The sequence below is a fragment of the Arachis stenosperma genome, chromosome 2 (genome assembly GCF_014773155.1).
Source record: "Arachis stenosperma cultivar V10309 chromosome 2, arast.V10309.gnm1.PFL2, whole genome shotgun sequence".
NCBI lineage: Eukaryota > Viridiplantae > Streptophyta > Magnoliopsida > Fabales > Fabaceae > Arachis > Arachis stenosperma.
Window position 1 is genome coordinate 118,873,721 of NC_080378.1, and position 103,217 is coordinate 118,976,937.

General features: G+C 33.8%; 12 protein-coding genes across 17 annotated transcripts; 3 read left to right on the forward strand and 9 right to left on the reverse strand.

Annotated features, from left to right (window-relative positions):
• Nucleotides 1-2,988: 2,988 nt before the first annotated feature.
• Nucleotides 2,989-6,191, reverse strand: LOC130962005 (putative disease resistance protein RGA3). Its single transcript, XM_057888080.1, has 2 exons — nucleotides 3,752-6,191; nucleotides 2,989-3,639 (listed from the first exon to the last, which is right to left on the reverse strand). Exon 1 carries the CDS (start codon nucleotides 6,172-6,174, stop codon nucleotides 3,772-3,774), a length of 2,403 nt encoding a protein of 800 aa, XP_057744063.1. The 5' UTR covers nucleotides 6,175-6,191; the 3' UTR covers nucleotides 2,989-3,639; nucleotides 3,752-3,771.
• LOC130962006 (putative disease resistance RPP13-like protein 1) lies at nucleotides 6,191-7,677 on the reverse strand. The gene has a single exon (XM_057888081.1). It carries the CDS (start codon nucleotides 7,490-7,492, stop codon nucleotides 6,200-6,202), a length of 1,293 nt encoding a protein of 430 aa, XP_057744064.1. The 5' UTR covers nucleotides 7,493-7,677; the 3' UTR covers nucleotides 6,191-6,199.
• A 10,428-nt stretch (nucleotides 7,678-18,105) lies between these two features.
• LOC130961787 (putative disease resistance RPP13-like protein 1) lies at nucleotides 18,106-22,384 on the reverse strand. Of its 2 annotated transcripts, XM_057887796.1 has the most exons (3): nucleotides 18,569-22,384; nucleotides 18,423-18,467; nucleotides 18,106-18,342 (listed from the first exon to the last, which is right to left on the reverse strand). In XM_057887796.1, coding segments are annotated over exons 1-2 (3,711 nt in total). In that variant the 5' UTR covers nucleotides 22,279-22,384; the 3' UTR covers nucleotides 18,106-18,342; nucleotides 18,423-18,466. The 2 variants fall into 2 exon arrangements, with proteins under 2 accessions (XP_057743779.1, XP_057743778.1); XM_057887795.1 differs by having other exon boundaries at nucleotides 18,106-18,467.
• A 1,505-nt stretch (nucleotides 22,385-23,889) lies between these two features.
• LOC130960484 (putative disease resistance RPP13-like protein 1) lies at nucleotides 23,890-28,542 on the reverse strand. The gene is made up of 2 exons (XM_057885891.1): nucleotides 24,489-28,542; nucleotides 23,890-24,316 (listed from the first exon to the last, which is right to left on the reverse strand). Exon 1 carries the CDS (start codon nucleotides 28,211-28,213, stop codon nucleotides 24,506-24,508), a length of 3,708 nt encoding a protein of 1,235 aa, XP_057741874.1. The 5' UTR covers nucleotides 28,214-28,542; the 3' UTR covers nucleotides 23,890-24,316; nucleotides 24,489-24,505.
• Nucleotides 28,543-32,217: 3,675 nt separating this feature from the next.
• Nucleotides 32,218-36,958, reverse strand: LOC130961004 (putative disease resistance RPP13-like protein 1). Its single transcript, XM_057886602.1, has 3 exons — nucleotides 33,022-36,958; nucleotides 32,731-32,823; nucleotides 32,218-32,626 (listed from the first exon to the last, which is right to left on the reverse strand). Coding segments are annotated over exons 1-2 (3,693 nt in total). The 5' UTR covers nucleotides 36,714-36,958; the 3' UTR covers nucleotides 32,218-32,626; nucleotides 32,731-32,822.
• Nucleotides 36,959-40,677: 3,719 nt separating this feature from the next.
• Nucleotides 40,678-48,633, reverse strand: LOC130961005 (putative disease resistance protein At3g14460). Of its 2 annotated transcripts, none has more exons than XM_057886603.1 (2): nucleotides 44,799-48,633; nucleotides 40,678-40,860 (listed from the first exon to the last, which is right to left on the reverse strand). In XM_057886603.1, exons 1-2 carry the CDS (start codon nucleotides 48,437-48,439, stop codon nucleotides 40,857-40,859), a joined length of 3,645 nt encoding a protein of 1,214 aa, XP_057742586.1. In that variant the 5' UTR covers nucleotides 48,440-48,633; the 3' UTR covers nucleotides 40,678-40,856. The 2 variants fall into 2 exon arrangements, with proteins under 2 accessions (XP_057742586.1, XP_057742587.1); XM_057886604.1 differs by lacking the exon at nucleotides 40,678-40,860 and adding an exon at nucleotides 43,644-44,226.
• A 1,268-nt stretch (nucleotides 48,634-49,901) lies between these two features.
• LOC130961451 (syntaxin-121-like) lies at nucleotides 49,902-52,019 on the reverse strand. Its single transcript, XM_057887350.1, has 2 exons — nucleotides 51,231-52,019; nucleotides 49,902-50,613 (listed from the first exon to the last, which is right to left on the reverse strand). Exons 1-2 carry the CDS (start codon nucleotides 51,784-51,786, stop codon nucleotides 50,258-50,260), a joined length of 912 nt encoding a protein of 303 aa, XP_057743333.1. The 5' UTR covers nucleotides 51,787-52,019; the 3' UTR covers nucleotides 49,902-50,257.
• A 1,902-nt stretch (nucleotides 52,020-53,921) lies between these two features.
• Nucleotides 53,922-56,112, reverse strand: LOC130961193 (syntaxin-121-like). The gene is made up of 2 exons (XM_057886938.1): nucleotides 55,295-56,112; nucleotides 53,922-54,660 (listed from the first exon to the last, which is right to left on the reverse strand). The coding sequence occupies exons 1-2, from the start codon at nucleotides 55,860-55,862 to the stop codon at nucleotides 54,227-54,229; spliced, it is 1,002 nt and encodes a 333-aa protein (XP_057742921.1). The 5' UTR covers nucleotides 55,863-56,112; the 3' UTR covers nucleotides 53,922-54,226.
• Nucleotides 56,113-58,293: 2,181 nt separating this feature from the next.
• On the reverse strand, nucleotides 58,294-60,414 carry LOC130960728 (uncharacterized). Of its 2 annotated transcripts, none has more exons than XM_057886181.1 (3): nucleotides 60,226-60,414; nucleotides 59,285-59,632; nucleotides 58,294-58,356 (listed from the first exon to the last, which is right to left on the reverse strand). In XM_057886181.1, exons 2-3 carry the CDS (start codon nucleotides 59,611-59,613, stop codon nucleotides 58,347-58,349), a joined length of 339 nt encoding a protein of 112 aa, XP_057742164.1. In that variant the 5' UTR covers nucleotides 59,614-59,632; nucleotides 60,226-60,414; the 3' UTR covers nucleotides 58,294-58,346. The 2 variants fall into 2 exon arrangements, with proteins under 2 accessions (XP_057742164.1, XP_057742163.1); XM_057886180.1 differs by having other exon boundaries at nucleotides 59,285-59,653; nucleotides 60,226-60,404.
• Nucleotides 60,415-61,034: 620 nt separating this feature from the next.
• LOC130960870 (DExH-box ATP-dependent RNA helicase DExH1) lies at nucleotides 61,035-68,819 on the forward strand. Of its 3 annotated transcripts, XM_057886368.1 has the most exons (16): nucleotides 61,035-61,464; nucleotides 61,934-62,079; nucleotides 62,390-62,489; nucleotides 62,577-62,789; nucleotides 62,888-62,983; nucleotides 63,275-63,550; nucleotides 63,725-63,928; nucleotides 64,050-64,205; nucleotides 64,672-64,764; nucleotides 65,638-65,852; nucleotides 66,264-66,423; nucleotides 66,637-66,910; nucleotides 67,033-67,225; nucleotides 67,345-67,531; nucleotides 67,720-68,088; nucleotides 68,337-68,819. In XM_057886368.1, exons 1-16 carry the CDS (start codon nucleotides 61,180-61,182, stop codon nucleotides 68,463-68,465), a joined length of 3,096 nt encoding a protein of 1,031 aa, XP_057742351.1. In that variant the 5' UTR covers nucleotides 61,035-61,179; the 3' UTR covers nucleotides 68,466-68,819. The 3 variants fall into 3 exon arrangements, with proteins under 3 accessions (XP_057742351.1, XP_057742353.1, XP_057742352.1); XM_057886370.1 differs by lacking the exon at nucleotides 61,035-61,464 and having other exon boundaries at nucleotides 62,386-62,489; nucleotides 68,337-68,815; XM_057886369.1 differs by lacking the exon at nucleotides 61,035-61,464 and having other exon boundaries at nucleotides 61,992-62,079; nucleotides 62,455-62,489; nucleotides 68,337-68,816.
• A 1,569-nt stretch (nucleotides 68,820-70,388) lies between these two features.
• Nucleotides 70,389-76,990, forward strand: LOC130963607 (uncharacterized). Its single transcript, XM_057889708.1, has 7 exons — nucleotides 70,389-72,316; nucleotides 72,439-72,601; nucleotides 72,721-72,907; nucleotides 73,089-73,236; nucleotides 73,692-73,784; nucleotides 74,249-74,463; nucleotides 76,648-76,990. The coding sequence occupies exons 4-7, from the start codon at nucleotides 73,219-73,221 to the stop codon at nucleotides 76,988-76,990; spliced, it is 669 nt and encodes a 222-aa protein (XP_057745691.1). The 5' UTR covers nucleotides 70,389-72,316; nucleotides 72,439-72,601; nucleotides 72,721-72,907; nucleotides 73,089-73,218.
• A 2,309-nt stretch (nucleotides 76,991-79,299) lies between these two features.
• On the forward strand, nucleotides 79,300-82,591 carry LOC130963608 (protein FAR1-RELATED SEQUENCE 6-like). The gene is made up of 6 exons (XM_057889710.1): nucleotides 79,300-79,425; nucleotides 79,807-79,866; nucleotides 80,026-80,771; nucleotides 80,860-81,260; nucleotides 81,360-82,321; nucleotides 82,428-82,591. Exons 1-6 carry the CDS (start codon nucleotides 79,300-79,302, stop codon nucleotides 82,539-82,541), a joined length of 2,409 nt encoding a protein of 802 aa, XP_057745693.1. The 3' UTR covers nucleotides 82,542-82,591.
• The last annotated feature ends 20,626 nt before the right edge of the window (nucleotides 82,592-103,217 follow it).

Below are 103,217 nucleotides of genomic sequence, written 5' to 3' on the forward strand. Positions count from 1 at the left end.
CTACGTTCGCGGCGCCGAATGGTGACGTTGGTCTGAGACCCAGAATCGAGCTCTGGCAGGGAAACTGCAAGAGGAGAAATGGAGTTTGCCCTGGTTTATGCAATTTATGCAATGCGGCTCCGTCGGAGATGGACATCGCGATGTACAATTTGTTTTGAGGAAAAAACAATAGCTCATGGGATCGGAAGAGGATGGAGGAAATAGGATGAGACCGGAAGAGGAGGGAGGAAATAGGATCTTGGTACGGAGAGGTGCTAAAAGGGTGAGGGTTTGAGAAAGGTAATAAGCTCTTTGATTTGAGAGCTTTTTGTTGGAGTAAATGTTAATTTGTATTTTTGTTGTTTCAGAGATAAGGATTGATTTGGAAAAAGTTAATTTATTGGTTTTTATTGTGTTTTTTGGTTGTTTTTGTGTTTTTTTATGTGAAAATAAAAGTTGATTTGGCAAGATTTAAGTGGTAGATTCTAAAATTTTGCAAGTAAGCGTTTGTGCTAACATATATAACGTTAATAGAAGAAGAGAAATAACTTAGAACCAATGTGAATAAACCTATATACCTACTCTTATATATTAAGAATTATATATTAAGAAGAGATTTAGTAATTCAAGAACAAGCTGTAACGCATTACCAATTTGTTAACTGAAAACTAGCTGTAGTTCCACTTTATCACACTCATTGCTCACTAGATGATATAATTATAGAGTCAGTTTAAAACATAGCTCACTCAATTTTATTTAGCTTTTTTAATTTTTATTATCTCTAAGTGCTTTATATGATAGAATTTCTCTTCATGTATTCTTTCTCTTTTTGTCAACAAATTTAAAAGACTATGATATTTTGGGTAAACAACTTAAATTAGTTCTTTTGAAAAAAGAGACGTATAAAGACTTTTATTAATAGTAGCTTATCAGTAAGTTATTTTGTGTTTGAATTTTTAGTTATAAAAGTACTTATTTTAAAATTGTAGCGTTTGGTTAAATAATTCAAGAACTTGTTATAACTAACTATAAAAAAAATAGCAAGCTATATAAAAATAAAATCACATGTGAAAAAATAAAATTGAAATTTCATGTCACACACAATATTAAATACAAATTTAATAATAAAAATATAATGGTAAAATGATAAAAAAATAACTGGAAGAAATATATAAAGTATCTGATTCAAATGGAACATTATTTTAAAATGGGATTGGAAGGTCAATACTTTCAGTAGATGAATCATTACATGAAAATGGTAGTGGAGGGCTAATACTTCCAGCAGATGGAACATTAAGTGAAGATGATGGTGGAAGGTCAATGCTTTTAACAAATGAAACCTTACGTAAAAATAGTGGTGGAGAGCCAGTATTTCCAGCCGAAACAGACAATATTTTCACATAGCCAAAAATAAAAGTAGATTTTTTTTGTTTTAAAGTCAATCTTTTTAGAAAAATGATAGAATGACTTTAAAAAGTTGTGAATTAACTCTTCGAAAAGTTAAAAGCTTTTTTTTTTTTAAATAGTGCCAAACACGTATATTGTGATTCTCCAACTTGACACAATACCGAATACTTAGTTCCTAGAGGGAGGTAAGGTGGGCAAGTCCCTTGCATTCCAACGTCTCCACACTTAGTGGTAACTTCATTATTTATTCATGGACATAACAAGTTTCATTTCTTGTTTTCCTTTCTAGATATGTGCAAAGTATCCTTACATGGATCAATTTTATGGACTCTTATCAGCTTATGCACCTCAAATTTCGGTTTGTATTTTATCTCAAATCTCAAATCTATATATCTATATATAAATCATGTCCATGTCCATGTTCTTCTGGTTCCAGAGAGTTCTGAAGTCCTACAATCCGGGCGGAACCTTGAATTCATCGAAGGAAACAAATGCAAGCAGTCCAAACATTTCATCAGACGTGACAAGCATGTACTCATCAAGAGGAGGAATTGATGGATTTGCCATCAATCACATTGGAACTCCTATGCACTCTCTTGCAGATATAATGAACAGTGGACATGGACATGGCATGATCATGCCCCCGAAATGGGTTTTGGCTGCGGCCAGAAACTGCTGCAACCTTATTGTTTGATCTGGCAAGGATATTAAGCAAGTTTTGGGGTAGCATTACACCAAAATCCTCGTATCCTTGTCAGGCCCGATGGAATGCTACTTTCCTTTCTGGTGCTTAGGCAACTCATCCTTGGCTTAATTATATACTATAAAATTTGAAAATATTTGTTACTTTAAAAATTTTGCATATTAATAATTCAATATATCTGAGTACAATTTGTATCAAGATACAATGAGTTATTAATATATCAAACTTCTAAAGTGACAGATTTTTTGAAGGAGATGGAGTATATAACTATAATATTAAAATATAAATAGTAATGTAATTAACTAATTATCTTTCTGCAGAGGCTTGATATTTTGAAATAGAAAGACTAATGAACTATGTTGTGTGAGTATTGAGTTAAAATAACAGCAGCAATTTATAGCTCTTTTATATGTGTGGCTTTTACTATCATCTCTAGGTTTGGTGTTTTATCTATGGAACTTTGACTTTGTCAAGTAATGTATGATGCCATATTTATTAAAAATAAAAATAAGACATTTGACAAATGAATATTATAACTGGTTTCTTTTTAGTTGCTACTTTAGTTATACCTTCTGCATAATTAACATTTGACAGAAACACTTTGAAACAGATGAAATATTTGTCATAAAAATCTTATCTTTCTACATAAGAAGCTAAGTTAATGTTTTTAGTTTTTTATACTGATATGTTTATAATAAGTTGTTAATTGTTGATTGTTCCTTAGTTAAAGTAACATCATTTGATAAGTTTAAATTGACATTGTCAAGCAAAGACTTTTAGTTTCATGAAATACTAAGAATATAAGAAAAGTAATGTTCTTAAATAGAGGCAATTCTTTGTCCACAATACACAAAAAACAGAAAAAGAAAATCTTAAATCACAAAGGCTTAATGGTGCAAAACAATTAATCACAGTGCTCCAATATATAAACGCCAAAGTAATTCACCAATATAGTAGCATGACACATTCAAATCAAATACAAAATTCCCAAAAAATACAACTACATGTCTGCAAAAGAATGTACCAACATGAATCTTCCAAAGAGAACCATGACCATGAAATTTCTAGAAAGTAAAAACCAAAACCAAAAGTCTCAATCTTCAGAAGAGTAGGTTCCAAAAGAAAATAAAGAAGCTAATGTATTAAATTTTCCAATGCAATGAACACTTGCTCAATTGTGTCCATGATTGTGGCTCTCTCTTGTTTCTCATTTGCTTTCTGCATGGAAGTTTCACTCTCACCTGTTTCCAACACATATAAGTTATCATATTTTTCGAGTAATCAATGTTACTCAAACATTATAAAGTACATATTTATTCCTTGTCTGTGAAGATATAAATTTTCATGAAATGATATTTTGTCCAAAAAAAATCGTTAGTTCAGCTATCCATACCAATTATGACATGAGGTTTCATAAGCACTTAAATGAAAGCAGTGATAGTGAGAATTCCTCAGCATTCACCTGTGTGTATTGCAATGACTCAATATTATTCATGCAGTAAAAGCAAAAGCATAGCTGGAGAAGTTGTGTTGTCGGGTCCATGGATATTCTGTATGAGAAGATGTAAGTGTTACTGTTAAGTAAGGAAAGGTATAACACATGAACAACTAAGAACGATGAAAAATAGTGACTGAATTTATATGCAGAGTATAAACAAATACCTGTTGAAGTTGTTAGATTACTAAATCCATCTCCAATCAACTTGAATGTGGGGGATGTGGGAAATTTTGGGCCAAAGCTGTGGGTCCTTCAGCTCACACCGTTTACCCAGCAAAGGAGTTCCACAGATGATGAGTTGTGTTAGAGAGGCAGGCAGCTTTTCTCCCTCCATATTCTCCAACTTAAGACAACTCTCAATACTTAGTTTCTGGAGGGAGGTGAGGTGGGCAAGTCCCTTGCATTCCAACGTCTCCACACTTTTAATGTCATACAATGTGAGCGACTCAAGCGAGGCAGGCAACCAACCTTCCTTTGGGAAACACTTCACACACACACTCTTGTCGTTTCCACCTACAATGCTAAGTTGAGTAAGCCCATGAAACTGCGAATTCATGAATGCTGCAGAGCTCACCAGTTTCTTGCTGTAGTCGATGGCAAGATTTCTCAGGCTATGGTGTGGATCCCCATCCCCTGTAGCAGACAAATCCATCTCTGGGCAACCCACTAATGCCAGTAATTCTAGCTGAGGTGCTGCCATCCATAGCCTCGACACGGATTTCAAACTCCCACAATTCTCGATACCTAAAGAACGGAGACATGAAAGAGACCCTGACACCACAATAGACTCCATCTTTTCACACTTTATGATTCCAACATCCTTGAGATTTGGAAAGGCATCCAACAACGAGAAGGATGTAACCGAATCACAGCTGTTCTGTATTGATAGTTTTTGCAGCGAGTGATGTTGCCCATCCATTTGGAATTCTAATTTTCCGCAATCCCGAATCGTCAACTCTTGTAGTGATGCGGGAATACCACTCACTGGAAACCATATTTGGGTGGAACAACCTGCGATGGATAATGACGTCAGGCAACTCAGTTGCTTGTGCATAATGGCCTCCACAACCCACTCCACTTGATGATGGCTTCCTTCAATTGATATTTGACGTAGTAAAGGAGGTAACTCCCCAATTCTCACTTCACTCCCGCCTTTTATGATTAAAGAGGTCATTGCAGGAGCTCTTGGAACACAAAAACTCAGCTGCTCGCAATTCTCAATCTCAAGTGATTGCAAAGATGGTAGATGATTCGGCAAATCTCCACTCAACATCGGACACGAACTTATTTTAAGCTCCGTAAGTCGAGGGAATGCATTGAACTCCAATGAACGCCACTCCTTCCAGCAATCCATTGACGAAAACGAAAGAGTTTCGAGCTTTGGAAACGGTGGTGTCTCCAAACAACATTCATCTTTCAGGGAAAAGTAAAACTCAGCACCCACAATCCCCAGACTTTCAAAAAATCCAATTTCAAGGTGCTTCAAAGAGGGCAACTGTCCAAGTGAAGGAAGCATACAACAATTCCTGCAAAGATACAGAACTACCCTAGTGATGTTGTGGTAAGAAGAATGTCCTAACCAATCTGAAAATGTTGTACCCCTGTAATTCCAGATTTTTAGTCCTTTCAAATTTCTGTGAGGTTGCAACTTGTCCAGTATCTCTCTTACAATTTGGGAATCAACTATATTTTCATCTTCATCTAGCCGCCAACCCAACGTCAAAGACTCAATTCCATCTTTATCAAACATTCTTGCCTCCAAAGCTTCACTGCTGCTCACCACATTCTCCAATTTGCCAATGCAAATAGATTCCTGTAGATCTGCAAGTGCTCCCAATTCTTTAATCTTGTTTTCTTCATGTTTCCCGACAACATAGTCACTTAAGAACTGCAAATTTTTCAAATTACTTAAGCCTTTTGGCATATCATACAAATGAGTCCCTCTAGTATCAAGATGACGCAAATTCATAAGATCTTTCATGCCAACAGGAAGAATATGTAGTTCCCGACATTCAACCAGCTTCAAAGTCTGCAAATTGTACAGGTTACACAATGACTCTGGCAATGTCACGATGCAGGTATGAGACAGATCCAAGTAACGTAGATGAATCAATCCACCTATTGAATCCGGCAGTGACTCAACAGGAAAGCATTTGAACGACAATGCTCTCAGGTACTGCAACTTTGACAACAAGATACAAGGTGCATTTTCCATATTGAATGGAATCCACGCGTTCAAATTGATTTCAAGAAATGTCCTTGTATGATTCACTCTATCACAAACTCCCAAAAGTTTTGACATTGGATAATTGCCTTTGGCAATATGTGACAAACGACGAGTTTTAATATCAACCTCACTTGCATTCTGAAACTCTTCAGCTCTGAAATAGAATTCTCCAGCAAAGATCATTGCTAAATCATGCACGAGATCATGCATCACAAACGTCTTTTGGGGAGGTATGAAAATCGTCTTTTGGCGAGTATGATGTGGTTGGAAAAATGATCTCGCAAATAATTCATCAAAATATTCACCACCAACTTCTTCCATAGTCTTTTTACCTACTGGTTGCAAAAAATTCTCAGCCATCCATAACAATATCAATTCATCTTTGCTAAATTCGTAGTCCTTGGGATACAAGGAACAATAAACAAAGCATTCCTTCAAATATGAAGGAAGAAAGTAATAACATTTTTAATGCTGGAACAACATTTATTTTGCCATCGGAGTGTTCCCAGATCTCACTCTTCAGTATATGATTCCAATACTTGATATCAGAATTTCCACGCAATAAACCTCCAAGAGCTTGAGCTGCCAAGGGCAATCCACCACACTTCTTTACGATCTCTTTGCCGACATTTTCCAGGGTTGGATTCTCCATAGAAATAGTTGAAAGACATGCATGCTTTGAAAACACCAACCAACTATCTTCATCAGACAATGAACTTAGTTCAAGAGGTGAAACGGTTTGCACTAGAGAAGCCACCTTTTTACTTCTAGTAGTTATGAGAATTTTACTTCCCTTAACCCCTTTCTGGAAAGGTTTTAGAAGCCTATTCCAATCATCATAATTTTCATTCCAGACATCGTCGAAGACAACAAAGAACTTTTGCCTAGACAACTTTTCCTTTAAATCATGCTGAAGTAAATTCAAATCTGTCAAGTTACAAGAACTCGAAGTTATTGCCTCGATTATAGTCCTGGTGACCTTGACAATATCAAACTCTTCTGACACACATACCCAAGCTTGAAATTTGAAATTCTTCTCCACTTTGTCATCATGGTAAACCAATTGGGCCAAAGTGGTCTTTCCTATTCCGCCCATGCCCACAATGGGAATGACAGATAAATCACCATCAGTAGCATCATCATCATCCAACAACAGTTTCAGTATGGCCTCCTTGTCTTCTTTCCGGCCACATATCTCCGATGGTTCAAGGAGAGATGTGGATGGAATTCTCCATGACATGTCCACCTTGGCACTCTTCTCCAGACTAAGATAATGTTTGCGTCTTACAATGGACTCTAGTTTGCCAACCACTTTTTCCATGTCTCCATTATCTTCAATATACGAATCAACAAGACAAGACCAGGAAGAAGAGTTACCTGGATCCTTTTGAGTGGCAGCAATAACGGCTTTAGTCGAGAGTTCGTCGAGCAAGTCATCAGCGAAATAGAGAGCATCTTGGAGATCAACAAGCCACTTCTTGACTTTCTTGTCAGTGAACTGCTTCAGCTCAGCATCATCAAGAACAGGTGCAACATCATACAGACAATTCTGCAACCTAACAAGCAAGTTGTTCCTTTCGAGGAAAGAGTCGTCTTCTTCAAGTATTGAAGTCGTGTTGTCCAAAACAGCATCAACAAGGGGAGAGAGGTATGCTCCACCGTAGAGTTTTTCAGCCATGATTGGTGGATCTCAAGTGAAGCAGATCAGAATTCAGAACGAAGAAAGAAAGGCGATGGAAGAGGGAAGGGTTAGCAGTTTGCAAAGTACTCTCTGGGTTTCTGTAGCAGAAGCTAAGGCAAGTCCTTGGATCGTGTGGTGGTGGTGATGAGTGAAGTTGACTTGATGAACTTTATGGTCGTCTTTCACCCATTGCTGTAAATTTTTTTTTTGGACAGCAAATATTGAGGAATCTCGAATTTAAGAATAAAAAAATTTGGTTCCAATACATCATGCATAGTGGATATTGCAGCAACCACATCAATTTGTTCAAGAAATTAGTAATTTCTGGCCATTTCAGAGATTATCATTTTATCATATGTGTGTAATTGAATCGGGTTATGCTAAGTGTATACCAAAATCAGCCACTAAAATTAGCAATTAATATAAATACACATTGAAAATAAATTAAACCACACATGTATTTATATATAAATACATTAATAGCTGATTTTGGTATTTAAATAGCGTTTTTCTTTTAAAAAATAATAACAACAACAACAACTAGGGCTGGCAATTTATACCTTATTCAGATATACTCGTTCAAATAGGATTATTTACCTGATCTGTTGCGAATAAAATAGGGTGTTGTATGAATTTGTCTGCAGATAAGATAGAGTACGAGTTCAAGATATACCCTACTCTATCCTACTCTATCCATTACCAGCCTAACAAAAATCGCAACTATTTTATTCTCTCTCGGTCTCTCTCATATATTGGTCTAATTTCATCTCTCTCACAATTTTATAAAAATATTTTAAAATAGTTATTAACCAAACCTGATTTCCTTAAATTTTTTATAAATTTTTTTAATCAATTAATCTATTTAATTATTTATCTATCTATCTATTTTTATTATATAAAAATTAATACAAATCTATTATAGAATAAACTTATGCTATATTGATTTTTATAATTATGCTTCATCGTGTAATTTTACAATTTTACAATTTTACAACCTAAAAGATAATAAATCTTTACATAGTAATGATTCAAAACTTTAATCCTCTTAATAATCAATCAAATTTAATATGTATTATTACTCAATTGAATTAAAAAATAGCGATTAAATATAATTAATATTTATTCAGAATTATTACATATTCAAGTAATTTTTTATCCAAATTTATTTGAATAGGCCCTACATCAACAAAAACTACAAACATTAAAAGAGTGTGATTACCGATGACACGCGATGGTGCTTCTTTTTCTTTTTCTTTTCTCATGCCCATTTTTTTTCTTTTTCCCACCTTGGATGCGGAGAATAATTCATATTTATATTAAAACTATAATAATAACAAATTTAAGTTACAAATATTTAAAGTGTATATTATTATCCTATTTTTTAATCTCTCAAATGAAATGTCTAAATATTTTTAAACACATTTAACATTGACAAACAACATCTCCTTACTAAATATACATTTCAATATATCATGATTAATAAAATTTATTTATAATTTTACACTATATTTTTTGTATTTTTATTTTTAATTATTTTTTTATTATATAAAAATACTAGAAAGCACATTTCAATATTTATGGAAGAGACTAATTATTGTTATACATTTTTCTTTACTTTTTTTGAATAAGTATATTAAATTATATACAAATTATAAATATGTCACGACCTAAAATGAGACATGACGGCCGCTCAGGAAAATAATTCTATAGCAAGCCTAACATACTCAAATATAAGTTAAATAAAAAAGTTACAAATATTTTACAAGTTCTAAAATAAATAGTTATACATGTTTAACAAAAAAATAAAATAATTACGAATGATTGGATCCTGCTTGTGACATATAGAGTATATACATCTAAAAACTTGACAAAGAATATGTACTCATTGCAGATCGTTACTCTTGAATAAAAAATCTCATATAGTCAAGTACATGTTCCTGAAAATTATTTTTAGAAAAATGGGGTGAGTTTGAAAACTCAGTGACTAAACAATACACCTATAATCAACGTGAGACTGTATAAACACTATTATCAAAATAATTTTAATTAAAAATTAATAGTTGATAATAATAAGTACACCAATAAGGAAGTTCATTAAAAAATCAAATCAAAAGTCCACACATGGGCGATTCCACCTCTATGTGTAGCCATTTCCTCTTGTGTGTCCTAATAGAATAATAGATCTAACGCGTGGCTTTTACATTAAGCTAGCAACATCCCTGCTAGATTGAGTCTGAGTCAGATGCATATAAGTTAATGTCATAACCGCCGTTAACTACGATTTTCTAATACGAGCCTCCCAAACCACTTCAAAACATATAGTTTTAAATACAATAAATCTTTAATCTTTCAAATATATAAATTATCAAATCAAATCCAATCAGATAATACTTTCTCATCATAAATCTTTTCCAATCATACTTTTTTAATTATAAGAACATATTCCACAATTTTAAAGTGAGTGCCAACAAATACTTCAATGTTTCAAAAAGTATATATTCTTGTAAAATCAAATATTCTAAAATAAGATAAAATTTTATCAAACATATATATACTCTCATATAAAATTTCTAAGGTATAAACTTCATAAAAATAATTATTCAACTATAATAAATCAATTATTTTAATTAAATCAAAGCTCTTCAACTATAGTTTTATAAAAATAATCGAAACTTCATAATAGCATAAACCAAAGATTAACTTATATAAATGTAAAACCTACTCACAACGTGGTCTTAAGAGATCGAAGATACCAAACTCAGAGTGTCAAATTCAAGGTGAAGAGGATTGAAGCAGAATAGAATGAACGAGCATAGAATTTGGACCGGAGTAGCGACAAGATGGAGCTGGTGATAGTTTCGAGAATCTAGAGCAGAGAAGAACTAAAATCGAATTAAAACAAGGACAAGACATATTAAATGGTAGCATAATAGGATATGAAAGTTAGAGCAGAATCAGAGAAAAAGACTGGACCGGAATAATGACAGAAACGGTTCAGCTCCAGCAGCACTAACAACTCCGGCGGCAAAAACCATGGCTTGGCAGGTACATCCGAACGGCGACAGGAACAGCGGGGGTATGGACAGTCCCTCCTCCTTGGTCTTTCTCTCTTGCCTCGAACTCCTTCTCTCTTCAAAGCTCCAAATCTGCAACCGCGATGATAACGGCGAGACTAGCTTCTACGGCATGGCTAGGGCTCCGACAGTGACGGCGACGGAACCTCCCTCCCCTGTTCATCGCGCCTCTCTCTTCCGTGCATTCTTTTCTCTCTACTCGGGCTTCTCTCAGCGACGGCGACAGTCCTTCACAGCTACGACGACGACAGCAACGACGGCGTGGCTCTCACTAGTGTCATTCTCCTTCTCCACTTCTTCTTTCCTTTTTCTTCTTCTCTCTTTTTCTTTCTTTCTTGAGAAAAGAAGAATAAGAATATTGTAAAAATTTTACAAAATATTTTTTACAAACGAGCATTTAAATTTAATATTAATTTATATATTATTTAATTAATTTTTAAATTTGTACTATATAATATAATTTGTATAATTAATTTAGCTTTCTATGCAATGTGGAAGTCTTAATCTAGTTATGGTAATTTTTATTGTATTTATTGTATTATATAAACACTAATCAACGAAAATGTGACGGGCAAAGATTGTTAAGGAAAATGATAATAATAATAATAATATTTTAAAACTTATCAATGCTAGTCCAAATTTAATTTAATTTATACCTATTAAAAAATTAATATTAATATTAAAAATATGAAATAATTGATTTTTTTATGACATAATAAATATAATAATAGTAACAGATCTTTTTATTTTGTAAAAAGGATAAAAAATATTTTAAATAAAAACAGAAAGATTAAAAAGTAATTTAATTAAATAAGATGTACCAATTAGCTATTTATGCTAACGTGGTTTCGTAATAGAAAACTAAAAGGCTAATAATATATTTAGATACTATTGTGAGTTCTGTTTTAATATATTACTAATAGATAGGTAGATAGATATTTATTTGTCATAAAAATTTTATATTTTTAATAAGAAGCTAAAATAATATTTTTGTATTTAAATTTTTTATACAGATATATTTATAATAAGTAGTTAGGAAAAATTATTCTAAAGGACCGTTAGAAAGATTTAATTATTAAAAAGGACCTTTAATACTAAAATTATTAAGAAGGACCAAATCTTTTTATAATATTTAAGAAAATGAATCAAATCTTTCTATAATATTTAAGAAAACGAATTAAATCTTTTTTTAAGGAGATAAATATATTTTTAATTATTATTTATTTATTTTTTATAATCTTTATTGATGAGTTTGGAAAACTCTAAATTAATATTTGTGATGACTAAACATTATTAAAATAATTAATTACAAAATTATTAATTTGATCTTTATTTAATATATTGATTAATAATTTTGTTGCAGGTTTTATATATTGGGCCGAATTAAAAGGAAATGTTGCTAGCCCAATGATTAAAATATTCAGCATTAATATGAGTTAGTTTCTTATGGCTGAATGGAAAATAAATTAATTGGGCCAAAACTCAAACTTTATCATAAGCCCAATTAATTTGATTGAATCAAAATTTTATTGGGTCAGATTAAGCTTTATTGCAACAAAGCCCAATTTAAATTTTGATGAATGTTTCCATGCATGATCCGAATCCTAAGTCCATCAGGAAAGCCAATGTTAATATTTGTTTCATGCTTCCCAACGGATCCCAACTCTCCTTTTTGAATGGATTCCAAATTTAATTTGATAGCATTGGAAACATGAGAGAGAATATGAGTGTCATTGATTTGACTACAAGCACTAAAGCTACACGCTTTCCAGCAAAGAGAAAGGGAAATTGATTTACTTTATTCTCTATCTTTGTTCCATTAATTATTAACTTCTCTTTCCTCTCTCTCATCTCATTCTCTCTTCGGTTATTACACAAAAAATATTGGTAGCCATGGAAGCAAATGTAAGCTACCGAAAGGAAGGGAGAACAAGCTACAAGACCATCATGATGATGGCACGAAAAAGAAAAAGAAAAGTATGCTGTGGCTAAGATTTGCATCACTTATGGTAAGATTTTGTGATGAGATCTTGGCTTCTTCATGCTCAAAAAAGGAAGATGAAGATTCGGCCAGCAAGGGAGATTCTTGAAGCATGGCTTGTCTTTGATTCTGCTCAACCACCACAGGGAGTAGCTAGAGTGGCGAAGTGATGGTAGAGGTAGAGATTGAAGCAGATGAAGTCATCATCATCATGAAGCATCAAGGGCCAGAAATCCATCTTGGAGAGCAAGCCAAGGATGGAGAGCTCGGATTAATGAAGAGTGATGATCAAGAAAGGACTAGAGGTAATTGCATGTTGGGTTTTACATGGTTATCTCTTCTCTCTCTATGTGGCCGAACCGGTTCTGTTTGTTGAAGGAGGAAGAAGTTGGTTCGGTTTTTGGCTTCAATAAGTGGAGGCTTCTCTCTTCTATAATAAGGGAGAACAGCCACTGTTTGGAGCAAGGAGACAGTGTGAGAGTGCAAGGCACAGGGTTCTCAGAGCTACCTGAGCTAACATATGTTCTTCTCCTTCAAAGTATTCTGTTTAATATTTTTCTGTTTAATTTTGTCATGTCTTGAGTCTCATGGAAAAAGACAAACAGTGAGGTTTGTAAGAAAAAGCCATAGAGCGGAAAAAGGCAGAGAGTGCAAAATTAAAAGAAAAAGCCATAGATGTCTTAGAGTTCCTTTGTACATCTGTGTTGTGTTTCATGATTCTGTGGGAATCCCCTTGTAAGTTGGGTTAGCACTTTACAAGTTGTAATCTGGTTGATTATAGTGAAATTCCATCATTTTTGTGATGGAGACTGGATGTAGGCTGCACTGCACTGAGTAGCTGAACCAGGATATATCTGGGTGTTCTCTTCTTTCTCTTCCTACTTCAATTCTGTTTTTACTGTTCAAGATGAATCATCAGAAATGTCTCGTGACAAATGACGAGACAAAATGAAAATGTCTCGTGCCTAGGGATGAGCTAAAAACAGAAAAGCTTTCTGTAAGTCCAGCAAGTATCAGCAAGCAAAAAGGGGCTAAGATTCAACCCCCCCTTCTCTTAGCCACTGAAACCATCATTTATGTTGATAAATTTTATTTCTCTTAAAATATTAGTAATTTTTATTAATTAATTAATTATTTTTATTTATTTTTATTTTTATGACCGAAAAAAAAAGACAAAAGTTCATAAAAGTAATAAATAAATAAATAAATAAATAATAAAAAATTACCAAAATTTTAGAAAAAAATTTTTAATATAAAAATTATAAAAAATAAATAAAAATAGTTAAGAATCAATATTTTAATAATTAAATCTCCCTAACAGTCTTTTAGAGTAATTCTTTTTAAATTAATTAACTAATTAATCCCCAGTGAATATTTATAAATATCTATATAACATTGTAAATCAAATAGCATATATTAAAGATTATACAAAATAAATAAAAAAATAGTTAAGAATATATTTATCTTAAATATTTATCTTCTAAAACTATTTATAAGAAGAAGATAAAAAAAATAGTTAAGAATATATTTATCTTCTAAAACTATTTATCTTAAATATTTATCTTAAATATTTATCTTCTTCTTAAATATTTATCTTCTAACACTTGTTTCTATGCTCTGAGTTTACTTGGCAGGTGTGGAGTGCTTGAATATCAATGTTTGGCCAACAATGGTCTATTTCAGGCACGATGAAAGAACATTTTCTGTGTTGGATAGAGGAGCCGAGGAGCAGGGAGGATAGAGAGCAAAGATTGAGATGCTTCTGTGCAAACATTTGGAATATCTGGTTAAAAAGGAATAGAAGGATATTTCAGAATAAAAACAAAGGTGTTGAAGAAATTACTCACATGACTGTCATGAACTATAACGAGTGGAGAGGTGTGGACCTTTCTAGTTGTTGATGGCTATACCAGAGATGACAGGAGGATTTCTTAATGGCTGTTGTGTTACTTTTAAGTTGTTATTTTGTTTCTTGTTTGATTACTCCACTGTATTGTGTTGAACTCTTTGTTTTAGAAAAAAAGGTAGTTAACTGTTTTGAGTAAAGTTGATATCATTTGATAATTTCAAATTGACATTGTCAAGCAAAGATGTTTAGTTTCATGAAATACTAATAAAAGAATACGAGAAAAGTAATGATTTTAATTAGAGACATTTAGACTTAACGAGGCGGGCGAGGCAGGCGAGGCTACGAGGCGGCGAGGTGTAGCAGCAAGGTCAGCGGCGCGTCTCCTCTCTCCCTCGCGATTCCCAACGGCAACGATTTTAATATGAAAAAAAAAGTTAAGGATGATTCTAAATAAAAAATTAAGTTTGGACGGTTTCGATTCTGACCCTCAACATTAGGGACCAAAACAATACTTATCCTTAAAATTTACAATAGATGGCAACAAAGTTAAAAATAAAATCATATGCTTTGGGTGCAAATTGCATTCCATTCCCTAGCTGGATAGCTGCAACACTAAGACAGGAGCCAAAATGATTAAAAGGTGTCACATAGAACCACACATTCCATCCCCTTGAGAGCCATTAATCTAGGCAGCATTTAAGATCCATGCTACTTTTATGAGCCTCTTTGACACAACTAATATAAACTCCAAAAGGGTCAAGTTTCATGCCTATTTATGTGATATAATCTACACAGAAATTCAAACTCAAACAACACTAAAATGCATCAAAATTAAACTACACTTAAATACATCAAAATTAAACTCTTAAAAAATTTAGATAAGAAAATCTACTTTTGTAATAAAGTTGAATTGTGCTTTTGTACATTTCCATCTAGTGCTTTGTATCTCTTTTAGGATGTAAATTTGGACAAGCAATCCAGCAGATAGCTACCACCTTTTCCTTACCAATTGATAGAAACTTTAGTTGAGTGCAAACTATCACCAATATTTGGTTCGATTTGAAAGTCTAATAGACTAATAGTGGAAGAAATCACCTGAAGTAGAAGTAGAAGGAAACCCATAGTAGTTCCCCCCAAAAATGTATAGAACATCAGCATGATTTTTGGTTAATGGGAAAATCAATAAAAAATTTGTTGCTCAAACTCAAACCTTATTGTCAAACAAAAATGAAGTTAACCAAATTGAACTTCAGTATCCTAATAATGGACACTCCAACAGTTGAGGCTTCAACTTTTAACCATACTAAAATGAGACCCACGCGATGTGCAGATAATAAATTAATAATAGTATATAGTATATTTTAATAAGTATTATATTATTTAAAAGAATAATTTAAATATATGTAAACTAATTTTATGTAGTCTTTGTCCTTTTTTTGCTGTTGCAGTTGTTACTTTCTTCTTTCTGTCATATGTTATTCTGCAAACATACTCTTTATAAACCATTGACTTGTGTACCTTCTATTATTTTTTGTTCTATTTTTGTATGTATGTCCTTCGTCTGAATATGTATCTTGGATTTATTTACTTTTCTTTCTCTTTAATATCTTGATTGGTACGTCATCTTTGTATGATGATCTTAGTGTTGACAAAACTGGTTTCTATAATCAATGAATAATATAAATTAGCTATGAAGCATGGACACTTCTCCGATTTGCCGTGTCCGCGTGTCGGACACATTTCGGATACAACACTTATCAACACTAGAATGAGACCCGCGCGATGCGCGGGATGGTAAATTAATGATTGTATATAATAAATATTAAAAATTGTTATATTTTGTAGAAATAAATTAAATATGTGTAAATTGAAACTAAATTTAAAAGGTGTTTTATTTTATATAATTTGTAGTACAAAAGATTTGGATGTTGGAGTTGTACAAAGTGACATTTTTATTTAGTGGCTTGATTTTTGCATTTGTTTTAGTTGATGGACTTAGTCATCTTATGTGGCGCTCGTCCTCCTTTTTTTTTGTTGGTTGTTAGAGTTGGTGCTTTCTTCTTTTTGTCGTACGTTCTTGCGAAAACATGTTCTTTATGAATTGTTGAGTTTAATGCACTTTCTATTTTGTTATTTGGTTCCAACTTTGTATGTATGTTCTTCTTTTGAAGATGTGTCTTGAATTTGTAAGGTTTTCTTTCTCCTTAATCTCTTGATGGGGTGGTGCTTCAATGTCATTATTTTTCTGAAATGTCATTAGATTTGAAGCAGTTGTGCCCAATAAGTTTTTTGTGTCGCCATCAAATAGTACAAAAGTTATTGTAACACTTTGATGTAAAACCTTTAATTGAATTCTGAACCTAAAATAAGTATTGGGCTAGCAACTAATAATTTGATAGATGAGATTATGAAAAGCATATAGAGTTACCTTATTGTTGGATATTGTTGTGTTTGATTACATGTGCCACAAATGTAGTTGTTTCTTTTTTTTATATGCTTTTTTCTGACACTTTTTACATTTAACATAATTGCTAAAATTGTGATGATCTTTTCCTATTCCAATATTCAATTTATGTTATCATTAGGTATATGGTATTTGAGTAAGTATGAATGTATGATGTATGTTATGATTTTTTTTTGTCATACCTGATCATCAGATTCTCATTGCAGTTTGGAAATAAAATTTTTTGTACTAAATTTGATGTTATGTGAAGGAATAGTGATAAGAGACTTATATATGTAGTTTAAATGGTATGAAATTTAAATACTTATAACGTAAAATTTATTATGATTAATAATATTATTATTATGACATTTGTAATATGAATATTTATTACCTTTAGTGAGTTATTTATAAAAATTAATAAATTAATTGTTGTGGTTATAAATTTATTGTTTATAATAAATATAAGAATATAAATTCAATGTATTTGGAGGTTATAAATTTATTGGATTCTATTTTTTAGTTTTTTATTTGTATCTAATATGAAAATGTATGTCTAATATCATATTTTTTGGTTTCGTTTTGATACTCTTTTAATAAATTTGTTTTTTTTAATTTTCAAATATTCTTTTCAAAATTTATATTGGTAAAATAAAATAGAATTTATTTTTAATAATAAGTAAAAACTACAATAATAGTTCTTTGTACCTAGTGTTACTTATAAAAATTAAAATGATTATTTTTTTTTACCAAAAATACAGAGACTCGAACTTGCGACCAATATGGGAGACTATGCCATTTGAGGTATAACTCATTAACAAAAATGAAAATGATTATAATAAACATAATTATAATAATAAAATATAATTTTTATTTTTTAAACTTTTAATTTATAAATTGATTGTTGCGGTTATAAATTTATTGTATTGTTTATAACGGTAAGATATAATAAATATAAGAATATAAATTCAATGTATTTGGAGGTTATAAAGTTATTGGATTCTAATTTTTAGTTTTTTATTTGAGTATTTTATTTTTTTTGCTGATTTGGAAATAATAGTTGATTTGACAAGAATTGAGTGATTGATTATAAAGTTGTGCCAAGTAAGCAATATTATTGACATGGCATTAGTAGGAGAAAAGAAATGTCTCAAAAGTAATGTGGTGCATGCTTATGTATCTACTTTTATATATTAAGAATAGATGGTGCAAAACAATTTATCACAGTGGTGCAATATATAAACACCAAGGCAATTCACCGAATATAGTAGCATATGACACATTGAAATCAAATTAAAAAATCCCAAAAATTCAAATTCAAATACATGTCTGCAACAGATTGTACAACATGAAATTTCTAGAAAACAGAAACCAAACCAAAAGTCTCAATGTTCGAAAGTGCGGATTCCAAAAGGAAATATTAAATTTTACAACGCAATGGGTCACTTGCTCAATCGTGTTGTTGCACGATTGCTTTTTGCATGAAGGTTTCAGTCTCACCTGTTACACCACATATAAGTTATCGTGTTTTTTGAGTAATCAATGTTATTCAAACATTATAAAGTATATAAAAATCTTACTATTCCTGTCTTATTTCTCAGCATTATGTTGGGTCCATGGATAATCTGTATGAGAAGGTATGATATAACAATATAACACATTAATAAGAATGATTGAATGAAGAATAAGAATATTGTAGAGAGAATGAAGAATGTTGTTGGATTACCAAATCCATCTGCGATCAACTTGAATGGCGGGGATATGGGAGATTTTGGGCCAAATCTGTGGATCCTTCTTCTCGCATCGTTCGGCCAGCAAAGGGCTATCATAGATGCCGAGTTTTATTAGAGAGGCAGGCAGCTTTTCTCCCTCTATATTCTCCAACTGGCAACAACGCTCAATACGCAGTTCCTGGAGGGAGGTGAGGTGGGCAAGTCCCTTGCATTCCAAAGTCCCCACACTTTTAAGGCATTTAATTCTGAGGGACTCAAGGGAGGCAGGCAACCAACCTTCCTTTGGGAAGCTCTTCACACACTCACTGTAATCAGAAACTTCACGATAAAAGATAAGACTAGTAATCCCATGAAACTGCGGATGCATGAATGCTGCAGAGCTCACTAGTTTCTCGCTGTAGGTGATTTCAAGATATCTCAGGCTACGGTGTGGATGCCCTGTATCACACAAATCAATCTCTGGACAAGCCACTAATGAGAGTTTCTCAAGCTGAGGTGCTGCCATCCATAGCGTTGACACAGATTTCAAACTCCCACAATAGAAGATATATAAAGAAAGGAGACAAGAAAGAGAGCGTGACACCACAAGAGACTCCATCTTTTGGAATTCGCTGATACTAACACTCACGAGATTTGGAAAGGCATCCAATAACGAGAAGGATGTATGTGAATCACAGCTGTTCCCTATTGATAGTTTCTGCAGTGAGTGATGTTGCCCATCCATTTGGAATTCAAATGATTCTCCACAATTCTCGATCGTCAACTCTTGTAGTGATGGGGGAATAGCACTCACTGGAAACAATATGTGGGAGGAACAATTTGAGATGCATAAAGAAGTGAGGCAACTCAGTTGCATATGCATTATGGCCTTCACATCCCGCTCCACTTGATCGTTTCCTCCAATTGATAGTTGACGCAGTAAAGGAGGTAGCTCTCTAATTCTCACTTCATTCCCGTTTCCAAATATGCCTAAAGAGGTCATTGCAGGAGCTTTTGGAACACAACACCTCAGCTGCCCGCAACTCTCAATAGTAAGTGATTGCAAAGATGGTAGATGATTGGGCAAATCTCGTATCAACATGGGACAGTCCTGTATTGAAAGCTCCCTAAGTCTCGGAAATGCATTGAACTCCAATGAACGCCACTCCTTCCAGCAATCCAATGACTCAAACTTAAGAGTTTCAAGCATTGGGAATGGTGGTGTCTCCAAACAAGATTCACCATTCTGGTTAAAGTAAAACTCAGCACCCACACTTTCCAGACTTCCAAAGCGTTTAATTGTTAGGTGCTTCAAAGAGGGCATTTGTCCAAGTGAAGGAAGCATACAGCACCCGCAGCAATTATACAATGTTATTTTGGTGATGTTGTGGTAGGAAGAATGTCCCACCCAATCTGGAAATCTTGTACCCCTGTAACCACCCATATATAACTCTTTCAAATTAGTGTGAGGTCGTAACTTGTCAAGTATATCTCTTTCCATTTCGGAATCAACTCTATTCTCTCTATGCCACGACCAACCCAACACCATAGAATCAATGCCATCCTTATCACACATTCTTGCCTCCAAAGCTTCACTGCTGTTCACCACATTCTCCAATTTCCGAATGGAAATTGATTTTTGTAGATCTGCAAGTGCTCCCAATTCGTTAATCTTGTTTTCTTCATGCTTTCCAACAACAAAATTACTTAAAAACTGCAAACTTTTCAAATTGCTCATGCCTTTTGGCATCTCATGCAACCCATTCCTCTCAATACCAAGATGACGCAAATTTACAAGGTCTTTCATGCCAGCAGGTAGCATTATCAGACTCGTACAGATATTCAACTTCAAGGTCTGCAAATTGTATAGGTTACCCAATGACTCTGGCAATGTCACAATCTTGGTCTCAGAGATATCCAAGTAACGCAAATGAATCAACTCATCACCTATTGAATCAGGTACTGACTCAAGAGGAAAGCATTTCAACGACAGCACTCTCAGGTACTTCAACTGTGACAACAAGATACAAGGTGCGTTTTCTATGTTAAATGGGATCCATGACTCCAAATTGATTTCAAGAAATGTCCTTGTGTGTTTTACTGTATCGCAAACTCCCAAAAGTTTTGAAATTGGATAATTACCTTTGGCATTATGTGACAAATGACGAGCTTTAATATCAACCTCAACTGCATTCCAAAGCTCTTCGGCTCTGAAATAGAATTCTCCAGCACATGTCATTGCTAAATCATGCACAAGATTATGCATCACAAATATCTTTTCACGGGAATTGTGAGGTTGGAAAAATGATCTCGCAATTAATTCATCAAAATATTCACCACCAACTTCTTCCACAGTCTTTTTATCTACTGGTTGCAAAAAATTCTCAGCCATCCATAACAATATCAATTCATCCTTGCTAAATTCATAGTTCTTGGGATACAAGGAACAATAAATAAAGCACTGCTTCAAATATGAAGGAAGAAAATAATAACTTATTCTTAATGCTGGAACAACATTTGTCTTGTCATATGAAAGTTCCCAGATTTCACTCTTTAGTAAATGATTCCAAGACCTGATATCCGAATTTCCACGCAATAAGCCTCCAAGGGCTTGAGCTGCCAAGGGCAATCCATCACACCTCTTTACCATATCTCTGCCGATTTTTTCCAGGGTTGGATTCTCCAAAGAAATAGTTGAAAGACGTGCATGCTTTGAAAACACCAACCAACAATCTTCATCAGACAATGGACTCAGTTCATGAGGTGAAATAGTCTGCACTACAGAAGCCACATTTTTATTTCTTGTAGTTATGAGAATTTTACTTCCCTTAACCCCGTTCTGAAAAGGTTTTAGAAACCTATTCAAATCATCATAATTTTTATCCCATACATCGTCCAAGACAATGAAGAACTTTTTCCTCGACAACTCTTCTTTTAAATCATGCTGAAGTAAATTCAAATTTGTCAAGTCACAACGCCACGAAACTATTGCCTCAATTATAGTCTTGGTGACCTTGACAACATTAAACTCTTCCGACACACAAACCCAACCTCGAAAATCAAAACTCTCCTTCACTTTGTCATCGTGGTAAACCAACTGGGCCAAAGTAGTCTTTCCTATTCCGCCCATGCCCACAATGGGAATGACAGATAAATCACCATCATCAGCATCATCATCATTATCCAACAACAGTTTCAGTATGGCCTCCTTGTCTTCTTTCCTGCCACATATCTCCGGTGGTTCAACAAGAAATGTGGATGGAATTCTCCATGACATGTCCAACTTTGTAACCTCCTTCAGAGGAAGTGAAATTTTGCCTGCTACGACAGTCTCTAGTCTTCGAACTGTTTTTTCTATGTCACCAGTATCTTCTATGTATGAATCAACAAGACGAGACCAGGAAGAAGAGTTACCTGCCTCCCTTTTAGTGGCAGCGATGGCGGCTTTAGTGGAGATCTCATCGAGCAAGTCATCGGCCATATAGAGAGCATCTTGAAGATCAACAAGCCACTCCTTCACTTTCTTGTCACTGAACTGCTTCAGCTCAGCATCATCAAGAACAGGTCCAACATTATACAGACAATTCTGCAACCTTCCAAGCAACTCAAGAGCAGAGTCGTTTCCGTTGAGGACAGAATCATCTTCAAACATTGAAGACAGGTTATCCAAAACAACCTCAACCAAGGGAGAGAGGTAAGCTCCACCATAAGGTTTTGCAGCCATGGGTGAATCTCTAGTGCAGCAGATGAGATGGGATCAGAACAAAGAAAGAAAGAAAGCTGATGGATGATAGGGTTGGCAGTTTCTCTCTATTACAAGAAGATTACAATAATATTCTCTTCTTCTTTTAAGGGAGAACACTTCCCTCTTAATATATATAAAAAAATATTTATCAAAAAAATTCTTATACTTTTTTCTCTATTTTCTCTATTTGTTATCTAATGAGATTATCAATTTATATTAAAACTCTTCTCACCTTAACCACACAACAACTATAGGTGAATAATGTGTATTAATTTCCACCATTAATGTTTAATGGCTTATAAGTAAGATAATTTTTCTCCTTTCATTTTGTTAGATTTTTATTTCTGTTTCATAAAAATTAACTTTACTATTTTTAGATGAAGTTGACTTTGATGAACTTTATGATCGTGTTCTGAGGTGATCACGCGGAATGCTAGGAAGCATTGGGTAGGCCACCAAAAATAAATAAATTACATTATGTTTCCTTTTCAGTGATTTCAGAGGACAATTATTTGAGGTGATTTTTTCTCAAGCTTAGACAGAATGGCAGAGAATGGTGGCTATTTCTGGTTTGAAGAAATCTTAGACAAAATGGCAGAGGAAGAAGAGAATAGAAAGCAATGAAAAATGAATCTGAAGTTTGATTTAGAATTTGGAAAATTATTACTATATCCGGAAATTCATAACTAACTTCAACTAATTCTGTTTTGATAGCAGAATCTGGTTTCACATTATCTCTATGATGCTTCCAAATACATCATGCCTAGTCCATCAACCAGATCAATTTGTTCAAGAAGTTAATACTTTCAGCATTTCAAAGTTTATCACTTTTATTTTGTGTGTGTGTGGAATAATAATAATAATAATAATAATAATAATTTGTACGTGAGTATTCGAAAATTGAAATAACTATTTTGGTTTTTCTTAGTCTCTCTTATATTTGGTTTTTTTGTTCTTTCTAATTATTGGATAGAGTTAAACCTGATTCTTTTAATTTTTTTTACTAATTCTTTAACAACTGAATTATAGTAATTCTTATCATATCTATTATCTTAAATAAAAAGAATAAATATTTTTTTTGGTCTTTGACCATTTATTCTAATGACAAAGTGTCTTTTTACAATTTGAAAATACTTGATCGGTCTCCAACCATCTCTATATTTGGTCAATTTTCTAAAAATATTTGTTATACAGAAAGTGTACAAAATTAAGAAAATTTAGACATCTGTTAACAATTTCTTTTAAAAAAAGTAATGTTAAAACATATGTTAAAAAAATAACATTACGAATTTTGAATTATATTAACCATTTTCTGATGAAAAATTCCATGGGATGTTGTTTTGAATGATACTCAGTGCTGCCTTCACATGTCTTCCTATTTTCTATTTCTTCTCTTATTTGATGGTTTGAGGAGGAAATTTCAACTTTTATTCATTGTCAAAGATCTTATTATTACTATTTAACTTTTCACTTATATTTAGTGGGATAAACATAGTTGTTGCTGCATTATTGACTAATTTTTTTATTTTTCTAATGAAACATACAATTCTTAATCAACAATGCATAATAAAATAGGGGGGGGGGGGGGGGAATAAATACGTGTATGCAAAAGAATAGCAAATGATGAATTTACCCCAATAATACGTGTATAAACCCCAATAACTAAAGCAAAAATGAATTTATCTGCTAAACTTTAGTTCGTGTGTCTGAAATTTCTTATCAAATGGTTTAGGAAAAAAAAAATTAAAGAGTAACATACACATGAACCGAAATTCTAAAGGTAAAATTTTTTTCCCAATAAGAAGGACTATATCAATTTGATAATGGTCAATATTATGATGGCAATGAGGTCTTTTCCTGGTATTCCTTTGGCACTTCCTCAAGCTGGAGCTGATTGACCCTGCAGCAGATGTACGAATTGGCTCTGGCCACGTGGCTTTCTATGAGAACCCCAAACTTCATGCAGAAAAAGAAAAACCATAGCTGCAGAAGTTGTGATGTTGGCTCCATGGATAAGCTGTATGAGAAGTTATAAAGTGTTAACTGTGTGAGTAAGGAATGAATGATATAAGACATTAATAATAATGAAGAAGAAGAATATTGTAAACAGAATGAAGAATGAAAATATATTTGGGCAATAGAGAATATTGTTGTGTGTGTGAGAGAGAGATATATAAAGAAACAGTTACCTGTTGAAGTTGTTAGATTACAAAATCCATCTGCTATCAACTTGAATACCATGGATATGGGAGATTTTGGGCCAAACCTCTGGATCCTTCTCCTCGCACCGTCTTCCCAACAAAGGGGTTCCTTTGATGATGAGTTGTTTTAGAGAGGCAGGCAGCTTGTCTCCCTCAATATTCTTCAACTTGGAGCAATGATGAATACTTAATTGTTGGAGACAGTTGAGATGAGCAAGTCCCTTGCATTCCAACGTCTCCACACTTTGAATGTAAAAAAGTGTGAGAGACTCAAGTGAGGCAGGCAACCAACCTTCCTTTGGGAGGCACTTCACACTCTCCTTATATTCACCGAAAATGCGAAGATGAGTAAGTCCATAAAATTGCAAATTCATGAATGCTGCACAACTGATTAGTTTGGAGTAGCTGATAGTAAGAGATTTCAGGCTACAATGTGGATCCCCATCCCCTGTAGGAGTCAATTCAATCTCTGGGCATTCCAGTATTGTGAGATCCTCTAGCTGAGGTGCTGCCATCCATAGCGTTGACACTGACTTCAAACTCCAACAACCGGATATATATAAAGACCGAAGACATGAAAGAGACTGTGACACCACAATAGACTCCATGTTTCTACACTCCTTGATTTGGAGACGCACGAGATTTGGAAAGGCATCCCAAGAGAAGGATGTAGCTGAATCATAGTAGTTAATTATATTCAGTGACTGCAGGGACTTGTGATGCCCATCCATTTCGAGTTCTAGTTTTACACAACCTGATATTGTCAACTCTTGTAGTGATGCAGGAATACTACTCACTGGAAATGATATGTGGAAGGAACAATCTGAGATGGATAAAGACGTGAGGCAAGTCAGTTGCTTATGCCGAAAGGCCTTAACCACCGGCTCCACTTGATCAATTCCATGAATTGATAGTTTACGCAGTAAAGGAGGTAGCTCCCTAGTTCTCACTTCTCCAGCACCAACTATGTTTAAAGAGGTCATCACAGGAGCTCTTGGAAGACAACAACGGAGATACTTGGAATTGTCAATGGTAAGTGATTGCAAAGATGGTAGATGATTCGGCAAATCTCCTCTCAACATGCGACAGTCACTTAAGGTAAGCTCCGCAAGTCGAGGGAATGCAAACTCCATTAAACGCCACTCCACCCAGTCACTAATTGAGCAAAATGTAAGAGTTTCAAGCACTGGAAATGGTGTCTCCAGACAAGATCCACCCTTGTAAAACTCAGCACCCACAGTTTTCAGACTTTTAAAATCTGAAATTGTAAGGTGCTTCAAAGAGGGCAATTGTCCAAATGAAGGAAGCACAGAACATTTATTGCAATGTTGCAGGGTTAGTGTGGTGATGTTGTGGTAGGAAGAATTTCCCAACCAATCTGGGAACGTTGTGCCTCTGTAACCACATATCTCTACTTCTTTCAAATTACTGTGAGGTTGTAACTTGTCAAGTATATCTCTTTCAATTTGGGAATCAGCTGCATCCTTCTTTTTGACACCAAAAGCAAAAACTACATCCCTACTTTTATTTGACGACCAACTCAACTTCAAAGAGTCAATGCCATCCTTATCGAACATTCTTGCCTCCCAAGCTTCACTGCTGTCGACCACATTCTCCAATTTGTCGATGGAAATTGATTCGCGCAGATTCGCAAGTGCTCCCAGTTCTTTGATCTTGTTCTCTTCATGCTTCCCAACAACAAAGTCGCTTAGAAACTGCAAACTTTTCAATTTGCTCATGCCTTTCGGCATCTCGCGCAAACAAGTTGCTCTAATATCAAGATGCCTTAAATTTACAAGATTCTGCATGCCATCCGGAAGCATTTTCAATTTTTCACATCCAATCAGCTTCAAGGTCTGCAAATTGTAAAGATTACCCAAAGACTCGGGCAATGTCACAATGTAGGTTCCAGAGAGATCCAAGTAACGCAAATGAATCAACTCACCTATTGAATCAGGCACCGACTCAAGAGGAAAGCATTTGAACGACAAAGCTCTAAGGCGCTTCAATTTTGACAACAAGATACAAGGTGTGTTTTCCATGTCAAATGGGATATTTGGTGACAAATTGATTTCAAGAAATGTCCTTGTATGTTCTACTCTAGCACAAACTCCTAGAAGTTTTGAGATTGTATAATTGCCTTTAGCATTATGTGATAAATGACGGGTTTTAATATCAATCTCAACAGCATTTTCATGCTCTTCTGCTCTAAAACAGAATTCTCCAGCATAGATCATTGCCAAATCATGCACAAGATCATGCATCACAAATGTCTTTTCATTGGTACTATGAGGTTGGAAAAATGACCTCACAAATAATTCATCAAAATATTCGTCACCAACTTCTTCTAGAGTCTTTTCTCCTACTGGTTGTAAGAGATTCTCCGCCATCCATAACAAGATCAATTCATCTTTATCAAATTCATAACTCTTGGGATATATGGAACAATAAACAAAACACTTTTTTAGACACGAGGGAAGGTAATAATAACTAACTCTTAAAGCTGGAACAATTTTGATCTTGTCATTGGAGGATTTCCAGATCTCGTTCTTCAATATATGATTCCAAGACTTGACTTCAGAATTTCCACGCAATAAGCCTCCGAGTGCTTGAGCTGCCAAGGGCAATCCATCACACTTCTTCACAATATCTTTGCCAACTTTTTCCAGAGTTGGATTCTTCATAGAATCAGCAGAAAGACGTGCGTGTTTTGAAAATATTAACCAGCAATCTTCATTAGACAACAAACTCAGTTGGTAATGTAGATCGGTAGTTGCAACCACAGAAGCAACCTTTTCACTACGGGTTGTCAAAAGGATTTTACTTCCGTGATTGCCGTAGCGAAAAGGTTTTAGAAGATCCTCCCAAATGTCTTGTTGATCATGCCAGACATCATCTAAAACAACTAAGAATGTTTTTCCTATCAACTTTTGTTTCAGATGAGTTTGAAGTGAATCAAAATCATCCCTCTTATAAGAACTACAAGTTATTTTCTCTAGTATAGTTCTTGTAAGGCTAATAGGATTAAAATTTTCAGCAACACACACCCAAGCTCTAGTGTCAAATTTTCCCACTACTTCGGCATCACTGTAAACCAGTTGAGCCAGAGCAGTTTTTCCTATTCCACCCATACCCCAAATTGGGATCAGAGTAAGAGGTGATTCAGAATCATCTAGCAACAGTTTGATTATCTCTCTCTTCTCTTTGTCCCGACCGAATATGTCAGAACTTACAACGAGAGATGTGGATGGAATTCTCCATGATGTGTCCAACTTGGCACTCTTTTCTAGACCAAGTTTAGCTTTTCGTTCTACAAGAGACTCTAGTTTGCCAACTATTTTTTCCATGTCGCCATTATCTTCAATATACGAATCAACAAGACGAGAGCAGGAAGAAGAGTTACCTGGATCCCCTTGAGTAGCCGCGATGGCGGCCTTAGTAGAGAGTTCATCAAGCAAGTCATCAGCAAAATAAAGAGCATCTTGGAGATCAACAAGCCACTTCTTGACTCTCTTGTCAATGAACTGCTTCTGCTCAGCATCATCAAGAACAGGTCCAACATCATACAGACTTTTCTCCAACCTTCCAAGCAACTCCTGGGCAGAGTAGTTTCCTTTAAGGACAGAGTCATCTTCAAGTATTGAAGACAACTTGTCTAAAACAGCATCAACGAAAGAAGTGAGATAAGCTCCACCATCAAGTTTTGCAGCCATGATTGAATCTCAAATGCAGCAGCAGATCAGATTGAATCAGAACGAAGAAAGAAAGGTGATGGATGAGAGATGGGTTTGCAGTTTGCAATGTAGTCTCTGGATTTTGAAGCTAAGGGAAGTGTTTGTTTTTATGTGCTGTGAGTGAAGTTGACTTCATGAGCTCATGATCTTCGTTTCATTAATAATGCATGATTTTGGGATCTGCTTCCCTTGTTTAAGATCTGATATAACTTATAACAAGAGCTGTCAAATGGGGAAAGAATAAAGATACACAATTGGTTACATGCCTAGGAAAGTCTATGTAACTAACTCTTCGAAATCATGATACTTAGTGCTGCCTTCTTTTTTTTTTTATTGGTTTGAGCTGGAAACTTTCAATTTTATTGATTCTAAAGGATTTTATTGTTTATTTTATTGATTTTATTTATTGTTCCCTGATAATTATTGAGTAGACAAGCTTTGTTGTTGAATTATTTGAGTAGTTGAAGAACATGCTGTAGCCCTTACCACTTAGTAAACTAAAAACAAGCTGTAGTTATACTATATCATTAATCATTGATGATATAATTATACTGTCACTGGAAAGAAATTTCTATTAGCTGGCAATCTCTCATTGTTTTTATGTTTGTATAGATTATTTCTACCGTCAATTATTATGTCCTGTATTAGTTATTGGTATTTTCTAGAGTTTTATTTTTATTTTTTAGAGAATTAAAAAATATATTTTGATTCTTCAAAGCAAATTGAATTCTAATTTAAAATTTAAAAAATTCACCTCAATTATTATTTTACAAGATACAATAACTTTTCAGACACACCTTTTTAATTATCATCTATTTTACTAGTAATAATATTTTCTCTCCAAATACATTTTTTCTTTTCTTATTACACCTCTTATACTCTTTCTTTAATTATTCTTTTTCTTTTTCCAATTTTTATACTCTTTCTTTTTTTCTTTTCCTCTGTATTGGGGAATAAGAGTATTTTTACTATTCACTCTTACTGACATAGCTTGATGTATAGTTAGTTAAGTTAATATCCTTATTAAGGACTCATTTGTAATTTCTCTATGCTGACTAGGACTAGTTAGTTACATTGTTAGTAGCAGAAATAGCTGTTATGCCTTCACTATATATAGTCTAACTGCATAGTGTAAATGTGTGATTCACCATTATAACAAAATCACTTTATCAAACTCACATGCTTCTCTCACTCAATTTCTCTCTCATTTCATCACTCTGTATCATTTCATCTTCACACTTTTTTGTTTTCTCTATTTTAGATTTGTTTTCCAAAAATAATAATAATAAAAGAACACCTATTTATGGCAGCAAAATCAACAAGAGAGACAAGGACGACAACAACAACGTCCATGTTCATAGAATTGCTTTTTGCAAGGTTTTACTCTCACCTGTTCCCACCACATACAAATTATCATATTTGTTGATTAATTATGTTACTAATTATAATGTGTATATAAGTGCCTATTTAACATGCCAACAAGATTTGATGATAAATAAAAAAAGTCTTAATTAGAGTGGAGACAGCATCAGAAGTCTGGGGTGGTAAACTATATATACCAACACAGACGTTAAAAAAAGTTTATTTTTCATCATATTTATACATCAATTTTTGCTCCAAAATTCCATTCTAGTAATTGGCTAATTTTGAAAACTAATTAAACTTGTTTAATATGTATGCAAAAAAAATTTAACTAGAAATTCTATTACTATAAAATTAGCAAAGGCTTAATGGTGCAAAATAATTAATCACACTCCTCCATTATACAAACGCCAAGGTCACAATTCACCAATATAGCATATGATACATCATACATCTAAAGAAAAATTCAAAAATCCCAAAAAATAAATACATGTCTGCAAAAGAAAGTACCTACACATGAATCTTCCAAAATGGACCATGACCATGAGGTATCTAAAAACTTGAAACCAAGCCAAGAGTCTCAATCTTCAAAAGGGTAGGTTCCCAAAGGAAAAAAAAATAAACAAGCTAAGGTATTAAATTTTCCCATGCAATAGTCATGTATAATGCCTCTCTTGAATCTCTTGGATTGTGATCACGATTGTGGCTCTGCCTTGTTGCTCAATTTCTTTCTGCAAGAAAGTTTCACTCTTACCTATTCCAACATGATGAAGTATATATTTCTTCTTTGGGAGTATACAAATTTTCATGAAATGAACTTTTCATTCTCTTGAAATAAAAACATCATTAATTCAGGCATCCATACCACTTATGACATTAGGTTTCTTAAGCACTTGATGAAGCTCATTGAGGCTCCTCTCTATATCAGTCACTTTGTCATGCCTCTCTTGAATCTCTTGGATTGTGTCCATGATTGTGGCTCCTCTCTATATAATAATCATGCTAGATTGGATAATGATAAACTAAATATGTAAATAGGTGTTATACAATTCACTTGTTTTAGGGAAATAGTGTAGAAGTGGTCGGCTTCCACTTATTAATCCTTAGGAGGAAGCCATATCAGTAAGAGACAGAGAATGAAGAAAAATGTACTTAAATCTTAATTAGGATTTAGGATCATTTAAAATTGAGATAATTATGCATTATTCTACAAAGTAGAAACAACTTTTCCTTGTGATTCTAAAGTTATAGATGCTCAAACCATCAGGGAAATTCTTGATCAGATAAACATGTCCTATTTTATATTGTAAATGATCTTTGGCTAACCAATGAAAAAATCTTCAACAGAAGATTGCAAAATTTCAGGTGACGCACAAAAGTCTCAAGCAACATTATCTTTGCAGCCATCAATTGCTGACCCTCGGAACCATTTTTGAGCTTGGATTCACTCAGCCTATGGTACAAAGTTCTCAAAAATAAAAGAAATTCATGTTCTTATTTGGTAACTTATTTAATTATTCATGGACATAATAAGTTTCATTTCTTGTTTTTCCTTTCTAGGCAAAGGAGGAATTGATATACACATTGGAACTCCTGAGCACTCTCTTGCAGATATGATGGACACTGGACATGGACATGGCACGATCATCCCCCCGAAATGGGTTTCGGCTGCGGCCAGAAACTGCTGCAACCTTAATGTTTAATTTGGCAAGGATATTAAGTGAGTCTTGGTGTAGCATTGCACCAAAATCCTCGTATCCATGTCAGGTCAGATGGAAAATGCTATTTTCTTACTCAGGCAATTCATCCTTGGCTCAATTATATACTCTATCAGTTTTAAAAATGTGTTACTTTAAAAATTTTGCATATTAACAATTCAATGTAGCTGAGTACAATCTGTATCTATATACAATGAGTTATTAACGTATCGAATTTCTAAAGTGACAGATTTTTTCAAATAGATGGAGTATATAATTATAATATTAAAATATAAATATTAATGTAATTGTCTTTCTGCAGAAGCTTGATATTTTGAAGCAGAAAGACTAATGAACTATGATGTGTGTGTATTGAGTTAAAATATCAGCATGAATCTGTAGTTTTTTTATTTGGTGTTCTTTTTACTATCATGCCTAGGTTTGGTATTCTATTTATGGATTTTTGGCTTTATCAAATAATATATAATGCCATCTTTGTTAGAAATAAAAATAAGACATTTGACAAATGCATATTACAACTAGTTTCTTTTCAGTTTCTACTTTATTTATACGTTCTGCATTATTAACAGACACTTTGAAAGTGAATTACAATATTGCACGAAAATTTCTAATTAATTAATTAATCTTACTATAGTAGCATACATATCTTCTGTATAATTAACAGAAACACTAAGAATTGAAATAGATGAAATATTTGTAATAAAAATCTTACATTTTTACACAAAAAGCTAAGGTAATGTTTTGCTCTTTAATTTTTTTTATACTGATATGTTTATAATAAGTTGTTTAGTTAAAGTGACATCATTTGATAATTTCTAATTGACATTGTCAAGTAAAGACTTTTAGTTTCATGAAAGACTAACAAAAAGAATATGAGAAACAATGTTACCAATTAGAGGCAATTCTTTGTCACCAATATACAATAAAACAGAGAAAAGGGAGAGACAGAGAGAGAAAGGAGAGGGGTGCGAAAATCATAGATCACAAAGGCTCAATGGTGCAAAACAGTTAATCACACTCCTCTAATATATAAACGCAAAGTTAACTCCCCAATATAAAGAAAATTTCAAAAATGCCAAAAAATAAATATATGTCTGCAAACGAATGTACTAACATGAATCTTCCAAAAATGATCATGACCATGAGGTTTCTAGAAAGTAGAAACCAAACCAAAAGTCTCAATCTTCAAAAGGGTAGAAGGGTAGGTTCCAAAAGAAAATAAAGAAGCTAAGGAATTAAATTTTCCAATGCAATGGTCAGTTTGCTCAATTGTGTCCATGATTATGGGTCTCCCTTGTTGCTCAGTTGCTTTCTGCATGAAAGTTTCAGTCTCACGTGTTACCACCACATGTAAGTTATCATATTTTTTGAGTAATCAATGTTATTCGAACATTATAAAATATATAAAAATCTTACTGTTACTGTCTTATTTGTCAGCAATGAGCCCTGTGTATTGCAATGATTGAAATTGTTCATGGAAGAAGTTGTGTTGTTGGGTGGATGGATAATCTGAATGAGAAGTTAAAGTGTTAAGTAAGGAATGGAAAAGCACATGTATAAGAATGAATAAAAATGAAGAATAAGAATATTGTAGAGAGAATGAAGAATGAAAAGTCGTGAGTCAGTTTATATGCAGAGTATAAATCATGATGAAAAACATAAATATGAATAATGTTGTGTGTGTATGTGTTGAAGTTGTTGGATTACCAAATCCGTCTGAGATCAACAAGAATGGCGGGGATGTGGGAGATTTTGGACCAAAGCTGTGGATCCTTCTTCTGACATCGTTTGCCCAGCAAAGGGCTTCCAATGATGCTGAGTCGTATTAGAGAAGCAGGCAGCTTATCTCCCTCCAAATTCTGCAACTTGTAACAATACTGAATACGTAGTTTCTGGAGGGAGGTGAGGTGGGCAAGTCCCTTGCATTCCAACGTCTCCACACTTTCAATGCGATCCAGTGTGAGAGACTCAAGGGAGGCAGGCAACCAACCTTCTTTTGGCAGGGACTTCACACTCTCGCCGTATTTACCATCAATGTTAAGATGAGTAAGCCCATGAAATTGCGAATTCATGAATGCTGCAGAGCTCACCAGTTTCTCGCTGTAGCTGATTTCAAGAGATCTGAGGCTACGGTGTGGATCCCCATCCCCTGTAGGAGACAAATCAACCTCTGGGCAACCCAGTAATGTGAGATGCTCTAGCTGAGGTGCTGCCATCCATAGCGTTGACACAGATTTCAAACTCCCACAATGCGTGATGCTTAAATCACGGAGAGATGAAAGAGAGCGTGACACCACGATACACTCCATGTTTCCACAGTAGCTGATTACAACACGCATGAGATTTGGAAAGGAATCCAACAACGAGAAGGATGTAACTGAATCACAGCTGTTCTGTATTGATAGTTCGTGCAGCGAGTGATGTTGCCCATCCATTTGGAATTCTAGTTTTGTGCAATTCCAAATCGTCAACTTGTGAAGTGATGCGGGAATACTACTCACTGGAAACCATATGTGGGAGGAACAATTTGCAATGGATAAAGACGTCAGGCAAGTCAGTTGCATGAGCATTATGGCCTCTACCGCCGACTCCAACTGATGGTTTCCTGCAATTGATAGCTCACGCAGTAAAGGAGGTAGCTCCCCAATTCTCACTTCATTCCCGCCTTCTATCCTTAAAGAGGTCATTGCAGGAGATCTTGGAACACACCAACTCAGCTGCTTGCAATTGGTAATCTCAAGTGATTGCAAAGATGGTAGATGATTCGGCAAATCTCGTATCAACATGGGACAGCCCTGTATTGAAAGATCCCTAAGTCTCGGAAACGCATTGAGCTCCAATGAACGCCACTCCTTCCAGTAAGGCATTGAATAAAACTTAAGAGTTTCAAGCATTGGGAATGGTGGTGTCTCCAAACAAGATTCACCATTCTGGTAAAAGTAAAACTCAGCACCCACACTTTCCAGACTTTCAAAATGTGAAATTGATAGGTGCTTCAACGAGGGCAACTGTCCCAATGACGGAAGCATACAGCAACTCCTGCAACCATCCAGTCTTATTTTGGTGATGTTGTAGTAGGAAGAATGTCCCACCCAATCTGGAAATCTTGTACCCCTGTAACCCACGATCTCTAACTCTTTCAAATTAGCGTGAGGTTGTAACTTGTCAAGAATATCTCTTTCTATTTCGGAATCAACTGTATTCTCGTCTCTATTCCACCACGACCAAGTTAACGTCATAGAATCAATGCCATCCTTATCAAACATTCTTGCCATCGAAGCTTCATTGCTGTTGACCACATTCTCCAACTTGTCAATGGAAATAGATTGCTGTAGATCTACAAGTGCTCCCAATTCTTTAATCTTGTTTTCTTCATGCTTTCCAACAACATAATTACTTAAAAACTGCAAACTTTTTAACTTGCTCATGTCTTTCGGCATCTCACGTAACTGAGTCCCTCTAATATCAAGATGGCGCAAATTTACAAGGTCTTTCATGCCAACAGGTAGCATTTCCAGATCTGTACACGAATACAACCTCAAGGTCTGCAAATTGTATAGGTTACCCAATGACTCCGGCAATGCCACAATGTTGGTCTCGGACAGATCCAAGTAACGCAGATGAATCAACTCACCTATGGAATCAGGCACTGACTCAAGAGGAAAGCTTTTCAACGACAAAGCTCTCAGGTACTTCAACTGTGACAACATGATACAAGCTGCATTTTTCATATTGAATGGATTCCACCGATCCAAATTGATTTCAAGAAATGTCCTTGTACGTTTTACTGTATCGGAAACTCCCAAAAGATTTGACATTGGATAATTGCCTTTGGCGTTATGTGACAAATGACGAGCTTTAATATCAACCTCAACTGCATTCCGAAGCTCTTCAGCTCTGAAATAGAATTCTCCACCACATGTCATTGCTAAATCATGAATAAGATCATGCATCACAAATTTATTTTCCCAAGTACTATGAGGTTGCAAAAATGATCTCGCAATTAATTCATCAAAATATTCACCACCAACATCTTCCATGGTCTTTTTTCCTACTGGTTGTAAAACATTCTCTGCCATCCATAACAACATCAATTCATCTTTGCTAAATTCATAGTCCTTGGAATACAAGGAACAATAAACAAAGCACTGCTTCAAATATGAAGGAAGAAAATAATAACTTATTCTTAACGCCGGAACAACATTTGTCTTGTCATCAGAAAGTTCCCAGATTTCACTCTTCAATAAATGATTCCAATATCTGATATCAGAATTTCCACGCAATATGCCTCCAAGGGCTTGAGCTGCTAATGGCAATCCATCACACATCTTTATGATATCTCTGCCGATTTTTTCCAGGGTTAGATTCTCCACAGTAATGGTTGAAAGACGTGCATGCTTTGAAAACACCAACCAACAATCTTCGTCAGACAATAAACTTAGTTCATGAGGTGAAACAGTTTGCACCACAGAAGCCACATTTTTATTTCTAGTAGTTATGAGAATTTTACTTCCCTTAATCCCTTTTTGAAAAGGTTTTAGAAGTGTATTCCAATCATCATAGTTTTCATTCCAGACATCGTCCAAGACAATAAAGAACTTTTGCCCGGACAACTTTTCTTTTAAATCATGTTGAAGTAAATTCAAATCTGTCAAGTTACAAGAATTCGAAGTCATTGCCTCAATTATAGTCTTAGTAACCTTGACATCATCAAACTCTTCTGACACGCAAACCCAGCCTTGAAAATCAAAATTTTCCTTCACTTTGTCATCATGGTAAAGCAATTGGGCCAAAGTAGTCTTTCCTATTCCGCCCATGCCCACAATGGGAATGACAGATAAATCACCATCAGCAGCATCATCATCATCCAACAACAGTTTCAGTATGGCCTCCTTGTCTTCTTTCCTGCCACATATCCCCAATGGTTCAACAAGACATGTGGATGGAATTCTCCATGACATGTCCACCTTGGCACTCTCCTTCAGACGAAGATAATTTTTGCGTCTTACAACAGACTCTAGTGTGCCAACTATTTTTTCCATGTCACCAGTATCTTCAATATATGAATCAACAAGGCGAGACCAGGAGGAAGAGTTACCTGGATCCCTTTGAGTGGCAGCAATAGCGGCTTTAGTGGAGAGTTCGTCGAGCAAGTCATCAGCCATATAGAGAGCATCTTGAAGATCAACAAGCCACTTCTTCACTTTCTTGTCACTGAACTGCTTCAGCTCAGCGTCATCAAGAACAGGTCCAACATCATATAGACAATTCTGCAACGTAACAAGCAAGTTGTTCCTTTCGAGGAAAGAGTCGTCTTCTTCAAGTATTGAAGTTAGGTTGTCCAAAACAGCATCAACAAAGGGAGAGAGGTAAGCTCCACCATAAAGTTTTTCAGCCATGGTTGAATCTCAAGTGAAGCAGATCAGATGGGATCAGAACAAAGAAAGAAAGGAAATGGATGAAGGAAGTGTTTGCTTTGTGTGGTAGGTGAAGTTGATTTGATGAGGTTTATGGTCTTCGGACAAAATCATGGGATGGTGTTATGAAAGATAAACAATTGGTTAATGTATTGGTGAGTGTGCTAATCACATGCTTAAGAAAGGAATCTATGTAAGTCTCCATGAACCATGATACTTTATGCTGCCTTCACATGGCTTCTTATTTTTTTATTGGACAAACTTTCTTGTTAACTAAAAACTAGCTGTAGTTGCACTTTATCACACTCACTGGTCGCTAGATGATATTACCAGATAACTGAATTATAGGCTATAAAAATAAAATGCAGGAAAAATGTTACCAGAATATAAATAGTATTAGTAAAATTTTTTTGAAAAATTTTTTTAGGCGAACATAATTTAATGCAGATTAGTATGATTGTTTTGTTTTATTAGCCGCCAAAACTGACCCTGGTCTCCATCTTAGAAAAGTGAATTACAATATTACACGGAAATTTCTAATTAATTAATCTTACTATAAGAGCGTACATATCTTATGCATAATTAATAGAAACACGAAGAATTGAAATGGATGAAATATTTGTCATAAAAATCTTATATTTTTACACAAAAAACTAAGATAATGTATTTGCTCTTTAATTTGTTTTATACTGATATGTTTATAATAGGTTGTTAATTCCCATAAAAAAAATAATAGGTTGTTAATTGTTAATTGTTTTTTAGTTAAAGTGACATCTATTCTTAATATATAAAAGTAGATACATAAGCATGCACTACATTACTTCTAAGTTATTCCTCTTATTCTACTAACGCCATATTAGCAATATTGCTTATGTGGCAAAATTTTAGAAACAACCAATCAAATTTTGCCAAATTTCAACCACTTAAATCTTGTCAAATCAACGTCTATTTTCAAATTAAAAAAAAAAACTAAAAAACAGAATAAAAAACAACAAAAACAAAATTAACATTTACCCCAAAAAATCTCTGAAAACCAAAGAGTTCATTACTTTTCTCATGCTTCTCGCCTGAAAAACTCCTTACTCTTCTCATGCTTTTCGAAACCCTCTTCTTCTTGGCACCTCTCTGTACCAAGATCCTATTTCCTCCATGCTCTTCCGGTATGAGCCATTGTGTTTTCCTCGAATCAAATTTTACTCTTCTCATGCTTCTCGAAACCCTCTTTTTCTTGGCACCTCTCCGCATTGTATCAATTGTAGAAACCAGACCAACTAAAAAAATTCGTCCAACGAAGAAAATTCGTGCCAAGTATTTTCCTAAGGATTACAATATTGAGGTAATTTTATATAAGAAATTAAAAGTAGATATACTTAACCTATTTTTATCTTTTTTATTCATAAACTTATTCTTTCCCAATCGTTTATACTTGCAGTACTTGATTCCATATCAATGGCATTTCAACAAACTCATGAGAATATATCTTCTATAAAGTAAGTCATCTCTTACACATTGTGAGTCGATGAGTAATTTCATACCAAACTTCTTTGAAAAAACTTGCGATAATATATTTCTTCATAAGTAATCAATTTTTTACGTCTGGAGTAATGTTTATATTTCTTTCTTCTAAAATTTCTCATACATATTTTTTGTGAAAGTGGTTGTATCTACAGGTATAACACGCTTCGAAATAAGGTCGACCTCTACAATGCTCTAATTGGTCCGAAAATTAAACCATCTATTTTTTTATGTAAAAATTAATATCAAAATCTTTGTTAATTAGATGTAAGTCATTTTTATTTTTCTAATGATATTATATAAACACATTTAATTACTTAACAAAGTTTAAAAATGGACCAATCAAATTTTAAAAATTAAAAAAATTAAAACTATAACTTCCATAATTAATTAATTTATTACATATTATTATTCAATAAAAATATAAAATATTAATTAAATACAACAAATATCTACATTAAAAATATCATAATAATATTATCATAACAAATTTTAAGTTATAAATTATTTAAATTTCATATTATTTTGCCATACTCAAATTTCTTACCCTTATTATTTTCATTTCATAATTCGTGATTTGTCTACACGAAATATTTACACCAACAAATAAAGAAAAATCTATTTATTTAAAAATAATTCTATGAAATAATTAGGAACAAAATAAAAATATTTATTATATTTTTAAAACAAATTTATGAAAAAAAAAAACACTCTTATTAGTTATGACTTATGACTATACTATGCACTCATGCAAATAAGATAGACAGTGGACATAGATAATTGAAGATGGCATGATCATGTCCCAAAAATGGATGTTTGATCTTTCAAGGATATTAAGTGAGTTGGTGTGTAGAATTGCACCAAAATTCTCGTATCCTTGCCAGGCCAGATAGAAAATAAAATACTATCTTCTTTTCTGGTACTCAAAAAACTCATTTTTGGCTTAATTATTTTGTTTTAAAAATATTCATTACTTTACAAATTTTTACATATTAATAATTCAGTGGATCTCAGCACAATTTGTATCAAATTACATTGAGTTATTAATATATCAAATTGCTAAAGCGAAAGATATTTCAAAACAAATAGAATGTATAACTATATTAATAATTTAATATATAAATAGTAATGTAATTGTCTTTGTGCAGAAGATTAATATTCTGAAACAGAGGGACTAAACTATGATGTTTGTGTATTGTGTATTTGTGTTAAAATAACAGCATGAATTTGTAGCTTTTTTATGTGTGTGCTTTTTACTAACATGTCTAGGTTTGATGTTCTATTTATGGATTTTTGACTTTGTCAAGTAATGTATAACAGGAAATGCCATCTTTGTTAGATTTAAGTTTTTAACTGTTATATATTATGAAGATTTGGACTAGTGTTTGAATTTCATGTACTTATTACTGTCAATTCATTGTACTAGAAAAATTATAATGAATAAATGCCATCGTCTTTCTCTAATTCTGATGATGAGCTAAAATTATGCAAAGCTAACATAATTTAATGCAGACTAGTATGATTGTTTTGTTTTATTGGCCGCCAAAAATGACTCTGATCTCCATCTTATAAAAGTGAATTACAATATTACATGAAAATTTCCAATTAATTAATCTTACCATAGCAGCATACATATCTTCAGCATAATTAACAGAAACACTGTAAATTGAAATGGATGAAATATTTGTCATAAAAATCTTACATTTTTACACACAAGATCATGCTTTTGTACTTTAATTTTTCAGATTGATATCTATATAATAAATTGTCAACTTTTTATTTGTTGTTTAGTTAAAGTTACATCATTTGATAATTTCAAATTGACATTGTCAAGCAAAGACTTTTAGTTTCATGAAATAATAATAAAAGAATATGAGAAAAGTAATGTTACTAATCAGAGGCATTCTTTGTCAGCAATACACAATAAAACAGAGGAAGAAAAAAAAATTTTCTTAGAGCACAAAGGCTTAATGGTGCAAAATAATTAATCACACTCCTCCATTATACAAACTCCAAGGTCACAATTCACCAATATAGCATATGATACATCTAAAGAAAAATTAAAAAATCCCCAAAAATAAAAACATGTCTGCAAAAGGAAGTATCTTCACATGAATCTTCCAAAAAGGATCATGATCATGAGGTATCTAAAAACAAGAAACCAAACCAAGAGTCTCAATCTTCAAAAGGGTAGGTTCCCAAAAGAAAAAAAAAATAAACAAAAGCTAAGGTTTTAAATTTTCCCATGCAATAGTCATTGTATCATGCCTCTCTTGAATGTCTTATATTGTGATCATGATTGTGGCTCTCCCTTGTTGCTCAATTTCTTTCTGCAAGAAAGTATCACTCTTACCTATTCCAACATGATAAAGTATATATTTCTTCTTTGGGAATATACAAATTTTCATGAAATGAGCTTTTCATTTTCTTTAAATAAAAACATCATTAGTTCAGGCATCCATACCACTTATGACATTAGGTTTCTTAAGCACTTGATGAAGCTCATTGAGGCTCTTCTCTATATCAGTCACTCTGTCATGCCTCTCTTGAATCTCTTGGATTGTGGCTCTCCCTTAGTGTTAAATTGCTTTTTGCAAGAAAGTTTAACCCTCACCTGTTCCCACCACATATAAGTAATCATATTTTTGAGTAATCCATGCTATTCCAACATTATAATAGCCAAACAAAGGAACCATTTTTATTGGAGCTTCCTAATAATAATAATTACATAGACCAACTTGCTTCTTTCACTAAAATTCACCATCTTTCCAGGTACTTATTGTTTTATAATTTATAATATTATTGTTTACAATCTTTGTCTATCAATTTAGTAATTTATATGAATTGTTAAAGTTAATAAGATACAGTTGTGATTATTAATTGACGATATATATAATATATATAAATACCAGTTATGCTTCATCATTTTGGCACAAAAAATTTGGGAGATATATATAATAATCATACTAGATTGGATTATGATAAATTAAACATGTAAATAGGTGTTATGCGATTCACTTGTTTTAGGGAAATAGCGTAGAGGTGGTTGGCTTCCACTTATTAATCCTTAGTAGGAAGCCACATCAGTAAGAGACAGAGAATGAAGAAAAATGTACTTAAATCTTAATTAGGATTTAGGATCATTTAAAATTGAGATAATTATGCATTATTCTACAAAGTAGAAACAACTTTTCATTGTGATTCTAAAGTTATAGATGCTCAAGCCATCAGGGAAATTCTTGATTGAATGAAATTATATTAGATAAACATGTCCTTTTTATATTGTAAACTAGAATGAGACCCGCGCGATGTGCAGGACGGTAAATTAATAATAGTATATAATAAATATTAAAAATTGTTATATTTTGTTGAAATAAATTAAATATGTGTAAATTGAAGTTAAATTTAAAAAATGTTTTACTTTAAATAATTTGTAGTACAAAAGATTTGAATGTTAGAGTTGTACAAAGTAATATTTTTATTTGGTGGTTTGATTTTTGCATTTGTTTTAATTGAGGGACTTATCATCTTATGTGGCGTTCGTCCTTCTTTCTTTTGTTGGTTGTTAGAGTTAGTGCTTTCTTCTTTTTGTCGTAGGTTCTTGTGAAGACTTGTTCTTTATGAATTTTTGAGTTTGATGCACTTTCTATTGTGTTATTTGGTTTCATCTTTATATGTATGTTCTTCTTCCAAAGATGTGTCTTGAATTTATATGGTTTTCTTTCTCCTTAATCTCTTGATGGGGTGGTATTTCAATATCATTATTTTCCTGAAATGTCATTAGATTTAAAGCAGTTGTGCCCAATAAGTTTTTTGCATCGCCATCAAATAGTACAAAAGTTGTTGTAACACTTTGATCTAAAACCTTTAATTGAATTCTGAACCTAAAATAATTATTGGGTTAACAACTAATAATTTGATAGATGAGATTATGAAAAGTATATAGAGTTACCTTATTATTAGATATTGTGGTGTTTGATTACATGTGCCACAAATGTAGTTGTTTCTTTTTTTATATATGCTTTCTTCTGACATTTTTTACATTTAACACAGTTCCATCCTAATTTGTCATAAATTTTGTTTATAGTTGCTAAAATTGTGAAGATATTTTCCTATTCCAATATTCAATTTATGTTATCATTAGGTATATGGTATTTGAGTAAGTATGAATGTATGATGCAACACATGTTTTTTTTTTTTTTGTCATACCTGATCATCAGATTCTCATTGCATGGCCATTAGATCTAATCGTTCTGCTCTGAGAGAATGATGCTCTATTGAGTAAGTTTGAGATGTGCAGTTCGAAAATAAATTTTTTGTGCTAAATTTGATGTTATGTAAAGGAATAATGATAAGAGACTTATATATGTAGTTTAAATGGTATGGAATTTAAATACTTATAACGTAAAATTTATTATAATTAATAATATTATTATGACATTTGTAATATGGATGTTTATTAGTGAGTTATTTATAAAAATTAATAAATTAATTGTTACGGTTATAAATTTATTTTATTGTTTATAACGGTAAGATATAATAAATATAAGAATATGAATTCAATGTATTTGGAGGTTACAAATTTATTGGATTCTATTTTTTAGTTTTTTATTTGTATATTTTATTTTTTGCTGATTTGAAAATAATAGTTGATTTGGCAAGAATTGCGTGGTTGATTCTAAAGTTGTGCCAAATAATAATTATTCTAAAGTTGGCAATGCAATTGACTAGTCAATGGCCTAAACTTATGGAGTTGCGGTCAACATAATTATTGTAATAATTATATATTTAGATTTGTACATGATGTATCTTATATGTACAAATATACGTAACAAAAGCTAAAAGTTAAACATTTTTAGTAAAAAAAAAAATAAGCATGATGCATCTTATATACTACAAATGTATCTAATATGAAAATGTATGTCTAATATCATATATTTTTTTGTTTCATTTTGATACTCTTTTAATAAATTTGTTTTTTTTTTTTTTAGTTTTCAAATATTCTTTTCAAAATTTATATTGGTAAAATAAAATAGAATTTATTTTTAATAATAAGTAAAAATTAAAATGATTTTTTTTTACCAAAGATACAAAAACTCGAACTCGCGACCAATATGGGAGACTATGTTATTTGAGGTATAACATAATTATAATAATAAAATATAAACATAATTATAATAATAAAATATAATTTTCATTTTTTATACTTTTAATTTATAAATTAATTATTGCGGTTATAAATTTATTATATTGTTTATAACGGTAAGATATAATAAATATAGGAATATAAATTCAAGGTATTTGGAGGTTAAAAATTTATTGGATTCTATTTTTTAGTTTTTTATTTGTATATTTTATTTTTTTGCTGATTTGAAAATAGTAGTTGATTTGGCAAGAATTGAGAGGTTGATTCTAAAGTTGTGCCAAATAAGCAATATTGCTGACATGACATTAGTAGGAGGAAAGAAAAGTCTCAAAAGTAATGTGGTGCATGCTTATGTATCTACTTTTATATATTAAGAATAGATTCTTGATCGAATGAAATTATCTTTTCAGCCATCAATTGCTGACCCTTGGAACCATTTTTGAGCTTAGATTCACTCAGCCTATGGTACAAAGTTCTCAAAAATAAAAGATATTCATGTTCTTATTTGGTAACTTATTTAATTATTCATGGACATAATAAGTTTCATTTCTTGTTTTTCCTTTCTAGGCAAAGGAGGAATTGATGTACACATTGGAACTCCTATGCACTCTCTTACAGACATGATGGACACTGGACATGGACGTGGCACGATCATCCCCCCGAAATGGGTTTCGGCTGCGGCCAGAAACTGCTGCAACCTTAATGTTTGATTTGGCAAGGATATTAAGCGAGTCTTGGTGTAGCATTGCACCAAAATCCTTGTATCGATGTCAGGCCAGATGGGAAATGCTATTTTCTTACTCAGGCAACTCATCCTTGGCTCAATTATATACTCTACCAGTTTTAAAAATATTTGTTAGTTTAAAAATTTTGGATATTAACGATTCAATGTATCTGAGTACAATTTGTATCTAGATACAATGAGTTATTAACATATCAAATTTCTAAAGTGACAGATTTTTTGAAATAGTTGGAGTATATAATTGTAATATTAAAATATAAATAGTAATGTAATTGTCTTTCTGCAGAAGCTTGATATTTTGAAGCAGAAAGACTAATGAACTATTATGTGTGTGTATTTTGTTAAAATGACAGCATGAATTTGTAGCATTTTCATGTGTGTGCCTCTTACTATCATGTCTAGGTTTGGTGTTCTATCTATGAAATTGTTCATGGAAGAAGTTGTGTTGTTGGGTCGATGGATAATTTGTATGAGAAGTTACAAGTGTTAAGTAAGGAATGGAAAAGCACATGTATAAGAATGATTAAAAATGAAGAATAAGAATATTGTAGAAAGAATGAAGAATGAAAACTCGTGAGTCACTTTATATGCAGAGTAAAAATCATGATGAAAAACATAAATAAGAATAATGTTGTGTGTGTATGTGTTGAAGTTGTTGGATTACCAAATCCATCTGTCATCAACTTGAATGGCGGGGATGTGGGAGATTTTGGGCCAAAGCTGTGGATCCTTCTTCTGACATCGTTTGCCCAGCAAAGGGCTTTTATAGATGATGAGTTGTATTAGAGAGGCAGGCAGCTTTTCTCCCTCCATATTCTCCAACTTGGGACAACTGTCAATAGTTAGTTTCTGGAGGGAGGTGAGGTGGGCAAGTCCCTTGCATTCCAACGTCTCCACACTTTTCATGCGAAACAGTCTGAGAGACTCAAGGGAGGCAGGCAACCAACCTTCCTTTGGGAGGGATTTCACACTCTCGCCGTATTCACCATCAATGGAAAGATAAGTAAGCCCATGAAATTGCGAATTCTTGAATGCTGCAGAGCTCACCAGTTTCTTGCTGTAGCTGATTTCAAGAGATCTGAGGCTGCAGTGTGGAACCCCATCCCCAGTAGGAGACAAATCAACCTCTGGGCAACCCAGTAATGTGAGATGCTCTAGCTGAGGTGCTGCCATCCATATTGTCAACACGGACTTCAAACTCCTACACTCGTAGATATATAAAGAACGGAGAGATGAAAGAGAGCGTGACACCACAATAGACTCCATCTTTTCACACTTGTCGATTTCAACATCCTTGAGATTTGGAAAGGCATCCAACAACGAGAAGGATGTAAGTGAATCACAGCTGTTCCGTATTGATAGTTTCTGCAGCGAGTGATGTTGCCCATCCATTTCGAATTCTAGTTCTCCACAACTCTCGATCGTCAACTTTTTTAGCGATGGGGGAATAGCACTCACTGGAAACCATATGTGGGAGGAACAATGTGAGATCCATAAAGAAGTGAGGCAACTCAGTTGCATGCATATAATGGCCTCCACCACGGACCCCACCAGATGCTTTCCTGAAATTGAAAGAGTGGTAATCGCAGGAGCCCTTGGAACACAACAACTCAGCTCAACGCAATTCTCAATCTTAAGTGATTGCAAAGATGGTAGATGATTCGGCAAATCTCCACTCAACATCGGACACGAACTTACGGAAAGCTCCCTAAGTCTCGGAAACGCATTGAACTCCAATGAACGCCACTCCTTCCAGTAAGGCATTGAATGAAACTTAAGAGTTTCAAGCATTGGGAATGGTGGTGTCTCCAAACAAGATTCACCATTCTCGTAGAAATAAAACTCAGCACCCACAATTCCCACACTTTCAAAGCCTAGAATTCTTAGGTGCTTCAAAGAGGGCAATTGTCCAAGTGAAGGAAGCATACAGCAACTCCTGCAATGAATAAGTGTTATTGAGGTGATGTTGTGGTAGGAAGAATGTCCCATCCAATCTGGGAATGTTGTACCCCTGTAACCATAGATCTGTAACTCTTTCAAATTAGCGTGAGGTCGTAACTTGTCAAGTATATCTCTTTCCATTTCGGAATCAACTCTATTCTCCTCTTCATTCAACGACCAAGTTAACGTTATAGAATCAATGCCATCCTTATCGGACATTCTTGCCTCCAAAGCTTCACTGCTGTTCACCACATTCTCCAATTTGCCAATGGAAATTGATTCGTGTAGATTTGCAAGTGCTCCCAATTCTGGGATCTTGTTCTCCTCACGCTTCCCAACAACATAGTTGCTTAAAAACTGCAAATTTTTCAACTTGCTCATGCCTTTCGGCATCTCTTGCAATGACGGAGTCCCTCTAATATCAAGATGGCGCAAATTTACAAGGCCTTTCATGCCAACAGGTAGCATTTTCAGATTGCTACAGGAATACAACTTCAAGGTCTGCAAGTTGTACAGGTTACCCAATGACTCTGGCAATGCCACGATGTCCGTCCAAGAGAGATCCAAGTAACGCAGATGAATCAACTCACCTATTGAATCAGGTACTGACTCTAGAGGAAACCTTTTGAACGACAAAGCTCTCAGGTACTTCAACTGTGACAACATGATACAAGGTGCATTTTCCATATTGAATGGAATCCACTCCTTCAAGTTAATTTCAAGAAATGTCCTTGTATGTTTTACTCTATCACAAGCTCCCAAAAGATTTGACATTGGATAATTGCCTTTGGCGTTATGTGACAAATGACGAGCTTTAATATCAACCTCAACTTCATTCCGAAGCTCTTCGGCTCTGAAATAGAATTCTCCACCACATGTCATTGCTAAATCATGCACAAGATCATGCATCACAAATTTCTTTTCCTCGGTACTATGAGGTTGCAAAAATGATCTCGCAATTAATTCATCAAAATATTCACCACCAACATCTTCCATGGTCTTTTTTCCTACTGGTTGTAAAAAATTCTCTGCCATCCATAACAACATCAATTCATCTTTGCTAAATTCATAGTCCTTGGGATACAACGAACAATAAACAAAGCACTGCTTCAAATATGAAGGAAGAAAATAATAACTTATCCTTAACGCTGGAACAACATTTATTCTGTCATTGGAGAGTTCCCAGATTTCACTCTTCAGTAAATGATTCCAACACCTGATATCAGAATTTTCACGCAATATGCCCCCAAGGGCTTGAGCTGCCAAGGGCAATCCATCACACTTCTTTACGATATCTCTGCCGATTTTTTCCAGGGTTGAATTCTCCACAGAAACAGTTGAAAGACGTGCATGCTTTGAAAACACCAACCAACAATCTTCATCAGACAAAGATCTTAGTTCATGAGGTGAAACAGTTTGCACTACAGAAGCCACATTTTTATTTCTAGTAGTTATGAGAATTTTACTTCCCTTAACCCCTTTCTGAAAGGGTTTTAGAAGCTTATTCCAATCCTCATAATTCTCATTCCACACGTCATCCAAAACAATGAAGAACTTTTCCCTCGACAACTTTTGTTTTAAATCAAGCTGAAGTAAATTCAAATCTGTCAAGTTACAAGAACTCAAAGTTATTGCCTCGATTATAGTCTTGGTGACCTTGACTATATCAAACTCTTCTGACACACATACCCAAGCTTGAAAATTGAAATTCTCCTTCACTTTGTCATTGTGGTAAACCAATTGAGCCAAAGTAGTCTTTCCTATTCCGCCCATGCCCACAATGGGAATCACAGATAAATCACCATCAGCAGCATCATCATCATCCAACAACAATTTCAGTATGGCCTCCTTGTCTTCTTTCCTGCCACATATCTCCGATGGTTCAACAAGACATGTGGATGGAATTCTCCATGACATGTCCACTTTGGCACTCTCCTTGAGACGAAGAAAATTTTTGCGTGCTACAACAGACTCTAGTCTTCGAACTATTTTTTCCAAGTCACCACTATCTTCAATATATGAATCAACCAGACGAGACCAGGAGGAAGAGTTACCTGGTTCTCTTTGAGTGGTATCAATGGCAGCTTTAGTGGAGAGTTCGTCGAGCAAGTCATCAGCCATAAAGAGAGCATCTTGAAGATCAACAAGCCACTTCTTCACTTTCTTGTCAGTGAACTGCTTCAGCTCAGCATCATCAAGAACAGGTCCAACATCATACAGACAACTCTGCAACCTTCCAAGCAACTCCAGGGAAGAGTCGTTTCCATAGAGGACAGAGTCATCTTCAAGTATTGAAGACATGTTGTCCAAAACAGTATTAACCAAGGGAGAGAGGTAAGCTCCACCATAAAGTTTTTCAGCCATGGTTAAATCTCAAGTGAAGCAGATCAGATGGGATCAGAAGTCAGAACAAAGAAAGAAAGGTGATGGGTGAGGAAAGGGTTCGCAATTTGCAATGTAGTCTCTGGGTTTTCTCAAGCAGAAGCTAAGGGAAGCGTTTGGTTTGTGTGGAGAGTGAAATTGACTTGATGAGGTTTATGGTCTTCGGACAAAATCACATGGGGTAGGTACTAAATGATGTTTCATTGTTTCCTTCTCAATAATTTACTGATTTCAGAGAACAATTATTATCCGTAGCTGAGAATTTTTTATTCTCACTAATCTTATTTCGACATATTATTTCTTTCCACGAATTTTGTTTATTTGATTGTTATAAAAAAAAAAAGACAAAAAAAAAACAAAAAAAGAAATTGCAATTCATCAGCCATCAGATAAGACTCTAGTCATAGGAGGGACTGGAGTTGCATGTCCCTTTTGGCAGTTGGACACTTAATTCAATTGCACCTTAGTTTATAAGAGCATGTTTAACGCAACAATTAATGGACTAAATTTCCTTTCCATTGTGATCTTTCTCTCTTCCTTTGTCTAATTTACTTTATAGCAGCACATGATCTTTTCACTTTCATTTTTTCTTGGGTAATCCATGAACAAGAAAGAAAACGAATATTTGGATATATAGGACAAAGCACTTAGGTACCCCATCTTCCTTTTCCATTATTCATTTTGTATCTCAATAATTGACCTGCATTTTTTGGCCTTTTTTTTTATGGAAGTAAAAGTAGTAAACTCTAACATTGTAAATTTTTGGTGTTTATTAAAAGTGTGGAAGATACACAAATCGGACCTCAAATTTTTTAAATTTTTTTAACAGAAATTGTACTTCTCACGAATCGGACGGTTCAATTTCTGTTTCTCTAGTTAAACGGTTCCACATTTGAGAATAACATCCCATCAGTCCACATTTCAAAAAAACACCATTGTTATTCCAATATCAAAAACAAAAATTGGCATTTTTTTACCTTAAATAAAAGGAATATATATATATATATATATATATATATATATATATATATATATATATATATGATCCTAAAACACATTTGATATTATTTCAAAAACATTCATGATCATATATATCAATGTTGTGTATATGACTGCAATTGGACTTCATATTATATGTCTCATTCTTTGGTCCTAATATAAAGGCTATGGTCTAAGTTAGGGAGAAAAAAAATCATAAATTAATGACTCAAATTCATGATGTAAAGATAAACAATTGGTTGAGGCAATGGTAAGTGTGTGAAAGGAATATGGGGATATAACTCTTCATAATACTTTGTGCTGCCTTCATATGTCTTCTTATGTTTTTACTTTTTATTGTTATTTTTGCATTAATCCAGTATATCTAACAAAACATGCAATTCTTCGTCAACAAACAAACAATAAAATAGAGAGGAAAAAAAAATCGTAGGCCACAAAGGCTTAATGCTGCAAATTGCAAAACAATTAACTCACCAATATATAACATATGATACATCAGAAGAAAATTTCAAAATTTTCCAAAAAAATACATGTATGCAAAAGAATGCATCAACATGAATCTTCTAAAAAGGACCATGACCATGAGATTCTAGAAAGTAGAAACCAAACCAAAAATCTAATCTTCAACAGGGTAGGTTCTAGTAAAAAATAATAGTAAACAAGGTATTATGTTCCAATGCAATGGTCATGTGGCAGAAGGTGTTGACTTGACTCTTGATAAGGTTTTGAATTAGTCCAATATGTTCATAGCCACCAATCAGCATCTCATTAACTATGAATTTGTCATGACCCAAGCAATAATCAATTTTTTAAAACAATAGGAAGAACTATAATCAATATGATAATGATCAATATTATGATGGCAATTAAGGTCCACTTCCGGGTATTCTTCTGGTGCTTCCTTGCAACCTGGAGCTGCTGGACCCCACCGCGGACATACGAATTAGCTCTCGCCACGTGGTTCTCTATGTCATCTATTTGCTCACCTTGTGATTGGACCAAAACAGCCATGTCCAAGAACACTTGGTGAAGCTCATTGAGGCTCCTCTCTATCTCCATAACTGTGTCATGCCTCTCTTGAATCTCTTGGATTGTGTCCATGATTGTTGCTCTCCCCTGTTGCTGAATTGCTTTTTGCAAAAAGGTTTCACTCTCACCTGTTACACACATACAAATTATCATATTTGATGAGTAATTATATCTTATTCCAACATTATAAAGTGTATATTAGTGTCTATTTAACAAACCAACATGCTAAGATTTAATGGTAAATAATAAATACTGTGTTTTACTTAGAGTGGGGACAACATCTTAATTCTAGTGCTAAAATATATATGTCAACGCACATGTTAAAAACATATTTTCCATCATATTTATACATCAATTTTTGTCGGCTAAAGTTTTCATTATAGTAATGGTGAAAACTAAATTTGTTTAATATGTATGAGAAAAAATTTCAGCTCCAAATTCTATTACTATATGTGACATCAAATTCAGATGTTTGACTCTCTTGAGTTTGATCAACCGAAATCTCCATGTAACAGAACTATAGGCTATAAAATTCAGGAAAAATGTTACTGGAATAATGTAATTTTCAATCAAGACCTTCCTATTAGAATGAGATGAACTCATGCATGATTGCTTAAATTTTACTTAGCCATTATTATAGAATTTAAATCATCACATGATTTTGCTATTAAGAATATATGAAAAGCAAGTACAATGATTTATAACAGAACATTAAATTTTTTAATTCATATGAAATTGTATTTACCAGTAGAGATGAGAAGATCAACGGTTTTTTCATCAGGATTCTCTCCAGTGACAGTATAGTATCTACGTTGTACGGTCTCTCTGTACTCTGAGGATATTTGTTGTCTAAGGTTGTTGAAGCTGTCCATGGAATCTTTCAACTTCTTCCTCAATCCACTCACCACGGATGTCCTGGTCCGATCCGAGGAAGACCCAGGTCCAGCACCAGGCAAGCTTCGGCTTGCTGCGTTGGACCTGTCTAGTGCCTCGAGTCGGACCTTGACAAGCTTGGCTTTTTTTAGTGCTATTGCCACGTCAGCATCCATGCTGGCTCTAAGATCTTTCACGGCTCTAGCGCTGTGAAGGGTCTTGCTCCTTTCATGGGACACTCTTAGGCTCTCATGGAGCTTCTCCAACTCCTTCAGCTCCTCCTTTACGACCTCCACTTCCTCGAAGAACTTGTCGAGGTGGACGTTGCCGTCGGTCGCGCCCATCTCTATGACATGGTGTTGGTTGTCCGGAGAGACTTGATCGGTGCTGCGGAAGCGGGAGAAGGAGCCGGAGAACAAGTCATTCATGGTTGCTCCTTAATTATTGTATGTTGTGTAAATGGTTTTAATAAAAGTTTTTGTTATAATGATGAAAAAAAATTTGAAGAAATAACTGAATCAGATCAAAGAATATGAACGAATGTATAGTATATATATCTAATTATCTATATGTATATGGATTTTGTTGGTTATATATATAAAAATAAATAATAATTGTAACAAATTTGAATGAAAACAATTGGTTCTCGTTTGAATTTGAATAATATTTAGAGATTGAAAGAAGTGGCCATGAAGACTGGTTCAATTACTATATAGAATGTAGCGTGCGAAATGGTAATTGTCTTTGGTCATCATATCCTTTATTTAATGAAAGAATAGTATACACTATTTTTTTCACAAATGGTGGATTTATACACAATAATTAAAGAAAAATGTGTGTATTAGTTAATCTTTAATGTTAATCACCTAGTTCTACAATTTTATTAATCTTATCATTCATGATTGTGTCGTGTATTTAAGTTTAAAAAAATATAAGTAAGAAAATCTAGATTGGTAGGGGGCAGAGGCTTGGTCAAAGTGGAGGTTGGGACTTGGGAGAGTATGGAGTAGACAAATGGGTTCAATATGGGAAAATTCCTATAAAGTGAAAACAGGAAGCAGCCAAGAAATAGAGAGAAGAAAAAAGGGATTGCATTGCGTGAGAAGATGATGTTATATGGATTTCAATGATTTTAATTTAGGAGACTCTCATTAGATTATTAGAAAATAATGATTGAAAATTGTTAGATAATTTCATATATTTGATTAAACTGATCAATATTTTATATAAAGTTTATTTTAATTATTTTATGCGAGTAATCTCCTTTAATTTAATTAGAATCACATTTTTAAGATCAGATGAGTTTAATGTTATTAGTATGTGTACATAGTGAGTTCCTTCCATGTGTTATGCAGTGTGTACTGGCTGGAGAAGCTTCTTGTGGATCTAAATGGGGTTAAAAGTGATCAAATTAGTACGGTAAGGTTGCAATTTAGGTTGATGATTGATGCATGTGCTATGGGTGATGTTGATGAGAAAATTGAAGTATCTTAAAAAGGTGAAAAAACTTGGAAAGATTATTTATCGTGTTGATAATTCATATTACAAGAAAAATGAGAATTAAGATTCAAGTATAATGTGTGAGACTTGAGTCTTGCTCTAATAAACTAGTTTCTTGCGGTGGATTCTCCCAAATTTTGCGACAACGATCAGGAATCTAAGTCTAACCCAATCAATATAGTAGAATTGTCTTCTACATGGAATCCAAATTTCACCATAATTTCCATTCACTCTCCTACATTCATAACCTAACTCAGCTTACATAACCGGTTGCAAGTCTTGCAACTTGCAAATACGGAAAAACAAAGAGGATTGTATTAGACTTGAGGCAATCCACTAAAAATTTTGTCGCATCTCAATACATGGTTACGGCACAATAACGTCTTTGAATCCATTTAAGGTTGTGGTAGACTTGAGACAACCAATGTAAAACTTTGTGGCATCTCAATGCATGCATGAATATGACATAATGGCATCTTTGATAACCAATTCCACCTAATGGAATAAGATTTTATTAAGTATCCTATTTCTATCCTCAAATTCCATACTTACTACAAATTTCTTATCAATTGAAAGTGAAATCCTCAACCAATGACTACGCTTAAACGAAGTATCTTGCATTTTTCTTGGTCTACTTGTAAGTTGTGAGTTGTGACTCATGGATCAATCTTGACCAGCACACTAAAGTGTTAGACTCAGTCCAACCATATAGTAAATCCATGCAAGTTGTCTTTCAATTTTAGTTCATGTTTTGTCTATGAAAGCTATTCATATTAGACATTTGTGACTTGTGAGGAACAAGTTATTAGTATTTAATCTTAGAAATAGTACCAAGTTGTTTATTATTTATAATGCAACTATCTACGTATTAGTGCTTAAAAAAGAGATATAATGTTATCATCAAAATATAAATCATATATTCATGTTAAATGTTAAACAGAGTACCTATAGAAGATAAAGCCTAACCAATAATGGAATTGGATAATCAATTTTTTATAGTGAAGAGAGGAAAAATTATTCATAAGGGGACAATATGAATGGTACATCATATATAGGGAAAAAATTTCATTAAAAAAAATCTCTATATATATAAAATTATATATATAAACCATAAGTCACCAATGCATAACATACTTACAGGAAAAGAATATGGGGCCCTAAAGTCATGGTCTCAAAAAATCTACAGATCTATATTCATCAACGAGCCTTTCCATGGATTGAAACAAAACCACAGAATCCCTCTCAAATCATATGCTAATCCATGTTAGCCTCTCTCAACCTTGCAAGATATCTCAGAACAAAATAGCTCAATCTTCAAAATAAAATAATAAATGAAATCAATATGCACCAAAGTCTGTATATTCTTAATTAAGCACCGGCAGGAGGTGGTGGTGGAGGTGTTTGAGCCGGAGCAGGCTGACTACCACCACCACTGCTGCCATTATGTTGCCACGGTTTCAGAACCACTAGCAACACTACCAAGATAATCGCTAGAAGCAGTATGATACAAAAACAGGTCCATTTCCTGGTGTTCTTCTGGTGCTTTCTTGCAGTTTGCAACCGCTCTGTTCCGGTGTGCACAAACGAATGGGCTCGCGCCACGTGGCTCTCAATATCGTCCAGTTGCTCGCCCTGTGTTTGCACCAGCACTGCCATGTCAAGGAACACCTGGTGCAACTCCTTGAGATTCTTCTCGATCTCTTTGACAGCATCATGCCTTTCTTGAATTTCATTGATGGTGTCAAGAATTCTTCCCCTGCCTTGTTCTTGAATGGCTTTCTGAAGGAATGTTTCACTCTCACCTGCACAAAGGTGAAGCTCACACATTATTACAGAATTCTCACATCCCCAATTTTTATCATCTCAACTTTTATACTAAAGTGAACATGGAATTATAACTACAAAGCATAATAACATAGACTTGAGTATCAAAATAATCATTTCAACAAGCCAATGGTTACATATATAGCTTCCCTAGTTCAATTATTCTTAAATTTAACGTTAAACAAATAATTGAGAATTCATCATGTATCTGATATGAATATGATATGATATGATGCAATAGTTAAACTCAATTTTCGATTAGATCTGAAGTGAACAACTTACTATGAACTATCCCATTAGCAACAAATTACAAATCAAAATTCTATTATTCTTTATTTCATACTTCAACGAATCTAAATATCCTGCTATAGTATTATTCCAATCCTTTGATCAAGTAAGGATGTATAGAAATATTTGAATGAATTTAATATCTACGCGCCATTAAAATAAAATCATTACCAATCATATGCAATAGCAACTAGCAAGAGGAAAAATCAAAGTGGGGGAAAGTCAACATCTAAATGCACGTTTGGCTTGTTTGAATTTCAATCTCCTACTTGTAATCTTTGAAGAAATTTCTAAGACAGTAACTAAACAACAATTTCTCCTTACCAGTAGAGATCAAGAGATCGAGCGTCTTCTCATCGGGATTCTCGCCGGTGACGGTGAAGTACCGCCGCTGCACCGTCTCCCTATACTCCGCCGAGATCTGCTGCCGCAATTCATTGAAGCTCTCCATCGAATCCTTCAGCTTCTTCTTCAAACCGTTAACCACCGAAGTTCTCGTCCGGTCCGATGACGAACCCGGTCCACAACCCGGCAGGTTCCGGTTCGCAGCGTTGGACCGGTCCAGCGCCTCGAGGCGGAGCTTGATCACCTTCGCCTTCTTCAGCGCCGCCGATACGTCGGCGTCCATTCTCGACCGGAGGTCACGCACGGCGGCGGCGTTGTGAAGCGTCTTGCTCTGCTCGTGGCTGCTCTGGAGACTCTGGAGAAGACGCTCGACTTCGCGAAGCTCCTCTTTAACGCCTTCGACATCGTCGAAGAACTTGTCGAGGTGGACGCCGCCCGAGCCTGCAGCGTCCGGCGTGACGGCAGACATCTCGATGACGTGGTGGCGGTCCGGTGAAGTACGTTCGTTGCGCAAGCGGGAGAAGGAACCGGAAAATAGGTCGTTCATATTTTTCTTTTGATTAATATATTACTATTAACAATTTTCAGAGAAATAATAATATTATCAATAAGAATAATGGAAATTAGATAATAGAATTATGAAGAAATGGTTGATTTGCTTTGTGTCGTGTGTTTGTTGGGGTGGTTGTGTTATTGAAATGAGTATGAAGAAGAAGAAGAAGAAGAAGGAGAAGAAGAAGAATGAGACTCGGGCGAAGTTATAGTCAACGGAACGGAGTATGGATCAAAGAGCTAAAATGGTGCGTAGCGCGTGGCGTGTTATGTGGGGAAAGAGGCAGAAGCTTCGTTAATGGACGGAATCGCGTATGAGCGCGTTATTTGACTGTTTGACACACAAGTCACAACAGTGACCACACCACACCACACACCATTGGCTAGTTCTTACTCTTATCACTAGGTTTATATAGAATTAGCTTAAAATTCTTAAATAACAATCTCGTCAAACAAGTTAAATTATATTGTATTTAAATTTTTATTTTTTATTATATGAATTTAATGTTGATATATTTACAGTATAATCACACTTACTTTTTGAAAAATTATTTCTAATCAATGTAAAAGATTTATTTTTACTAATCTGTCGTAATTAGATATATATATATAAAATTATTTTATATTAACAATATATTAAAATTAAATTTTTATTATATATAAATATTAATGAGAAAGTGAAAACTCATATAATTATTTTTATATAAAGTGAATAACTAAAGTTTAAATTATCAATAGAGTAAAGTATTGTTTTTGTCCCTAACGTTTGGGGTAAATCCTATTTATGTCTCTAAGGTTTAAATCGTCCTATTTGTATCCTTAACATTTGTAAGACCTAACTGAAAATGAATACATCTAAGTGAGAATAATTGAAAAATATAATCTGATTGTTAGTATAATTGATAGTAGGATAACATTGAATCACTTTTATAAATGTTAGGGATACAAATAGGACGATTTAAATGTTAGAACACAAATAAAACTTACCCCAAACGTTGGAGACAAAAACAATACTTTACTCTTATCAATATGTAAAGTTGATAACTAAAGTTTCAATCATCAAATTTACATAAAAATAACTATACGTGAATATTCACCTAACCAAAAACAATATATGTAACAACTATATGTAAATATTTTACATGCAATTTTTTTATTTAGTATTATATATGCGAAGTGAAAAGAAAGAAATGATAATAAGTTTTATCTTTTAATATATTAAAGAACGTGATAAAAAATCACTTCAAGTTCCTTCCATACCATAACGACTATAAAATACATGTCGTACATTTGTGTTATTTATAGTTAAAAATCTGTGTGTATCTCACTCTTAATAGCCAATTATGAGAAACGAAATTGATATATGAACAACTTTTGAACTACGCGGATTTTTTAAGATTTTTAAAATATTGATCTCTATAATTTTTTTTGTTCAACTTTGTGAATCGATGTTCTAACTAGAATTTAGTTAAGTTGAATCAGTCTTACTACGATCCTTCCAAGACCATATTTTAAAAGAATAAATATCAAACTATCTATTTTAACTGAAAATGTAAATCCATATTTAACCAAATGGTGGTCACAGGTAAAACTCAAACTCACGTTGCAGATTGATGGTGCTTCACCATGCATATGACCAGATAAATAATCACCAAAAATGGACACAGCCTTTATGAAATGGACGGCATAGGCATAAGAATCGACTATATATGATTCACTTGATGCCAAGTCATGCATGCACTCCCAAAAGTCATGCCAACCACAACACACCCACACCCAATGGGTTCACAAATGAGTGATGACTGATAAGTCAGTCATTTTTGTTAAATTACGTTGACTTTCTAGTTCTACATAGCTCAAGTCGCCAAAATAGACAAATAGTGACTCTAAACAAGTAGCAACCTCTTTATCACCTTATCTAACCATTGTGAGTAGCTCAAGATTCAATCCACGCATTAACAATCAACATTTGGTACCATATTATTGGACATTATATAACTACAGACCCAAGCAAAAATACTCAATATTAGAGATAACTTCAATCATGTGAAAATACAAGCAGATAGGTGATCAGTGATATCCATCCTACATCACCTTTCAATTAAAGTTTACTTTTATGTTTCATAAAAAATGTCCAACAATATGCTTTAGCATCCATACAAAAAATTCACAGGTTTGTTTTTCTGAATACAGTTACATAAACCTGCCATAATAAAATAGAGGTTGCAACACATCTCCATCCAAAATGATTTGATTACTACTGTTATAACCTAATAATAAAATTGCTCTTTGGTTCATAGCTAACCTTACTACTGTTCCAGCTGAAATTTTATTTTCCTGCCATGAAATGAAAGGTAACAACAAAACTCAAGGGGAAATAATAAACAGCAAGATGAAAGTGAAACAGAAATGGAAGGAATGGGCCACCTATAATATGACTCACAGTAACTTTTCTCTGTGCTATACCAGTATATCTTTCTCACATACCCCTGCCAATATAAATAACATATATCAATACAAAATTACAAAATTGAGGATACAAGTAAATTACAATTAAATAAAACATGACAAAGAACTACACAAACCTCCATAAGACGGCTTGTTACTAACTTGCAAGGTATTATCATTCAGATTTCCATTTATCCAAAATTATTAGGAAACTGAGAAACCAATGCTGAATAATCCAGATATTGAAATGATAACACTAATTCTAAACCATATAAGAAAAAGTAGACCTTTGATGCATGTAGCCGGCCCCTTACTTAGTAGGATAAGGCTTTGTTGTTGTTGTATAAGAAAAAGTACTCAACTCTTCCGAATATTAATGACCCAAAAAATTGAGAGGATCCATTTCCAAATGCCTTAACTACACTTGTACAGGAATCAGTAAAGTGAAATGCCCCCCCCCCCCCCCCCCCCCTTTCTTCAGAATTGTGACAAATTCTATGTCGCCATGTCATTTTACAAAACAGCTATGCCAAAAAGTTTGAAAGAATAATCCAACCACGAAGCATCTTATTCATACTACCAGTCTACCGCCACTTACAATCCTAGAACCAACTAGCAAGTGCAGCAACAAATCCAAGAATAATATCATGAGGGCCAAAACATGAGGCACAATTTTCTTTTCCCCACTTAAGTGCATGGGGGAAATTGGACCAATGACATGAACATCCCATTATTTCAACCCCATTTCCGTGTAAATAATCCCTAAAATACTAAGATATCACAGGCAAAAGAATTGTGAGGTAAAGAGAAAAATACCATACCTAATTGGAATTTTACTGTAAATAACTAATAGCACAGGAAATATATTTTGAAAGTGAAAGTTGTCTTATTCAATCAAAATACTACAAATTCTCAGCCATAATGCTTTGATCTAACATATCGGTGTGAAAAGTTTGATCCTCTAATTACCTGATTTTCTTGATCATAATGGCCTTAAGTTTTCTAGCAAGATCCTCAGATTTAAGCCTCCGCTCTAAGTTCTTTTTGGCTAAAACCCGCTTCTCAGAGTTCTTGATATGAAATCTCTGTTCACGCTTTATCATCCGTTCAATGCCACTTGCTGTCATCTTACGCTGCAACAAAGTAAGTGCCTGTTCCACATTCCCATTTATTACCCTGACCCGTATGCCTCTGGACTGCTGAAGTTGCTGCAATTGGTGATGCCCGTTATTCAGCGGTTCGAGGGTGTGGCTTGTCCATCTGAGAAAGCTAGATGCATGCCTTGCAATGGTGTTCATGTTTACTGCTACTCCTTGCCTATTTTTTTTATATCAAAACCTGGTTAGAGGAATCAGAACATAATATCAATTTTTAAAACTATAAACCAACCTAGTTTTTTAAAGAAAAATAACAGAAAACTGAAAAGAGAGAGAAATTTAGATAGATAAATGTAGACTATAAACCAACCTAGTGTGTATAATAAGGACAATTGCATAATCTATCTATAACTCTATGTCGCTACACAATTTTTCCTCAAAATATTAATATTCAATCTGGTATATGTGTAACCAAATTCATTCTCATATTCAGCAAATTCCAATTCGTGCATAAAAAATAGTAACGCAAAAATTCCTCTCCTAATTCCCATTCTGCCCCCAAAAATAAATAAAAATCAAATTAAATCGTGCTCCATGGGCATTTCTGAACAGTACAAACAAGTTACAATCATCGTGAAATTTGAACAATGATACATAAACCAACACCACACTATGATTTAATTTTATACAGTGAACCCAACGATTTAAGCGGAAAAAGCTATATGATTCAGAAATAAGCATTAACCGTGTGTAATTAGAAGCGATGATGCTAAGCTAGAGAAGGAGTGGAAGACGAGAGAAGACGATGCTAACCTGTAGAGGTTGTTGCTGCTTCAGACTTCACGGCGAAGACGACAAAGCCGCCGGCGACGGTCGGAAAGGGGACGACGGTGGTGTTTGGCTTCGGTGAGCTGGAAGTGGCAACAGTGCTTCGTCGGAGACTGATAGGGTTAGATAGAAAGAGGAACGAGTGGGCCCAAAATCTGGCCCAACAAAAACTAAAACGGATGGGAATTTAGGTATGCTTAGTTGGGCTCCTATTGGGCTTCGAATTTCGTTGTCCTAATGTATTTCATGACCTAATAAAAAGTAAAACAATCCGAAACCGAAAAAAAAAAAAGTAAAACAATCATTCGCCGAAGAGCCTTAGCTCAGGTGGCACTTCACCCCCTCCCTGTTATTAAGGTCTGGAGTTCAAATTTTAGTGGGTGCATTTAATAGGAAAAATATGATAAATATGTGAGGAATGTATGGGTGACTCGATGTGTTGTATACCTAGAATTGGGAATTGGTCGTGCTTAAACAAACATCATTTTAAGGTGAGTATCCTTTTAATAACTAACACTTATTACCAAAAGCTAGCTTGATAGTTGATACTTGCCCAAACTAAAAAAAATGGCTAAGTCAGATCATTAAAATATTTTCTTAAAAACATAGAAAGTGGAAACCCAAAAAAAAAAAAAGAAAAAAAAACCCTAAGAGAGAGTATATTATTAGAGTGTGCATGGGTATGCGGTATGCCACTTCAAAAGCTCAAATGAACCTTCAAGTTTTCAGTTTAGTCGTGTGAAAGGGTGAACTTAAAAGGGTTCGAAGTTAATGCATCACAGCAAATTGCAACAAGAAGTCAACAACCGCAATAACCATTGATTGGAACTGTACTATTGCGTTGAAGTTGAACACGTTGCAAGTGCAAAAGCCCAAGTGTCCACAAAACCAAAAAAACGCTTACTTTTTTCTACACTCTCTTCCTGGTTCCTACTATAAATGCCTCACTGGATTCTCCGCGCCCATAACTGGTCCACTTACAATCACTGCTTCACTTCCCTGCACCCGCACACACCCAATCTTCCTCTCCGGATCTCCGCTTCTGTTATGTCTTACCGTCCTAACTACCAAGGCGGTGGCCGTCGGGGCGGCGGTGCTTCCTCTTCCGGCCGTCGTGGAGGTGGCCGTGGCGGCGGCGGTGGCAGAGGAGGAGGAGGACGCGGCGAGCAGAGGTGGTGGGACCCTGTCTGGCGAGCTGAGCGCCTCAGACAGCAACAACCTCAGGTTTCCAAAACAAAATAATAATAGTAATAATAATTTGAAGAAATGTTTTTCATTTTACGCACAGGAACTATAAATTTGAAGTTTGTTAATGTTCATACTTTCATTTGCTCATTCATTTTGTGTGTTTAATGATGATAACGTTCATTTAAGTTCAATATTGCTTTAGTATAGATAGTAGAGAGATATTTAAATTAGTTTTATTATTAACGTTGTGATTGTTGTATAGTAGGGTTTAAATGGTTTGATATGGATATGACTGATAAGATGATATAATGGGCGTAGTCTTATACATGAAGTCGATGCAATCTAGCTGGGAAAAGCTCTTTTTTTGTGTGTATGATGTGTTTGATAATAATCACTGCAAGTTGAATAGTTAGTGATATATTGGTTTGGATAGGAACTTAGGATATAGATACTTTACATATTTATTGATAATATTGATTTGATTTTTAATTTTGGTGGGGTGCAGAAGGAGGTGCTTGATGAGAATGAGTGGTGGGACAAGATAGAGAAGATGAAGAGAGGAGGGGAGCAGGAAATGGTCATCAAGCGTTACTTTAGTATTGCAGACCAGCAAACCGTAGCTGATATGGCATATCAGCATGGGCTGTACTTGTAAGTTCATTTCATGCTCAATTTTGGTTCATTGTTTAACCAGAACGAAAAAAATGCGACAACATCAATTGTAGATTTTCACTTGTTATTAAATGTTGGTTATTTGAAGTAAGGGCCAAACAACTAAGTTCTGTGAAATAATTTTCTCAATTATTGACAAGAATTGACTTTAGGGTTTAGTATAACATGTGATATATGCTTAGTATATACTGACCTCTACTTATGAATATGTAAAGCTTAGGTAACCTGCTTTTTGAGTATTTCTAACATCTTAAATTAATCACCTGATTTTGTACTTGGGCAAAGAAAGCCATGCTTATAATAAAGGGAAGACTCTAGTTGTAAGCAAAGTTCCTTTGCCTGATTACCGTGCAGATCTTGACGAGCGTCATGGATCAACACAGAAGGAGGTAGAGTATATCTACCCTTTTTCAATGTCTGATTTCTGTTTTTGGAAGGATTTAAAAATGTACTTAACTTTGTTAAGTGTTCTGCAGATTAGAATGTCCACAGACATTGAACGAAGAGTAGGGAATCTTTTGAATAACTCACAATCAGTGGGGGAAGCATCTGCTAGTTTTCCTTCTGTATCCACTGACTTGGGACAGAAACAATCATTAACTGCTACGAAATCTGTCTCTTCACAACAGAGTGATTCTTCAAAGGATAAACTTAATGTTGCTCTAAAGGAAAGGCAGGAACATATCCAGGTACATAAGCATTTGGTAATATTTACCACCAACCATTACTTGATTTCTTTGTGGGATATTTTAAATTTACATCAGAATTGTATATTGTTTATTTTTAGGCAAGTGATGGTTTGAAGGAAATGAAGGCGTTTAGGGAGAGGCTTCCTGCATTTAAAATGAAGTCGGAGTTTCTGAAAGCAGTTCAGGAGAATCAGGTGGGCTGATATTCTATCTGCCGTGACAAAATATCCTTTTTACCGTACCTTGGTCTATAATACGTCAGTAAGATGTAGTATCTATTGAGCTTTGTGAAAATAGGATAAGGAGGAAAAAGAATGTTGATGTCTTAAGTGGAATGATTGTTAATATAATGCGTGGACTACTTGAATTTCTTTCAATGCTTTGCTTTTGATTGTTCAATAGCTATCCCATCTGCAGTCATTCTAAGATCGCAGTTGCAGTTTTGTATCTAGAACAGAGTCTAATTTGGCTAGTGGTTAGTGTAGGTATTGGTAGTTTCAGGGGAGACAGGTTGTGGCAAAACAACACAGCTTCCACAATTCATTCTGGAAGAGGAAATAGGATCTTTGCGGGGGGCTGATTGCAACATAATTTGTACTCAACCTCGGCGTATCTCTGCAATTTCGGTTTCAGCTCGAATATCTGCTGAAAGAGGGGAGAATCTTGGCGAAACAGTTGGATACCAAATTCGTCTTGAAACAAAACGTTCTGCTGAAACACGCCTTCTTTTCTGCACCACTGGTGTATTACTTCGGCAATTGGTAATATTTAATTTCTCTCAAACTGAAGGGTTCCTCTTTCTAAGATTTTAGTTTGATACTTTGATAGAGAATTAAGGAAATAGAAAGAATCTCAAAGTTATATATGGGCTGTTCGAAGATTATTTCCAGTTGCCATGACATTGAATTCTTTTTTCCTGTTTTGCTGTTAAATAGGTCCAAGATCCACAATTAAGTGGTGTCAGCCATTTGCTGGTTGATGAAATTCATGAAAGAGGCATGAATGAAGACTTTTTAATTATAATTTTACGCGATCTTCTTCCTCGGCGTCCAGATTTGCGTCTCATTCTTATGAGTGCCACTATTAATGCTGACTTGTTCTCCAAATACTTTGGAAATGCCCCAACAATACACATACCGGTATTATGTTATGTTTACCTTTCATATTATTGAGTTCTTGTCTTGGATGTAAATGTAAATAAAGTACTTTCTTATTTTGTTCTAAAAAATGAAAAATAAAAAGTATTTCCACAAATGTTAGGGGTTTACTTATCCTGTGGAGGAGCACTTCCTAGAAGATGTGTTGGAGAAAACTCGATATAGCATTAAGGCAGAATTTGACAATTTTGAGGGGAACTCTAGGAGGAGAAGGAAACAACAGGATTCTAAGAAGGATCCGTTGACTGAAATGTTTGAGGCATGTATACTTGACCTATCTGACTCTGTGCTCATAACTTCAATGATATGACAGATTACTTTGATGTACACTCTCTAAAATATGTTTGAGACGCATGATCATGATATGTGTGTGTGTGTGTGTGTGTGTGTTTGTTGTAGTGGGGTAATGGCATTTGTTCTGGATTGTTTAGACAAAAGGTCCCTCTTGTGCACAGTTAAATATAATTCTATTAATTTCCTCTTCTGTCTCTGTAATTTGTCTCCTTCTCTCTCCTAATTTAATCTTTTCTCCCAAAAGAAATAATGTAGATATCTTAAGAGTTTAGTGTTCTAAACTTAATAGCTCATTAATAATTTTCATGTTCTCTTGCTATTAGTGATAAGAATTATATTTTATTACTTCTTTCTGATAATATTTGGCTCATTCCTTGCCCTTTTACTATGTAGATATAATATAATGCGTATACATATCTTTGTTCTTACAGGATATTGATGTAGATACTCATTACAAAAATTATAGCGTAGGTGTTAGAAAATCTCTTGATGCTTGGTCAGGTTCACAGATTGATTTGGGTCTGGTATGTATTGCTCATTTCTTACTCCGCTCATGAATCTGTTTTTTGTTAGTTAAATGTGCCAGCTGAAGGACATATCTCTTTTCATCTTTTTATTACTTTAAGGCTGCGTTTGTTCCTGAGAACATAACAAGACGAGACACTGAAAACAAAACATAAAGGACAGAGACACAGAATTTAGAGTTCTTATATTCTGTTTGATGATAAAATAGAATAAATTATGGAAATATAATTTATTCTCATTTTTTCATTCAAAAAATTTGAGAAAAAAATATAATAATAATAATAATAATAATAATAATAAATATGATTATGAAAAATTAACAAGAATAATGAAAGAAAAAATAAAAAATAAGTTGTGTCTTTTGTTAGTGTCTCTGTGTCCTTCCTGTAAGGATGGATACAAAATACACTAATTCATTGTTTCTGGACACAATGTCTCTGTCCATGTCTCATCTGTCAAATACAATTTTGTGTCTCGGTGTTCTGTCCTTGTAAACAAACGCAACCTAAGAAACTTAGTAGAAATTTGTCTAGTCAAGATGCTTCTGAAGTTATGTTTTACAGTGAGAGCATTGTTTACTGGGATTAATCAGGGACTAAAATTTATAGATAATTAACAGATATTAACTGCAGTTGACTGACATTCTCATTTGTGCACTCCTTGCTGTCAATGGATTGTGCATTCTATGTTCTCTATTGCAACAGTTGCTTTGTTTATTACAATCTCCTTTCTCATGTAGTTATTTACTTTTACTATAATGTACTAAGCTCATTAGTTCCGTTGCCACAAATTCTACTCGTGATTCTTTAATTTTCATGCCACCTCAAACTCTAGTTAAAGAGTGCCTATTCATTTTAACTTCTATGTTTCAGGTAGAGGCAACAATTGAATATATCTGTCGGAAAGAAGGTGACGGAGCAATTCTTGTATTTCTTACTGGCTGGGATGAGATCTCTAAGCTACTTGACAAACTTAAAGTTAATAACTTGCTTAGTGATCCTAACAAGTTTTTGATCCTTCCTCTGCATGGCTCAATGCCTACTGTCAACCAACGTGAAATATTTGACCGTCCTCCCCCTAACAAGAGGTAAGCTCATCTCTTTTGCTAATTTCGTCATAGGCAGGTATCTGTTCTGGATATATTTTTAGACAAGTTTTCAACAAAGGACGACACTAGTGTGCAGCATTAATATGAACAAATGAGAGAATGAAGAAGCTGAAACTCAACTAGAATGTTATGTTAGGCTTGGGGAAATTGGTGAATTGCAACTTGTTAGTCAAGTTTAATTGATTTCCTTTCAGAAAATTTCCTGTATAGGTTTTCAAATTCCTAATCCCTTGAACCTACATAAATCTTAACACTGCTAGTTTATCTGACCAGGATGATTGGCCACTGTTTTGTTCTAATATACATCATTTGTTCAGCAAAAAGTGGATTGTTATTTTTTATTAACTCTCAGGTTTTGTAATTTTGATGATTGTTATTTTCCCATTGTAGAAAAATTGTCCTAGCAACAAATATCGCCGAGAGTAGCATCACCATAGATGATGTTGTGTATGTCATAGACTGTGGCAAAGCAAAGGAGACCAGTTATGATGCTTTAAATAAGCTAGCCTGTCTGTTACCATCGTGGATTTCAAAGGCTTCAGCTCATCAGGTATTGAAGTTGTAGATCATCATCTTTATCCCCTTGCAGATGATGTTTAATGCGCCAAATGAAACATCTGATTTTTTCAAAAACCGGAGCTTGCCATTATTGCTGAATCCTTTATTTGTTTGACTTTATTGCCCCCTTCCTGCACTTTATATAATTCCTCTTACTTTCTAAGTCAAAGTCAAAGAAAGAGTGCTAATGGGTTGATCATTTCAGAGACGTGGCCGTGCAGGTAGAGTGCAACCTGGAGTTTGTTATAGATTGTATCCAAAACTGATCCACGATGCAATGCCACAGTATCAGTTAGCTGAAATCCTTCGAACACCATTGCAAGAGTTGTGCCTGCATATCAAAAGTTTGCAGCTTGGAGCTGTGGCGTCATTTTTAGAAAAGGCACTTCAGCCACCAGATCCTCTCGCTGTTCAGAATGCTATTGAGCTTCTAAAAACGATTGGGGTTTTGGATGACAAGGAAGAGCTTACCCCACTGGGTATATTATGCTGAATATAATAATCTGCTTAATCTATTCCAATTATTATCTGATTGAGTTAATAGCATCTTATAATTAAAAGCTTTTACGAACGCATCATCTGAGCCAATTTAATCTTACAGGTCGGCATCTTAGCACCATACCTTTGGACCCAAATATTGGAAAGATGCTTCTCATGGGCTCTATCTTTCAATGCCTTAACCCTGCCTTAACAATTGCTGCAGCTCTTGCATATCGCAACCCATTTGTCTTGCCAATTAACAGAAAAGAGGAAGCTGATGATGCAAAACGAGCTTTTGCTGGTGATTCTTGCAGGTTAGACAAATAGTTACTGAGAAATTTTCCCTTCTGATATTGTTCAAGCGAATTTACTGCATTGATCATGGTTGTGCCTACACTAATTCTTTTCTTGTTTTTGTGGAATTTCGGTTCAGTGATCACATAGCTCTTCTAAAGGCATTTGAAGGATGGAAGGAGGCAAAACGTAGTGGGAATGAGAAGCAGTTTTGTTGGGACAATTTTCTATCCTCATTAACCTTGCGGTTAATTGATGATATGAGATTACAGTTTCTCAATTTATTATCTGACATCGGATTTGTTGACAAGTCCAGGGGTCCTAATGTAAGCTCTTGGTCCTAACTTACATTTGTTTTCTATTAAACAACTACTACCCATTTCCCCCCCCCCCCCAATTTTGCTTTCCTCTGTTCCGAATACACTTTAATTAGAAGTTTTCTATCAACTAATTTGTCAGTTAAGTTCTGATATGGTAGTAATCAGACATTAATACATGATGCATGTGCATGCAGGCCTACAACCAGTACAGTCATGATTTGGAGATGGTTTGTGCAATCCTTTGTGCCGGGCTCTACCCTAATGTTGTTCAGTGCAAAAGAAGAGGAAAACGGACGGCGTTCTATACGAAAGAAGTTGGGAAGGTTGACATCCATCCAGCTTCTGTCAATGCCGGGGTTCATCTCTTCCCTTTGCCTTACATGGTATATAGTGAAAAGGTGAAAACCAGCAGCATCTATGTTAGAGACTCTACCAACATTTCAGATTATGCCCTGCTTCTGTTTGGCGGTAATCTTGTCCCCGGCAAAAATGGCGAGGGCATTGAGATGCTTGGAGGTTACCTTCATTTCTCTGCTTCAAAGAGTGTCATTGACTTGATAAGGGTAATGTCCCTCAATCTTGTTCCAGCAAATGTCTGATGGCTTAGCAAAATTAAGACTATACACATTTTTTGGTGACCATTCACAAGTAAGAACCATTAGGTGGTTTGAATGTTTAACTAAACTACCATTTGACAGTTCTCAATTATCATTTTCACATAAAGATAATTTCATGCGAGTGACCATCTCATTTTATCAATAAATTTAAGAAAACACAACTTGTTACGATTAATTCGCTACGGGATTTGCAGAAATTACGTGGAGAGCTTGACAAGCTTCTGAACAGAAAAATTGAAGAACCAGGATTGGACATTACTACAGAAGGAAAGGGAGTGGTTGCTGCTGCTGTTGAGTTGCTTCACAGTCAAACCATTCGCTGATTTCTTTTTTCATTCATAAGGGTTTGTTCTTCTGCTGAGTCCTGCCATTCATTAGTAATAGTATGATATAGATTTCTTATGATTTTGCTAGCAGCTTTTTTTAATCACTTATATGGAATGTACATGTGTTATATCTGTTTTGTCTTGTTTAGGATGGAAATACTAATGTTAGACAACAAAAGTAGAAAAGGGACCGATTTTAACATTGTATTCTTACCAACATAGGAGGAAAAAAAGGGTTAGCAGTAGCATTATTTGTCTGGTGCGTGCGAGGGAGAATGGCATGTGGGTCAGTGTTTTCATGTTTCGTCGGAGTTTAATGAACAAGAGTAAATTATATTATTGTTCAATTAAATTTATTCATTGAGATAACATTTTAAGTACATGATCTGGTAATTAGTTATTTTTATTGACACAGTAATAGTAATCAGATGACTAATAACACAAAATATTAAAGTTTACAATACTTTAATTTCAGGCTAATTTTTTTATATTGATTAAATAGATGTGTAACACATTGTTATCGGAAAATTAGGTGTTTTTTTTATATGGTATTTTATTCAAATCGGACGGTCCGATTTGTTTGATGAAAAAAATAAATTACAACTCGGAGGGTCCGATTTGCTTAAAGAAAAAATTAAACTCTAAATCGGATAGTACGATTTGTATTTTTTATTTTTTTTATTTGTTAAAATAAAAATCGGACGGTCCGATTTTAACATTAAATTTTTTTTTTATTTTTGAAATCACAAATGGGACCGTTCGATTTGTGATTGTTTGTTTAAAAAACAAAACAATGCAAACAAATCGGTCGATTTGTGTTATCCCATAACCAAATAAAACACTCCTCTGCTCACACCATATTGATATATACCTTTCTCTCTCCCACACCAAAAATCAAAAGCGTAAATTTCACATAAGAATAGTCATCATCTATCACTAATAACACAAAATATTAATTGTGTATGAAGATCGGGCCACCGGGTTGAGTTAGGATGACTCGAGCTATAACCCGACCTGAAATAATGATCGGTCTATTTTTGAGATTCTTACCCAGCTTTAGACTCGATAAAATCACACCAAATTAGTCCTTAAGGTGTTCGGAGCCGAACCAGATCTTCGAGTCGAGTCAGGCATGCACATCCCTATTTTAACACATGAAATTATTTCAATTCTAACTAAATTTTATTTTTAAAAAATTAAGTAATTTTAGTTTAGTCATAATCTTAATGCATGACATTTACAAATCAATTCAATTTCTATTTTAAAATTAAATCAATTTTAATTCAATTATATTTCAAATATATTTTTAAATAATATAACATTTAATTAATGACCAAAATTCACATACAGGCATACAACTGAGAAATATACATTTAAAAATTATTAAATAATTTAAACAAATTTAATTAAATTACTATTTAATAATTTTTACAGTTTTTTTTAACAACTTAAACAATAAATTAAAAAAAAGTTAATTTTAATTTTAAAATTCAAATCAAATTTTAAATTAATTAGATATAGTGTTTGTGTGCCATTATCTTGATAAAAAAAAATTTTAATAAAAAATATCTTTTTTTATTTTTTAGCGTATTTGACAAATTTCTAATAATAAAAGTAAAATTATTAAAAAAATAAAAAAAAATATCTTTTTTAAAAGGTTGTAATTTACATCTTTTTTTTAAAAGATTTTTTTTCTTAAAAAAAATATTTTTTATATAATAAATAAATAAAAAAATACTTTTATATTATTATATCCAATCATAATTAATAAATAAATTTTTTTTTAATATGAGATATCCAAATATAAAATCTTTTTTATTTTTTCATAAAATCTTGAAAAAAAATATATCTCAAAACAAATCTTTTTCTTATAATCTCCCAAACAAGTCCATAATCCTTATTTTAAATTTGACCTTCAATCACTACAAGCCCTTCCTCCACTGCTCCCCACAACCCCTCACCCTCTCTCGAGCCACCGCACTCGTTCCGGCTTTCTCGTGCGTCTGCAGCCGCCGCACGTATCATGCTTCGTCGTGCCTCCCCAACCGCAGCCCAGCCTTGTTGCGCCTCCCCAACCGTAGGTTGGATGGATTTGCCTCTGGAACTGTTAGAATTAATTTTGCAAAGGCTATCTTTGGATGATGTCATGAATTGTCGTACCACATGCTGCTCTTGGCGAAAGGCCGCTGACGCCATATTTTCATCTCAGCTTCCATTGATGCTCTCTCTTTCAACAGGAGGGTATGCCTACAACTTTGGAAGCTTATCCGACCCATGGAGCAACCATGATTCCACTGTGCTCACTGAAAAATGGCCGCCAGAAATCGAGGGTAGCTGTAATAGGGTTTACTCGGTGCAAGGTTGGTTGGTGTTCAATTTATTTCATTATGAGTCGGTCAAAGGCCAAACTTTTTCGGAGCTTTTATTCTTCAACCCGTTTTCTCGAGCCAGATTCAAGCTTCCAAAACTGTTCTTGTTTTCTGGAAAGCCGTTCTATCATCACGTTCGTATTGCATTCAATTCTGCACCACCGGGGTCTGAGGAGTTCGTTGTTGCTTTCTTGTTTGTGTTTAGCTATCAAGAAAAAGAGTACTACTTAATGGGACCAGAAGATTTGAAGCAAAGGCTAGCTTTTATCAAATTCAAGCAAGGATCATGGATTGAATCTATTGAAAGCGATGAAATCTTCTACGACATTGAAGTTCATGGTGATAATAAACTGTATGGTCTTACCGTCAAACATGAAACAAGTGTTGTGTTCGTGTTTACCCTAGATAATCATCGTGATGATCATGTCGTCGAACGATTGATTATGCTAAATACCATACAAGATATAGATCCTGTTGGCAGATTTATTTTTTCTTATGCATCCTTCAAACGAAGTCATCAGATGGTAATGGACACTAACACGGGGGAGTTGTTGATAGTTCGTCATGAGCGAAGTATCAGTTACGACATATCAGTTCGTACAGAAGGGTTTAGTGTTTTTAAATTGGACAGAAACAATCTTAAATGGTGTGAGGTTTTTGATATTGGTGATCGTTTCTTATTCTGGGATTTCACGGAGGTGAGTCTTGTGTCTACCAAGGGACTTAGAGTTGCAGAACGGTTTAAGAGAGGCAACTGCATATTTTTCTGCCATGCAAATGCTCAGCTATATCGATCTAATGAATTTAAAGAACATGACGTGGGAGTCTTCTTCTTGGCTGATAGAACCGTTAGCCATTTTTCAATGGGTTCTTCTTTGCCGATTTCACTTCGGAACATGTGGTTCAGCCCTGCTCCTTAATTATTTTGTTAAAAATTTTAGATCTTAGATTGTAATAATTTATTTATCTGTTATCTGATCTTAATTTTAATTTGGGAAACAATTTATTAGCATGATGTTTATTTCATCTTGATTTATTCTTGAGAAATAGAAGATCAATAATAAAAATTAAGAAAAAATTTTATTTGCTGTCTAAAAAATTATTGATAAAACTTTTTGATGTACGCATCTTTTTTTATTGAAGATAGTAAAAGCGAGATGCATTTTAAATTTTTAATACCATTAAAATATCGGTTTATCAAATGTGAAAAATTAATGTATTAAATTAGCTTGTTGGTAATGAAGATAAAGTGAAAGACTAAGGCGAATAATAATTATAAATTTTAACATCAAATTTAAGTTATTTTTAGAGCACCATTGCAAGAGTTGTCCCTGCATATCAGAAGTTTGCAGCTTGGAGCTGTGGCGTCATTTTTAGAGAAGGCACTTCAGCCACCAGATCCTCTCGCTGTTCAGAATGCTATTGAGCTTCTAAAAACGATTGGGGTATTGGATGACAGGGAAGCTCTTACCCCACTGGGTATATTATGCTGAATATAATTATCTGCTTAATCTATTCCAATTATTATCTGATTGAGTTAATAGCATCTTATAATTAAAAGCTTTTATGAAGGCATGATCTGAGCCAATTTAATCTTACAGGTTGGCATCTTAGCACCATACCTTTGGACCCAAATATTGGAAAGATGCTTCTCATGGGCTCTATCTTTCAATGCCTTAACAATTGCTGCAGCTCTTGCATATCGCAACCCATTTGTCTTGCCAATTAACAGAAAAGAGGGAGCTGATGAGGTGATTCTTGCAGGTTAGACAAATAGTTACTGAGAAATGTTCCCTTCCGATATTGTTCAAGCGAATTTACTGCATTGATCATGGTTGTGCTTACACTAATTCTTTTCTTGTTTTTGTGGAATTTGGGTTCAGTGATCACATAGCTCTTCTAAAAGCATTTGAAGGATGGAAGGAGGCAAAACGCAGTGGGAATGAGAAGCAGTTTTGTTGGGACAATTTTCTATCCTCAGTAACCTTGCGGTTGATTGATGATATGAGATTACAGTTTCTCAATTTATTATCTGACATTGGATTTGTTGAGAAGTCCAGGGGTCCTAATGTAAGCTCTTAGTCGTAACTTCCATTTGTTTTTTATTAAACAATTACTACCCATTCCCGCCCAATTTTGCTTTCCTCTGTTCCGAATACACTTTAATTAGAAGTTTTCCATCAACTAATTTGTCAGTTAAGTTCTGATATGGTAGTAATCAAACATCAATACATGATGCATGTGCATGCAGGCCTACAACCAGTACAGTCATGATCAGGAGATGGTTGGAGAAAACTCGATATCGCATTAAGGCAGAATTTGACAACTTTGAGGGGAACTCAAGGAGGAGAAGGAAGCAATAGGATTCTAAGAAGGATCTGATGACTGAATTGTTTGAGGCATGTATACTTGACCTATCTGACTGTGTACTCATAACTTCAATGATATGACAGATTACTTTGATGTACACTCTCTAAAATATTTTTGAGACGCATTATCATGATATTTGTGTGTGTGTGTGTGTTGTGGTGGGGTAATGGCGTTGGTTCTGGATTGTTTAGACGAAAGGTCCCTCTTGTGCACAGTTAAATATAATTCTATTAATTTCCTCTTCTGTCTATGTAATTTGTCTCCTTCTCTCTCCTAATTTAATCTTTTCTCCCAAAAGAAATAATGTTGATATCTTGAGAGTTAGTGTTCTAAACTTCTTAGCTCATTAATAATTTTCGTGTTCTCTTGCAATTAGTGATAAGAATTATATTTTGTTACTTCTTTCTGATAATAATTGGCTCATTCCTTGCCCTTTTACTATGTAGATATAATATAATGCGTATACATATGTTTGTTCTTACAGGATGTTGATGTAGATACTCATTACAAAAATTATAGCGTAGGTGTTAGAAAATCTCTTGATGCTTGGTCAGGTTCACAGATTGATTTGGGTCTGGTATGTATTGCTCATTTCTTACTTTACTCATGAATCTATTTTTTATTAGTTAAATGTGCCAGCTGAAGGACATATCTCTTTTCATCTTTTTATTACTCTAAGAAACTTAATAGAAATTTGTCTGGTCAAGATGCTTCTGAAGTTATGTTTTACAGTGAGAGCATTGTTTACTGGGACTAATCAGGGACTAAAATTTATAGATAATTAACAGATATCAACTGCAGTTGACTGACATTCTCATTTGTGCACTCCTTGCTGTCAATGGATTTTGCATTCTATGTTCTCTATTGCAACAGTTGCTTTGTTTATTACAATCTCCTTTCTCATGTAGTTATTTACTTTTATTATAGTGTACTAAGCTCATTAGTTCCGTTGCCACAAATTCTACTCGTGATTCTTTAATTTTCATGCCACCTCAAACTCCAGTTAAAGAGTGCTTATTCATTTTAACTGCTATGTTTCAGGTAGAAGCAACAATTGAATATATCTGTCGTAAAGAAGGTGACGGAGCAATTCTTGTATTTCTTACTGGCTGGGATGAGATCTCTAAGCTACTTGACAAACTTAAAGTTAATAACTTGATTGGTGATCCTAACAAGTTTTTTATCCTTCCTCTGCATGCCTCAATGCCTACTGTCAACCAACGTGAAATATTTGACCGTCCTCCCCCTAACAAGAGGTAAGCTCATCTCTTTTGCTAATTTCGTCATAGGCAGGTATCTGTTCTGGATATATTTTTTTAGACAAGTTTTCAACAAAGGACGACACTAGTGTGCAGCATTAATATGAACAAATGAGAGAACGAAGAAGCTGAAACTCAACTAGAATGTTATGTTAGACTTTGGGAAAATTGGTAAATTGCAACTTGTTAGTCAAGTTTAATTGCTTTCCTTTCAAAAATTTTCGTGCATAGGTTTTTAAATTCCTAATCCCTTGAACCTATATATATCTTAACACTGCTTTATTATTTAAAAATTCTCAAGATTTTTTTTTAAACAACCTCCTAAACAATAATTAAAAAAAGTTAATTTTAATTTTAAAATTTAAATCAAATTTTAAATTAATTAGATATAATCCTTACTTTGAATTTGATTTTCAATACCTTTCCTCCCACATCCGCGCAGCGCCCCACCACTGTTCCCCACAACCCCTCGCCTCTCTCGGGCCACCCCACTTGTTCTGGCTTTCTCGTGCGTCTGCGGCCACCGCTTCGTTGCGCCTCCCCAACTGCAGCCCAGACTCAGTTGCGCCTCCAACCTAACATTTTATCCGTCATCTTCCGATGGATTGGATGGATTTGCCTCTGGAACTGTCGGAATTAATTTTCCAAAGGCTATCTTTGGATGATGCCATGAATTGTCGTGCCACATGCCGCTCTTGGCGAAAGGCTGCTGACGCCATATTTTCATCTCAGCTTCCATTGATGCTCTCTCTTTCAACACCATCTGCATCTCCATACACCTGGCCATGGATCTTAAAATCAGATAACAACAACTTTGGAAGCTTATCCGCCCCATGGAGCAACCATGATTCCACTGTGCTCACTGAAACATGGCCGCAAGGAATCAACCGTACCGATAACAGGGTTCACTCGGTGCAGGGTTGGTTGATGTTCAATATATTTCATTATGTGAGCGACAAGAGCCAAACTTTCTCTGAGCTCTTATTCTTCAACCCGTTTTCTCGTGACAGTTTCAAGCTTCCAAAGCTGTTCTTGTTTTCTGGAAGGCCGTGCTATCATCAAGTTCGTGTTGCATTCAATTCTGCACCACCGGGGTCTGAGGAGTTCGTTGTTGCTTTCTTGTGTGTGTTTAGCTATCAAGAAAATGTGTTAATGAGACCAGAACATATGAAGCAAAAGCTAGCTTTTATCAAATTCAAGCAAGGATCATGGATTGAATTGGAATCCATTAAAACCGCTGAAATCTTCTATGATATTGAAGTTCATGGTGATAATAAATTGTATGGTCTTACCGTCAAACATAAAACAAGTGTTGTGTTCGTGTTTACCCTCGGAGATAATTATCGTGATGATCATATCATTGAACGATTGGTTATGCTAAATACCATAGAAGATATTCATGTTGGAAGATTTAATTTTTGTCATACATCCTTCAAACGAAGGCATCAGATGGTAATGGACACTAGCACAGGGGAGTTGTTGCTAGTTCGTCATGATAGATGGGATGTTCTAAGTAGATACAACAAACAAGAAACAACAACAAAGCCTTGTCCCACTAAGTGGGGTCGGCTACATGAATCAAACGACGACATTGTGCTCTATCATGTATCATGTCTACAGAGAGACCGTTTACATGTAGATCTCGTTTGACCACCTCATGGATGGTCTTCTTAGGTCTTCCTCTGCCTTTCGCCCTTTGTCCATCTTCCATCTCATCCACCCTCCTGACTGGATGTTCTATCGGTCTTCTTCTCACATGTCCAAACCACCTGAGACGCGATTCAACCATCTTTTCCACAATTGGTGCTACTCCAACTCTCTCCCTTATATCTTTATTCCTTATTTTATCCAATCGCGTATGACCACTCATCTATCTCAACATCTTCATCTCTGCCACACTCAGCTTATGTTCGTGCTCCCCTTTAGCCGCCCAACACTCCGTACCATACAGCATAGCCGGTCTTATAGCGGTGCGATAGAATTTACCTTTAAGTTTTAAAGGCACTTTTTTGTCGCATATAAAACCAGATGCACTCCGCCATTTTGACCAACCTGCTTGGATCCTATGATTTACATCCTGTTCAATTTCTCCATTATCCTGTATAATGCACTCAAGATACTTAAAACTTTTAACTTTTTGTAGGATGTTCTAAGTAGATGTTATGATTTAATTTGTACCAGGGGATTTCGTATTTTTAAGTTGGACAGAAGCATTCTTAGATGGTGTGAGGTTTTTGACATTGGTGATCGCTTCTTGTTCTGGGATTATACTAAGGTGAGTCTTGTGTCTGCTAAAGGACTCAGACTTGCAGAACGGTTTAAGAGGGGTAACTGCATCTTTTTCTGCCATGCAAATACTCATAGGGAGTGGAAATCTCCAATACCAGATATTCAAGATCAATTTCGATTTAAAGAACATGATATTGGTGTATTCTTCTTGGCCGATAGAACTATTAGCCATTTTTCAATTAGTTCTTCTTTGCCATTTTCGCTTTTAAACATGTGGTTCGGTCCTGCTCCTTAGTTTGTATTTTCATTTTGAGAGTTGAGGAATACTACTCATCTCATCATCAAAATTTATTATTTTTTGTTATCAATTAGTTATTAATATTAAACGTATGTGTTAAAATATAGGAGAGTGCTAGATAAACAATGATTATTTTGAACAATATGAACAACCACCAATCAAATAAAAACACACTGCACCTCCAAATTACTCATGTAAATCTTTATTTTAAAATTTTATCGAAAATAAAAACAAAAAAAAATATACTTTTTTTTATAAAATTCTAAAAATATAGCATTCAAGACGAAACAAAATATGAAAATACAACTAAACGCAATATAAAACCCTTCATTCTTATTATTCTTTGTTTTGAGGACAATTTGTGGTATGGTTTTAATTTTGACATAGCATAATGTTTATTTATTTTGATTTATTCTTACATTTATATTGACAACTAAATAAATTAGTCACCACATATCTATCTGAACAATACAACTTTTAATGCGTTGCAATCTGAATGTAAATACACAAATTGTATTCCAACAAATTTATGGTTTGAATGCAACTAAGCCACCAACCTTACATATATGTGAACACATAAAATCAGATACATTTTAACATCATTAAAACGATGAGTACCATCAAATGTGATAAATTAGTCTCTAAATTTATCAAATGTTGTTAACAAAGATAAATTTAAAGACTAATACAAATTACAATTATAAATTTAAGAGTCAAATTTGTGCCAATTGAAAATTAATAAATGAATTTAAATTCAACATCAAATTTTAGAGTCTATAAATTAAGGATTAACTTGAACATTTAACATTGATTGTAGATGCCTGTTCATGCCTTGCACTTCTCTTATGTAGTGATAGTGTTTGTTTAGTTGGTTAGTCCCAAGAGTTGGTTGTATTTATGATTTTTAATTATTTACTAGATATAGACATAAAAAACATAATAGCTCCCAATATTACACTCTTATATAAATTACATATATGTTGATTTTGTACAAACTTTTATAATAATACATGAAAAAGTTTTACCATCGTGTAATTTTTTTCAAAATAAAGATATCAAAGGCAGTTAGCCAGTTTTAATTGGATTAAAGCTTTAAAATTTTTATATTCAAAATTTAACCAGTTTTTCTCTAACTTCTTATAGAATAGAACGGCCTACTTATATGACAGGCATTAAGGCATACCACCAGAATAGATATTATTGACTAAAATATTTAAAGTAAAACGAAATTGTTATATAAGTTCGCAACTATACCGGATAAATTTAAAATAAAACTTTTTTAAAATTGATTTGATTTGATTTAAACTGAAAATAAATTATTGTGTTTACTGTTTAGAATTAATAATATAAAATTGTATAAATTGATATAATAATTTAATTTTATATTATTTACCACACAGTTTTTTATTACTAATATTATTTTTTATATTAATATCTAAAATGTAAAAATAATTTTTTACGTTTTAACACGTCAAATCATTTTAATTCTAACCAAATTTTATTTAAAAAAATTAAGTAATTTAAATTTAATTATAATCTTAATTCATGAAATTTATAAATTAATTCAATTTTTATTTTAAAATTAAATCAATTTGAATTCAATTGTATTTTAAACATATCTTTAAATAACTTAACATGTTTGTTTAAAAAGGAAAAGTATAGGGTACCAAGAGTTGTATCTGCCAACTATTACCAACACTAATTAAAATTAAATTAAAATTAATTTAAATATAATTTGTTATGTCAATTAGTGATTTAGTGGGTCCATTATAATGCAGTTTGAAATGTGCAGGAGTGAGAACAAAGTAACGTAACATGAGGGAAATTATCAACGCAGCCAGGCACACCGCAAAGAAAACCTAATCCTCATTCTTCTCCGGCGTTGCATCTACGTCGGCTTGCTTATCATCTCACCGGATCGCCGCCAGTTGGTCCATCGGCGGTGAAATCGCCTCCACCCAGTGGTCACTTCTATTGCAACGTGAGTCTTTGAAGGTGTCACGGTTTCCGTCGGGTTCCTTTTCATCTCACAGGAACCCCGCCATTTCATCCATCGACGGGGACATCGCCTCCCCCCGAAGGCAAGAGCATCTGCAACGTGAGTCTTTGAAGGTGTCACGGTCTCAGTCGGCTTGATTTTCAACTCACCGAACACCGCCATTTTGATCACTCGTATGTGTCATCGCCTTCACCTGGAGGCCACGTCCACTGCGACGTGAGTATTTGAAGGTGTCACGCAACCGTCTTCTCCTCAACCATCTTCGGTAAAGTAAATGTGTCTTCATTGAATACACGTGAACCACATAATGTCGATGGAACAAGCAATTTGTGAAGGCGCATCATACGGCATAGCATATGATGATAGTGATCAGTATAATTCTTGCGACGTCAATGTTCCATCGCTTAGTGAAGATGACACACATGTGGACAGGGTAATTTGTACGGTAGAAATATATTTGGTTATGTTTATATATAACTTTAATTTTAGTTTGATGTTGAGATCTTAACAGAGATAAGCTTTGTTGGAAGAATTTTGATTTCATTTGTTTAATTAGGAATTGTGTGGATAATCTTTCTTTCAAATATGCTAGAAAGGTGCTACATTTTCATATGGTTTATTATTTTGTTTGGTCACCATGTTTAATTGATATTTGCAACTTTGATTGATGTTTGTTCTACACCTGTTTAGTTTCGATTGTTGATTAGTCGGTGATATCTATTGATAAGTGGGAATTGTGTTGAAGAGTTTTTGTGAGTGTCGAACGGTGGATGGATTTGTCTTTTGTTTATACCTCATTGGTTATCAATTTCAGGGGAAAGAATCTCGAAGCGTTATTGAAGTACTGGATGATGCAATGGCAGTGATTCATGAGGTGTGAAATATTTTTTATTTTGCTGAATTCATGTGCTCATCAGGGGATACTCATGGGGTGTGAAATATTCAAGAAGCTAGAAATTTTTTATTTTAATTAGTTGAGTACTTTTTGTGTTGATCGATATTTTTTTCTGAAACAACCTGAATGGCTGTGCAGTTACCCGATCACACTGGAATTCCATTAGATGAAATCCCGTACGTAGGATTGAGATTTGTTTCCTTGCAGCAAGCACAAGAGTTCTACACTAATTATGCAAAGAAAGTTGGCTTCGTGACCAGGATTAGGAATACCAACTTTGACAAGACCAGGAATGATTCAAAGATACCTGTTAACCAATCGTTACACTGTAGTCGTGAAGGTTATCGGGAGTCTCGAGTGAAGGCAGCAACTCGGGTGAAGAGAATAACAACAGCCGGTTGCAAAGCAAGGATGTACGTCATGCTTGATAGGCAGAAGGATAATTGGATGGTCTCCAAACTAGAACTGAAGCACACCCACCCGTGTTCTGCCAAACAAGCTGTGCACTACACTAAGTACAGGGAACTGACCATGCATGCCAAGTGTGTGATTCAGAACAACGATGAGGCTGGCATACGGCCCAATAAGACTTATCTTGCACTGGCAAACGAAGTTGGTGGCTCGTCGAATTTGGGTTACTCAGAAAAGGATGTGAGGAACTTCATTACAAGCAATTTGCGCTGTGCTGACGGAAACGCAGATGTCAAGAAAATGATTAGCTATTTTATGCGAATGAAAGATATCAACCCAAATTTTTTTTATGCAGTTGATGTAGACGAAGCTAACCATTTTAAAAGTGCGCTCTGGGTAGATGCAAGATGCAGGGCTTCCTATGAATATTATGGTGATGTGGTATCATTTGATACAACGTACAGTAGAAACAAGTATGTATATGTGTTTTGTCTTTATTCATATGTTTAATGATTTTCGCATTTAGCTTGCTTTTGGTAATCTTGGTTGGATTTATTACAGGCACGGACTTCCATTTGCATCTTTTGTTGGCGTTAACCATCATGGCAAGTCCACTCTGCTCGGATGTGCGTTGATGGGGAATGAGGAAATTCGTTGCTTTGAGTGGGTCTTTAAGCAATGGTTAAGATGCATGGGATCTCCCCCACAAGCCATAATTACGGACCAGTGCAAATCCATGTTTGGTGCTATCAAGAATGTCCTTCCAGATACTCGCCACCGATGGTGCATATGGCACATAATGAAGAAGATACCGCATAAGCTCGGAGGATATGCTCGATATAAAGAAATAGATGATAGAATGCATGGCACTATTTGGAATGCCAGGTCTGTGGAATCTTTTGAAAAGGATTGGGCTGCATTCATTGTTGAGTTTAACTTGGAGCAAAATAGATGGCTATCAGGTTCGTTCTATTTTTGTGCTTTTATATTCCTGTTTGATACTGGGTTTGTTATGGAATCTCTGTATGGTGATTATAAATTTGTTTCTGTTGGTTATGTAGACCTTTATGACGAACGTCGAATGTGGGTTCCAATTTATTTTCAAGGTGAATTTTGGGCAGGTATGAGAAGTACTCAACGGAGTGAGAGCATGCACGCTTTTTACGGTGGTCACTTGCATTGCAAGAGTGGACTGGTTCAGTTCGTGCATGAGTATGACAACGTGCTTGGGAACAAGGAGCAAAAGGAACTGGAAGATGATGCTGCAGACTCTAAAGGAGTTGTTCCTTGTTCATCGAGTACTACAATTGAAAGACAATTTCAGCGTGAATACACAACCTCTAAGTTTAGGGAAGTACAACAGGAATTCAGGAAAAAAGGGGATTGTTTAGTAAAAGGTGCGATTCAGGACGGTGATTTATTTCGTGTAATCGTGAAAGAGCAATACATGTTATATGGGGAACCCAGGTCCTGGAATAATATTGTCGAGTTTGACCCATCGACACACAAGATTCGGTGCGAGTGCAACATGTTTGCATCGAGAGGTATTATTTGTTGTCACTATCTTGCTGTTTACTTTTATTACGGAGTAGACAGAGTACCATGTTGCTATGTTCTCCCTCGATGGAGCAAGAATGTACAGCGGAAACACACTTTCATTAAGAGTAGCCATGACGAGAAGCGATCAGATGAAAGCCACAACTTATTTAGAAGACTGTGTACGCACTTCTTTAATGTGGCACAGGAATTCGTGACATGCGAAGAAGAGGCGGCCATGTTACATTCGGGTCTTGATGAGTTAAGGGCGAAGTTGGTTGATTATCGTGCGAACTTGGGGTCCAGAAGTGTTCCTAATACAGATAACAACATGGTGACACAGTCTGACCCAGCTTGTGTTGCAATAGAGATTTTAGGTCCCTCTAAGGTTGCAACAAAGGGTCGACCGAGACTGAAGAGGCTTGGATCTGAACTGGACACATCCATTAAGAGATCTATGCGAAGAAAGAAGAATAATCCACATCAGGTATGTCTCTACCAATATATAGTTTCTAACCACACGTTTGCATGCCTTGATGGATAAAGTTGAAAGTGTTATTCACTTTTTGTTCATGCATGTTTTCACCTTTCAGGAAAATAATCAAGCAATCAATCCAAACATAGTGGCGGTTCCTGCTCTAAGCACGAATGAATCAAATGGAAATGGCGGGTTCTTGTCTTTGTTACACTCATTCCGACATAGTTAGATTACTTTTGATTATGGATTTGTATCGACACTTGCTGTCTTTAGTAATAATTTTTTCCCACTTAACTTTTGACAAAGTTTTCAGGTTATTAATTTAAATGACATCTTTAAGTTGAGAATATAATTACTTAATGAGTTTTTTTTCATTAGGATGCGTATATTAATATTATGGTTACTACCCCAAAACTGTGTGAGTTATGCCTCATAACGAATCAAATAAGACTTATTTGAAGCTTTCAAGCTTTTGTTACTTTAAAAGAATAACGACATGTATAAGACACATCCGTACTAAGACAACTGCTAAGAAGTGACGCTGTAATTAGGCTGTAAATGGAAAGACACATATACCATTTCAAGCCAAGACCGAAATGAAAAAATTCAATCTTAAAATACACGTATGGTATTAGACACATCCATATATACGTAGACACATCCAGCGAGAACATGGAAGACACATCCAAGACAAGAGACACATCGGTGAGAAGAAAAATCTGTTAACGACACAACTATATTAGCCAATTGCAGAACCAGACACATCCATGCTGGGCCATCTTCGAAAACAACACAATGAATTCAGCCAAAAACACATAAGACACATGAGCAATTAAATGCAAGCACGAAAAAGACACATTATTATAAGACACATGTGGCCCAAGACACATGTGGCCTAAGACACATCCATGTGCAATAACTAACAAGACACATCTGTGTTTAACAAGACACATCTAGTCAGAAAACACATCTGTCCACACCTGTCAGAAGACACATCCATTTTCCAGCACCTACGAACATCACCTGAATAACAATACACTGCTAACATAAATGGAGACATACAAAATAGACGACAATGAAACTGTGATACGCTTATTAATTGAAAACAAAAATACCTAAAAGTGTATCAGTTGGTCAGCTTGTACATAAACTTAAATAATTCAAAACGTGTGAAGGAACAAGAATCCAAAACAAAATGCCTCTGTGTAAAACAAGGAAAATATTTAGACCCAACAAAAAATATCTCACAAAGTGAGCATGACTCTTTCCTAAGTAAACTAGAATGTACTATACAGGTCTTTTCTTTTGATATCTATCTTCTTTTGGTCGTCTGTTTCTTTTGCATCCCTGCAGCTCTCCGAAGCATGCTCTTTGTCCCAGGTGCTGTAAACGGAGTCCTAACCTCCTTACGTTTGTTCCTTGGTTGGTTGCGGCGCACAGGAGGTCGATCATGGCTGCTTACGGCATTCAGAGCATCTCCAATGTCTAAATTTTTATGACATAGGATGATGTCAAGCATTATCTCCAACCTATACAACTTCATAGTTTCCTGCATGTCAAAATCAAAGGTAGGTAACTGCATGTAGGTACAGACAATGGCATGTGCTTAAAAAATCAGTTAACTACATATAGAATTTGGAATCTCACATAATCCCAGTCATTCACATTCCCGCCTTCAGTCCAGTACTCCATAAACTTTATTGCATATACCCCACAATCAAAACTATGTGAACAGAAACAGCAGATTGTATTAGGAGAACAAAAAAATATCTAAATGAAACTTAATAAATACAACCTTAGAGGATTCTGAGGGGGACTCACCTATTTGGTTGTACTGGAACAGGGGCATATGTGCAAGGTAGCCCTTGTTGTGTGGGCTTATAAGTGGGGATGGCCACATGTGCTATATCTTCAATGAGCCTCGCCTAAACCACATAGAAAACACTTGAATATAATACAATAATAAGGATTAAATAAAGCATTAGGGTGACGAGATATTTTGGTACCGCATATGCATCTAGCCTGTTCCGGAATGTATCATTTGGTCTATTGGGTATGCTATCTAGGACAAACAGTTTCTTCGCAGATACATCGAACGCATACACCCACCAGTGACGGGTGATACATACAGGAAAAAACCACTGCAACATTATGCAGCTGTAATTAGGCATTTCACATGGATTTATAATGAAAAACACATATCCTTTTTTTAGATTCAATTTAAAAAATCAACTTCTCATTTGACAAACAGACTTACCCATTTTCTCTTTGAAGCTGTAACCTTATCAAAATACATAGTATCAACACCAAAGTTTTTTCCCAAACCCACATACACCGGAGGTGGGCCGTTCTGAAACTGCAATACATTCCTTTCAACCAACACCATTTCCTGTCCACAGATGAATACAAAGTTGTTCAATAGGTTTAGTATACTTAAATTATTCATATAAAAGTATCCCTACCAGTATCCCTGGACACACGCAGTAGAAGTCATGCGCGAATCTTCCTAACCCTGAGTCATTGAATGCGCAACACATCCAGTGCACGACCTAATTAACCAGGATGTAAAGATTAATTAGTCAGAAAACAGTATGCTTAAACAAATTTGATTACTAAGTTTTTGCATTACATACATTGTTATTGAGCCAAGCACGTGGCCTCAGGGTGTACAAGTCCTTCCTTGTCAGCACTAAGTGTGGTCTACCCTCATACGACGCGACTTTTTGCTTACTATCAAGGGATCTGTTCACAGCCCATCCTCTAATTCTTTGTTCGTCCCGCTCAGTGATTTTTCGCCCCTTTAGTAACGGATGAATGAGTCGAGGGGGGGATGGTGTGGGTGTTTTGAAGAGCTGCGTCATCCCAAGTGAGAATGATGGACGTGGTGGACTCGGTGTGCGGACTGAGGATCCTTTTGGAATAATTGTTTGTATCGGGTTGATGCTAATGGCTCGCAATGGGTAACGTCGCTCGATTTCTGTCCATAGCCTTTCGCACTCCGGATCTCGCTGCGATAGGATGTCAGGATGCCTGTTTCAAGGTTAACCATGTGGGGCGGTCAACCAATATGAATTCCTAAGAGAAGAAGTAAAAAACAATACACACTAGCAACAGAAACAAAGTTATAAACTATTCACTTACATGTCAAAAAATTCACTTGAATATTCCTGAATACCTGAATAGTCAATCATTGCATCTGACGGAGTTTTTGGTTCAGCGTCATACATCTCGGTTGGGTTCTTTGATGTTTTCGGGAGGCTTGTTGCGCTGTTCTCCCCTGCTGTCCCTTTTTGCTGTTGTGGTTTGCTTTTCTGGGTTTTGATGTGGATTATCTTGCCAATGGGTTGGTTATCCTCGTCATCCTCGTCGAAAGCAATTGCTTTATCATTTCTTATCACTGAGCCGCTAATAACTCCTTCCTTCAAGTCGGATCCCTGAGAGCGCAAAATCAAAAACATGGTAAAAAAAACACATAGTGATTTCGGGTCACTCAATCAACGCAAAGCTAAACTAAAGACAGCATAACACATTCCTGTTTTCGATACAAGGGAACAATATTCAATCGTTAAAACATATGGTAGACCCGTGCTCGTGTGCTTGGGTTGAAAAATTCATCATACACATTCTTATACAGCCACATCTTACTTACTTTTTGGTTCTTTGTTCTCTTTTTCTTGCTCGTCCTCCTGGTCTCTCCTACTATCGAACCAGATTTTGGTGTCCTCTTCAAATCATTCCTAGGGCGTAGTCTCTTCGCAATGGGCTCTTCGTCATCGTCATTGCCATCACCCTCTATGCGGTCAGATCCCTAAATTCACAACACCAAGCTATTCAATTCCAACAAGGACATAGTGCCTATATTTCACACTATTAACACAAATTAAATGTATACAACTTCTCTTTAATGAATATTTAGGAGGGTCTTAGCAGCCAATAATAAGAAAATAAAAGGGGTGGAATGTTCACTTTATTTTAATTGTACAGATATAAATAAAAGATTCATTACTTAGCCATTTTTACTCACTTTTTTGCACCCATCAGGACTCACTGTGTGGATAGTGTCTTCTTTGTTAAGACCTGCGCCCATTGTGTGCTCCTCTACGGCACTTTTGAGGACCACACCATCGTTTCCTCCGGGTACGTTAAAAGCCTGTGTAGAGCAATCAACTAGTCAGAAGACACGTAAAACTAAAGCCGCATCCAGCACAAACACATCCAAATAAGGATACATGAGAAACCACACTCATAATCGATACATCAGAGTCATTAATAATTCAACGCCAACCATAGATGCCAGGTGTTCATAAGTGTAATTGCATTTAATTACAAGAAAAAAAAAGCTTCAAAGTATACACACCTCGGGTTGAATAGTTGCTGCCATGGCACTAAGCTCCTTGGCAGTCCATCCAGAAAGCCACGGCTGAGGTTGTTGACAATTATTGAGATCACCATGCTTTAGCTTATGGAAGTACAATACCTGTGGATATTGCATACAAATCATATTTATTGGGATACAATGTACAGAGAGATTAAGATGCATGCTGAATTAAAAATGTTACCAGCAAGGCAAACATGCAGCCCTCGCAAGACTTGTTTTTTTTTACATTGGTACTTCCTAATTGCTTGTTCTAATGACTTGAAAATATGCAACGGCCAGCGGAATCTCCTGGGATCAGATACATCAAGAATTGTATCGATGTGCCACGGCGAGATGACGTGTTGCACAGTCGGGCACAGGAACATCTTCAGCACGAGCAGGATGAAATGCCTCCTAAACTCCATCCTGTCATCTTCAGTATCCATAGCGCACTGGTTAACAAACTGTCTCAGCTGTATAGCATTTAACCGGTGAAATCTTCTTCGTATCGACACATGGTCTGCATTACTAGCGTCGAACGGGGGGAAGTCATCAACTGCAGCATACATGTGTGTTAAACAGGGTAAAACGACCGACTGAATAGGAATAATAAAAGTAAAACCACGGAAACTGAAACCATTTTAACCAATAAGATTCTTTTTTAAAAGATAAGGTATTCTCACCACCGGGCGGAATTCCGAACATACGTTCGAACAGCTCAGCCCCAATGCGGATGACTCCATCAGCTACTTTCAAGGTGCTTGTTTCAGTGTCGTAAGCATTGGCCAGCATCACCATTATCCCTTGTTTAACAGTCCACTTTGGTACTAGCTTAAGGAAACCAAAACCAATTTCTTCTATCTCATCTAGCTTTGCTTGCGCTTGGTTAGTTTTCAGATCTTGGAACAGAGCTGCGATGTAGCACGGTGAACACCGTGTCTCTAGTAATTTCTGTCAACATTAACCATGGTATTCAGAAACAAACCAATGCTAAAATAAAAAGACATACAAGTTTATAAATGATTTAATACCGGCTTTCCCATGTCTTGACGTCGATATCTTGCAACAGAGTGAAAATTCTACCCAGGTTCCAACTTGTGTTTTCTTCTCCGAATTCAACTACGTAAGCGGTGCAACAAAATGATGAAATATATATAAGCACTAGATAATTAACTGATCATATATCTCATTGATGTTATTTCATTATTTCAAACATGATTTGCTCTTAACTTTATACTTGATTCTTACACATTGAAAATTCAATTAACCATCACTTTTGAATATTTTAATGACATATTTATTCTATAAACAGCCTGAGCACTATAAAAAAAGTGAAAGAAAAACTTAACAGTGTGCTATAATGTGTAGACCTAATTAATTATTAATAATCTATAAAGACGCTCTTGACAAAAACAGGTAAGGTATAAATAGAAAACCAAAAAGAATATGAGAAGCATATACTTCTGATGAGGAGGAAAAAGTTACATTTTTCTATTCATAAAAAATAATATTAAGTCCGGATGCTAAATGTATAAAATTCTTAAAATGACTCTGTTAAAATAATCTAAATAACCTCAATAATAATACTAATTAATAAGAATGGAGTGTGTGATTATGCAGGTAAGTCTGCATGCAAAGCATTTAAAATATGGATTGTTACAAAAAATCCAAAAAGTAGAATGGGTTACAAGGAGGAGCTAATGAAATTAAGACACACTAATTCTTTCATGGTGTCAATTGGGCCCTCGCCAGATGCATGGTAGTAACATTCATAACTATAATAATTAGCTACTTTTTAATTAATTAACTAATGCTCATATGCTATATATAACTCTTTTCATATTATAATCTTTTAAAAAAAATAATATTATTACAATACTTATATCTTTTTTCAGAATCCTCCTACACTTGATGCTCCTCTATTTTAATCTCAAATAAAGGATATATTCATTATTGCTCATTTAGGCTATTCTATGTTTACTTAGACTAAGGTTGAATTGAAATTGAAAAATTGACACAATATTTTAATAATTAAATACCAAAACTTAATTTTAAAACTTTTAAATTTCTTTTCAACTGCATTGTTACCTGTTCCAGTAGCTACCTCTACCAATGTTCAAAGACATGTGCTTTGTTATAATAACACATACTCATGAATATACAAATTTAACACTACTGCATGAACAAGCCATATGTAACTAAATATTAACTAATTAAATAGATCCAATTATGTGTTATTAATCAATACGCGTTCAAAAACTTGACAACCAGAAATTAGTAATACAAAAAGGCCTAGATCACAACTGAAGAGTTTGTAGTAGAAACATACGCAAAAAGCTCTTTTGCTCTGCATGCACATGTGTTGATGTGTTCGATTTTAAGACACATATATATGGAAAACTATTGTTAGACACATCTAAAACAAAGGTTCATGTTACTTTGCATATGTGAAGAGGAATGAAAAGACACATCTGAGGTTAAGTTCCCATAAATTAACGTTATGGGTCTCACAATTGGCAAGCTAATCAAATGAATCATAATAGATGTGAGTTGTCACAAGCGTCATCAACACCAACTAAAATTGTAAATTTAAATTGGTATTTCTAAATTTTAATTTAAGTGTATCGGACTACATGGGAGCTGTCACAATATTATTGATCGGGTTCGCCAACATATACAATGAATTAAAAAACTCAGTCAATTATTTAATAAAAAAATTGAACAAAACATGGTAGAAAAGGAACAAAAGCGTTGTGTACATCAACAATATTATATAGCAGGGGACCACAAAAATGTTTCGAATTCTGCCTCACAGTCAAAATACTTTGAAAAAAAAAACATCTCAGCGTAACCATCATGGCAACATCATTTTCTTTTCTTAATATAGTTAGTCACAGCATCGTAAACCATATTAACACAGGGAACCACATCAACAAAAAGCCTATTAATCGACATATTTCTGTTTTCTATACATTTAAATGGAACATGCAGTAGACACAGCACCATTATTTACTAAATCTTAACTCCAGTATAAAATCCACAAATTAACCAAATAACTAGCAATTACCCAAAAAATTGCAGACCCACTTACCAGCTGATGTTCGGCTGGGGTCGAAGAGAAGAGACACTGCAATTGGGGGTTGAACTCGACACTGGGATGAGGACGGAAGAGTCCAGCCGTCGCTTGTCTGCCGGCGGACCTACCGGAGGGCGTCGCGATGAAGGTTCTCACGTGGGGATGCGTCTCCACAACGGCAACATGCGGCGTCTCACGAGTTTTCCGGCGTTGACTCCGTTGACTTTAACGACCGGAGAAGAAGGCAACCTGGCGTGATAAACGGCGCCGGCAGATAAGATGGAGAGTGGGGGTGTGTCTCAGCAGTAACAAGAAGTAAGATGGGGGTAAATTAGGGTTACAAGGGTAAACATATGGTATTAGGATTAACTGAGTTAATTTGGGGTGTGTTTTTTTTGAATGGTTGGGCTTTGAGAAACAGCCCAATAGCATTTTGGCAGACTTTGGCAGATTCCATGTTGGTAACGTAGCACGGTTGGTTTAAAAATAAAAGTTCACTTACAATGGTAAAACATATATTTAAAACTCATTTTGAGAGGTAAATCACCTTGATTAAATCATTAATATAACATTTTATCCATCATCTTCCGTGGGTTGGATGGATTTGCCTTTGGAATTGTTGGAATTAATTTTCCAAATGCTATGTTTGGATGATGCCATGAATTGTCGTGCCACATGCCGCTCCTGGCGAAAGGCCGCTGACGCCATATTTTCATCTTAGCTTCCATTGATGCTCTCTCTTTCAACACCATCTACATCTTCATACATCTGGCCATGGATCTTAAAATCAGATAACAACTTCTTTGGAAGCTTATCCGCCCCATGGAGTAACCATGATTCCACTGTGCTGACTGAAAAATGGCCGCATGGAATCAATCGTAGCGATAATAGGGTTCAGTCGGTGCAGGGTTGGTTGATGTTCAATATATTTCATTATGAGTGGGCCACGGGCCAAAGTTTCTCTAAGCTTTCATTCTTCAACCCGTTTTCTCGAGCCAGATTCAAGCTTCCAAAACTGTTCTTGTTTTCTAGAGAGCCGTGTTATTATCAAGTTCGTGTTGCATTCAATTCGGCACCACCGGGGTCTGAGGAGTTCGTTGTTGCTTTCTTGTTTGTGTTTAGCTATCAAGAAAATAAGAAGCAAAGGCTAGCTTTTATCAAATTGAAGCAAGGATCATGGATTGAATCCATTGAAACCGATGAAATCTTTTATGATATTCAAGTTGATGACGATAATAAACTGTATGGTCTTACCTTCAAACATGGAACAAGCGTTGTGTTCGTGTTTACCCTGGGAGATAATCATCGCGATGATCATGTCGTTGAACGATTGGTTATGCTAAATACCATACAAGATACAGATGCTGTTGGCAGATTTATTTTCTCTTATGCATCCTTCAAACGAAGTCATCAGATGGTAATGGACACTAGCACCGGGGAGCTGTTAATAGTTCGTCATGATTTAAATGCATCAGTTCGAAATGGATGTTACGACTCAATTCGTACAAAAGGGTTCAGTGTTTTTAAGTTGGACAGAAGCAATCTTAGATGGTGTGAGGTTTTTGATATTGGTGATCGTTTCTTGTTCTGGGATTTCACAAATGTGAGTCTTGTATCTGCTAAGGGACTCAGACTTGCAGAACAGTTTAAGAGCGGTAATTGCATCTTCTTCTGCCATGCAAGTACTAGCCAGGAGTGTCCAGGTAGTCAAATTCAAGAACATGATATGGGAGTCTTTTTCTTGGCTGATAAAACTATTAGTCCGTTTTTCAATTAGTTCTTCTCTGCCGTTTTCACTTCTGAACATGTGGTTTAATGCTGCTCCTTAATTGGTTTGATAGAAAAATCTAGTTTGTTTTTTCATTTTTCATTTTTTATTTTTATTTTTAGTATTTTTAACTTTTTAAAATTGTACCGAGAATAAAAATAGAAAATAGAATAATTTTATTGTTTTTATCTTTTTTTTAATTCTAAAAATAAAACATTCAAGATGAAAAACAAAAAATGAAAATACTACTAAATCCAAACAAATTCTTTATTCTTCTTATTATTATTTTTATCAAAAATAGGGAGATTCCAACATCAGTTTCTTAACTGAGAATGAAAAAACTATGTCATTTGAGTTATAACTCTTTAGCTTTATTATTCTTATTATTCTTGTTATCATGACAATGCAATTTGTGGTTTGATCTTAATTTTGACATAGCATAATGTTTATTTATCTTGATTTGTTCTTGCATCTATATCAAAAAAGCTATTAGTACACCAAAATTTGTTACTAAAATTAGCCACCAATGTATTTGTGTATAAATATATATGTGATTTAATTTATTTTGAACGTATATTTATATTCCGACATGTATTTTATACTCGTACTAACTTTGGTAGTTAATTTTAGTATATACATAGCATAATTCCATCTATATTGGTAACTAATATGAAGAAGTTAGCCACTACATTTTCATGTGAGCACTGCCTCTAACTTGCTATAACATGTATGTGAATACACAAATTGCATCTATAATAAATCTATAACTGTAATGCAACTAAGCCACCAACCATACTATATGCAAATACACAAGTTTTAACTTTTTACCTAACATATAACACTTTTAATATGATCCTTGTTCATTTGACCATGTATTACACTCCTCAAAAATTCACCATACAACCTTAGCTTATTTGATTAAATCCTGAACATTTTTGACAAATAATCCCTTCTTCAAACTTCTATCACTTGTAGGAAGTCACAATTTGATCATCTTGTGTCCAAATTAATTTTAATTTTTTTCACACTAGTATGATAGTTTACTTGTTTACCATAAATTAAGGATAATACAATTTACAATTTAGGTACTTCTTTCTAACATATTTTCACCATTGTTGTGGTAATTAAGGACAATGTGATGTGCGGAATAAAAATTAACAAAAAAAAATTAGAACGTTAAGCAAATGTAGGATTTGAATCTAGACTTGTGTATGCAGTCATTCACTTATTAACCAACAATAAACTTCACTTATTAACCATCAATAAACTCTTAAATATAGTTACTTCCAATATTGCACTCCGAGATAAACTACATATATGCTGGTTTGGTAAAAGCTTTTTTAAATGATTTAACATATTTAATTAAAAAATAAAAATAAAAACTCACATACAATTGTGAAGTATATATTCGTCATGATAGATAGGATGTTCGAAGTAGATGTTATGATTTTATTTGTACCAAGGGGTTTCGTGTTTTTAAGTTGGACAGAAGCATTCTTAGATGGTGTGAGATTTTTGATATTGGTGATCGTTTCTTGTTCTGAAATTACGCCAAAGTGAGTCTTGTGTCTGCCAAGGGACTCAGACTTGCAGAACCATTTAAGCGAGCAATTGCATATTTTTCTGCCATGCAAATACTCGTGAGGAGGATATGGGTGTCTTCTTCTTAGCTGACAGAACCATTAGCCATTTTCCAATAAAGTTTAGTTTGTGTATTTTCATTTTGAGAGTTGAGAAATGCTACTCATCATCAAAATTTATTGTTTTTTTTATCATCAATTAGTTATTAATATTAAACATGTGAGTTAAAGTATATTATTGGATTACTAAAATAAAGTAATTAAGTTGATAACAAAAAGTAATTACCAAAAACAATAAATTCTAATAATTTTTTAACATTTTCTGTTTAGAATTTTTTTATTTTAGAATTTTATCAAGAATGAAAATAAAACAATATTTTTTTTTTTATAAAATTCTAAAGATAAAGCGTTCAAGATGAAAACAAAAATTAAAAATACAACTAAACAGAATACAAAAACCTTCATTCTTATTATTCTTTGTAATAATGACAATTTGTGGTATGGTCTTAATTTTGACATAGCATAATGTTTATTTATATTGATTTATTCTTGCATTTATATAGACAACTAAATAAATTAGTCACCACATATTTATCTGAAAAATACAAGTTTTAACTTGTTGCAATCTGAATGTAAATACACAGATTGTATGTCAACAAATTTATATTTTGAATGCAACTAAGCCACCAACCATACATATATGTGAACACATAAAACTAGAAGCATTTTAACCATTAAAACGATGAGTTTCATCAAATTTGATAAATTAGTTTCTAAATTCATTAAATGTTGTTAACAAAGATGAATTTAAAGACTAATACAAATTTCAATTATAAATTTAAGAGTCAAATTTGTGTCAATTAAAAATTTATATAATTTAAATTCAACATCAAATTTTAGGATCTAAATTAAGGATTAACTTGAACAAACTATTTTGTTCATACCAAGTCCTACAAAAGTATATTATAGCTTAACCATGTAACTATTATTTATGATGTGATTAATTTGTGTTTTAAGAAAAATAGGGGAAGACAAAACTCATTTAATTCTTTACCTACAAATACAAAAGGATAAAAATTTGTGTCCAATGATAGGGGAAGAAGAACAAAAGGATACATATTTTGTGTTAAATTAGGGGAAGAAGAACAAAAGAGATATTAATATAAGGAGTTGACGGTAACGGTGACAGTGAAGGCTTGGGAATTATGGACGAAAAAAGTTAAGCATAGTAACAAACTAACAATTAATCTGAAGTTGAAAATTTAACATTGATTGTGGATGTCTGTTCATACCTTGACTTCTCTAATGTAGTGAAAGTGTTTGTTTAGTTAGTTAGTCCAAGGATTGGTTGTATTTATGAGTTTTTATTATTTACAAGTAGATATAAAAAAAATAATAGCTCCCAACATTGAAAAAATTCTACGATACCGAGATAGAATATCATTGACCAAAATATTTATAACAAGACAAAATCGTTATATAAGCTCCCGATTATAAGGGATAAATTTAAAATAAAATTTTTTTAGAATTGATTTGATTTGATTTAAAATGAATTGAAAATAAATTATTGTGTTTAGAATTAATGATGTGAAATTTTATAAATTGATATAATAATTTGATTTTATATTATTTATTACTCAGTTTTTTATTATTAATATTCTTATTTTTTATATTAATATCTAAAACTTAAAAATAATTTTTTACGGTTTAACCAGTCAAATCATTCTAATTCTAACTAAATTTTATTTTAAAAAATTAAGTAATTTAAATTTAGTTATAATCTTAATTCATGAGATTTACAAATCAATTCAATTTCTGTTTTAAAATTAATATCAATTTGAATTTAATTATATTCTAAGCAGATCTTTAATTATGAATTATTTTTATTGTATATTATTATAAATGTGATTAGAATAAATATAGATAGAATTTTTTTAAATTTTAAATTTTAATTTTAAATTTTTATTTTTTCATAAAATTTAAATTATAATAGAGTTGCCTTATGTTGACTATTTGTAGGGAAATTGTTTTTCTATAATTTTTCATATTTCAAATTAATTTCTGACAGATGAGTCACCTTGATTAAATCATAAATCATTAACCTAACATTTGATCCATCATCTTCCGATGGGTTGGATGGATTTGCCTCTGGAATTGTTAGAATTAATTTTCCAAAGGCTATGTTTGGATGATGCCATGAATTGTCGTGCCACATGCTGCTCATGGCGAAAGGCCGCTGACGCCATATTTACATCTCAGCTTCCATTGATGCTCTCTCTTTCAACACCATCTAAATCTTCATACAACTGGCCATGGATCTTAAAATCAGATAACAGCTTTGGAAGCTTATCCGCCCCATGGAGCAACCATGATTCCACTGTGCTGACTGAAACATGGCCCCAAAGAATCAACCCTAACGATATTAACAGGGTTCACTCTGTGCAAGGGTGGTTAATGTTCAATATCTTTCATCATGTGAGCGACAAGGACCAAATTTTCTCTGAGCTTTCATTTTTCAACCCGTTTTCTCGTGCCAGATTCAAGCTTCCAAAACTGTTGTTGTTTTCTGGAAAGCCGACTTATTATCAAGTTCGTGTTGCATTCAATTCGGCACCACCGGGATCTGAGGAGTTCGTTGTTGCTTTCTTGTGTGTGTTTAGCGGTCCAGAAGAATTGTACGACTTCATTAGACCAAAACATACGAAGCAAAGGCTAGCTTTTATCAAATTCAAGCAAGGATCATGGATTGAATCCATTGAAGCCGCTGAAATCTTCTCTGATATTGAAGTTCATGGTGATAATAAACTGTATGGTCTTACCGTCAAACATAAGACAAGTGTTGTGTTCGTGTTTACCCTAGATAATTATGGTGATGACCATGTCGTCGAACGATTGGTTATGCTAAATACCATACAAAATATTGTTGTTAGCACATTTGATGATTTTTGTCAAGAACGAAATCATCAAATGGTAATGGACACTAGCACAGGGGAATTGTTGCTAGTTCGTCATGAATCTCGAAATGGATGGTACGACTCAATTCATACAAAAGGGTTTAGTGTTTTTAAGTTGGACAGAAGCAATCTTAGATGGTGTGAGATTTTTGACATTGGTGATCGTTTCTTGTTCTGGGATTACACAAAGGTGAGTCTTGTATCTACCAAGGGACTCAGACTTACAGAACAGTTTAAGAGGGGCAATTGCATATTTTTCTGCCATTCAAATAGTCACCAGGAGTGGAAGTATCCAATATCAAATATTGATGATCTATTTCAATTTAAAAAACATGGTATGGGTGTCTTCTTCTTGGCTGATAGAACCATTAGCTATTTTCCAATTAGTTCTTCTATGCCATTTCCATTTCTGAACATGTGGTTCAGTCCTGTTCCTTAATTGGTTTGATAAAAAATTTTAGTTTATTTTTTATTTTTAGTATATTTAACTTTTTTAAATTTTACTGAGAATAAAAATAGAAAATAGGATAATTTTATTGTTTTTACTTTTTTTTTCATACAATTCTAAAAATAAAGCATTCCATGTGAAAACAGAAAATATAAAAATACAACTAAACCCAGGACAAGACATTTTATTCTTATTATTCTTGTAACCATGACAATTTGTGATTTGATCTTAATTTTGACCTAGCATAATATTTATTTATCTTAATTTATTCTTGCATTTATATAGGCAGCTAATTAGCATGAACAGGTTAGCCACCAACCATACTATATACAAATACACAAATTTTAATTTTTTACCTAACTTTGTTCATTTGACCATGTATGTTTACATTCCTCCAAAAATTCACCATACAACCTTAGCTTCCTTAGCTTATTTGATTAAATTTTGTACATTTTTGATAAATGTTCTTTCTTCAAACTTCTATCACTTATAACTTGTAGGAAGTCACAATTTGATCATCTTGTGTCTAAATTAATTTTTTTTCTCACATTAATATGATAGTTCACTTGTTACCATAAATTAAGGATAATACAATTTTCAATTTAGGTACTTCTTTCTAACATATTTTTATCATTGTGGTGGTAAAGACAATGTGATGTGGGAAACAAACTTAAAAAAGAAAAAATAGGACCGTATCATTGTTCTTGTGTAAACAAGATGTTTGATTAATAATTGTGTCAAGTTAATTTGATTGCTTTATAGATTCATAGATAAATCAAAGTGAAAAAAATTTTAAATGAAGAGGCAAAGTATATGTGTGGATATATTTTTTAGATTCATGTGGTTAAACATTAAGGTAGTTTTAAATGATAATATAATGTATAAAAAAACAATTTAGAATAGCCCGAGCGGTTCAATTTACTCGTAGCTTAAATAAATGTTGAAGTTTCGAATTTTGTCATGTGCATACAGCAACTCATTTATTAGCTAGCAGGGAGCAGCAGATCCCCACTCATTGGCCAGCAGGCAACAACAAATCTTTAGATAGAGTTTATTAGATCTATCATCTATGTGGCTATTAGAAGAGATAACTACTATTCACTTGGAAAAATAAATCAAATTTGTGTGTTTTGCTATCAAAAAAGAGTGTTCATCAAAACAAATAAGTGAAGAAAAAGGCTTAGCTTTTACCAAATTCAAACGAAAGTTTATGGATTGAATCCGTTGAAACTACTGAAATCTTTTATGATATTGCAGTTCATTATTGCATGCATGATGATAATAATAAACTATGATTTATCTTTAAACATAAAACAAGTGTTGTGTTCGTGTGGTCAACTACGATTAGTTATAGTCAATATCATAAAATATATTGTTCATGAAGCTACAGTTTACCATAAAAGATACTGTTGTTAAAATATTTATTCTTAGTGATTCATCCTTCAAATAGAAACCATCAGTCTGCTAAGTGCCTCAGACTTACATACTATAAATTTAATAAAGGCAATTGCATCTTTTTCTATCATGTAAATACTCATTGGCTATGTCTACAAAGATTTCAAGAACATGATATTGGATTCTTTTTTTTAACTGACAGAACCATTAGCCATTCAGAACATGTGGTTTACTCTTGCTCCTTAATTACTTCGATAAGAAATTAAAGCTCTTGATTGCATTCCTTTATTGTTCTTATTATTAGATTGGATTACATTGAAGAAATATACGTCACAATTTGTTATCTGATCTTAATTTTGATATACAATTTATTAGCATAATATTTACTTGATCTTGATTTATTCTTGCCAAATATATAGAAGATCAATAATTAATTTTTTACTCATGAGTCATGACTCACCGTCTAAAAAAATATTGATGAAATTTTTTTGATGTAAAATTCATCGTTTTTTTTACTAATAATATTATAAAATGAGATATATTTCAACACCATTAAAACAACATATAGTTTTATCAAATCTGACAAATTAACCATTCAAATTAATATATTGTCAACAATGTGCTAAATTGATAATGTTCGTTGTTAATGAAGATGAATTTAAAGACTAATATGAATTATAATTATAAATTTAGAAGTTAATTAAAAATTTATAAATAAATTTAAATTTGATATCAAATTTTAGAGTCTAAATTAAATATTAATTTGAACAAACTATTTTGTTCGTATAAAATCCCACAAAAGTACGTTACACCTTAATCATTTAAGTAATATTTATGGTGTATTTAGTTTGTTTTTTAAGAAAAATAGAGGAACACAAAACTCATTTAATAAGAATATTAAGGCAGTTATAATTGGATTAAGGTTAAGTTTTAAGATTTTTATATTCAAAGTTTGAACAGTTTTTTTTTAATTTATTAATTATAATAGAATAGAACGGCCTACTTATATGACAGGCTTATCACTAAGATAGAATATTATTGACCAAAATATTTGAAGCAAGACTAAATTGTTATATAAGCTTAAAGCTTGCGACTATATAGGGTAAATTTGAAATAAGACCTTTTTAAAATTGATTTGATTTTATTTGAAATAAATTAAAAATAAATTATTGTGTTTAAAATTAATGATATAAAATTTTACAAGTCGATATAATAATTTGATTTTATATTTACTATACAGTTTTTCATTACTAAATCCTTATCTTTTATATTAATATCTAAAATAATTTTTATATTTTAATACATCAAATCATTTTAATTTTAACCAAATTTTATTTAAAAAATTAAGTAATTTAAATTTAATTATAATTTTAATTAACGAGATTTACAAATCAATTAAATTTTTATTTTTAAATTAAATCAATTTAAATTCAATTATATTCCAAAGAGATGTTTAAATAATTTAACATGTTTAATTAAAAATAAAAACTCACTTATAAGTTATAATAGTGAAGTATATATTTAAAAATAAAAACTAGCACCGGGGAGCTGTTAATAGTTCGTCATGATTTAAATGCATCAGTCCGACATGAATGTTACGACTTAATTCGTACAAAAGGGCTTAGTGTTTTTAAGTTGGACAGAAACAATCTTAGATGGTGTGAAATTTTTTATATTAGTGATCGTTTTTTGATCTAGTCGATTCTATTTAGTAGGACAAGATTTTGTTGTTGTTGTTGTTTGTAGTGATCATTTCTTGATCTGAGATTTCACAAAGTTGAGTCTTATATCTACCAAGGGACTCAGATTTGCAGAATAGTTTAAAAGGGACAATTGCATCTTTTTTTGGCATGCAAGTACTCACGGAAAGTGGGGAAAATATCTAACACCAAGTGGTCAACATCGATTTCTATTTAAAGAATATGATATGGGTGTCTTTTTGTTGACTAATAGAATCATTAGCTATTTTTTAATTAGTTCTTTTTTGCCGACTTCACTTCAGAACACGTGGTTTAGTCCTGCTCTTTAATTAGAGATAATTTTAAAAGATATTTTTCTATAAAAAAAACTTTTGTGATTAACAATTTTTAATATTTTTTATTATTATTTAAACAAAAAAATATTAAATTATCTTTAATATAAGTACAAATTATATTAATGTATACGTATAAAATTTTAATAATATAAATATAAATTATATTTTTTTATGTATAAAATATTTATAAATATAAATATAAATTATTATTAATAAAAATAAGAATATTCATTATTATTAGCTATATAATATTAGTTATTGAATAAATCTATTTGAGAAGTTTTCATCGCTAAAAATTTGCCATTATTTATGAAATTCTGGACAAACATCTACTGGTAAAATGATAAACAGAGATATTGTCGGAGATATTGAGTTATTATGATTTTTTAAATGAAAAAATTTAAAAAACTTATTATATCATAAGTCAATTCAAGTTATTTTTTGATATTTTTAATTTTAAAATTTGAAAAATTAAAATAATAAAAGATTTTTTTATAATAAATTTTATATTTTTTAACTATTTAATTTTAATTGACTATTTTTATAATTAATTTTCTAACAGAATATTTTTAAATTTACAGATAATCAATAAACACATAAATATATGTTAGTTTTGTAAAAATTTCTATAATATATGTATTAAATTAAAGGTTTTATGATCTAATAATTTATCCGAAATAAGAATATCAAGACAATTATAATTACATTAAAGATTTAAGATTTTCATATTCAAAATTTGAAAAAAAAAATCAATTAATTAGTTACTGCCAATAGAGCCGCCTATCTATATGGTAGGCACATCACCAAAATAGAGCGTTCTACTTAAAATATGTTTAAAATAGAGCATTTTTAAAATTTATTTGAGTTGAAATGAATTGAAAATAAATTATTATGTTTGAAATTAATAATATAAAATTTTACAAATTGATAGAATGATTTAATTTTATAATTTTATCTTTTATTTATTATATAATTTTTCATAACTAATATCTTTATCTTTTTTATTAATCTTTTTATATTTTAACACATCAAATCATTTTAAATTTAATCATTAAATTTTATTTAAAAAATTAAATAATTTAAATTTAGTTATAATTTTAATTCATAGAATTTACAAATTAATTATATTCTAAACACATCTTTAAATAATTTAATATATTTAATTAAAAAAAATTTATATACAGTTATAAAATTTATATTTAAAAATTATTAAATAATTTAATAAATTTAATAGAATTATCTTCTAATAATTTTTAACTATTAAATTTACACATCAATCTTTTGATTAAATAATTAATCTAATATTTTATCCATCATCTTTGGACGGTTTAAATGGATTTGCCTCTTGTGCATGCATCAATTCACCCATTGACAATGACTAACAATAAATCTTTAAAAAAAGATTTCAAAACAGTTACAATTAAAGCTTTAAAATTTTCATATTCAAAATTTGAGTAGTTTTTTTTTTTTTTTTTATCTTGGTATAGAATAGAACCGGCCTATCTATATATGGCAGGCATGTCACAGAAATAGAATATCATTAATCAAAATATTTGAAGTCAAACAAAATTGTTATATAAATTCGCCATGTTATAGGGTGAATTTGAAATAAAACTTTTTTAAAATTGATTTGATTTGATTTGAAATGAATTGAAAATAAATGATTGTATTTAAAGTTAATGATATAAAATTTTATAAATTTTTATAATAATTTGATTTGATATTTATTACACAATTTTTAATTACTAATATTCTTAATTTTTATATTAATATGTAAAATATAAAAGTAATTTTTTACGTTTTAAATCATCAAATCATTTTGATTTTAACCAAATTTTATTTAAATTTAGTTATAATCTTAAATCATAGAATTTACAAATCAATTAAATTTTTATTTTAAAATTAAATCAATTTGAATTCAATTGTATTTTAAACAGGTTTAAATAATTTAACATATTTGATTAAAAATAAAAACTCACTTACAATGGTGAAGTATATATTTAAAACTCGTTTTGAGAGGTGAGTAAGCTTGATTTAATCATTAACCTAACATTTGATCCATCATCTTCCGATGAATTGGATGGATTTGTCTCTTGAATTGTTGGAATTAATTTTCCAAAGGCTATGTTTGGATGATGCCATGAATTGTCGTGCCACATGCCGCTCTTGGAGAAAGGCCGCTGACGCCATGTTTTCATCTCAACTTCCATTGATGCTCTCTCTTTCAACAAAATCTGTATCTTTATGGCCATGGATGTTTACAGCAGATAGCAACAACTTTGGAAGCTTATCCGCCCCATGGAGCAACCATGATTCTACTGTGCTGACTCAAACATGGCCGCAAGGAATCGACCGTAGCGATGCTAGGGTTCACTCGGTGCAAGGGTGGTTGATGTTCAATATATTTCATTATGTGAGAGACAAGGAGGACCAAACTTTCTCTGAGCTTTCATTCTTCAATCCGTTTTCTCGAGCCAGATTCAAGCTTCCAAGACTCTTCTTGTTTTCTGGAAAGCCGGATTATCATCAAGTTCGTGTTGCATTCAATTCTGCACCGCCGGGATCTGAGAAGTTCGTTGTTGCTTTCTTGTGTGTGTTTAGCCATCAAGAAAAAATGTATAACTTAATCACACCAGAACATACGAAGCAAAGGCTAGCTTTTATCAAATTCAAGCAAGGATCATGGATTGAATTATCCATTGAAACCGATGAAATCTTTTATGATGTTGTAGTTCATGACGATAATAAACTGTATGGTATTACCTTCAAACATGAAACAAGCGTTGTGTTCGTGTTTACCCTCGGAGATAATTATCGTGATGATCATGTCGTTGAACGATTGATTTTGCTAAATACCATAGAAGGTATTTTTTTTAGCAAATTTATTGTTAATTCTGAATTCTTCAAAACAAATCATCGGATGGTAATGGACACTAGAACTGGAGAGTTGTTGCTAGTTCGACATGAGCAAAGTACTTGTTACAAGTCATCAGTTCGTACAGAAGGGTTTAGTGTTTTCAAGTTGGACAGAAACATTCTCAGATGGTGTGAGATTTTTGATATTGGTAATTGTTTCTTGTTCTGGGATTCCATGAGTCTTGTGTTTGCTAAGGGACTTAGAGTTGCAGAACGGTTTAAGAGGGGCAATTGCATCTTTTTCTGCCATGCAAATAGTCGCATTCGATTGGATGAATTTAAAGAACATGATATTGGAGTTTTCTTCTTGGTTGATAAAACCATTAGCTATTTTTCAATTAGTTCTTCTTTGCCAATTTCACTTCGAAACATGTGG

Excerpts from the sequence above, each read along its gene's own strand:
- LOC130962005 (XM_057888080.1), bottom strand. The coding sequence starts at position 6,174 with ATGGCTGAGAATTTTTTGCAACCAGTAGGTAAAAAGACTATGGAAGAA.
- LOC130962006 (XM_057888081.1), bottom strand. The coding sequence starts at position 7,492 with ATGGCTGAAAAACTCTACGGTGGAGCATACCTCTCTCCCCTTGTTGAT.
- LOC130961787 (XM_057887796.1), bottom strand. The coding sequence starts at position 22,278 with ATGGCTGCAAAACCTTATGGTGGAGCTTACCTCTCTCCCTTGGTTGAG.
- LOC130960484 (XM_057885891.1), bottom strand. The coding sequence starts at position 28,213 with ATGGCTGCAAAACTTGATGGTGGAGCTTATCTCACTTCTTTCGTTGAT.
- LOC130961004 (XM_057886602.1), bottom strand. The coding sequence starts at position 36,713 with ATGGCTGAAAAACTTTATGGTGGAGCTTACCTCTCTCCCTTTGTTGAT.
- LOC130961005 (XM_057886603.1), bottom strand. The coding sequence starts at position 48,439 with ATGGCTGAAAAACTTTATGGTGGAGCTTACCTCTCTCCCTTGGTTAAT.
- LOC130961451 (XM_057887350.1), bottom strand. The coding sequence starts at position 51,786 with ATGAATGACTTGTTCTCCGGCTCCTTCTCCCGCTTCCGCAGCACCGAT. Across the intron at positions 50,614-51,230 it reads TGATCTTCTCATCTCTACTG|GTGAGAGTGAAACCTTTTTG; the intron begins GTAAATACAATT and ends TGTGTGTAACAG.
- LOC130961193 (XM_057886938.1), bottom strand. The coding sequence starts at position 55,862 with ATGAACGACCTATTTTCCGGTTCCTTCTCCCGCTTGCGCAACGAACGT. Across the intron at positions 54,661-55,294 it reads CGATCTCTTGATCTCTACTG|GTGAGAGTGAAACATTCCTT; the intron begins GTAAGGAGAAAT and ends ACCTTTGTGCAG.
- LOC130960728 (XM_057886181.1), bottom strand. The coding sequence starts at position 59,613 with ATGAACACCATTGCAAGGCATGCATCTAGCTTTCTCAGATGGACAAGC.
- LOC130960870 (XM_057886368.1), top strand. The coding sequence starts at position 61,180 with ATGCCTCACTGGATTCTCCGCGCCCATAACTGGTCCACTTACAATCAC. Across the intron at positions 63,929-64,049 it reads CCCCAACAATACACATACCG|GGGTTTACTTATCCTGTGGA; the intron begins GTATTATGTTAT and ends CACAAATGTTAG. Across the intron at positions 64,765-65,637 it reads CACAGATTGATTTGGGTCTG|GTAGAGGCAACAATTGAATA; the intron begins GTATGTATTGCT and ends TCTATGTTTCAG.
- LOC130963607 (XM_057889708.1), top strand. Across the intron at positions 73,785-74,248 it reads CACAGATTGATTTGGGTCTG|GTAGAAGCAACAATTGAATA; the intron begins GTATGTATTGCT and ends GCTATGTTTCAG. Across the intron at positions 74,464-76,647 it reads CGTCCTCCCCCTAACAAGAG|GGGATTTCGTATTTTTAAGT; the intron begins GTAAGCTCATCT and ends AATTTGTACCAG.
- LOC130963608 (XM_057889710.1), top strand. The coding sequence starts at position 79,300 with ATGTCGATGGAACAAGCAATTTGTGAAGGCGCATCATACGGCATAGCA. Across the intron at positions 79,867-80,025 it reads CAATGGCAGTGATTCATGAG|TTACCCGATCACACTGGAAT; the intron begins GTGTGAAATATT and ends ATGGCTGTGCAG. Across the intron at positions 81,261-81,359 it reads GCAAAATAGATGGCTATCAG|ACCTTTATGACGAACGTCGA; the intron begins GTTCGTTCTATT and ends TTGGTTATGTAG.